We start from the raw sequence: 102,798 nt of genomic DNA, 5'->3' as shown, positions 1-102,798 counted from the left end.
CGTCCTTCTTTGGGAAAGAAATCAGCCCAAAATATGTCTGTGCATCCAGAAGGCTGCTTGGCAGAAGTTTGGGTCTGCAAGAGCAAGGAGACTAGACAGAGTTACCCAGTTGGTGGCTCTTACTAAGAAAATCCCACCCTGCGGGCACCTGGGTGGCTCAGTCAGTTAAGCGTTCAACTTGGGCGCAGGTCATGATCTTGCGGTTCGTGGGTTCAAGCCCTGTGTTGGGTTCTGTTCTGACTACTAACAGCTCAGAGCCTGGAGCCTGCCTTGGATTCTGTGTCTCCCTCTCTCTCTGCCCCTCTCCCACTCGCACTCTGTCTCTTTCTCTCTCTCAAAAATAAATAAACGTTAGAAAATCCCACCCTATTTGCAAGAGAAGTTGGCAGGCCAACTATTCCAACAGGTTTTCTAAACTCCTTGGTACTTAGCAGTTTGTTAATGTTCTAGGACAGGCAGCCATAGCTTTCTTCCCTTTTCTCTTTCTCAGTTTATTTAGAGTCGGATTTTTGCCTCTGGCTTGTCACCTCTTTGGCCATGGTTGGTACCCTATCGTGCAGATGTCAGGGGCACTAATCAGCTCCTGTGCTATTTGGAATAAAGGCTGGTGCAGGCAGGAATTCAGCTTCACGTTTAGCAAAGGCCATAGTGATGGAACCCTCAAAGTGGTACTCTTGGAGGGTCACAGTTTGCCTCTGGCATGACTGGCTGGGAACAAGTTTGGTGGTGTCCCCTACTTTCCCCATATCCTTATGATAAGGAGAAGAGGAATCCCAGCAACCAAGCAAAAGAGTGTTGAAATAGAGACTTCTTTTTTTTTCTTCCCACTCTTTTCCCTCCAGAGAGCAGGGTGAGAACAAAATGATTCCCATCTCCAATACTTGTAAACCAAGACAGCCGGCAGGAGGGGTTTTTTTGTCCCATAGGCAGCCACAGGGTTTGGTCAAAACGGGCTGTGTTCTTCACAGGCCTGTGCCATTCTTTCACAGTGGCACCTTCCCCTCATTCCACCAGAAAATTCCAGAGTGTGTGTCTTCACTCTGCAAGACAAAGAGCCATTCTTGACACATACCAGCTACCAGCTAGGCAAGTGTGATGTCTATTCATTCAACAGATACTAAGCACTTGCCATGTCATGTGTTAGGCAGTACTCTAGGCACTGGTAATTTACAGGTGGATCCTGCCCTCAGGGAGCTTACCTTCAAGAGAGGAAGGAGACTGTAGATGCACGTACACTGCACAGTGGGTAAGAGGGCAGGGAGTGGGGGTTACTGTTTGTGTGGGGGTGGTAGATGGAAGCAGTTGACACTAAACTGTGAATAAAGTCCACTAACTGAATGTGAGTGGGAGGATCGGGGTCTTGGTGTTTGGGTATTATTTGCATTGTTTATCAGGGTGTGGCTGCAGACATAGGCTGTGAACACGTTTGCTTTCATTCCCGTAAGTGTCACCAAGCTCCTAAAGTCCTTGCAGGGAAGTGAGCCCTGAACACAAGGCATTTACAAATTCACTGAGAAAAAGGATTCCTGAACTTACCCACTGATTTTAAGTAGTTACACTTTCTCAAGGGCATTTTCTTGTTCTACTCTTTGCCCAGGGTCCACACACCAGAGACAACACCAAGCAGATGACTGCTTCTTCCCCTTTCTGCCCCATAGTACTGCTCTCTCAGCTTGCTTCCCCTTAAATCACCTGTGCCAGGAGGACCATCCTAGTAGTCAGATGCCATAATCAGAGTGTGTGGCCTTCACAGTGTCAACAGCTGGACTCAAAGGCATAAAATGAAGGTAAAAATAAAGCTGATTCTAGGCAGCAGTGGCTCAGTGCCTCAGTGGGTCCCCAGTGAATTATTTTGCCCCAGAGTGCTGAGCTTCAAGACAGTGGTTCTCAACTTTGGCTGCACATTAGAACCATCTGGGAAGCTTTAAAATATGGTGATGCCTGCATTGGTTGAGCATCCCACTCAACCAATTGATTTTGGCTCAGGTCATGATCCCAGGGTCGTGGGATCGAGGCCTGCATTGGGCTCCACACTGAACATGGAGCCTGCTTAGGATTCTCTCTCTCTCTCTCTCTCTCTCTCTCTCTCTCTCTCTCTCTCCCTCTCTCCCCCCCCTCTCTCCCCCTCTCTCCCCCTCTCTCCCCCTCTCTCCCTCTGCCCCTCTCCCACACTTGCACTCGCTCTCTAAAATAAAAAGTTAAAAAAACTCCAATACTTGTGCCCCACCCCAGAAGTTATGATTCAATTGGTCTAGGGTGTGGCTTGGGCATGGGGAGTTTTGAAAGCTCTCTAGGTACTTTTAAAAGTCAAGTTGAGCATCACTGCTTAGAGAGGAAATAAGAAATAGAGAAATATGTATAGTATTCCATTTTAGGGAGGTAGAGGGGACAGGGGTCTGAGTCCAGTGTCCCTATGATTAAGAGACAAAAAGAATCACCCCTTTTACCAATCTGCATTCAGATCCTGAAGAACTGCCTGCCTGCAGGAACATCTGAGAGGCAGCTCTGGGCTGAAAGAGGCTGCAGGGATTTGGCAAAACCCTGACAAAACACCCCTCCTCTTGTCTGGGACCCTGAGGGGCTGTGATTTATTGGTGGGAACACAGACTGTGGTCAGGAATGGGAGGACAGAGGCTCTGACATGCTGGCAGTGTTTCCTATCGTGACCTCAGTGGAAGTTACCTGGGTTTTGTTTCATGTCAGTTTGTTAAGCTGTACATGTTTTATACACCCTTCTATATATGTTATGTTTCATCCAAAAAAATTATTTAAAAAATAAAGCTATTGCCTAGGGGTGCCTGGGTGGCTCACTTGGTTAAGCATCTGACTCTTGATTTCGGCTCAGGTCACGATCTCATGGTTCATGAGATTGAGCCCCCGCACTGGGCTGACTATGCAGAGCCTGCTGGGGATTCTCTCCCTGCCCCATCCCCCAACTGTCTCCCTCTCTCTCAACAAGTAAACAAACAAACATGTTTTTTTAAAAAAGTTATTGCCTAGTTTGAAAGCTCTCTTTCTGCAGGTCACTTTCTTAAATGGAAACAGAAATACATTAAGTGTTGGGATTATTCAGTGGTCTCTGAAAGCTGGTCACTAGGGCATAGTTGACTATGCAGAATTATTAAAAGTCCAGATTCCCCAACCCCTGCCTCCTGAGATTCAGGCTTAACAATTCTGAGACAGGAATCTGTGTTGTCATCAAGCAGGCATCCAGGTGAGCCTGGCACCAGTCCCTGGAAACTTTCCCCGGGGACCACCGCATGCTCTACAGCCAGCAGCCCATCATGAACACAGACCCAAGTGGGGACCTGACTTTGAAAGCCCTCTGGACCCAAGAATCCACAACTTGGAGTAGCAATCAGCATGCAGCTGGCTTAGATCCACTTTTGAGAGAAAAGTGAATTTATTTTTATCAGTGTCTTAATTACTTGAACTCAAAAAAGCAAAAATGTCCATCCAACCCAACAGTTTAGAAAAATGTTAACACAAGAAGTTGCTTCCAAAACATATAATGGAAGAGAATTTCATCAAATGTCTTTCTTGTGCCTGGAGTATGAAAGTTATACAAAATATTTTCACATGACCAAATCATAAAAGCTACTTCTGAATCTAAGTCCCATACAGAGACAAATCTTAAAGGTTATATTAAGTAGTAACTGCAACCCTCTAGGGAAATGTTTTAGGAAAAAGGGAATGACTAGAAAAGTCATGGTCTGAAAATTATTGTATGGCATTTTATCACTGGCTACTACCTATCTCTACAGCTGTTGACTGATTGATAACACACCATATGAGTAATTTCCAGCTTTTTAAGCTTTGGGGTGAAGATAACCTTTTGCCAGGTTTTATTTATTTATATTACATTGGTCCTCCTATTTGTGTACATTTCTCACCTACACTACATAAGATTCACCACATAAGATTCTCTGCACACTCTGTATTCGTGGACCATATTCACAAAAAAACCCAAACTTGTAGGTTGGCAGTTATCTGACTCTGTTCAGGCTGCTATAACAAAACACCATAGACTGGAGGGTTATAAACAACAGAAATTTATTTCTCACAGCTCTGGAGGCTGAAGTGAAAGATCGAGGTGCAAACAGATTTGGTGTCTGGCAACTTTCCTCCTGGTTCAGAGGTCACCATCTTGTCATCGCTGTGTCCCCACATGATGGAAGGAGCAAAGGAGCTCTCTGTGTCCTCTTTTAGAAGTGCACTGATTCCATTCATGAAGGCTCTGCTCTTATAACCTCTTATAACCACCTACCAAAGGCCCCACCACCTCCTGTGATACCATCACCTTGGAGATGAGGATTTCAACATATGAATTTGAAGGGACACAAACATTCACACCATTGCGATAGCCAAGCACATCTTTTGATTGATTACATGGTGTAAAGATATACATGGATTCCATTTAAGTCTTGTTTCTAATGTAGACAACTTGTAATCACCTTACATATCCATTCATAATGGTTAAATAAATGCTCAAATTCAGTGGTTTGCTACATGCACCCATTACAAAGAAGAAGATGGGTCACCGTCTACTGATGGGGAGATAGTCATGTGACACTGGAAGGGAGAAAAGAAGTACAGAGTAATATGGAAAGGCCTCACTAACTTATGTGAAACGTTTGGATGAAATGTATGTTGGAAACCAGAATCTGTCACATTTTAGGGACATTATGCAAGACTTCCTCCTCATGTGAAAACAGATTGAGTAATTGAGACTCACACTCTCCATGGGGATAATGATGAGCAAAACATTTACAACACTTGCATACCAACACCAGAGAGCCTGAGCGTGGTAAGGAATTACTGGGCCAGGGAAAACAGAGGCTCAGGGAGGTGAGGCCACTGCTGGGAGCCACTTTTTCCCAACAGCATCTGCAAGTTCTGGAGAAAGTTGGGAGGCCATGCCACGTTTCAGACAGCTGGTTCTCAGTTGGTTCAAAGACACACCAGTAAGAGTCCTACTGAGTCATGTGAGACGGAGCAGTGGTTCACAGCGCTGGCTGGCCCGACGTGAGTCTGCTTGCGTTGGTTTCCCTCCTTCCCTGTTTCACAACCTCATTCCTCACACGTGTCCCTGGAATCACATTCCTAAGCAAATCACCTGCATGCAGGCCCTCATCTCAGTTTCTGCTTCAGGACCATGGAGATGAAGGCAGTAAGAGAACTAGAAAATAGAATGTGAGAGGTCCCAACATATGGGAAGTTAACGATCTTCAAAAACGGAGACCAAATAGGCAAAAACTACATATGAACAGATAATGATTGAAATATTTCTGGAACTGATTAAGATGGACAACAAGCCATTAAGATGGACCAAGAAGCCCTACAGAGCCCAAGCAGGACAAATAAAACAAGTCAACCAAAAAGTAATACTGCAAAAACTAAAGACTTGGTATTCACAGGTGGAGAAATTGTGTATTTACTTGGTTTAATCCTGTTATGCAGCAAAATTCCCAAACAGTGATGAAGGGAAACCTTACATAACTCCAGTTAAAGATCACTAAAACTCAAATTGGCATTACCACCCCTCCAAAAGCACTGTCTCCTGGAAAGCTTCCTCTCGGTCTGGATTTAGGCTTCTCCCCGCTATCAAAGATAGAGCTACTCAGAGGTCAACAGTAAGGTGCCTTAAAAAAGTAATAAAATAATAAAACTAAAATGCCGTTGATATTCTTCAAAGCTCTCGCAAGAAGGGACCACACCACCTTTGGTTTGAACTTGGGGGTCAAGGGTGGAGTTAGACCAGCTCCATCCACACCCCAGCTCTGCCCCGAAGTGAAATGAGAGGAGGAGATGGGGTGACCTGCTTAGGGCCTCCTTGCACACAGTGCCCAACAGTATAAGCATTGCTGCTGTGCTCCTGACATTGGGTATCCTGAGGGCGGCTGGCGCAGTGGGTGCAAGTCAGCTCTGCAAGGATTGATGGCTCAGGTTCATTCCATGGCCAGATCTCTCTCAAGTCAGGCCAGGGAGACTGGGTGAGAATTCACATTCCCCTTGCTTTTCTATGAACTCACTGCTGTGGGTGAACCTGGAATGAGCATGAGCCTGAATCAGCTCAGGACTGATCTTTAGATAACTGCTGTCATGAACATTAGCTGTGATTTTTCTGTTTCTAGACTTAATAGGGACATTTTCCCTTTGGGAATTAATTATGTTGGAAAGCTGAATTTTCCCTTGAAGCACAACTTTTCATTTTGTTTTAGCTACTCTAAATGAGAATTATTCTTCAAAGGTACCGCATACTGCTTTTTTTCTGAATCTGAATAGAATTTCCCTTTGGGTTTATTGTTATTACCAATTTCATGCTGGCCTGGAGACACACGTAATGCCAAGATTAGCTGTCTCTGGATCCCAGTCCAACCCTGTCTCTGTTTCCACACCTACAGATGTCTCCTCTCTGCTTTCACTGTAGCTGCCTTCTCTACTCTCTGCTTCCACTGTAGCTGCCTTCTCTACTCTCTGCTTCTTAGTGGTCCTGACTCGGTTTTTGCTAGGACATCTCAGTTCTGATAGAAAATCCAAAGCAAAAAGTGACATCTGGGGTCAGGGCAGATGTGGTACAGCTTGACCAGCCTCTGCACATCTATCTCCTGGGCTCCATTTTTCCTGTGCCCTTCTGTTCTCAGACAGGCCCTGCCTCAGGGCAGCCAAAATCCTACTGTAGCTCATCTCTGCATCCTGTCTGTGGCCATAGATTATTCCTGCAAAAGAGGGATCCTGCCGTGACTTCCCACTGCAACCTGGGGTGCAAAAATGTGTCTTTCCCCCGTGCATTCAGTGCCTGGCTGAGGCCCCTGGGAATACTCCCAGCCTCCCTGCCCCCCAACCTCCAGAGCACAAGAACAAGCACTGTTCCTAGGAACAGCCATTCCCAGTTCCTGCTTTGGTCCAGCTTTCTTAGGAGACAGTTGGGTCAGGGCCTTTCACCTCCCACCCCCCATGTCCCCAGTTCATAGAAACCTCATCCACCCACATCTAAAGAAAGGACAAACCTGAGTAATGGGACGTCTCTCTCAGGCAAGCCTGTGCTTTTCACAGAGGCAGTCTTTGACAATGAGATTCTTTTTGCTTCCCTGTCCTCATCTGTGCTCCAAATCAGTGCCCACCACCAGAACCTTGTGTGAAGATGGAAATGTTCTTGTCCATGCTGTCCAATCCAGTAGCTATTTGCCACGTGGCTACTGAGCATGTGAACTGTGGCTACTGCCACTGAGGAACTGAATATTTTATTTTATTCTGCTCTATTCTGTATATATTTTTTACTTATGCCTAAATAGCTATGTATAACTAGTGTATTGGATAGCACAGCAATCTAGACACAGATAGGTTTACCAAATAAGAGTGGAAGATAGGTAAGCTCTTAGTGTGTATTTCCTCCCTGTAAAGGATTTCCTCCCCAATGGATTTTTTTTTAAGTGTTCTCTTTTGAATGACTAGGCCCTTTCAGTTTTGTCCTTGGGATTATATTCAGCAATAACAATAGCATTATTTGATCAAAAACATCACAACAGAAGGAAGAGAATGAACAAAATAAACTTTATGAACTATCCTGGTCACTGTCCGAGTTTATACCCAAGCCATTTCATAAATAGCACCATAACTACAGTCTGCCAAGTCTACCACACATGTGACAGGTCCAAGTGCATGGTTCTCTGTTGCTAAGCACCACTTGTTACTTAGCAACAGAGAACAGACCATCACTCTATTTCTGTGGGCCACAGCCAATGGCCACCCTGTTGGTGTCACAGGCATACTTGCCTAATCAGAGAGAAGCCAGCACAACTATGACCCACAGTAGGTGTTCAGTACCCCAGACACCCCTTGAACACCTACACAGCTGCAAGGCACATATAATGTGGGGTAAAGATAAGGACAACCTTTCCCTGTTCCCAAGGACCCAGCTCAGCAGGCTGCCTTCACCTGTGTTCCACGCCACTGGCCCTCTTGTGCTTGGCTAATAAACACTTTGCAAACCTAAAGGTTTATGTCATCTTGCTAATGTTCAGATGGCTTAAGGCATTCTTAAGAAAAAGAGAGAGACCTGATTCAGAGTTCTAAGTCTCATCCTTGGACCTCTGTGGTTCTTCCCACACCAACCACAGAATGAAGGATAGGCAGTTTTCAAGGATTCAGTCCTGGCCAAACAAGTCACCTGAGTTTTCATGGGCTTCCCCGAACATCCGTACATATTTGGAGCATGCTGACCTTCTACCAAGAGGCATTTGAGGTGGAAAGGGGAATCTTTCCACATCACAGCTTGGAGAAACAGAATATATGAGTGGGTCTAGAACTAAAATTGGAGCACGTTCATACCATCACTTTTAGAAGTTAGGTTTCATTATACATAAGCCAGGGTAAATAGAAATATACAACAAAACAAGGATGCTACAAGCTTGAAAGTTCTCAAGATAGCTATATTTAGACAGAGGTACAAACATTTCAAATTCAGATTCCCAGCATGCCAACATTAAAAAGGCATCCTCTGACCCTCTCCACATTTCCCCATGAGCAAAGGCACAAAAGGATATTTTCATAACTCTAAATGTTACGAAGAATGTGTATAAGTAAATCTGTACACTACATGTGTATATCTGCTCATTCTTCCAAAATATAAAAGTATAAAAATAAAATTTCTGCCTTTTGTATCTAGTACATCTGGGGGAAAAAATATGATTGCTTCTGGTTCTCTGAGCAGGCACACCTCACCTTCCTGTGCTGTCTGGAGGTGACAGAGAAATGGAGATGACAATGACTTTTCATCCCAGGAAACCAAATTCAGGACAAGGGAAACAAATGCTAAGCATATCTAATAGTATCTCTTCATGGGTCCTCAGCAGAAAGAAGGCAGGCTTAGCACAGACTTCACATTTGGGCAGTGTGGATTACACTCTAGGAGAGGAATGCTTCTGGGACAGTAGGAAATGAGCCAATCTGAGAGCTACATTCTGGAAGGACAGTTAGGGGCATGGGCACTGGGTCTCAGCCAAAGCCCATCACTGAGCAGCAGTTTGTTTGTCTTTGTACTTCTGGTAGACCTTCAGGATTTCCATGATGACATGGGGGTCCTCCAAGGTGGTGGTATCTCCCAGATCCTGAGCTCTTCCTGTAATTATCTTCCTCAGGAGCCTCCGCATGACTTTTCCAGACCGAGTTTTTGGAAGACGCTTCACAACCTGGCAAGGAAAGGGTGTGGAATTCAAGTTCAGGTGGTGCGCATACTCCCAGCAGTGTCCAGCTGCACTGGGGTAACAGCAAGGGATGACACCCTTGCTGGGGGCTCAGGAATGAATGACTGAGATGCCAGGCCTGCCCCAAAGATATGGAGACCTGTGGTCTCTGGTTATATCTTCACACCATCTGGACCTAAAGCTGAAATCAACCTGAAGGGCAGAATCAACCACACATCAGGGGTTTGCTGAAGGCTTCCTCCAGGTCAAGTCTGTCCATACCTGGGTCTGCCTCACTGCTGATACCTCTGTCTCCTGTTCACTACATTAATGAGGGCTCCCAGATAGCAACAGAACCAAGTATATGCCATGGCACCTCGTCTCCACCCACTGGCCTGGCCCAAAGTGGCTTTTTGCTGACATAAGTGGTAAGAGCTACTTCAGACAAAAATGTTGTCTTGCTTAGTATTTGAAAATTCAGCATTTTCAAACAGCCATGGCCCCTTTAATGTCAACAGCAACATGCTAAGAGCTATGTTTGGGGCTTATTTAACAGTGACCTATCTTTTGAAAGGGGAGTTCAGGTCTCCCTAAAACTCTGGTCACCAAACAACTTGACTTCATATGACACCAGGGGAAGCTAGGGCCATTCCCATCTCAGAGGACCTCCTCTGAACCAAGGAAGACTGTGGGGGGAAATGTTAACAAAGGAAGGAGTGGAAACCTAATAAGGCTGGAGAATGGGCCCCCTTCTTCCCCAGACCTGACTCTAACACAGACCCTCTCAGACAGGGTCTGGCAGTGTCTCCTGCACTGACACCAGGAGATATGTTCAGAATCTAACTGGGGCTGGGGAACACTGGTACTTTCCCCATGTTTCTCTATTTAAAATCTCTTATGAATAAGGCAGAGACTTAGACAAAATGCAACAATGGAGGAATTTATCCCAAATGCAAGAATAAGGTAAGTCCATGGCCAGAGATCTAAGTGGAACATATATAAGTAACATGCCTTATAAGATATAAGTAACATGCCTGATGGAGAATGTAAAGCAACAATCCTAAGGATACTCACTGGGCTTGAGAAAGAATAGAAAACATCAGTGAGACCCTGACCACAGAGATAACAGACTTAAAAAGGAATCAACCAGAGATGAAGAACTCAATACTCAAGATTGGAAACAGGCTTAATGCAATGAACAGCAGACTGGAAGAGGCAGAGGAATGAATTGGTGACTTAGAAGACAAAATAATGGAAAATAATGAAGCTGAACAAAGGTGAGAAAGAATTATGAAACATAGCAATAGACTTAGGGAACTAAGTGTGACTCCATCAAATATAATAACATTAACGTTTGTATTATAGGAGTCCCAGAAGAAGAGGAGAGAGAAAAGGGGGCAGACATTTTTTTTTGAAGAAATGAAAGCTGAAAACTTTCCTAATCTAGGGAAGGAAACAGACATCGAGATCAAGGAGGCACAGAGAACTCCCATCAAAATCAACAAAAGCAGGCCAACACCAAGACCTATTATAATTAAATTTGCAAAATATAGTGAGAAAGAAAAATCCTAAAAGCAGCAAGAAAGAAAGTCCTCAACTTTTTTTTTTTTAATTTTTTTTAACGTTTATTTATTTTTTGAGACAGAGAGAGAGCATGAATGGGGGAGGGGCAGAGAGAGAGGGAGACACAGAATCAGAAGCAGGCTCCAGGCTCTGAGCCATCAGCCCAGAGCCCGATGCGGGGCTCGAACTCACGGACCGCGAGATCGTGACCTGAGCTAAAGTCGGACGCTTAACCGACTGAGCCACCCAGGCACCCCAGAAAGTCCTCAACTTGTAAGGGAAGACCCATAAAGCTAGCTACAGATCTGTCCTCAGAAACTTGGCAGACCATGATATATTCAACATGCTTAATGGGAAAAATCTGTAGCCAACAACACTCCATCCAGCAAGGCTACCATTCAGAGCATAAAGAGAGATAAAGAGTTTCTCAGACAGACAAAAACTAAAGAAGTCTGTGACCACTAAACCAGCCCTGCAAGAAATATTAAAAGGGGACTCTGAGTGGAAAAGAAGGACCAAAAGTGACAAAGACAAGAAAGGATCAGAGAAAATCTCCAGATACAATGACAAAACAAGTAATAAAATGGCAATAAGTACATATCTATCAAAAATTACTTTGAGGGGCGCCTGGGTGGCTCAGTCGGTTGAGCGTCCAACTTCAGCTCAGTTTCATGATCTCACAGTCTGTGAGTTCAAGCCCTGCGTTGGGCTCTGTGCTGATAGTGACAGCTCAGAGCCTGGAGCCTGCTTAGGATTCTGTGTCTCCCTCTCTCTCTGACCCTCCCCCATTCATGCTCTGTCTCTCTCTGTCTCAAAAATAAATAAACATTTTTAAAAAATTAAAAAAATAAAAAAATTACTTTGAATTTAAATAGACTAAACACTCCAATCAAAAGACATAGAGTGACAGAATGGATAAAAAAAAAAAAAAGACCCATCTATATGCTGCTTACAAGAGACCCATTTTAGATATAAAGCCACCCTGCATATTAAAAGTGAGGGGATGGAGAAATATTTACCATGCAAATGGATGTCAAAAGAAAGCCAGAGTAGCAATTCATATTTTGGACAAAACAGATTTTAAAACAAAGACTATAACAAGAGACAAGGATACTATATAATCATAAAGGGGATAATCCAACAAGAAGATATAATAATTGTAAGTATTTATTCTCCCAATATTGGGAGCACCCCAATATATAAGACAATAACAAAAATAAAGGAACTAATTAATAATAATACAATAATAATAGGGGACTTTAACACCCCACTTACATCAATGGACAGATCACCTAAACAGAAAATCAACAAGGAAACAATAGCTTTGAATGACACACTGGACCAGATGGACTTAACAGATATATTTAGAACATTTCATCCTAAAGCAGCAGAATACACATTTCTTTTTGAGTGCACATTGGACATTCTCCAGAATAGATCACATAATAAGTCATAAAACAGGTCTCAGCAAGTACAAATACACTAAGATCATACCATGCATGTTTTCTGATCACAACACTATGAAACTAGAGGTCAACCACAAGAAAAAAAATTGGAAAGACAACAAATACATGGAGATTAAACAACATGCTACTTAAAGAATGAATTGGTCAACCAGGAAATCAAAGAAGAAATAAAAAAATATATGGAAGCAAATGAAGATGAAAACACGTTGGTCTAAAACTTTTGGGATGCAGCAAAAGTGGTTCTAAGAGGGAAGTATGTAGCAATACAGGTCTACCTCAAGAAGCGAGAAAAATCTCAAATAAACAACCTAACCTTACACTCAAAGGACCTAGAAAAAGAACAATAAATGAAGCCTAAAGCCAGCATAAGAAGGGAAATAAGATTAGAGAAAAGATAAATGGTATAGAAACTAAAACAAAATAAATAATAAAACAGGTTCATGAAACCAGGAGCTGACTCTTTGAAAGAATTAACAAAATTGATAAACCCCTGGCCAGACTTATCAAAAAGAAAAGAGAAAGGACCCAAATAAATAAAATCACAAATGAGAGAGGAAAGATAACAACCAACACCACAGAAATACAAACAGTACTATAAGAGAACATGAAAAATTATATGTCAAAAATCTGGATAATCTGGAAAAAAATGCACAAATTCTTAGAAACATAAAAACTACCAAAACTGAAACAGGAAGAAATAGAAAACTTGAACAGACCAATAACCATCAAAGAAAATAAATCAGTAATCAAAAACTCCCAACAAACAAAAAGTCCAGTGCCAGATGACTTCACAGATGAATTCTACTAAACATTTAAGGAAGACTTAATACCTATTCTTCTCAAACCATTCCAAAAAATAAAAAAGGAAAGAAAATTTCCAAATTCATTCTATGAGGCCAGCATTATCCTCTTACCAAAACCAGATAAAGATTCCACTAAAAAAGAGAACTACAGGCCAATATCCCTAATGAATATGGATGCAAAAATTCTCAATAAAATCCTAGTAAATTGAATCCAACAATACATTAAAAGAAATACTCACCATGATCAAGTGGGATATATTCCTGGGCTGCAAGGGTGGTTCAATACTTACAAATCAATCAATGTGATACACCATATTAATAAAAGAAAAGATAAAAACCATATGATCATTTCAATAGATCCAGAAAAAACATCTGACAAAATACAGCATCTATTCGTGATAAAAAACCATCAACAAAGTAGGTTGAGAGGGAACATACATCAACATAATAAAGGTCATATATGAAAAGCTAACATCATCCTCAAAGAGGAAAAACTCTCAGTTTTTCCTCTATGGTCAAGAACATGTCCACTCTCACTGCAGTTAATTAACATAGTACTGGAAATCCTAGCCACAGCAAGTAGACACCAAAAAGAAATAAAAGGCATCTAAATCAGCAAGGAAAAAAGTAAAATGTTCACTATTTACAGACAACATGATACTCTATATAGAAAACCTGAAATACTCCACCAAAACATTGCTAGAACTGATACACAAATTCAGTAAAGTCATGGGACACAAAATCAACATACAGAAATCTGTTGCATTTCTTTTTTTTTAAGTCTTTATGTATTTATTTTGAGAGAGAGAGAGAGAAAGAGCACCAGGGAGGGGCAGAAAGGAGGGAGAGAGAATTCCAAGCAGTCTCTGCACTGTCAGCGTGAAGCCCAACATGGGGCTCAAACCCATGAACTGTGAGATCATGATCTGAACTGAAATCAAGAGTTGGATGCTTAAACAACTGAGCCACCCAGGTGCCCCTGTTAAATTTCTTTAAACCAATAATGAAGCAGCAGAAAGGGAAACTAAGGAATCAATCCCATTTACAATTGCACCCAAAACCATAAGATACAGAGGAATAATCCTGACCAAAAAGGTGAAAAACCTGTACTCTGAAAACTAAAACAGTGATGAAAGAAACTGAAGATGACATCAAGAAATAGAAAGACATTCCATGCTCATGAGTTGGAAGAACAAATACTGTTGAAATGTCTATACTACCCAAAGCAATCTGCACATTTAATGCATTCCCTATCAAAATACCAACAGCATTTTTTCACAAGAACTAGAACAAACAATCCTAAAATTTGTATGGAACCACAAAAGGCCCTGAAGAGCCAAAGCAACCTTGAAAAAGCAAAGCTAGAGGCATCACAGTTCCAGACTTAAGGAACATTACAAGGCTGTAGTAATCAAAACAGTATATGGTACTAACACAAAAATAGACACACAGATCAATGGGACAGAACAGAAAACCCAGAATGAACCCACAACTACATAGTCAATTAACCATCAACAAAGCAGGAAAAAATATCCAATGGGAAAAAGACAGTCTCTTCAACAAATGGTGTTAGGAAAACTGGACAGTTACTTGCAAAGGAATGAAACTAGACCATTTTCTTACACCAAACACAAAAATAAATTCAAAATGTATTAAAGGCCTAAATGTGAGACCTGAAATCATCAAAATCCTAGAGAACACAAACAGTAACCTCTTTGGCATCAGCCATAGCAACTTCCTTCTAGATCTGTCTCCTGAGGCAAGGGAAACAAAAACAAGAATAAACTATTGGGACTTCATCAAAATAAAAAGTTTCTGCACAGCAAGGAAACAATCAACAAAACTAAAAGGCAACCTATGGAATGGGAGAAGATATTTGCAGATGACATATCTGATAAAGAGTTAATATCAAATATGTATAAAGAAGTTTTACAACTCAACACCCAAAAAAAAAATCTAATTAAAAATGGGGAGAAGACATCAATAGACATTTTTGCAAAAAAGACATCCAGATGGCCAACAAACCCATGAAAACATCCTCAACATCACTCATCATCAGGCAAGTACAAATCAAAACTTCAATGAGACATCACCTCACACCTGTCAGAATGGCTAAAATCACAACACACGAAACAGTATGTCATGGTGATGATGTGGAGAAAGGAGAGCCCTCTTGCACTGTTGGTGGGAATATAAATTGGTGCAGCCACTGCGAAAAACAGTATGGAGGTTCTTCAAAAAGTTAATAATAGAGCTACCCTATGATCCAGCAATTGTACTACTAGGTATTTACCCAAGGAATCCAAAAATACTAATTCAAGGGGATGCATGCACCCTGATATTTATAGCATTATCTACAATAGCCAAATTATGGAAACAGCCCAAGTATCCATCAACTGATGAATAAAGAAGACGTTGTGTGTGTGTGTGTGTGTGGGTGTGTGTGTGTGTATGTACATATATATATATATATATATAGTATATATAGTAGAGTGTGTGTATATATATATATATGTATATATATATAGTAGAGAATATTATCTAAGCAAAATTAAGTCAGTCAGAGAAAGACAAATACCATTATGATTTCACTCATGTGTAATTTAAGAAAAAAAAAACAGAGATAAGGGGAAAAAAGAGAGATGGGCAAACCAAGAAACAGACTCTTAACTACAGAGGGGAGGTGGGCAGGGGGATGGGTGAAATATGTGGTGGGGATTAAGGAGTGCACTCATTGTGATGAACACAGAGTAATATATGGAATGGTTGAATCACTATATTGTACATCTAAAACTAATTATCACTCTGTATGTTAATTAACTGGAATTTAAATTAAAACTTTAAAAAAAAATAACTAAAATCTCTAATTTTCTTCACCACTCAGACCTGCTCCTATAAATAGCTTCCAAAGGCCAAAGTAAGAGAATGTCTAATCCTGCCCAGCACTGTACCCTGAACAGGTGAATTGTGTAAAGGTTTGCTGCGAGGTATTCTGACCTTCCCCTCTCTATGAGGATACAGCAACTCACCATCCCCACCTACCTCCCTGGAAACCAAACAGCTAATGTCCACTTTGCTGCTGATGAAAGGGATCACTTGTTGTTGTTAATTGTGGGAAGCAGAGAAGGAGGCTTACAACCAGTAGCGCCATCACACCTGAAGGGCAGGTGCCACTCACCAGAATCTGATCAGGCACCGCATACTTGGCAATCTTGTTGGCCACTGCTGATCTGACCTCCTTCACCACCAAATCTGGGTCACCTGCATTGTCCTTCAACACAATAAAGGCAAATGCAGCTGGAAGGAAGCAAAGATTTGGGGTGTATTAGACCACAAACCATCTCCTGAGGCAGAGCATTGTATATAGTCACTATAAATCCTAAAGATCTTAAAATCATACACTGGTGACCTTGTAGCAGCTGCTTTGTTTCATTGTAGCCCTGAAAATGTGTTCCCATTTCATCCAAAGCAGAAGCAATTCTCACAGCTCCTTTGAACATCCCAGTGAAGCCAACATGTAGTTGAGAGCTCTCTGGGGCTCTGGTGTTGATTGGCTGGGGGTGTGACCTTGGAGGCATAACTTAACCCCCTCCCACTGTCCTTGCACCTGTGAAGTAGACCATAATGTGGGCTGACAGGAGAATACCATCCACTCCTGTGAGATGGTACATGGGAACACAGCACATGGCACTAATCTTGTGGGTACATGTATAGCACGGTGGGAACTAGCCACAGTAGCTATTAAAATGTAAATGAAGTTAAGGTTAAGATGTAGTTCCTTGGTCTCATGATCCACTTATAGCTATGGCTACTCTCCTGGACAGCACAGATGAAAAGCAAGCTCCATCTTGGCAGGAAGTTCTGTTGGCCAGTGCTGACTAACCAATATTTTAACATAAACACTAAGTTTTGTCTGTCAGTATCCTGCCAGGTTCCAGAAAGGATTAACAGTGGTTCCCACAGGTCTCTACATTTCTTGTGAATCCACCTGGGATAATCTTGCATATGTGGTACCGAGGGATCCAATTCTATTGTTTCTCTATGTGAGCAATCCCACAACCAGTGGGGACAGTCTCTTTCCCCATGGATCTGCAATGCCCTTCATACATGGAGTTCCTATATATGTGTAGCCTGTGTATACCTGCACCATTCCACCCATCTTAATTAATTCTCCCCATGGCACATGCCATGGCACAACCTACTTGTAGCTTCTTCATTGATTGTGTTTATTGCATATTGTCCATCTCTCCCCTCTACTCCCTGACCCTCCAGCATGAAAGCTCAATGAAGCAGGGACTTATGTCCCTTGCCAGGTCTGGGTCCTAATCAGACAAGACCCAGGGCCTCCCCTCAATTAGACCAAGTGCACAGGGAGTAGGGACAAACAGGTACCCAACAGCTTTTGCTGTTGTGTATTACAAATAGATGGCTGCTCAAATTTGTTAGAAATCAGAAAAATGTATATCACCATACCCATGATACACACGTCTTCCCCAGTACTAAAGTCCTGGTGATCCCAAAGTTATTTGTGTGCATCTGCTGATGGGATAATGAGGTGGCCCAAGGCCTCTGAGTGTCACAGGCAAGGACGTGTTCCTATCTCCATCCCCCTCCTATCCCTGCCCCCTCTCCAGTGCTTCCCAGTCTCCTGCTAAGGAAGGGCGGGGGGGGGGGGGGGGGGGGGAAGGCAACCTCATGAACACATGCTTCTCACGGCAACTGAAAATGCTTTTTTTAAAGGAACTTCAATAAATGTTAAATTTTACAATGAGTTGATTTAGATAAGGTGTTTGCGTAAATAATGGAATAGTGGCACATAAACATGGCAGGAAGGCAGGTAACAATGGGACATGCTGCGACAGAGGCTGTCCCTGACAGCAATAGGGAGAGTGTCCAATCCCAGGCTGCTTGGCCAGGCAGTGGAGGATGGTTTGCCCAGCAGGGCAGTGTAGGGTCGAAAGTGTCCAGCTAATGCCAACCCAAGTGAGTGTGGCCACTGTGCACCAAGCACTATGATACTCAAGTGATCCTGCCACTTCCCACACCCAACTGCTTAGAATCTGGCAGACTTTGGAACAATGTGTGTCTTCAGTAAGACCACCCTGACCATCATTTAGCACTCCCCTGGCATGTCACTTGCATGGGAACCACTGATCAAATTCCTCCAGAACAAGTCCCAGAGCAGCAGAAGAGTCCACTCCAGGGCACACTCCTGTCTGCCAGCTCCTATGTGGCTGCAGAGCTGGCACCAGGCGCTGTAACCCAGCATGTGCAAGGAGATGCTCTGAGCATGATAGGACATTTCATGTGAACCGTCGGCAACTGGGCCACCACAGGCACACAGACAGAGGATGAAACTCCCAAGCTCAGTAGAGGCCAAATAGACTCCCAAGCTCAGTAGAGGCCAAATAGGTCCTGGCTGCTTGTGGATGTGTGTCCTCAAAGGACGGCAGAGTTAGGACATTTCAGAAATCTGACCCTCACCTAACATGCATGCCATCAAGTCTATTCACCCAAAATCCACGTAAGACTGAAGGAAGCAACAGCTTGACCCATAAAAATCCCCTGCCACCCATCTTCCAGATTCTGCTCCTTTTACAAAGTGCCCACAATGGGCGTAAGACCAGGAATGAGGAGCTCCTTTTGTGGGCACTCACCTTCTCCTTTGATGTCATGGGGGTAGCCAATGACAGCAGTCTCTGCCACAGTGGGGTGGCTAGCCTGTGCAGAACACAACAAGACAAAACATGCAAGAGGTGAACTGCCTGAGTCAGCACGCAAGTAAATCTGAGGCCTCAAAGAGGCATCCTACCCAAGGAGGCTGGGCCATTCTCACCATCGAGTCCTCGATCTCAGCAGTCCCCAGCCTGTGGCCGCTGATGTTGATGACGTCATCCATCCGCCCTGTGATCTGGTAGTAGCCGCCCTCGGTCCGGTAAGCCCCATCTCCAGTGAAGTAGTAGCCTGCACCACAATGGGAGAATTCAGCACCAATACCTCTGAACCAGGACCCAGCAGGGCTCCCGTCCCTCCAGGAAGGATACAGTAGTACCCACACCCCAACTCTCTCTATGGAAGAAAGCCCTGAAGCCCCAGCTCTGCTGACCTCCTGCCTGTTTGTACTCCTGGCAACCCCTTGTGGAGACACTTCTCTAGATAGTGCCATCTGGCTATGTGCTAGAGAGAGGGCAGTGGCTCTGAGTCAGCAGAATTCTGACCATGTCATAACCGCAAACGTTGGGGAGCAGAAGATGTACAAGGAGCCCACCCAAGCATCCCCAAAAGTGAGTCTCTTTCACAAGCTTGAGACTGAAGATGATGGATTCCCACAGGCACACTGTGTATATAATCTTCCAACCCAACAACACAAAGCAAAGCAGGAAAAAAACAAAAAGTAAACTGGAAGAAAACTCACAGCCATCATGACAGTTTTCCAAAGTTGTTTCTTCATCCTTCTCTCTTAGTAGCCTAAGGCATGCACACCACAGGCCAGGCACTTTGGGCTCTGCATGCAGCCCCACTTAACCCCCAAGAATTCTTACCAGTCCAGAGACCAGGGGGCTTAGGGAGGTGAAGTGGATGGGAGGAGGATTCCAACTCCAAAGTATCACTGCTCTACACTCAGTCATCATTTCCTTAAAAATGTTTTCTGAGCTTATGATTTCCAGTGTGTGCAAAAATGCATGACATGATCCACTTTAGCCAGCTCACCTGGGTAAGGCTTGAAGTAGGCCTCCATGAATCTCTGGTGGTCTCCATAGATGGTCCTGGCCATGCCCGGCCAGGCCTGGGACAGGCATAGAGCCCCAGAGACATCACCGCCCTCCACAACGTTTCCCTACAGACCCAGAGACACACATGTGAGAGAACTGGCAGATTCTGCTTCAGAAGCAAAAAACTAACATTCTTCTGAAAAATGATAGAGGGAAGTGCCAGAAAAATGCATGAAAACAGAAACATGAAAAATGACAAGGAGGCCCCAAGAGGAACTGCCTTTCTCCTCCGTAAGGAAGCAGCATGGAGAGGGCTTCCCAGAAAACCTAGGGCTCACCCCATGTGGCAGTTTCAACTGTGTCCTTGAATGCTTGCCCTCTACCACCTAAAAGAGCCTGGCACACGTGATGTGGGACAGCGAGCAGAGGAGGCCATGAAGGCAGACAGGAGTGTCAGGAGCTTGGCAGGACACCCGTGAAGGAAGGAGATGCCTCTGCAAGGCCCTTACCTTCTCATCCATGAGAATTGGGACAATGCCATAAAAGGGTCTCATAGCCATGCCAGGGAGGATTTCTGCTCCTTCTTCCGAGGGGCGTGGGGCGATGCAGATGCCACCCGTTTCTGCAGGGAGAATGGGGAAGAAATGCAGGATGGGCCTAGCAGCTAGTGGAATGTTTATCGAGACACTGCCATGAAAGTGTCCATTGCAGACACACAAGTGCTCTCCCAGGGTGGGAGATGGGTGCTTGCCCCTGTCTGCTCAAGGAAATGACACAGTGATCCCAGTGACACAAAGACCTCTTTCTGAGGCAAGCCCAGACTTGGGTTCTGGTCCTCTCATCTGCAGAAACGAGATGGGAACCCAAGGAGGAGAGGTCAGTCCAGCTATGGCTCTCCACAGGGATAGGGGCTTCCTCCCTTCATCCATGGCTCTGTGGGAAGGGGTAGAACCCACCTACTTGCACAGGAAGATGGAGGAAAAGAACTGCTTCTGGGCCAGTGCCCCATCCCCCACACCAAACAATGAAAAGTGATGCTCACAATTCTGTTCTCACATCTCTGGCACTTCCCTCTATCAGCCTGCATGGAAATGCCTCACAAGACTCAGCTGTAGGGAGTCTCTGTCCTGAGCCTTCCCAAATGGAGGAGAACAGAGCTATTTGCAATACCTCACATTCTGGCTTCTTGGAGAATGAGACCACAGTTCGCTACATTTATTACATCAGTGGTGATCTCTTACTCCGAACAATACTCCAGAGCAGAGAGGACAAAGCAAAACAAAATGACACAGAAAAAAATGTGTTTCCCACTAAAATCTAAATTTAAACTCTGGTCCCTTACAGCAGGGTCCATCTGCATCAGATGTATTTGTGTTGGACACATGGACCCTACAGGGAAAATGAACATTTAGCTAAGCACCTACTACCTGTCAGCAGTAGGCAACGTGCAGCACTTCTATCATCTCTTTCCATCCTCACCGGGGCCTGTAGTGGAGTGCCCCCATTTCACCAATGAGGAACCTAAGGCCCAGAGAAGTCATTACACATCTTACAGCTGCAAAAGGGTAGCCACACACTGTCTCTCACTCCAGACATCAGATTTTTCAACCACCTCATATGCTGAGGGGCTGAAGCATTAGTGGTGTTGGATGGCATTCACAGAGCCTCACTCACACTTGACCCTCCAAGACTCAGGCTCAGCCACATGTTCTCATGTGCTGTCACATGCAGTGAGTGAGCCCTGCATCAGGTCCCCTTCTCCTCAGGGGCATTCTCACCTGTTTGCCACCAGGTGTCCACCAGCGTGCATCTGCAGTCCCCCACCACCTTGTGGAGCCACTCCCAGGCCTCACAGTTGATTGGTTCTCCCACTGAAACCACACACAAAAGGAAAAAAATGATATAATACACCTCAACAAAACTGAAAACAAAAAGGATAGGTTTTTATAGGGGAAACTGTTCTATAATTTTTCTGAAGGACATAAAAGAAAATTTGAAAAAGCAGTGAGATTCAGCATATTTACGGCCATCAAAAAAATACAAATTACAACAAGATATTTTAGCCATCATGTAAAAAATTTTTAAGTTGGATAAAATGTGGGGGAACCAATAGCACATACACTATAGGAGTGTAATTTGGTATGGAACTGGGGAACAACTTGGGTGGTTCTCTTAATATTTAAAAGTGGAGGGGCACCTGGGTGGCTCAGTCAGTTAACTGACTGAGTTTGGCTTAGGTCATGGTCTTGTCATTCGTGAGTTCGAGCCCCACATCAGGCTTTCTGCTGTCAGCGCGGAGACTGCTTTGGATCCTCTGTCCCTCTCTGTCTCTGCCCCTCCCCCACTAGCATGAGTGAGTGCACTCTCGCACTCTCTCACTCTCTCAAAAATAAATAATAAACATATTTTAAAAAATTGAAAAAAAAAACATGCATACACCTGATACAACTACTTAGGAAACTGGTAGAATCCACTAAAGCTAAACACGTATATACACACACATGCTACACACACACACACACACACACACACACACACAAATGTGCTTGCATCCTATGACTCTATAGCCTGACTTCTACAGCAATGTCTAGCTGCTAATGACCTCAATGTTTGTGTACCCCCAATATTTCATATGTTGAAATCTTAACCCCTAAAGATGATAGTATTAGGAGGTAAGGCCTTTGGGAGGTAATGAAGCCCTCAGGAATTGGATTAGTGCCCTTGTAAAACAGACCACCCAGCTCCCCCCTCCCTTGGACCATGTGAGGACACAGGGAGAAGGCACCATCTATGAACCAGTAAGAGGGCCCTCACCAGAAGACAATCGTGCTGGCACCTTGATTGTGAACTTCCCAGACTCCACAACTGTGAGAAATAAATCCCTGTTGTTTATAGTCATTGGTGTTTTGTTATAGCAGCCCAAATGACTAAGCTACCACCCTAATGAGATGCCCATACAAGGCTGGCACTCAGAACTTGCCAGATTAAACATACCACTGCTAAAATAGTGAAATCCTCTCATGCTGGCTGTCTCTTGCTCAGGACCACTCACGTGCAGCAAGTAACCAAGGCCTGACCTGGCCAGGGCCTCCCATGCTGGTCACACAGGTGCTGGATGTTGTGTGTTTTGCCCCTGCACTCACAGGGAGGCCAGAGGATACCATGCAGCACTGGCCCATACACTGAGGAACAGCAAGAGACAGAACATGCAAACACTGGGGCGTGACTACTGGACCACACCCACAGTAGCCCCCACAGGAGGGTAAAATCAAGTTCTCAAAACATAGAACAGAGCCATATGGAAAACTGCATGTTGCTGAGTTATAATAAACATAGGATAATAGCAGTTTGATCTTGTTCAGGGAAAGAAGACATTTCAGAACCGAGCTATGTCTTTCACAGTAATATAACTGTGAAGAAGGCATCAGAAGGTGCACAGGCAATTGGGTTGCCTGGAGCAGCGCCATGGAGGACATCAGCTTTCATTACCATGTTCCAATTTTTTTTTTCCCAGCAAGAGTATAACTATGTGTCACTTGTGAAGCTGAAAGTTAAAAAAAAAATTAATGCAAATCTTGGGGTTAAAGTCCTAAGTAAACTAGATTCTGCTGACCAGTCAGATTAAATGAAGTCAATGCACCCAAAGCCTGAGCTGTGGGGGCTAATCCAGCCACACGGAAGCAGCCTGAACTGTGGAACCACAGTGGAGATCAGCACTGCACTGGCTCTGGTCAAGGCATGAAGCTTCCTGGTCCATGGTGCTACTCTCTTTTGCCGGTGTGAGAAGATGCCAAGTGCTGTTTACCTGCCTGCCAGCACTGCTTATTGATAACCAGGTCCCAGGGAAACCCCTGCAGGGCTCCACTGGTGGTGCTCATTACATGGCAGGAATGTGCCCACAAGACCAGCAAAATACACAGAGCCTGGCCAATCCTCTGTGTGTGCTCCCTGGTACAGAGTTGTTCTGGGCCTGATCCAAGAGAGGAAGTGGAGAGAGGACTACAGAAGCCTGTCTGGCCTAGAGGATCCCTGGCTGAGGCAGCTTTTGGATGGGACATGCACCCCCACTCTAATGCGGCTACTGAGCATCTCCTTCTGAAATGCTCAGAGCAAATGCCTTATCACTGGGGGTCCTAGTGAGTCTTCCTTAGCAGTTGAATCCCATGAGTGCATCTAGAAAATCAAACCTCCCTTCATCACTAACCTAACTCCTGGTCCCACTCAGGTGGCCTACAAATGGCACCTGGAGGATCTGAGTTTCTGTGGCCCTCTGCTTGCCCTCGGTCCCCAAGCACTGCCCAGCCCAAAGTGCAGGGGCATGTCATAGCCCTTGTGGTATGGAGGGCAGGTCTTCTGCATCCACACAGCCCCCAGTCAAGACACACAGGACTCACACTCCATAGCCTAAACATGCCAAGAGAGGCATCTCAGACTCACCACCATCTAGAAAGGAGCCCAAAACACTTCTGCTGACCCCACCTGGAAAATTCAAAGTACTTGGTCATCCAGACACCAACTGACCCTAATCACAAGGGAGGCTCTGAATAGAAGGGAGGTAGGCACATGAAAACAGGTCTCCCAGGCAAGGATCCAGGCCATCCTGGGTGGGAAGCAGCATTGCTGGGTAGCAACTGCCCTGGAGATGCCAGCATCTGGGTGTTGAGCCCTCAGCACAAATCTGAGCCTTCTGTTTCTGGCCCTGCAACTCAGCTTCACAAAGAGCAGTCAACCCTCACTGACCTGCTGTGTTTCTCTGTGTGTGGGCATTGGGATGCTGAGGATACTGATGGGTGTGACTTTTGGGAGCTCACTGCCCAGGGAAACAGTCAGCATGAGAATAGATATCCAAGTACAAAATATGGATTTGTCTGAGAAAAGAGAGCCCGAGGTCCAGAGCAGCCAGGTAACTCCACAGGGAGAAGGTGCACAGAGACGGACCTTGAGAGAAGGTTGGAACCCACACAGATGGAGAGGAGCACTATGGCATTTCAGGCAAGGGGAGTAGTATGAACCAGGGCCCTGAGACCTATAACAGCGCTACACACCTGTGCCACTGATGAGTGACATGCACATGCTGTCCTGAGCTCCCTTCCCCGTGGACACATTTGGCAGCAAGACACCTCCCTTGTGGTACCTGCCCTACATGCCTCCTCTGTGAAAAACCAAGAAGATCCAAGTATTCACCCAAGGAGCACAGAGGACCTCCCTGCCCTTGTTTTGCCTATGGACAACATGTGTAGGGGCAGAAATGAAATGAATCAGGAACAAGGAGAGAGAACGGGCATGGGTACCTTCCACCCCACTGGTATCATCTGAACTAACCCCACATCACCTTTCCCAGATGTTTCCATGTGACTTGGCAACATATATAAAAATTATAAATGGAGATAACCTTTGATCTCATAACTCCTTGCCTTGGAAATATCTACAGCAAGAACAGCACACAAGCACAGAATGATGTTTATTATAGTCCTTGGGACTATCCGGTACTAAGCAACAGAGGAACACCTTAGTGACCCAGTCAGCTCCTGCACTGCAGTCCCATGTGGCCACTGAAGGAGGGCTTGGGCCACCTTACCAGGTTGGGAATTTTTCATAATAAAGATGAAGCACAGAACTCAGGCACAGAAACATCTAGAATATTGTATTCCAGACTGTTTGTTATCATCTGGGGGCTCCAGGAAGCTGCTTATGGGCAGGGACATCTGCTTTCTATTCAGTATGGCACTGTTTGAATTCGCCACAGCCATAGCCACGCAGCTTTCATAATTAAAACCATCCTGAAGCCTGCACTGGCTCTGCCACATGGCACACACACCTCTCCAGTAGCACAGAAGACCACTCACCTGACCCCAGAGTCCGCAAGGAGGAGCGGTCGTACTTCTTCACCCAGGAGTCGCCATATTTCAACAATAGCCGGACAGCCGTCGGGGCCCCATAGAACTGATTGATCTTTAACCTCTGCACTGTCTCCCAATATCGACCTACAAAAAGGCCCAAGTTCACCGTCAGTCTGAGCCCACTAGATAGCATCTATTCTAACTTAGTTAGAAATCAGACAACAGTTACTGTGTGCTGGATACATGCAAACCCCTGTGTTCACAGAAAGGAATCCAACACCCATCATTGGGATAGAAAGGGAGCCCTGTGGCAATCATCACCCAGCACACCCCACATCCAGGGCTGGTGCATTTGGAAACAGCCTTCCCCTGGCTCTGGATGGCTGCATCCATGTGGTATACCCCAAAAGATACAGCAAAGATTGGTTCAAAGGGATATCACTGTGAATTTTAAAAATAACCCATGTAGCACTAACAAAGAACTTATGTTCACACTTAGATGTCTCTGAGGTTGTGACAGGTGCTTCCCCTGGAATAGCAGTGGCCACAACTGAGTGAGCCCTGGGGAGCAGGGCAATTGTCCAGCACACACACACACACACACCTGGTCTCCCACAATCCCCCTCAACTCACCACCATGGCTCTACACATGGAGTGGGCTGAGCTTCGAGGGGTGGAAGTGATGGGCCTGAGATCACACCTAAGGTGTGGCCCTTAATCCCTCACTATGCCCCCTACATAATCTTCCTAGGGTGCATCTAGTCCATCAGGAGGCTGAAGAGGAGCAGGGGAGGTGACAAAGTTCTACACACATCATTATTAGCACTGTGGAATGCTTGGCAGAGCCACCACAATTCAACTGAATTATAACAAATACTTGGGGTTTTGTGCTGCCTGAAAGAGAGATGCCAAGGTGAGCAAGATGTGGGTCCTCAAAGCAATCTCAATTCATGTAGGTGGCTCCAGGACACACACAATGCTCTCTGGCAGATGTCCCTGAAGGCACAGGCAGCAGAGCTGGAGAAAATCCCCCGTCTGTGGTAACAGGAGGCTGGCAGCTGGCCTGGGTGTTAAGGGCTGGATCTGGTCAGGTGGCCAGAGAGGGGAGAGGGACAGTGCTAAGGGGATGGCCCAAGGCACCCAGTTTGCTAGCGGGACAAGAACTCTGGAGTGGGTTGTCCTGAGACAGCTTCCAGTGACAAATCACACTCCCATCTACTGCTTATCTGATCTTACTGCAGACATGGCCCCTGGCCCCAGCCCACCTGGCAGAGCAAAAGGCCTGGCAGCTATGCCACGTGACCACAAGGACCACAGCCGGGACAGAGTGAGGGAATCTACTCCACCCTCCTGTGAACTTCTCCTCCTTCCTCAAGCTTCCTCCTGGGGACCCTATTCGGTCCCCAGTCCTCACCAGCATCAGGGTAAACTGGGGTGCTCTCAAAAAGGACAGTGGTCGCTCCATTGCACAGGGGTCCATACACCACATAGCTGTGTCCTGTGATCCAGCCAATGTCGGCCACACAGCCAAAAACGTCGCCTGGCCGGTAGTCAAACACAAGCTGCAGAAACAGGAAAAGAGGCTGTCAGGAGCCTGTCACCCCATGCTCCCATAAGTCACTAACAGTGTTCTATAAATGCAAGACACAGCTGCTCCCAGGCCACCAAGAGCAGGAAGAATAAGTGCACCGCCAGAGCTCCATGAAGCTACAGCAGTAACAAGACAGAGTTACTGCCACACACAACATGCGGATTCTCACAGATGACAGTGAAAGAAGCCAGACCCCAGGTGTACACTGTATGAGCCCCAACCCAGCAAAGCTGATCTGTATACTGGAGGTCATGCTAGTACTAGCCCTGCTGGGGGGCTGCTTGCCAGTGGCATGTCAGCGCCTCTGGGAGCTGGAGACGCCCCAAGTCCTGAGGCAGGTGGTGGCCAAGTGTGTATCCACAGGTCGAAGCTCATCTAGCCATATGTCCAAAATAAGGGCACCTTTCTGCATTAAGTTATACTCTAATTTTTTAAATCTCAAAAACTGCAAAAAAAACAAAACAAAACAAAAAAAAAAGCCAAAAAGACCAAGAAATGCCTCAAGCATCATCAGTTTCTGAGAGCCTGAGCAGGGAGACATGCGCCTCCTGCATTCTTGCCACAGGGTCCAACCTGAGCCTGACCTACCTCTGGATACAAATGCCCCTTTGCAGGAAACACGGAGATCAGAGGGACAAACCTCTGGGTGTTACAACAAAGTTGAAGGAAACGGAAGAGATGGAAGAGAACCAACAGGTTAAAAAGGCTTAAAAGACATATTAAAAAAAAAAAAAAACAGTAAGCCACAGTATCAGGGGATGCATGTTGGGTGACTAAGCTAGAAGAGGGGAAACACGGGCAGTGACACTATCAAAGTCAGAATATGGGGGAGGGGCTGTGGTTGGACAGGCCAGGAAGGGCTTCTGTGAGGCTGACAGGACATTTCTCCACTCCTTTTTTTTAAATTAATTTATTTAAATTCAAGTTAGTTAACATACAGTGTAGTATTCGTTTCAGGAGGAGAAGCCAGTGATTCTTCACTTATATACAACACCCAGTACCCCAGTGACATTGCACTTCTTTACTGAAGTGGGTTGCCTTATAATAATTCAGTAAGCCACACATAGGATTTGAGTGGTTTTCTGGATTCTATTCTGTATTCTGATCTATTTTGCAATAAAAAGATTTCTTTTAAATCTTCGGGCGAGTGGGTCAGAGTGGCTAAAATGAACAAATCAGGAGACTATAGATGCTGGAGAGGATGTGGAGAAACGGGAACCGTCTTGCACTGTTGATGGGAATGCAAACTGGTGCAGCCGCTCTGGAAAACAGTGTGGAGGTTCCTCAAAAAATTAAAAATAGATCTACCCTATGATGCAGCAATAGCACTGCTAGGAATTTACCCAAGGATACAGGAGTGCTGATGCATAAGGGCAGTTGTACCCCAATGTTTATAGCAGCACTTTCAACAATAGCCAAATTATGGAAAGGGCCTAAATGTCCATCAAGTGATGAATGGATAAAGAAATTGTGGTTTATATACACAATGGAATACTACGTGGCAATGAGAAAGAATGAAATCTGGCCTTTTGTAGCAACATGGATAGAACTGGAGAGTGTTATGCTAAGTGAAATAAGTCAGACAGAGAAAGACAGATACCATATGTTTTCACTCTTATGTGGATCTTGAGGAACTTAACAGAAGACCATGGGAGAGGGGAAGGAAAAAAAAAAAAAAGAAGAGGTTAGAGAGGGAGGGAGCCAAAACATAAGAGACTCTTAAAAACTGAGAACAAACTGAGGGTTGATGGGGGGTGGGAGGGAGGGAAGGGTGGGTGATGGTATTGAGGAGAGCACCTGTTGGGATGAGCGCTGGGTGTTGTATGGAAACCAATTTGACAATAAATTTCATATTAAAAAATAAAAATCAATCAATCAATCAATCTTTGGGCGAGTGGACCAGTTTCTTGCTGCCACAGATCAATGTGGAGAATCCCCAGGAGTCTCCAGACAGTATAGTGGTCTGGAGATGGGCAGGGCCCTGTGCAGCTGTGTCCCAAGGCAGGGGGCTGGGGGGATTATTTCAAGGAAGACTGTGGTTTCACAGCACTAGAGCATCAGGACGCCCACACCCAAAGCCCCACAGCATTTGGGACTGAAAGAATGTTTAATACAACTTGGACCAAATTGCCAAGTCTTTCATGGGGCTGAAGATTTCTCTCCCTGCAGTTCTGGGAAGGGTAGCAAGTGCCTGGGGCCAGCCATGCTCCAAAGGGCCTGACCCTACTGTATACCTCCAAAATCTCTTCACACCCTTCAGAGCCAACTGTCCTTATCCCCTAGAGAACCACATGTGTGCATACTTTCATCTATAGAAGGCTCAAAGTTTCTATTCCCAATTCTTAAAAAAAAATTCTTATTGAAGAGAAATTCAAAAGATGGTCCCATGCCTATACTCCGACTGCTTTTGCTCATGTAGACTGGGTCCTCCAACAATTTTGGTAATTATTATTACTAAAAACTAATCTCTCTCCACGTTTACAGCTTCCCTAATGTTAACTTCACTGTAAACTGGTGGAAAGAATTTGATCTACTCTGTGACTTTCTTGGTATTTGGTTTCATTAGCTATATTTTCCAAAGTATTTTTACTTACATGATGTGTCAATCCTTCAACCTTCCTCCCACCACTGAGAGCTGAAGAGGGGTGGGGTTTTCCAGTTGAGAACACTGAGGTCAAGAAAGGTTCTGTGGCATGCTCAAGGTCACCCAGCAGGCAGAAGACAACTGTTCTAATATGGATTTGAGTTCAGGTACTTGTCTGCTCAACATCTGTCTTTCTGTTTTTCAACATTGTTAGTCCTGGGTGTGAGTAGCCGCCAGTGGGACTGGTGCAGCACCACTCAGAGACTGTGTGATGCGCAGTGTGCATGCTTGCTACCTGCCTCCTAGCACCTGCTCCTCCCCATTCATTTCAGGAGATTCACCTCCCACATGACCAAGCCTGACCAATAAGCACATTCCACCCCCACCCCTAGCCACAGTGACTGAGGCAAATGGGGCCCTGACTGCAACCAGGCCAGTGATTTTGCTGGCACTATGAGGCTCTCTCCAGTCCCTGGGAAGGAATGTGGTCAGCACAGAGGAAGGGGGCCAAGGAAGGAGAGATGCCACCACGCGGGACCAAAATCGGAGCCCTTCTTGGATGGGCCTGGGCTTGCTGGTCACCTGGCTACTCAGTTCCCTTTGCAGCTGGCACCAGCAGTGCAGTTTTGCCTTTTGCAACAGAGAGGTCCATAAACACTATCTTGAAACCAAATCCTACCTGGGAAAAGTCAACTACTCCCCAAGTAACCAGGGATGCCACATTAAAACACAACCCCCACAACCCACCAATATTCAAATCAGTACCGATTTTTTTTCTTAAATGTTTATTTATTTATTTTGAGAGGTAGTGAGTGCAAGCAGGGGAGGGGCAGAGAGAGAGGGAGAGAGAAAATCCCAAGCCGGCTCCATACTCAGCATAGAGCCAGATACAGGGCTCAACCCCACAAACCATGAGATTATGATCTGAGCTGAAATCAAGAGTCAACACTTAACCAACTGAGCCACCCAGGTGCCCCCAAATCAGAACTGATTTTTTAAATGCACTTATTGGAATAAAAAAAATGACATACCATCTGCTTTATAGGCCCTAAAGGATGGCCCACTGTAATATAATTGCCATATACTAAATTTAAGTTTCCTTACAAAAGTAAATCTTTTTCTAATTTTACTTTTAAAATGTGGCCCCAGGGGCGCCTGGATGGCTCAGTCGGTTAAGTGTGCAACTCTTGATTTTGGCTCAGGTCATGATCTTACGGTTTGTGAGATGGAACCCCATTAGGCTCTGCGCTGTCAGCATGGATTCTCTCTCTCCCTCTCTCTCTGCCCCTCCTCCCCCCAGTCTCAAAATAAATAATTTTTTTTAATAAAAAAAAAATGTTTTCCTTTCTTTTAACATCACAAGGAAAAAAAGACCTTTTAAGTAGAAGAGAACATTTTAACATGTAATAGTAACATATTCATCTCTATAACAACTCAGTTGTAAAACATGAGTTTTGACATTTTTTTTAGGGAGGGAGGGGCCCAGGATGGCCTCAGCACCTGGGCCCCTGAGCATCAGAACACAGCTGTGCCAGTGAACATGTCAGACCTGGGGAGGGCTCAACTCTTACAGAGCAGGCAGACAGCACAGACACAGGTGCAAAGGGGCTAAAGACCTGCAGTGAGTCTCAAATTTTCGATCCAGACTCTCCCAACAAGGACAGAACTCAGCCCCCATGCCTACCACTCGCTATGCCAGTGCTACAACTCACAACGGCCCTACTCCTGAGCACACAAGAAGAAACATCAGCACCTCATGCATTCAGGCACTATGTTACAGCAGGAGTTCTAGCTCTAAATTCAGCCTCTCCTGGCCCCCTGCTCAGAGCCCTGCCCAGGAGGTGGGACACCCCGCACTCTCAACCTTCCCCACCAAGGCCCGTACCCTGTGCGTCACAGCGGCATACAGCAGGTAGCCCGCCTGCGTGTGGACGAGTCCCTTGGGTGTTCCGGTGCTCCCCGAGGTGTAGAGCAGGAAGAGCATGTCCTCACTGCTCATGCTCTCTGGAGCACAAACAGTGTCCTCCTTGGCCATTTCCTAGAAGGGGGAAGACACAAACAGCCCCATCCAAGGCAGTTACCCTCTGCCCCACATTCACCCATCCTAAGAACACCTCTTGCCCAGCTGCTGCAGGCCTCAGCAGACCAGATTCAGTTCACCTGCTCTACTCTGCCCTAGTTCAACTCCAGATGCAGAGAACACAAAATAAAAGGATGAATCTGATCATTTCTATTCCATTAAGTGTTTCAGTATGTTTGTGGTATTTGAGCTCCATCTTCCCAACCAGGATGTAAGTCCATCAGATACCATCAGGGAACCCTGAATATTGCTGGGGGACCCAGGTTGAGAACCATGATCCGACAAGACTCAGACCCAGTTAACCCAATAGGAGTTAACCTCTCCTTAAACTGTACAATGTGAGACAAACCCACCTGCTCGAGTGGGATGTCCAGACGCCCCATGTGGACCTTGTTGTCCGTCCTGTGAGCCACCAGGACATGTTGGATGGTCGGGCAGTGCTTCACAGCTTCATCTACTATCTTCTTCAGCTCCACCACGCGTCCTCCCCGGAGTCCTTGGTTGAAGGTAATGACCACCTTGCACTTAGCTAATGGAGACAAACAGATATTTCTGGTCAGTTTCCTTCCCACTATGACTCTCACAGCCCAGACTGACAGCCACACAGTCCAGGCCTAAGAGTGTGATACACAAAGTCCATTCTTGAGTAAAAGAGTCAGCAAAATGTGGGGGGAGGGGGTCTGCCTGCTTTGTGATCTTTGTGCTCAATGCAGAAATGCCAGGCCTTTTCCCAGCTCTGAAGGGGAGACTTCCACCATTCCCTCCCACCTGCCCTGGGAGCTTTCCCAGGTGAGAGGCCATCACACTGCCCTCAGCCACAGCCACTATAGTGGCAAAGCAACATTAAGATGCAGAGACCAAGAAAGCTGGGCAGCCAGAGACCAAGCCCCAACATGTCCTGTGTGGCCCCAGCCCTGTCCAGGGTCAAGAGGCTTCACTGCCCAGAAAATAGAGGCCACACACCAGTGGGTGCCAGGAGCTGCCAGTCCCTACCCTTGCCTTTAACTGAAGGAGCTCCAAGATTCACACCTGCTCTTCAACAACCTGGTTAGGCTTGGCCAGGCCCAGGGCAATGCAGGGAAGACCCAAGCTTCCACAGCTGACCTAGGGTGGGCCCTGAGCAAGGTATCAGGTACAGACAAAAACTGGGCATCAGAACCACAGGCAAAGGAATGATCCCCCAACCACCAACATCGTGCCTCAACCTGGGATGACCCAGAGGGATCAAGGCTGCAGTGGGCTATTATATAGCTGGTCCCTAAGGAAGATCCCAGAACAAATACTCAGCTGTAGTACTAACTGCCAGGGTCCCACACACATCCCCAGACCTTTTATCACTGCACCAAGGGCTTCTTCCAAAGCCAAAGGAAGAAGCACTAGGGGATTACACAAACCCAGGAGCCCTCCACCAATGACTCAAGAGCTGGAATATACATACCCCAGGTCCCTCACATGTGGTGTCACATCCTGACACATGTGGTTCCATTGCCTCCCAGGGCTCCCTGAGGGACTGAGCTCCGGGCACCCACTATGGATGCTTGTCTGGTGGATTCCTCTTCCAGCTCCACTCCCCACTGCCCTACAGTGCTTCCCAGGACCACCTCCCAAATGAACTGGCTACCCTGAGCTCTTATCTCAGCATCTGCTTCTGCAGGAGCCCTGACTGAGGCACCAATCTCCTTCAGCTTTTCAGTGTGAAAAGTGCCTTCTAGCAACATACTCATTCTTTCCTCCTCCCAAGGGCGCTAGAGATGACATGACCTTGAGGACCACCTAAGAATTCTCTCAGTCCTTCTCTGGGTCACCCAGGGTCAGATAGATACAGAGTGCTTGCAGTGCCCAGGGCAGTGTCATCCAGCTCTGCACACCAGAGGCCCCCAGCTACACACTCTTTGCTCCTCAGGCCTTGGCCATCGGTCACCCTGGGACAACTAAATCAGTTGGGCAGAGTCTGTCAGAGACCACCCTGGCCTACATCCTGGAAGCTGGAATTGGTCCAGGTAAACACCTAGTGGGGCAGGAAGAGAGAAGATCCAGCAGGTAGAAAGAGACTATCCTCAAGGGGATGATAGACAAAGAAAGCTCAGGATCCCCCAGGAGAAAGTAGTGGCCCCAGCCCATCTCAGGTGTTAGAATCACATTATGTGGGTTATGGCCCCTCTGCAGCCTCCCATGGCACCTGCCTTGTTCCTGGCACTCACTTGTCCAAGGCTTCCTGCCCAAGCAGTTCTCCAGGGCAGGAACTTGCGTGCACATGCCCAGTCCCTAGGAGGTGCTTGGAGAGCACAGCTCACTCTGTGGTTTCCCCCCACCGAGGCTGTGTGATGGGCACAGGGTGTGTGTATAGCATTAGGGCACAGACCAGATCAGCGTGACACTTTATCTAGGAAGCTTCAATTTTACCTCCTTGGTTTTTGAGCAGGTATTGGCATCTATCTTCATTTCTTATTGCTCCCATAGCCAATTACCACAAACTTAGTGGTTTGGAAAACTCATAATTTAGTTCACAGTTCTCTAGTCTAGGTGAGCTTGATAGGGTTCTTTTCTTGGAATCTCATGCCCAAAATCAAGGTGTCAGCAGGCAGAGTTCTTATCTGGAGGCTCTGGAGGAAAGTCTACTTCCAGGTTATTCCAGGTGTTGGCAGAACTCAGCTCCATGTAATTGGAGGACTGAGGTCCCCATTTCCCCATTTTCCTTGCTGTCATCCAGGGATTGTTTTCAGATTTTAGAGCAACCTACATCCCCGGGCTTGTGACTCTCTTTATTTTCAAAGCCAGCAAAGGCAGGTCAAGTCCTTCTTATGCTCTGAACTCCCCTTCTGCTACATGTCCTCTGCCTCCAACAAGAGAAAGTTCTCTGCTTTCCAGGACTTATGTAATTAGATTGGGCCCACCTGGATAATCTCCACATTTTAGGGCCCATCCCATCTCCTAAGCCCTTTTGCTATGTAAGGTAACATATTTCAAAGTTTGGGGGGATTAGAGTGTGGACATCTGTGGTGGCCATTATTTGCCCCTACCTACAACCTCTCAGAATCATCCTCCTGTTGTCCTCTACCCTCCCCACCATACTGTCCTCTCTCTCTATTCCTCACACAGCCTAAAGCAACAGAGAACATAAAGGGAAGAGGAGTGGTCAGAGCCTGGATGCCAGGCCAGGAGAAAGAAACTTTAGACTAGAACACACTGACTGAGGTTGCCATGCCTAACTCATAATGAGACCCTGGTGGCCATGTCACACTCCCACCCTGCCCCTCACACTGATGGATTAAAGGTAGTGGCAAATTCCTTCACCTGGTCTCATAATACTTCTCAAGTAGAAGTAGAGTCCTGGTCTCCTTCCCTTGAATTTGGAATGTCCAGACCGGTTGAACCAATGGAATATAGCAAAAATGATGCCAAGTGTATTCTGGACCTTGCCTTTAGGGCAACTGGCAGTTTCCACTTCCTTCCTCTTGGAACCATGAGCCATCATATAACATGTCTGACTGCCTGAGGTTGTCTAGGTTAGTCATACAAACAGGCCACATGAAAGAGATGCATGGCAGGCTCCAATCATGTAAACCAACCAGTTTATATACCAGATTACATGGAGCAAAAAAAAAAAAAAAAAAAAAAAAAAAAAGACATTCTCACTAAACCCATTGCATTCCTGCCCCCACAGAATCATGAAATATAATAATAAAATTTACTGTTTTAAGCACTAAGATTTGGAGTAGTTTGTTACACAACAATAAATGACCAAAAAAAAACCAAAAACAAAAAAAAGCCCTCATTGACACAAACAACTGTCCCAGTAGAGTCTTGTCCCTGGAAATGGACACCTGAACAGACGTACATGGAGGCTGTAGGTGTTGGGTAAGAGCCTCTTAATGGTAAAGTTCCAGAAAGAAGTTACAGGAGTTTCCCCTGCTGAGGGCTTCAGATATGACCTGGCCCCTACCCTTCCATGGCCTGTTGTTTAGGATTTCTGAGGTTCTTGGATCTGCTCCAGCACCCAGCTACTGAATCTCCAGGGCCCACTGCTTTTGCTTGTTTTAAAGAATCTTAGGGCACTTGGGTGGCTCAGTCAGTTAAGCATCTGACTTCAGCTCAGGTCCTGATCTCACAGTTCATGAGTTGAAGTCCCACATTGGGTGAGCTTGAACCCTGCTTCAGGTGAGCACAAGCCCTGCTTCAGGTGAGCCCTGCTTCTCTCTTTCTCCTTCTCTGTCTGTCTCTCTCTCTGCCCCTCACTCACTTGTGCCCTCTCTCTGTCTTTCAAAAAAATAAAAAAACAGGAGTGCCTGGGTTGCTCAGTTGGTTAAGCATCCAACTTTTGGTTTCACCACAGGTCATGATCTCATGGTTCATGAGTTTGAGCCCCACATTAGACTCCACACTGATGGTGTGGAGCTTGCTTGGGATTCCATCTCCCTCTTTCTCTGTCCCTCCCCTGCTCATGCTCTCTCTCAAAATAAATAAAAACTTAAATAAATAAATAAATAAATAAATAAATAAATAAATAAATAAAACATCTAAAAAAAAAAAGAATCTTAACAGAAACACTTGACAACCATGACCATGTCAACAAGAGAGAAAAAGAGCAGCCTAGTATAATGCTAAAAGCATGAACTCTGGTGGCCCAATGCCTGGGTTCAAATCCTAGTTCTGTCATTAACTAGCAATGTAACCTTGAGCAAGTCAATTAACCTCTCTGTGCCTCAGTCTCCTCACCTTCAAAAACAGTAGCCTCCCAACAAAGAAAAGCCCAGGACCAGATGGTATTATTGGTGAATTCTACCAAACATTTAAAGACAAATTAACATCAGTCTTCCTCAAACTCTTCCCAAAAACTGCAGAGGAGGAAACACTTTCTAACTAATTCTATGTGGCCAGCATTACCCTGATACCAAAGTCAGATAAACACATCACAAGAAAAAAAAAAAAAAAAACAACTACAAGCCAATACCCCTTATGAACACTGATGCAGCAATCCTCAACAAAATGACAACAAATTATATCCAGCAGCATATTAGCAGGATTACACATCATGACCAAGGGGGAATTTATTCCTGGAATGCAAGGGTGGTTTGACACATGAAAATCAAGGATGATATACAGATCATTGGAATAGAATAGAGAACTCAGAAATAAGCCCTCACATATAGGACAAATTAGTTTTGACAAAGTGCCAAGGCCATCCAATGAGGGGGAAAAAAACAGTCTCTTCAGTAAATGGTGCTGGTACCACTGGATACCCAGAGGCAAAAGAATGAAATTGGATCTCACACCATACCCCCAAAAAATGAGCTCAAATTGGATCAAAGACCTAAATATAAAAGCTAAGACCATAAAACTTTTAGAAGAAAACATAGGAACAAATCTTCATGACATTGGAGCTGGTAATGGATTCTTGAATAATACACCAAAACAACACACAACAGAAGAAAAAATAGGTGATCCAGACTTCATCATGATTAAAAACTTTTGTGCATCAAAAGACACTATGGAGAGAATGAAAACATAACCCACAGAATGGGAGAAAATCATTGCAAATTATAAATCTGATAAAGGTCTGGCATCCAGAATACATACAGAGAACTCTTACAACTCAACAACAAAAAGCAAATAGCCAATTAAAAAATGGACAAAGGGCTTAAGTAGACATTTCTCCAAAGAAGACATACTAACAGACAAGATGCTCAGTGATATTAGTCATTAGGAATGTAAACCAAACAAGATGCATGAAAAGATGCTCAGTGATATTAGTCATTAGGAATGTAAACCAAACCCACAATGAAAAACCACTTCATACCCACTAGGATGACTATAATTTTTTTTAAGTAGGCTTCACACCCAGGACAGAGCCCAATGTGGGGCTTGAACTCATGACCCTGAAATCAAGACCTGAGCTAAGATCAAGAGTCAGATGCTTGACAAACTGAGCCACCCAGGTGCCTCTATAATTTTTTTTTAAAGTAAAATAACAAGTGTTGATGAAGATTCAGAGAAATTAGAACTTTCATACATTGTTAGTGGGAAGGTACAACAGAGCAGCAACTTTGGAAAACAGTTTTGCAGTTCCTCAATAAGTTAAATATAGATTTACCATATGGGCCAGCAATTCTACTCCTAGGAATATACACAAAAAATTGAAAACAGATGTTCCCATGAATGTTCACAGCAACTCTATTCACAATAACCAAGAAGTGTTAACAAGTCAAATGTCCATCAACAGATGAATAAATCAACAAAACATGGTACATCCATACAGTCAAATTTTATTTATGGAAAAAAGAAATGAAGCAATAATACATGCTACAACATGGATGAACCTTGAAAACATTGTGAGTAGTGAAAGAAGTCATAAACAAAAGGCCACATGTTATATGAGTTCATTTATATGAAATACCCAGAATAGGCAAATCATTGACACAGAAAGCAGATTAGTGGTTGCCAGAAGCTGGGTGGAGGGGGAAATGGGGAATTCCTGATTAATGGGTATGAGGTGTCCATTGAGGGTGATGAAAAAGTTCTGGAATAGACCGTGATGGTGTTTGCACAACATTATGAATGTGCTCAATGCCACTGAATTGTATACTCTAGGATGGCAATAACAGTAATAAAAAATGAAGAAAAGGAGAAATAGAGTATTATCTCATACCATATTTACAAATACAAAGTTAGTCAAATTTAAGGAGATGACCTTTGCAAAGTATTTAGAACAGTGCCTGGCACATAGTCGGTGCTACAGAGTTTAAAGAGAGAAAGAGAAATGAATGACAGCACCAACCCTTGAAAGTGGAGGGAGAGACACAGAATGAAAGTAGAAAGGCTTCCCAGCCCTTCCTAAAGGTAGTCAGCAGGGTTCTGAGAATTCTGCCCTTTAGCTCTGTTCACTACCCAAAGGCAAGTCTTCAGTGAGACACAAAGAACTCTCAGTGACCCCCATAATTTGGCAATCTTCTTAGGGAACCAGCTCAGGGGACTCTCTAGGATCTTACTAGAACAGCGGTCAGACTTTGCAGACATGGGGTCACCATCCATACATTCAGCTCTCCCACCAGAAAAAGAAGGGAGACATTATTGTTCTGCACACTGTTCAAAAGACTCTGACCTACCTGTAGACAGAAAGCCTTAAAGATGCAACATAAGCCCCTACCTGACTCCAGGCCTCCAGAAGTGGTCCACCCACCCTCTCTCATGATGAAAGTCTTCTAGTTGTTGACCTGTGAGACCTTCCCCATACATCTCCAGCCTTATCTCACCCTACATGTTTTTTCCCTCCTCCACCACAGCCACGCCAACCTCCTTCAAGCCCTCACAAGCTGTGCTCCTCCAACCAGTCAGCTGGTACCTAGCTGTTCCCTCCACCTGGAATCTTCTTTCCCTTCTTCACCTCATTGCCCTCAGATCTCAGCTCGCAGAACTGAGAACTAAATGCACATTCAGCCATGTCCCTGTCCCTGGTGGTATCTGTCATTTGTGTGACTTTTATTAATATCTGTCTAAGTCCCTGATGGCCAGGCCCCAAGGAACAAAGACCAGGGTCCTTCCCATATGCTCACCATCATTGATCCTCCCAGCCAGGGACTCTGCACTGAAGCCAGCAAAGACAACCGTGTGGACAGCTCCAACCCTGGCACAGGCCAGCATTGCAGCCACAGCCAGTGGTGAAACAGGCATGTAGATTGCCACACGGTCCCCTCGACGGATTCCATGTCTCTTCAGCGTGTTGGCCAAGCGGCACGTGGTCTCCAGCAGTTCCCTGCAGCACAAGGGAGAGAAGGGCATCAGAGATAGGAAAGGGCCAAAACACAGAGTAATTTGGGGTGGAATAATTCTGTAAACAGCAAGTACTGTACACCCAGCAGGCATTCAAGTGCTTATTGCATGGCAAGATCTTTTCCAGAAAATAATGTTTTCAATTTTGTAGGCTGTTACAGAGATTCACACCCATATTACTGTGGTAAAATGGCTGTCCTTGTGTCCATTTACAGTAGGGCTTCTCAACACAGGGTCCAAAGCCTAAAATCATCATATCCCTGAGACTTCTGGAAATGTTCATCCTCAAAAGAGATCTTCTAAGGCCTTTAGTGGGGAAAGTAAGGCCCCAGTTTTCTGAATCAATGCAGGCCATCAAGTAAGGCTCTAGCCAGGAGGGCCCAGGCTCATGCAAAAGACTCCTGTTCTGCGTAGCCACAGCAAATAGGGAGGGAAAGCAGGTCGCAGGACAACCAACCACCCTGTAGTCCCAAGGAATGGTTGTGGGGTAGTGACAGCACCGCCTTTTCCTCTGGGCCAGGCACTAAATGGGCTTGGCGTGATGGAAATAGGCAGAGCATATGCAGAGGCAGCCTGACACCCACCACCTGGCACCTCTCCTATCCATGAGACCCTTCCCTCCACTCCCAGGCTAATCTTGAGGTTCTGCCTGCCAGTCAGAGCACAGCATCTCCCCGGAGAAACGGATTGGTTTAGGGATTGACATGTGACCCAATCCAGCCCAATCAGAGTCAATGAGAGTCAACTCTGGAAACAGGGAGCACACGCAGGCACCGCCCACTTGACTGTGGGGCAGGAAGTAGAGAAAAGGCAACCCTGAGAACTAGGCACTCCCTTCCATCTTGTTCCACCAGCTGGCCCAGCTGACCCTGGACTTAGCAAATAGCCAGTCATTTTGCCATTTTTGTGTACACAATTTGATTTTGTTATTTAATCACGGAACTAACACGGAAAGACAGAATGAGGGCAACCACCTGAACCACACACCAGCCTCTGCATCACTTCAGCAGGCCCTAGTGGGGCAGCACCGACTTCCGCAGGCTCTGGAAGCCAGAGGCCAGACCCTCCAAGCTTCACAAAGCTCCTTAAAAGTTTGTGTGTCTAGTTCCCCTCTGTTCATCAAGGAGAGGGCTCCAGAGAAAGGCCAAGTTCAACAAGAGGCCGCCTAGAAACACCAAAGGAATGAAAATGAACACTCCCCATTTCAGGCAGAGACTTCATGGGGGCCTTTGTTTCTTCCCAAAGCCATCCTACAAGGAGACCTAATGAGAACAAGATCACAAGCCCAGCCTGCACTTTGCCCCCCAACCAGTGGTTCCTGCCCAGGCTGGCACCAGCCTGCCTCTTCTGCAGGATTTCATCTTTTCTCCTTAAAGCTTTCAGGACAAAGGCTCCATTCACTCGTGCCTCACCCACCCCTTGCCTAAGTTTATGATGAAGGAAAGAGCAGTTCCTGACAGTCCCCAACACCAAACTCCCCAGAATCCAGAGCTCAGAAGCACTCCTACTACTCCAGGGAAGGAGGATGACAGCCTGTGACAGTACTGAGGAGGTAGCTATGGTCAGTGATGCAGAATAATTCAAGTCCAGTGCAGGCACCATTTTCATAGCTAAGGATTTAAGCTTCTGAGCAGCGCTCAGGGAGATGGAGGCTTGAATGTGTGTTAGGCATATGGTGATGAAATTCGGTCCTTATCCTGCAGACCAAAGGGAGCAGTCAGAAGTCAAGGAACAAGTATGAACTGTCTAGACAGAGTGGCCTGGCTTAGCTTTCTATAGTAGCTGTATTAACATGGCAGTTTACCTTTCTCAGCTGCCATGTGATCATCTGAGAAACAACAGGTGACATGCACCTTGTGTAACTGTCACAAGTGTTAATGACAAGCGTCATCCACCCAGGACCCTGCCAAACATTCAGTAAGCATTACCTTTCCCATCAGATGTCTGTGTTTAAAATATTTTCTAAAACCACTAAAATCAACTTACTACTTTGGTTAAATCCTAAGATGTTAAAAATTCCATTCCAAACACCACAGGGTTAGAGAGAAAGTATCCTCCAGGACCACAGCTCTGACTAGAGAAATGCAGACACATGCATGACAGTGTGAAGGGCATTTATCACCTCAACTTCATGCTACAGTCGCTGAGAGCAGCAGGGAGAACTTTCTGGAAAAGTTGTCTGTGGTGAGGAGGAGCAAGGCAGCAAAGAGGAAAGGAATGGTGGATTTTCCCTACAGGGGCAAGAGTCACCTGGCTGTTGTAGGGCAGTTGAGCTATGGCCCTGGAAGATGGTCTGAAGACCAAGCTGAGGCAACCTACATGTTCCCTGGAGGATCAAGGGGTATCAACATGTGCTGGACCCAGAGCTGCATCCAGTGGGTCCCATACTCTTGCTTCTGCATCAGAAGGAGCAGTTTCTAATAAAGAATTTGATCTGGGTAAATCTCCAAGCACACTCCCCTTCCTATGCACTCTGCCAAAGCCATAAACCTCAAAATCAAAGGGCTCCTTGAAGGTCAGATGGTGCAGCCTCCCTGGGGTCCAGAAATCTCGTTGCCATACTTTTGCCCACAGTGGCCCAGCCTCTGTTTCAGCATCACACTGCTGGAGGTCACCATCTCACCAGGCTGCTTCTTGCTTTGTCATTTTAGTAGAGAAAGAGTCTTCCTAAAATTGGACTAAGTTTTGTAGCCATTCAAATTCCAACCATCAGTCTTGGCTCAGCCCTTTAAAGCTACCCAGAATAAATCTAATTTGTCATTCAATAACACCCCTTCAAATTCTTCAATACCCCCACCCCAAGAAGCCTTTCTTCTCCCAGTTCTTTTATTCAGCCATCCATGACCCCACTTACTCTCTGTAGATATACCTCCAGGTTACCAAATGGACCCCTACATTCCCATGGTGTCTGTTCAGTGAAGAATATGGGTACCCAGACCCTTAACCTCAACAACTCTACATTTAATAATATAAATTAAGAGCACATTAATTTCCTCCACACTTGTACCATTGGAAAATATGATCAGCAAACCTGGGTCTTCAAATCATTGAAAAATCAATGTCATTTGAGTGATCATTCTACGTACTCAAAACCTGTTCAAAAGCATGTTCTTGGACATTTGTGACTTCTCAAAGACTCCCACAAACTAAAATGCTACTATTTCTGTACCAAAAAGATAAAGCAGCCACTCAGAGGCTGGTGCTTTGGGATGTCACTGCAGGAAATACTGGCTTCCTTGTGCCTACAGGGTCTTTCCAAGGGAGGGCAACATACAGCTTTCTGAGAAATGATCTCACTGAAGTGAGTTAGTTATATTTTCAAGTGCAAAGGGAAAAAGTAACATTTGTTTGTCAGGTACTGAGCAAGATATCTAAGTTTATCTGCAATGTAGACTCCTCAAGGCCAAACCTTCAATGTGGACATATGGAAATAATGTGCACAAATACATACATTTGGCATGGTTTTCATGGTGCTTACTACCAGCAAAACGCTGACTGACCTTGGGAAATGGGAGGAGACATTCTATAGCCCACTGTTAAACATCAGCAGAGAGTAATGTTTATATAATGCTAAAGACATAATCTGGCCTCAAGTATTTGTAAACATGACACTTGTCAGCAGGGATAAAGGCTCCCTGGCCCAACTCAGTCCAAAACAGGACACAGCTGGAAACAGAGTTCAGAAGAAACCAAGGAAGAAATACACTGATATTTATTTATTTATCTATATTCTAATTAAAGCTGTTTTTTCATGGCTACTATTTGAAAGTATCTTTCCCTCCTAGCCATTTCCCAATCCAGGGAAGTAAGAAAAGCTGTGTGTGTGTGTGTGTGTGTCTTGTATTTAAGAAATAAACAAATTAGGAATGCATGATTTGCTCACTTCCTATAATTACTCTGGCTCTTAGTGTTCATGAACTAGATACTTACCCCCTTCATTGTCCATCTGCCCCACTAAGTACAAGCTCTACTTGGGTAAGGATTTAGGGGATATTGCCTTCTTCCCCGTGCCTAGAGCTGAGCCTAGTTCATAGAAGGCGCTCAATAAATATTTGTTGAATCAGTAAGAACAGCAGATAAGTGAGAAATGATGAGAACTCTGGCATATGTAGGACAACTTGGGCCTGTGGTCTTATCATGAGCACCTGTCCACTCTGCAGACGCCTTCTGTCTCTCTGTGCTAGAAAAGGTGAGGCTGGCCATCACATCAGTGTCACACTGGCAGGATGTCCTATCCCTTTGACAGCAAATGGGAAGGACTACTCCCACTGATAAACTACCCACAGCTACTTTTCTCTTCATTTTCTTATGCCAATAAGGGAAATAAACCCAGGCAATTAATGTCAATATTGTGAATGTAAGGCTTGTGACAGACACAAAGTACTTCATAGTCCCTGCTCCCCAGCAAGCCTGGTGCTGACAGAGGAGGGGCCAACTCCAGGGTCTAGATGCAGAACTTGAAAGGACATTCATCTTGCTTCTCTGCAGTTCGATATTCTCTTCAGCAAGCCATTTCAGGAAGATGGGATAGTAAGAGAAGAAAGGGAATGAGAAGAAAGCATGAGGATCCCTTCCTCATACAGGGTTTGCCTGGAGGGCCAGATGGGGCATGGAGATGGCTCATGAATCTCAGAACCAGCTCTAGGAACAAACTCCTTCCTCTGCGCAGACCCCTACTGTAGCCACTAAATCTGATTTACTGGTGATAAAATTTGCTCACTCTGCCACTCACTACCACTGGGAGAATAGACACCCAGGAAATGGGCTAATAAATACGTTCATAAACCAAGATTGATATTTCTTATACATAATCATTTGTTTTCATGACCATGACCTTTAGCAAAGAAAAACTGCAGTGGAATATAAAACAGTAGCCACACTTAAAGATGAAAAATTTGCCAAGGAAGGCCCCAGACACAGGGTTTTCAAGAAATAATAGCTGAATTGCCACTGGTAACACTAGGTCAACCAGTGAACCTGGGGTCACTACAGCTGCATGTTTTCTACCTTTCTACAGAAACAAGTGTTTGGCAAACAAGTGTATTTTTCTCGAGGCTATGCTGTAGTTTATGGAAAGTACTGGATTTGGGGAGCTAATATCTCAGGACAGTGTCTCATCAGAAGTCAAACTACATCTGATCAGAAACGGGTTCCCATCCCAGCTCCCTATACACTTGGGGCCTTGACTGTCTCATCTAGACAACAGCCTAATAACAGGACTCATTACCAAGGTATCTGTGAGGACTGCTGTGGTCTGATGTGTGTGTCCCCAGATTCATACATGGAAATCCTAACCCCAAAGATGACAGTTTACGAGCTGGGGCATGGGGTCATGAGGTGATTGGATCATGAGGATGCCCTCAGGAGTGGGGTCAATGCTCTCACAGAAGAGATTCCACAGAGCTCCCTTGCCCTTTCCCACAGGAACAATGTGAGAGGACAATGGCTATTACCCAGGAAGAGGGCCCTCTGCAGAATGCAACCATGCTGGTGCCTTGATCTTGGACTTCCAGGCTCCACACTGTGAGAAATAAGTTTCTGTTGTTTATAAGACACCCAAGATGTGGTGTTTTGTTACAGCAGCCCCAAAAGATGAAGAGAAGGACCAAATATGAAGTCCCATGCACATTTAAAGGGATTCTATAAACAGTAGCTATAATTATGGCAGAAAAAGAAACTCAGTGTAAATCAGTGATTCCTTAATAGAAGTGGGTACGCCCCCATGCTTCTTCTCAGGAGAAAGAATAAAAATCCCAGTTTGGTTTTGTGTCAGTCATGGTGTCATTAGCTCAGGATGAAAGAGACTCAAGGATATTTGAATGCCTTGTGTTGAAGCCCTCATCTGCATAGCCCACCTGTTCTGTACCCTCACAGCAGGTGGCAACAGGAAGGCTTCACCTTGAGGGGGTCAGTGGATTTGAGAAGCATGTGTCATGCACAGTTGGAACTGCCTATGTCCTGCAGGTCACAGGCACTCAGCCCTTGGCCTTGGTTCTGAGAGGTTGGAGGTGCCATGCTCTGAGCACCCCACCTGTCTGTCACCTACTGTGTCTCCACCATCTCCACTAGCTGCCCCACCTTCTCCAGCAACACCTGTTGCCTATTGTGAATACAAGGAACCTCCTCTCCAGGCCAACCATGACTACCTTCTAGTTCCCTCCCCAACCCCCACATGTTGGCATCCAGAATACCTCCCTCCTGCCTATCGATCCCCCCATTCACATTTTCTTCCCATGGAACAACGGTAACAGCTATTCAGTGAATGTCCAGTGCCTAGGACTGCTCTGACTGCACACACCCATTTACCCCTCACAACAGCTCATGGGTATGAGCTGCCATCACCACCACCCCCCTTCCATCTCTTGGATAAAGAAGCTGAAGCAAACAGAACTTAACTGACTTCCTGAAGGGGTCAGGGCTGGATTTGAACCTGGAGTGGTTCCGAGGGTCCTGCTCTTAAGCAGTTTCCCCCCACCCCACCATAGGCTTCAGCATCAGGACAGCTTGTTTTCCATGGCAAAGCTTCCCAAATTTCATAATTTCTGCTATCTGCCAACTCTATTGTTATTTATGTAACATTTGGGGGAGGGTAGTTTATTTTTTAACATAAATTATTTTTAAGAATAAGCTAAAAACTCTAAACTTGAGGCTGACCTTGTTCAAAAGGAAAATTAATAAGAGCAGTGTTCAAAGCCAGCTTACTGTAGTTACATGGAGGCTTTCTTGTAATTAGGATGGAGGAGAACAAGAGAGAGGATGGGGATGGGGGTGGGGTGTACTTTTCCTTCATGAGTCTGTGTTTGGCTCTGCATTCAGGACCACCTGGCCAAGGGTATTCCTTGCTAGGCATATCTAGGTTGAAGCGTTCACCCTAAGTCTTTCTCTCCTGCTCTGACACAACCCGACATGCAGTCGGCCTCTAGACAAACCCCTGTGGAATGGAGGTAACAGTCACACTTGAAAAAAATCTCTGTCCTAATTAACGCCTGATTTCCCCTCAGACCTCAATGCTTGGCCTCCAGACAAGTCTTGTCTCCGGAAAAGGAGTTCTTTCCTTTCCAGACCCAAAGCCTAGTTCACAAAACTGAGAGAGCCAGATGCCAGGCTAGGCTAGCGGCCCCGGTCAAGAGTGCGCTGGTGGACTCCAGTCCTGGCCACCAGCCCAGAAAACAGCTGGTGCCCTGGCAGGACATTCACCCACTGGCCGGCCAGGCGTGTTTACTCCCAGGGAAAGTCACAGAAGTATGTCCTTTCCCTGGTGGAATCTGGAACAGAATGAAGTTTTAACTTTCTAAAAACATTCCCTTTTCCCTGGTTTAAAAAGAACAAAAGCCACAGGATGTTTTTCAGGTCCCACTCCAGGTTCACATGTCCCACATGTGGTGTGGCAGCTCTTTCCACATTGCTGCCTGGACAGCAATGGCAACAGGACACAGGGCAGCAGAGCTCACGCCAACACTTCCAGACCAGACAGGACCCAGGGGTTCCTCTATTTCCAGGCATTCCTGTGAGTCCGCAGAACATTCCAAGTTAGCATGCAGAGTAAAGTACGCAAGAAGACACAGCCGCACCAGTGGCAATCTGGAGGCTACAAGAATTTGGTACGACTGCCTCAGGTCCAGGGTGCCTTCCTGGCCTCTTGGTAGCAGCTTGGAGAAACTGCTAAAAAGAACAGGGGGTCTGGGACACCAACTTCAGCTCAGGTCATGATCTCATGCTCTGTCTCTCTGTCTTTGTCTCTCTCAAAAAATAAATGAACATTAAAAAAAAAAAGAATAAGGGGTCCATGAAACACACTATTGTGCTGCCAAATGTTTAATAACAAATTATCTCGGTGGGGTGGGGGGAAGCCCTGATTTATAATAGCATTTGCCAATTATTGTGGTGTGAATATTCCCCCCATGAAAGATTTCCAGCTACCAACACGATTTACTGACCAACTGAGCAAGGGGCCAGGAGGGGGAGCCCCTGTGACACCATAACTCACCTCATGAGCCCCCAACACCCCAAAAGCTGCCTGTGACCCCCATGGAGGCTGTCCGTAAAGGTTACTTCAACTGTTTCTTTCATAAAAACAGTAGTTGTTGTTTGCTTATTTAACTCATTAATAATCATGCATTTAATAATAAACAAATAATTGCTAATAGAAATTTAAATATTCATTTGGAAGGAAAGGGAGGAGCAAAATGCACACTCTTTCTTCCACTCAAGCCAGCTCCTTTTTCAGGCCATAGTCTCTCTGACCCTGAGTTTAAGGCACTGCATTCTGTGTAAGTTCAGAAATTGGGCTTTCTGAGGCTTTCCCCCTACTGTGCACATATACTCCACAGCAACCCTGTCACCAGGGCCCCTGCAGATGGCTGCTCAGCTCAGCCCTGTTCAAAGGTACCTGCCCCAGGATGCTGGCTGCACACCCCTTCTGAGGGGCACCCTTTTGGAGAACCACAAAAGTGCCCCCATTTGCACCAGCTGGTAATATGCCAAAGACCTCCTCAAGTAGAACACTAGACTGGAAAACTGTCCCACAGTTTAGTCATAAAGCCCAGAAAACTAACAGGTTTATAATGTGAGGATAGAAGACTGCCCTTTTGGAAAATGGCCTATCCTGCAATGAATCCATATCTAGCCGGGCCTACCTTGGTGAAAGGATTAAGTGAGTGACAGGGTTAAGATCAGAACCTATTAGAGCAGACCTTGAACTGCTGTGGCACACACAGGAGTGACTCAGAGGGTTTGTTCACCTGCACCAGGAGGAAGGACCACCAGGCCCCACCTGAGTGGCCTGGGATCTGGGCGGTTATAGGCCCGGTCCTCATACTGTTACATTCAACTGCACAGGAATCGAACAGAATCAGGGTCCAAAAACCCATGCTGGACTAGACCTGCCTGCAGTCACCATGCCTTTCTCTCACTCGGCATCTGTTCCAGCCTCCTCAGGACGCACCTGCCACCTCAGACACCTCTCATCTGGAATTCTGTGTAGGACTCAGGCTGCACCTGGTAGCTGCACATGGGGAGCAATTGCAGTGTGGGCTGCTGTTTTGCTGCAGTTTGGGAGATGCTGGGGTTTTCCTGGAGAGATTCCACTAGCTACAAAGATGTCAAGAGAAAACTGAGCAGCTGAGCCATCAAAATGGTGGTTTCCTGGCCCCGGACCAGAGCCACAGTGGTGTGTTTTGAGGACTCAGCAGTGCCTGCGGGGTCTCCTGAGTCCATTCTGATTGTGCCAGAGGGTGAGGCCTAGAGTCAGCCCAAAGGCTTTGTAAGCACTCTGTGTAAGCTCCCTCTCTGCTTAAAAGAGTGGCACTGACTTCCCTTTTCTACAGCTGAATCCTAACAGATATGTTCCCTATGATGGGTGCCAGCAGCTGTATAACCAGAGATGTATTTTCAAATAAAGCTCCCAGGCACCCCCAGGAGATCCTGACTCGGCAGGGCCCAAGCAAGTCTGGGTCTTTATTGTTGGAAACCTCCTCAGGGGAGTCAGGCACACCCTGAGCTGGAAATCACTGCTTTAGATGATACCAGAATGACACATCACTGAGGTGTGGAGACCACACGGAATTTCTGAAGTTGTCTGCATCTGATAGGACCCTACATGCCCTCTTCCAAATTCCATGTCCTTGTTGCCACATTAACTCAGTCAAAACTTGTCTTGTCCCCAAGACTTCATCCAAACAAAACCAGCAGGGAGAATGGGGATATGCTAGCCCAAATGAGTCACCTTATCTGCCAAAGGCTCAGAAACCTCACTCCAGCCCTCTCAGAGGAAGTTTACATGGATTTGTTGATGGAAAATTGTCAAGCCTCTCATTCAAACCTGACCCACTGCTGTTACCACATTCAGATGAGGTGCATGACAGTCTTGGGCAGGGCCAGGAGGAAGAATAGGTCCAAGACAGCCACGGGAGGCCCAGGACAAAGAGTGAAGGGTAAGAGAGTGCCAGGCCAGGCAGCCCCTGTTCTGACAGCACCCATCTGTCACTCTGTCATCCCTCCCCCGGCACCCATGGCATCCCCCACCCTTGCCTCTAAGGTGTTCCAAGGCCCAGAGCACCCCTCACACACTTTGCTTCCTGCCCCTCACTGTCCCACAGTCACGGCAGGACTCCACAGCCCTTAGCCCCGCCTTCTTCTGTAGCTGACCCTTGTCCCTCTTCAAGGCCACCCAGAGCATGCTGGCACTGACAAGCCTCCTCCTCTCCAGCTGATGTTAGCACTTAATGAACGTGTGCTTAAGCAGGGGGTGGGGGCAGATGCTGGGAACACAGGGTCCTGGTCAGTAAAAGGCTATTGTCAGCAGAGCTCACCCTCTCTGCACATACCACCAGGAACCACCAGAAACCACCAGGAGTCCAGCCTGTCACCAAGTTAGTATAGCAGAGCAGCCAGAGGCCCCTTTACACTGTCACCTCCTCTCTCAGGATGGAGAAAGAAGACTCAGATTCCTCAGTACGTCAGCTAGAGCCAGACAAAGCTGAACTCAAACCCCATTTCTGACCTTTCCAGGTGGGTAAGCTTGAGGATCCTGAAAGCTCACTGGGACCTCAGGTCCTGGACTTTAAAACCAAGGATGACCATGAATGTGAGCTAAGATCATCAGCGTGAGCTCCTGTCCAATCAGCCAGGGGCTACCCCGAGACATCAGGGTCAGACGTGACTTTTGGAGGATGGAGGCCTGGACACCCCATTCCCAGTCACCAGGAATATTCCCAGGAGTTGTTCTTGGTGCCCTTTGTTCCAGGCAGGCCATGGACAGAAGGATCCAGCCTGGCAGGCACTGGAGACTGGACACTGGGCTGAGCATGGGAAGGGACCCCCCGCCCAGGGCACACCCACGTGCCACCTACCCACTTTGCCCTCTTCTCAGCCCAGCCCCAGACTGGGTGCCCAGAAGCCAGCACTGCAGGGGCCACACTGCTGGGGACTGGGCCAAGTGCAGTGCCATATGTGCCCCCCAGCAGTGAGGGCCATGCTTCGTCACCCTTCCCAGGGGCCCAGCCAGCCAGGGGCCCACTCCCTTCTAGCTGTGCGTCGATTTTCAACTCTACATTGGACAGTATGTCTAACCTCATTGTGACCCCTTCCTTCTGTATCCACCTAGCATGAGAGGAAATGGGCACTGGGAGGGAGAGGGGGCAGAAATGAAAATGCAGCCCCCTCGATGTGCACTTCTGGACAGGTGAGGAGGTTCAACCACTGCCTTCTGTGCCCACAGTGCTGCCCTGATGGAAACCAACATGGGGAAGGGCCATGTGACACCACACGGCCACCCACAGTGAAGCTGTAAGTCAGGCTCATCCCACTGTCTTGAGACTCCAGAAGCAGAAAGGAAAAAAGTCACAAACGACAACACCCAGTCTTAGAAGACGCCTCCCCAAACTGTCCCCACTCCTCAGGAACATGCATCAAGACCCTTCCCCACCCCAGAGCTTGACTCCCACCCACCCTTCAGGTGTGTGCTCCCCCGTCCACTCCCACCCCAGGGCCTGCACCATGCCCTCACCAGGTTGTGCCCCTCCACCTCCCACAACCCAACCATCCCCCAATAGTCCCTGCATGGCAGAAGAGGAATCCAGCTCCAAGGGAGGCATTTGCTTAAGTGTGCTCCCAGAAGTAAACCTCTGCCACTGTTTGCCCCAGAGAATTCTCAGAAGGGTCCCCATCAAGGAGGTTTCCCTAGCCATGAAGATAGACACTCTCAGGGTACAATATTCCTGCTGTAGTCCCAAGATTTGGCATTCTAAAATATGAAATTCCAAGAGACTTAGCTGGTTCAAAAGAAGAAGAAGAACAATAAGTGATCATGTATAGAAAGATTCAAAACCCTTCTCAGTTTCAACATCTGGAGCCAAAGTCTTAAGGAAAGATAAGTACACAATCCAAGTGACCCAGGGTTTCTACCAGATCCTGGAAGTCAGCATGCGGATTCCCGACCAAGTTTTGCAATCAGAGTTACTCAGAGGTCAGCGGGGGAAAGAGTGTGCCCAGGGCACCTCCCTCCTCTTAGTCAGGGAAGCCAGGACACAGCACATGAGCCCAGGGCCTCTGGCCTCTCCTCCCCATATCCAGGGGAGCCCACTGAGCAAACTGACTTTGCTCTGTGTGACAGATGGCCCGTGCCATGGGAAACTTCACTAATCACAGGGCTGTTTTACCCCAAAGCACCTAACCCATCAACCTCATTATGTCCATTAAGGATCCTCCTCTTCAACTGCCCTAATATTTTAACAAAGGAGTCTGCTCATTTAAGTAATTAATTTGGGGGCAAGGAGAAGAGCAAGGAGCAAGGGTTGGGACCACAAGAAGGAGAAGGGGCTGCCTTTTAGCTGACTAGAGATTGTTCTCCCGAGGTGAAGTCCTCACTCTTAAAACGCCACCCCACAGGGCCACTCCATGCCTTTCCATCATCAAATCTGAAATCCTCATCATCCCAGACACTGTTCTGGGCTTTTGTTCCCCATGCCCACACTCAGACACCCAGCAGAGGAGAAGGATGTTTCCATTTTGCAGATGAGGAGACAGAGGGTCAGAATGGTAGAATGACTTGCTCAAGGTCATACACAGCCAGAGGACAGAGCAGGCACGGAGCACAGGGTCCATCCACCTCCACCCTCCCTGGCCACTTCACCCTACAGTGCCCTCACCTGCCATTGTTTCTCTGTCTTCATCATCACACTTCCCCCTCTTGTGCCTCTCAAAACCCAGCCCTCCTCAGAACTTCCCCAAAGCCTTCTCCAACCTGGTGTCCATGCTGGAGTCCTACTTCCTACTGCTGTAATCCAGAGGGACCCTCCTTTCTGTCACAAACAGGGCCAAGGAAACAAAGAAGCCTGTGTAGGAGGTGCCTCCAAACTGCAGACCTGCCCCACAGCTCTATGTGTGTTGGTCTAGCTGCCCCAGAAAGAGTATTCCCTATGGGCCCCATCTTGTATTCTCTGTGGGCCCTCCACATTAGGCACAAGGCTGTGTAGTCTCAGTAACACCCAGTGTCTGCCCACCATGTCTGGGAAGAAAGCCGTCTCCTCAGTGTCCATCCAGGGGTTCTGAGGCAGGGAGGGTAGAAGGAGGCCTGACATCCCCTTCACTCCTCTGGACAGGGGTTCCTCACTGTGTACACCTGCTACCAGTAAGAAGATGGAACAGCCACAGAAATCACCCCTTCCAGGGCCCTGACCCACAGTGAAAACTATACTCAGTTCATGTTGTGGGCACACCCAAGACAACACCTACCCTTTTTGGTGAAGCCTGTGGACGTCCAGCTCTATTGAACTATGTTGGTCGTGACCACCACTCTGAACCACACCTGCCGGTGTTGGAATAGTGCAGGTCTTATCTGGTCCCTCATTTTATAGCTGGGCCCACTGAGGCCCAGAGTGACAGGCTTCAAGGGCACAGAACTGGCCAGGGCTAAAATTCTTAAGCTCTGGGCTCGAGTTCAAGTTCAGACCTCTTTTTGGAGAACTCAGACAAAAGATGAGCTAAGCCTTGGTAAATACTCTACGTAAGACACCCACATCCTGCTGTCACTTCTGTTTCAGGGCACCCACGTATACCCCACAGGCTGGGACCAGCCACCAGACCTCAGTTTGCTCTACTCTATGCCCTCGTCCATCCCCAGCTTCAGAAATCCCTAGCCCAGACCTCCAGGCTCCAGGCAGACAGTAATCTTGAAGCCTCATAATCTACCTCACCACCAACTTCCTGAGGAGTTTGTGTTTCTCCACATCCTCATCCCCAGGGACCTCTAGAATCTGTCACTTGAACTACAGGTGAAAGACAATCTTCTAAAAAGGCACTATGCTAGAAAAGGACACATGGACAGTTGAAAGGGGCAGTGCCTAGAGTGCTATTTGGCTACACAGCCTTAAGGAGCCACCCAGCTTATCTGTGTCCCAGCTGGCCTCTGAAGTCCCTGCCCTCGGAGGCCTCAAGCCCACAGGCCCAGCCTCAGGGGATGCAGAAGGGGCCCAGGATCTGAAGTCTGCTGGTTCACTAGGATAGAACAGCTTCTTCCAACTGGCTCTGAACACACCTCTCTGGGCAGAGAGGCAGGCTAGAAGGTGGGCTGGGGCAGCCCTCCGGCTCTGGTTCCAGCCTAAAGTCACAGTCTGCCTTCTTCTCTGGAAGATGTGCACAGACCATCCCAGGCTGATCCCTGCCAAGCAAAGCATTCCTGCTCCCTCGCTTCCCTGAGGGAAAAAAGTGTCACACCTCTAAAGAAGGGAGCTCAACAGAACCATGCTGATTATCTCGCCTCCTCCCAGAGCCCCATTGCCATCCCAGGGCCCACCTGCACTGCTGAGCACATTCCTGCAGCTTTTCCTGGTCAATCTGGCAGGGTACACCTTGGAACCGGTGCCAGCTGGTGTCGCAGAGGGAAGGAACTGATGGGGCAGGCGAGGACACAGGGCCTCCCCAAGATTCCCAAAGCCAATCCTGCCAGGCCTTCCCTACCCGATGGAGGTGAGATTACAAATATGTGCCAGTATTCAGAATAGCAGAGTCCACACACAGACAACTCTGGGCACAGCTCCCAGAACAGGTGGCAGGACCCTACCTGCCACCCAAGAGAACGTTCCAGGACAGATCCCAAGCACAAAGAGAAAGCAGGTTGTAGAAACGCACCTGGAGAATAAGCACACTCAAAATGTATGTGTGTAAGTGTACCACATGTGTGTCTGCCCAGACATGTGATGAATAGTGGAGATTCTGGTAAGCAGGGTGGAGGTGTCACTTGCACCCATTACAAGCTCTACAATGATTCTCCAGGAACATGCTTCCTCAAAAAACTTTAGCAGTCACAGAAGGGAGAGATTCTGGGCTCCCAAGGAATGAGACAAGTTAGTGACCATTCCCTGTGAGCTAAACCCCAGGCAGAGGCCCCGCATCAGCCCATTTGAGAGACTCCATCATCGGGCCCCAGTGAGACTGCTGATCATGGCTGAGGTAGGTGATGGATGGGACATGGCTTCACCACTCTGACCTTGCTGCCCCAGGACAGATCAACTCCTCTCTCTGAGTCTCCTCCTTATCTGTAAGATAAAGCTTTGACAACCTATTTGGGAAAAAAAATCAGAACAGCGGTTGCTTCAGGAGGGTAGGGATGGTGACTGAGAAAGGCCATGGGACTCCTCTGGGACAGTGCTCATTGTTATGTATCTCATAGGGGTTTGGGTTATACAGGTATATACATTGATCAAAACTCAGCAAATGCACACTTGTGCATTTTGTTGTATATAAACCTCACAGCAAAAAATAGAAAATAAACACACAATTAACTGTAGTTAATATCATGCCATCAAATTGCTCAGGGGATGTATGTTAATGTCTTCAACTTACTATGAAATGTATCCAAAAAATAAGATGGACTGACCCATGGAGGGATGGATATATAAATCACATGTGATAAAAACAAGGATTGTAAAATGTTAAGGGTAGAATCTAGGTGGTAGGGAGACAGTAGATGCACTACTTGAAAATTTTCAAATTATGGAATTTTCCATAATAAAATGTTGGAAGTAACAATAAGAACAATAATAATTCCTATGTAATCAGGTGGTGGTACTTAAACAAAATAACTTAGCTACAATGCTTAAAACAGTTCTGGAACGCAGGAAGTACTTGATAAATAGTAGCGGCTACCATAATCATCACCATGTTCATTTAATAAGTACTACTTTAACCTCCAACACATTTTGTCACTTCCCCATGCCTACAATCACTTTGGTTATCACAATTAACCCATCCTACAGATGGGAGATTACAGAGCTTCACAATATCACCCAGCCAGTAGGAGGCAGCTTCAGAATGGCAGATTGCAAATTCCTCCATGTCCAGAGCAAAGGCCACAGTGCTTGTCCCAGGGGTGAGTCCTGGACTCATCAACCTGCTACCTTCTGTGTCTGAGGTCACAGTGGGGGAAGAGTTTGGAGTGGCCACCCACAACTTCCAAACAGACAAGGTGGGTGTGGTCCCCAGCACACAGCCTCTGAGAACCCCAGCCCCACAGAGTTTCTTGAAAGAGCTAGAGCTCCAAGTCTGGAACTTGGTCTTCATGCCGACAAAGTCACCTTGGCTGACACTGCATGAGACACTGGGCAGGAGAGCACTTTATTTTAGTGGCAGTTTATATGTTGGCAGGACATCCAGCACCAATGTCTAGGTGGCTTTCCTCTGAACAGGGAGAAAGAAAACCTCATGTCAAAAACCTAAAATGACCAGGAGAATAATTAACCCATATCTCTCAAAAACTAGCTGGAATTATAAACAACCTGTACACACACTTACTCAAACACTTACTCAAACACACACTTACTCAAACAGCAACTAGAAACAGTCATCTGGTACTAAGTCCAGATAAGGTTTATAAAACCATTTCAAGCTAAGTCTGCTTATTTTCAGAAAGAGAATAATAAATACTTTGCCTGTACTCATAAGCATGTCCCTTGCCTGGGACTGCTTTGGTGCAACTGAACTGAGATTTAACACACTGGCTGCAGTCCTGAAAATTCCCCCATGGCTTACATTTAACCACACATCTCAGCAGGCCAGACCAAGCCCAGCTCTCGGATCACTTAACACTGCTGACCATTAACTCAGTGTGGATGGGGGGTGTCCAGTTAAGGGGGTATCCTTGGAGTCCAGGCACACCTGAGGTAGTGACAAAGGGAAAATGGTTCATCACTGGGTCAGCTTATCTCCAACAACCAGTTGGTAAGCCCTTCTACCCCCACCCACAGTCTTAATCTTTTACTAAAGAATCACACATTAATCAAGCTGGGCCAATAATAGTAATGAACAGTGAAGCCAGTTTGTTTGTTAGAGCAGTGTTCCTCAAACTCAAGTGTGCATAGGGGCCTGGGGCTCTGCCTCAGTTGTCAGCATGGGGCCCAAGGCTCCCAGGGGGCAATGCTGCTGGCTGGTGGGCTGCATGGAGGCAAGAGGTTTATCTGTACAGGCTCATGGAGAGACAGGTCAGCAAACAATGCAGGCACTGGTAAAGGCTGGGACAGCCGAGGGTTGTTGAGGTTGGGGAATGGTAAGGTGGTGCCCACCAGGAGCTGCAGCAGATTAACAAACATCACTTTGCTGCAACCAAAAGTCAATGAGTACACTCTTACCAGGTTTGATGAATTTGGTCTGTGATAAAACCTGAGTCTGAGAAACAAACAGAAAACTAGGGGTGCCCAGTAGTCCCCAAGTCACCGAAGTGGCAGGGGAGTTGTTGCCACTCTCAGGCCCCCTCCTTCCCTGAACACTCCTTCTACCATGCCCCCCTCTCGCTCCTACTGCCCCAGCCACAGGTGTTTCCTGGACACCTGTGCTTATTAAGAGTCCCAGGTGGGCCTGAGAATTCTCCCCCCAATCTTGGCTACTCCTTCTTGGCAACAAGACCTCAGCTCCAATGTCACCTTCTCAGACTATTCAGTCTAAAGTGGCCATCCAGCCACATGCTACCATGTATTTGGGGATTGTTTGTTACTACAATATACCCCAGCCTGTCCTGACAGATACAATGGCACTCAATGAAACTTGTTGAATTGGACGAGAAAAGCCACAAGCTGCCCACAAGGAGAGTGATCACTAGTTGATGGTGAAGGGTGCGTAGTGATAAAGGACATATGACTTAGATTCACAGTGGGTCTGAGATAGCATTGTAAAGGTAACTTTAGGCTTAAGCAGAGGGGGGCTTACCCCTTGGAAGGGGAAACCAATGTCCTGCAGTGACTGACCACAGAGATCCCTGAGCAAGGCAGTTCCAGAAGGAGGCAGTGCTTTAGGAAGCCAGGTTACTATTCCTGGACACGGGGTTCCTTCAAACCCTCAACATGCATACAACATCCCGAAAGGTGCTTGACACATGGAACGTGTGGAACACTTATCTAAAGATGTCGGGAGGACCCCTCTTGAAATGGCTTGATCTTATTTATGGTGCCACTCTCAGAGCACTGGGAGAAAGATGCTAATTAGACTCATTTGTTAATTCCAGCATGTATTTTATTCAGTTTGCATTCATGTTTACTTTCCTGGGACCAGAGAACATTTCCAAAGCTGAAACATGCCCCTTGATACTCAGATGACCTCCTGCTCAGAACCAGACAGAAGCACACAGCACTGTGGCAAAAGCCTCTCCATGCCTTGAACATTTGTCATATTTGTGTCCAAAGACCCAGTTCTTTTTGTGGGAACCTAACAGCACCAAGTATTGCTGAGGTGAACAAGGGCAGCCCTCCCCCAGGCTGGGCAATCTTGCTCCTATAAACAGCCCATCAAAAGTGTTTGGGGCTGGTGTGTACCACAGACACAGATGTAAAGGCCCAGGAGACCCTGCTGGGCACTGAGATGCTGTCAGGGGATACACAATACCTGTAGGTGATCCTCACTTCAGTTCCAGGCTCGTCCCGCTCCCAGATCAAAGCGACGCTCTCTGGGGACTTCCGAACATGCTGATCCAAGCAGTTGACTGCACAAAAACAGGTTTTACGGATGTTACACTTGGTGCTTTTAAAGTTGGATAAGGGGAGGGTTTGGTTTGCTGTGGCTTGGGCTACTCTCCACTGAGGTGGACCGTACCATCCTCAAAAGCAAGTATTCTACCTCCTTGCAGGAAAGGTGATTTGTCAGAGCCTGCAAAATGAAACTACCAGTACACAAATAGGATTTCACATGTGCAGGGCGATCTCTTGTGAATACTCTGAAGCAGGCACTTCATCTCTGCGGGCCCAACCCTGGCCACACATGGGCGTTACCCAGGTCACCCCCAGGGACCCTGACCCAATTAGCTCCATGGTTTTCAAGGCTCCCTGGGTAGTTCTAACATGCAGTTGGGGCTGAGCACTGTAACCTGAGATGCTGGAAAGAATGCTTAATGCAAACAGGCCGCCCAATTCAGTATACAGTTCATGCAGAAAGCTCTGGAGTCTGCTGGAGGTGCGACCCAAGACAAGGATCCATATCCCTTCTCATGTCCAGCCAGTACCCTACAAACAAGCCTCTACTCCATGTGATGAAATGATGGAGAAATGTCATGCTCATTTTCCGGAAGGTTCTGCTTCCCACCCCCTCTGTTACCCAAGCTCAGATCACATGACTGCCCGCAAAAACAGAAAATCAGTTCTGATGATTTACTGTAAACCTGAAGATTAGTAAGATCAGGTTCATTTGCTAACATCCTGTTCAGTACTCTTGATTTCAAGGTGAGCTTCGATCTGCCTGGTTCATGCAGGCACCCTTTCCTATCAGCCCTCACAGCCAGATTTTCCTTACTCACTTCTCCTTCAGCAGGAAAAACAAAAACCACAAACAGCTTTTGGGGCCAGCAGGCCTCTGCCAACCTGGTCTTCAGGGTCACCCCAGTGTTCAGGTATATATATATATATATATATATATATATATATATATATATATATATATTTTTTTTTTCTTTTGAGTGCAGTTACTTATCTTCTTCAATTCAAAATCATCCCATATAAATGGGATATGCATTATCTACCATGTTTAACTCAACAAGACTATAATTGGGATCAAATACAAAGACTGAATGTTGAAGTGCTATTATATGAATGCAAGGTACTGTTATCAACTGATAATACCATGCAGTGAGCTACAGGGACTTTAATAAATATTTCTTGCTGAAATAACTGTTCTGACAAAAGTTATGGGAGCTGATGCTCATAAAAGATCATGTGATTCCCATAATTCTTGACAGGGTGAACCCACATGAAAATATTTACATACTTTAGCTGCATGTGCATCTGAATTACATTTTATCCTTCTTGGGTTATTTTATCTATCATTTACTCTTATAATAAAAAAAATTTCAGGGCTACCTGGGTGGCTCAGTCAGTTAACTCTTGATTTCAGCTTAGGTCATGATCTCAACAGTTCATGGGTTTGAGCCCCACATGGGGTTCTGCACTGACAGTACAGAGCTTGCTTGGGATTCTCTGTCTCCCTCTCTTTCTGCCCCTCCCTTGCACCCGCATGTGTGCATGCTCTATCTCTCTCCCTCTCTCTTTCAAAAATGAATAAACATTAAACAAATTTTCATTTGAACTTTCTGACTCCTAACAGGTATACAAGTTATACCTCAAAAAATTTAATAAACAAAGATAGAGGTCATCTGGAAAAATTATTAATACTATTAGTACTTACAGATGCAGGAAAGTTCTTTAAATTACTAGAAAAACAAAAGAGAAGAAGTGTCATAAAAATAGCAGATAGAGGGGTGCCTGGGTGGCTCAGTCGGTTAAGTGTCCAACTTCGGCTCAGGTCATGATCTCACAGTTCATCAGTTCGAGTGCCGCGTCAGGCTTTGTGCTGACAGCTCAGAGCCTGGAACCTGCTTCAGATTCTGTGTCTCCCTCTCTCTCTGCCCCTCTCCCTCTCTTCCTCTCTCTCTCTCTCTCTCTCTCCCCCCCTCTCTCAAAAATAAATAAACATTAAAAAAAAAGGGAGAAGAAAAAAACAGCAGATAGAAAATGCAAAAAGAAGTCAAACTGAGGAGATTTGTGGCAAAATCTGGGTTTGCACAAGAAACCTGACGTCAGTGTGTGTATGTGGGTGGGTGGGGGGGGGGAGGGGTCAATTAGTCCAAAATTTAGAAATCAAGAGTTTTCACACAAAACCACAGATTTCTGGCTTCTCTTGAACAATCAGCAGATGAGGCCACATCCTCACCTAGGAACTAAAGCAGTGACTGCCCCCTCCCCAGGAGGGACTTACCCTTTCTCACTCATACCCACCACTTCCCCACCCCGCAACACCAGCCCACCACCCCACCCTCCACCCATGCTTCCGGGCCCTGAAGGATTTAAGTGATGAATCAGGAAGAAATGACCCTGGGAAGGTCACAACAAACCTGAAAGTGCCCAGCTGAGAATCCACAAACTGGGTTACAGCTGTGCACTGTGTGGGGATGGGTGGTCCAGCGGGAGGAGGGGGCTGCTCCCATGTGCACATGAGTGCTCACTGGCCCCTGGCTGTTCCAGGCATCACAGGGGAGCTAGTTATAAGAGCAAACTCTAAGCCTCACACCAAACCTGCCCCACAGAAGACCCCCTGAGATGTGTGCACACCGAACCAAGAAGCCTGCTCTAAAATACCTTCTCCCACTCTGAGTTTGACCCTTTGTGTCACCCTGAAAAGTGGGCAGCTCAGGTGTAGCCTAGAAAACAGTTACCAGGTGCTCTGGGTGGTCTAGTGACCTGCCCAAGGCCACAGTGGAAAAGGCCACAAACCACACATGATGCCTCACCCAGGATTCATCTCCCAGCATTGCTTGTTCCCACAGCAGCCAGGGAACCAGGATATACGTCTCATCCCATGAGTGATGGCCCAGCTTCAAGCCAAGACCCTCACAGCCTCAGACCCCAGCAGGGCATCCTGCACCTGGTTTATACCAAGCAAAAAGGAAGAGCTGCAAAAAGTAGAGGAGAAATATGTGCCACAGGATGGACACTGGGAATCCAGGGTGTGGATGAGTGGCCAGTGAGAGCAGCCATGTATCCCCATCTTCCTGGGGCTTATGGATGGCAGGAATCCAGGCAGGTAAGCACTGAACCCCAGGTGCAGTATCCCCTACGTGCCTTCCCTGCACACAGGGAGTGTTCAACAAGCATCCGCCAAGGCTGCGCATGATCTACCTCTCACTGCTGGCCATGTTGAGTCTGGTGAGCTCCTTCCTGCTTCTGGGCCTTTGTGCTGTTTCTCCTTACCTGGGGGACACTGTCCCATTGTCCCCACGGCTTCCTTTCACCTGGTGCCCACACTCGCGCAGGTCTTGGCCTACATGTTCCCACTCTCACTAAGCACTTCACATCCTGTGGACCTCATGCCTCCCTCTAACTTTTCCTGAGATGTTTACACTTGCTGCCCCTCTGTAGGCTGGGACCCAATGTCCTGTCAATATTTGTACCTGTGCAGCCTAACCCATAGCACAGAGCAAAGAAGTACCATAGCTCGGAATGATGGACAGACCATTCAAGTCCTCAGGCTGGAGGGTAACACTGGAGTCTAAAGGACACCAGGTTAGCTCCATGCCTAGGGAAAGAACAGACCTCTTGTCTTTGTGGCCTTATCCCTCAGAGTCTCTTTCTAATCTAAACTAGCACTTCTGAATCCTCCAGAACCCCCAGAGGGCTTGTTAGCACAGAGATGGTAAGGCCTCACCCTGAGTCTCTGAATGAGCAGGTCTGGGTGGGCATGAACATCTTCACCTCTAGGAAGATCCCACTTGCTGCTGCTGCTGCTGCTGCTGCTGCTGCTGCTGCTGCTGGTTCAGGACCCTGCCCCAGCAGATAGATGTGAATGCATACATCTACACACAATCTATTCTAGATTTGGGATGGGTGGGCGGGGGGGCCTTTCTTTTCCCTTTGGGGACAGGAGTAATTAAAGATTCAGGGCACCTGGGTGGCTCATTCGGTTAAGTGTCCAACTTCAGCTCAGGTCATGATGTTACAGTTCATGAGATCAAGCCCCACATCGGGCTCTGTGCTAACAGCACGGAGCCTAGAGCCTGCTTCATATTCTATGTCTCCTGCTCTCTGCCCCTCCCCCACTCACATTCTGTGTCTCTCTCTCTAAAAAATAAATAAACATTAATTTTTTAAAAAAAAATAAGACTCTCTGTAAGACATCTGGCCAGACCTTTGCTGGATGGCAGCCTGGAGTCATGTGAAAAACCCATGCTCTGGTATCTGGACCCTGTCCAACCACTCACTAACCACAGACGGTGCTTTGCTTATCTAATTTAAATCTTGCTTTCCTAATCCATCATGGGGGTAATGGCTCCTGATTCAGAGAGAAGGTAGGAATTAAAGGCCATTTGAGGGTTTCCTGCATGGGGTCAGATGGTTCTGCTGTGTCCCCAAGAGAAGCACCCTCCACTGCTGCCCTGGATGATGCTCAGATGACACAAACACATACACAAAGCACAGCTCAGGGTCTGAGATGATAGTGGTCCTAAAATGCCATGTATGTGTTGGCTTTTAACACACGTGTATGGTTCCTGCTATTGCCTTCATTGCAGGAAGGAAAAGAAAGAAGGGGGATGGGAGTGAAAGAAAGGAAATTCTTCACATTTAATTTTTTTATCTGAGGCAGGGGAAGGGGCAGAGAAAGAGAGGGAGGGAAGGAGGGAAGGGAGGGGAGGGAGGGAGGGAGGGAGGGAGAGAGAGAGAGAGAGAGAGAGAGAGAGAGAGAGAGAATCTTAAGCCGACTCCACGCTGAGTGTGAAGTCCAATATGGGGCTTGATCCCACACCCCTACGATCATGACCTGAGCAAAAATCAAGAGTCAAATGCCAACTGAGCCACCCAAGCACTCCCCCCTTCTCCACATTTAAAAACAAAGCTTCTACCAAAAGAACTGGGCAGTGGGACAAGAAAATTCCATCTCCAAGAACAAGTGGGCAAGGACTTAGGTCGATTTAAGGCTCAGCTCAAACACCACCTCCTACTAAAAGCCTTTTCCAATATCCTAGCACACAGTGACCTCTCCCTCCCTGTCACTCCATGGCTGACACCATTTAATGCTTACTTACCTGCCCGGTGGTCTCCACTCTGGGACATAATGCTAACTCTGCAAAATCCTCCCCCATCTGGGTCACAAGTCCCTGAGGACAGGGACCATGTGCCTAAGATTCATTTATCATGGGGTTGGGGTGGAGGGGCGCTATCATAATTCTCTCCTTAGCAGCTAGAAAAATCTTGAGCAAGTTACCCCAGTGTGGATTTTCTCACTTATTGATTTGTGGTTCGTCTCCTGGGCAGAATGTATGCCCTGTGGTATTGGCGTGTTTTCTGTACTGTTCATCACTATGCTTAAGTTGCAGCCTTCATTTCCACATCTGTACAATGGGAAGACCAACCACCTCACACTGGTGTCATGAGGATGAGATGAGAAGAGGTTCCACCATGTTCCTAAGTACAGATCTACAACCCAGGCCTGACACTACTCTGCAAACAGATAAGCAAATGCCTGCTGGTGGTTCATGGGTTTTGAGTTGTGTTTTATTTTTTATTTTTTTTTAATGTTTATTTATTTTTGAGAGAGAGAGAGAGAGAGAGATGGAGCACGAGCAGGGGAGGGGCAGAGAGAGAGAGACACAGAATTGGAAGCAGGCTCCAGGCTCTGAGCTGTCAGCACAGAGCCCAACTCAGGGCTCGAACCCATGAGCCTTCAAGCTATAAGATCATGACCTGAGCCTAAGCCAGCTGCTTAACTGACTGAGCCACCCAGGCGTCCCTTGAGCTGTGTTTTTTAAAAAAGATTACAATAGGATTATCATTTCCATTATAAAGATGGCACACACTTATGTAGGGATTTTCAAGAACTCTTGTCAGATGTTTAAGTACCTCCCTCCCCCTCCCCAACTTTAAGTGAACCCACATGCGGAAATTCAATTTTTTAATCAAAAGAAATGAGGGAGTTAATATTCACAAAGGGATTCACAATGGGTTTTCTTTAAATAGAAAATCTCCCTGGCATATTTTAAGAGATTACATCAGTCATAAATTATATTTGCCAATTTTCCAGAAGCATCTGCTATTTAAAGTAAGTTGTGCGTCTGACAACTGGGAAGTATTCAGTGTCTTCAGGAGGACATTCCTCCTAAGACCTGGGGTTAGACTTTCATTTAGACTTCCTTGAAAGACGTTAGAAAAGTTACTTTAACCATTGACAGAAAAGTGGACCACAGAAGTGCAGCATCTTCTATTCTCAGTGTGTCTGTCTTCTGAATTAGGGGAGGTGCAATTGTAAGAGGAGAAAAGTATAGCAAAATGGTTTCCACAGCTGCAACTCATGTTCCAAAAAGCATCCAGAAATCTCTGGATTAAAAATAGTTTTTCTACACCCTTGCTTAAAAGTAAGGAAACTCATATTTAAAAAAATAAAATCTGATTCATTGGGGCACCTGGGTGGCTCAGTCAGTTAAGCGTCCAACTTCGTCTCAGGTCATAATCCCACGGTTCGTGGGTTCGAGTCCCTCATCAGACTCTGTGCTGACAGCTCAGAGCCTGGAGCCTGCTTCCGACTCTGTGTCTCCCTCTCTCTCTCTCTGTCTTTCCCCTGCTCGCACTCGTCTCTCTCTCTTAAAAGTAAATAAACATTTCAAAAAATGTTCAATAAAAAAATTTTTAAAAATCTGATGCAGAATTTGGTGTTCAGAAAACAGAATTTAGTTGTGTGTTTTGCAACCAACACACATCATTACCCTCCAGTTCTGCATTTGCAATTTCCTGACATCCTGACTTTATACGCCACAGAGCAAAAACCTTAATCTGTTGAGCCCTGCAAAAGACAGAGACTGGTAAGAATCCTTTTTAGATACTAACCCTTTATCGGCTATGTCATTTGCAAATATCAGAGGGTAAGTGGGTATGGGGATGGGTGAAATAGGTGATAGGGATTAAAGAGTACACTTATCATGATGAGCACTGAGTAATACATAGAATTGTTGAATCACCATATTGTACACCTGAAACTAATATAACACTGTATGTTAACTATATAGGAATTAAAATAAAAAACTTAATTAAAAAAAGAATCTTTTTTAGAATCAGTTTTAGGTCTTGGCTTTCCACAGAAACTTGAAAAGCAGTTTTATGTAAATGTAATAGAAGCAAATCAGTGAAGGCTGGAGACTCTATCTGCTCTGCTCAGGGGTCCTCTGACACCATGACCCCACCTGACACTCTAGCTATCCCAGAGCCCCAGGATGGACTTTGAGAGCCATGTCGGCCACCAGCATGTCTTCCAAAGCCTGCTTCCCGCTTATCCAAGACTGATCCAATGCAAACTCCTATGGTCTTGTTAACAGAAAACGTCATTCCCAATAACACTGCTGAAGGCCAAGTTCAAGGTCACAGGCTTCCCCATGATTCATTAATAAATAACAAAAGCCAGTGATTGGGTACAAGGTCTCTCACTTGTCACTTGCTGCTAACCACGGCCCCATGTGTCCCCAGGTTGTTCCCTCCTGGTCAGAAGAAGCCTAGCAGCTTCTGCTTTGGTCTCTGAGACCACTGGTCATCAGCATTCCCCGGGCCCAGCAACATGCTGTGACAAGCCCTGTGTAGGTGCTTTGGGTCACAGTTCCAGCTGAGCCCAGCCTGCAGTCATCCCAGCCTAAGCCCCAGACCTGGGACTGAGAAGCAAGGCAGATGCAACAGCCCAGACAGCCTTCAGGAGCAGAAACAAGTCATCCCCAACAGGCCTTGTCCAAAGCCCTGAGCCACAGAATCTGCAAGAGTAATAAAATGGTTGCTACCTTATGCCAGTAAACGTGGGGTGGTGGATATGCAACAATAGTAATTAGAACAGAGTTTGGTTATACGCTATCTGTACTTTACAGAGGAGGAGATGCATACAAAGAACAGTAAGGGGAAAGTAAGGACTCAAACCTAGGTGTGATTCTAGACACACCCAGGACCACTAAACTGTACTGCATCACTCATATACCATTTTTGTTTGTTCACCAGAGTCATCTCCAGGACACTAATCCCAATCCTGCCCATTTCAAAAGTGCCTTCATCTGCCCTGGTTTGGGGTTGATAGGTCAGTGGTTCTCCACCTTGAATGTGCATGGAGGGCTTGTTATGGCAGGGCCCCACTCACTGGGGTTCTGATTCTGACAGTCTAGCATGGAGTCTGAGAACTTGTGTTTCTAAACAGTTCCCAGGTGATGCTGATACTGCTGGTCTGGGGACCACACTTTGAGAACTGCTAGTACAGTTGCTAGTACCCTGAAGGGGTAATGGCAGTTTTGAGAGCAATGCACCTTTGGAACAAGCCATCATTGTGCTATCACACAGACAGATCAGGCCAAAACACCCCCACCCCTTCCACAACTCTCTAGGTGGTACTCAGGGCAGCTATGGCCTGGCCTGATCCTCTTCCATAGTGTCACCTCTGTGATTTACAGACACTGGCAAAGGACAGAGATATCCCAGGCAGATGAATGGGTGGGCATACACACTGGAGGAAGGAAGCTGCAAAAAGCTGTCTCTCTCCATAACAGTTTCCTGAAGCTCAGCTGCTGGCTAGGCAGCCATAAAGGAGAAATAAGTGAAGGAAAAAGAGGCAGAAGAATTCTTGCTGACCACACCCTGCCGTGACTGACTGAGGTTCACCAGGCCCTAGGTACCTGCCCCACAAGGTCCATCCTCACTCTCTTATCAAAGAGTAAGAGGCTGCAAGTGCGCACAAGCTAACCATGAATGTTCACAGCCACTTCAGGCCTTCCACGTCCAAAAGCAGCCTCAAGGAGCTGCACTTTATGCACCTTCCTTCTGTAAGTCATGTCCTCCCCTTCAAAGGCACATTCCACCAACTCTGCAAACCTAAGGGTTGGTTCCCCCTGCTTAGTTCAAGGACACTTGTTGCTGACTCAATTTTAGAGAAAACACTTAGCTAGTAAGTGACTCATTTTGATTAAACCAGCAAAGTAATGTACAGTATGAAAAAATATATATATGGTCCAAAGTTCCCTTAAGTTTCTTTGCTGGAAAAATAATTGCCAGGCACTACCTATAATTTTAAGACCACTTCAGAATGTAATAAGTTAAAATCATTACTACCTATTGATCACCAATAAATGCTGGACTGGTCCATACTTTCTGGCACTCTGTCCTGACAACCAGAGTAGCAGGTGGGCATTATCACCCCCAGTTTGCACAGGAGGAGACTGAGGCTCTGAGTAGAAAAACTTGGTGGAGCTGTGCCAGACAGCAGATCCAACCTCCAAGTTCAGACCCTGGCATGGCCCTGCGGTGAAGACCTGAAGGCCCTTTTCTTAAACAACTCCCAGAGCCCATCTAACTCCATATTCCCAGACAGGAGGCAGCCCCTCTGACCACCGCACCTGCCTGCAAGTCCCATCCTGCCCCAGCAGACCAACACCAGGCCTACCCTGCCTGGCCACTACTGCCTCCAGTTCCTGGACCTTCTCCCCTTGTGGTATGGGAACACTGTGTTCCCAATCCCAAATCTTAATGAAACTATAACGGATTCAATCTCAGCAGATATGAAACTGGTTAATGGGGTCTCAATCACCACCAGGTCTGAAGCAAGTCGTGGGTCTTCCGGGTGCAGCTGAAACTGTCAGTTAGGAGACACCCATTCCATCCTTCCCACCCACAGTCCCAGGAGCAAGGAAATAACCGATTCCTACTGTTGGCTCAGGATTTGTTCCTACCCGAATGCCTTCCACTCCTATGTTTGTTTACATGGGTAGTTTCTCCCCAGGCAAGTCGCTGGGCCCCGCAACTGGCGATGACAAGTCAGACACTTATCGTTTTTTGCCTCCCCCAGGGATAGGAGCGGGCAAGTCCTGACGGACACCTCTGCGCCCCATACCCTACACCCCAGCCTGGCACGTAGTTCGCCCGCAACTCCGCAGGCGCGCGCTCCGCAGTGCGGTGGAACCAAGTAGTTAACTCTGGAGGCAGTGGAGAGAGGAGCCGCGCTGGGACAAGGCCAGCTTTTGGGCGACTCAAGCTCATGCCCGGAGGTCTCCACAGGCGCGTGCGGAAGCCGGGAAGGTGGAGTCGGGGCGCGGGGTTGCAGTGGCAGTTGGAGCCTGCCGGGCTGGGTTGGATGGGGGCGGGGATGGCGAGGCGCCACAGTTGAGAGCTCGACTAGCAGAAGACTGGAAAAAGGGCCTCCCGTGGGGCCTGACCCGCCGGGCCGGGGACGGCTGGGCCCGCCAGTTTCTGTTACGTCCCCTCGAGACGCGTGAGCTGAAGGCGTCCTGGGTCCCCGGCAACCCACTCACCAGACACGTTTAATTGGCCTCCCAGGAACCAGCCGATCTTGCCGCTGCTGAAGTCACAATCCCAGACGGTATGATAGGGGGTGTCCCACACGAGCATGTCCCGCGCCAGCTGCCCCCAGAAAGCGGCGGGCTCTCGGGCCGCCTGTGCGATCTGCGCCTGGTATGAGCCGGGCTGCGCTGCGGCTGCGGCGGGGGCGCTCACCCCGCGAAGCGGCCTCGCGGGCTGACCGGAGCGCCAGCTCAGGCTGCCCAGGAGTCTCCCCAAGCTGCGACCCAACCCGCGCGCAGCCATCTTGCCCGACGCCCTGAGGCACTCTTGAACCAGGATCTGAGGCGGAGAGCCGGAGGCGCCCTTTGGTGTCTCCGCGAGCCCCGCCCCGTCTCCGCCCTCCGGCCACCACCCACATCTCGGGGCCCGGGTCCTGTAGCGACCTGCCTCTCTCCCGGACCTGCCCGGGTCCCACCCTTTCTTCTCCCGCCTTTGAGAAGGGGTCCGCGGAGGAAGAAGCGCTGGGGCATGCATACCAGAGGGAGGGCCGCGGCTCTCGCGGGACTGCGATGCCACAGCCCGCCTCCCGTCTCTTCGCTCCCGTCCAGACTCTGGGCGTCAGGCCAGGATGTTTTGGTTTCAGTTTGTGGGTCTTAAGGATCTGAGAGCTGCGCCACGAAAAAACAAAACAGAACAAAACAGCGACCTGTTTGCGTTGGGGGACGCAGGCTCCCAGGCAGTGGCTCCCGGAACCGTCTGCAATAGGAAGGAGCCAGCGCAGAATGTGACTGGTGGAGAGAAGCGCGCAGGTGGGTCCGAGGACCACCAAAGTTAGGTCGTTTCAGCATCTCATAGGTTGAAGTCAAAGTATTAATCCTTTTGTGTACCCTTGAGAGTGAGCCAGTCACCCTGCCAGGCTGGCCCATGCCCCACCCCCCAACACACACACAAGCGGCTCCCGTGGGCCAAATGGGCTGGTTAGTGGTCCTTGGGCCAGGACGTTGGTCGGGAGTCTGATGTTCTTATCAGCCAGCTGCTGGCCTCAGCCCTCGCGGAGGTCACCTGCTAAGGGGAGGTGAGCGAGAGTGTAACAGGGAAGCAAATGGCCTACTAACCTTGGCTGATTTGGAAACATGAAGGTTTCTCCCATTGCTCCAGCGTCTGTGGCCTGGGTTCAAACGTTGACTTTTCGAGCTCTGTGACCCTGAGCAAGTTTCTTAACCTCTCTGCGCCTCATTTTTCTTTTCTTCAAAACAAGAGTAACATCTCTTTCCCCAGGGCCTCAGTCAAGACTAAATGCAGTAGTATCTGAAAAGTCTAGCCTGGAATGGGCACACAGGAAGCCCAGTGGTGGAGGCTGTGTTCTTGTTGTCAAGCTAAGAAGGAAACTCATAGAATCTTGTCTCAACCAGATACTTAAATATTTCAACACCCAAGGAGTAAACCCATACTAAAGAAGACAAACAGAGGGGAAAGGGAATTTGGAAAACTGGTTGGTTGAGTTCTTTGGGTTTGGGAAAGATTACTTCCTGTTAGCTGTAAGGTCTGGAAAGGGAAATACGCTGCAGAAGAGGGTCTTTTGGAGGAGCTTCCACTGGAAGTCAACCCCAGGCCGTGTGTGTGTGTGTGTGTGTGTGTGTGTGTGTGTGTGTGTGTGTGTGTGTAATGCCTGTCTTCTGCCAGAGAATAAAGGATTTTAAGGCTGGTAAGCCAGTGACAACAGCTAGCACTAGACATGTGCCTTGCTCTATGCCAGATGCATCTTTTACTTAGCTTAAAAATTAGGGCTATCAATTTCTGTTAATTATCAACCCCCTGGTGGAACAAATGAGGAAACTGAGCCCAAAGAAATAAACAGTGGAGGAGCAGCAGTAACATCCAGCACCCCCGCTCCTTCCTTATTATCTGCTTCACCATTTGGCCTGGATCTTCATTTTAATAGAACATATAGAATTGTGAATGAAGATTATAACTGTGGCAGGGGATCCCAAAGATGGCTAACAACATTTCATCCCCTGTAAGTGATGGTGTACACTCCAGCAAGATGAGGAGCCTGTTCCCCACCTCTTGAATGCAGGCTGGTGGACTGCTTTGATGCTGGAACACAGGGAGCACCCCTCTCTGATGGACCTAGGTCTAGGCCCTGTGAGACCCCAGCCACAGCCCTGTCTTTCTTGGAACCCAGCTGTGATGCTGTAAGGGAGCCCATATAGCCTTCCAGAGGAAGAGACCCCACAATGAGAACAATGAGGAAAGTACATAGAATTGACTCAACTTTAAAATAGGAGCACCTGGGTGGCTCAGTCGGTTAAGCAGCCGACTTCGGCTCAGGTCATGATCTCGCAGTCTGTGAGTTCGAGCCCCGCGTTGGGCTCTGTGCTGACAGCTCAGAGCCTAGAGCCTGTTTCAGATTCTGTGTCTCCCTCTCTCTGACCCTCCCCCATTCATGCTCTGTTTCTCTCTGTCTCAAAAATAAATAAACGTTAAAAAAGATTTTAATAAGAGAAAGAAGTACATAGTTCTTGTTTCCTTCAGGTTGCATAAAGAAAAGTGATTATGTGTACATAAAATATTTCAGAATTCAGGTGGTACAGAATTGCACTTCCTGAAGCCCATTACCCAAGAGGTGACTTGGAGGACCTTCCTCCTGAGTGTCACAGCCCTTGGGGCCCCTGAGGCCAAGGCCATCCCTGCTGCCTCCAGGAAGCCTATCTCCCAGAACAAGGTGGAACCACTCTATCCATCTGCCCCTGCCATATCCACAAGACTGCTTCTGTGGAGCCTCAGTGGTGCTGAGAGAGAGCAGCAGGACATCCAGGAAGTACTAGTCACATTTTCTTCCCAAGAGGCCCCTGGGCCAAGCCCTTACAGCTGAAAGATGTACGTTGGCAGGTGCAGAAGTAGGGAGGCCTGAGAGATTTTCCATAGGAACCTGGGGCTTACTTTGTATCTACCCTGTGGGGTTAACCCAACATGCACAGCAACCACAGAGCAAGAGGTTTCATCACCAAAGAACAAAACAGAGAGGAAGTGAAAACCAGGACCACCTCCAGATGGTACTGGGTTGACAGCGAGTGTCCTCCTGGATCTGGGGGCTTCTGAAGGCAGTGCTGCATATACAGCAGCCAGACATTGTGGCGGGTGTGTTCTCTGTCAATTCTAGTAATATGCTAACTCAATTTCATCAACACCAAGCCCTGGAAGTTATCTAGCCCTACATGAGCATGAAAGGCTAGGGTGTCATTTATCCACAAACCCACAGAAACGATTTACACTCTTGGGTTCACCTCCATGAGACCCCCTCCCCCTCACACACAAAAGCCCACATAGTCAAAAGCATCGTCAGTAAAGACAATGGCATCTCTGTGTCTAGTAGTCATTGATAGCTGGAAGAACCAATCTTCTAACTGCTAGGGTCCACAGGGCCAAGGGGAGAGAGCAAGGCTCCCTGCACCCATGTATACTCTACTCAGTCTCAGAGCTGCCTCTCCTGCAGACACCCTTGCTGTGGCAATAGCACTGCCTGCTCTCACCCAATGGCAGGCTGACATTTTTAGTGGTGATCATACAGACACAATGAGGGTCCCTCCAAGCACCAAGTGGTAAGAACTTTGAGCCATTGGCAACCATCACCCATGGGTCAAACCCTTGCTCCCTCATTCAGCAGCCCTTGGGGAAGCTGAGTAGACAGACAGCGTTGGACAGGGTGCCAAGAGACTGGATTAGGCCTTCAATCCTTCCCCCAGCCCACCATGTGGCAAGCCCCTTGATGTCTCTAGGCCTCAGGTTTCTTATCTACAAAATGAGCAAATGTAGCAAGTTCTAAATCCTTTAGCTCTAAAATTCCAAGCAGTGTATTCTTCCTCATGAGAAGATGCCAGATTTAATATCCAAAGGGTTTTTTTGTTCTGTTTCAATAAAATCATAGCTTCTGTTAGTATGGGAAACTTAATGATAGATTTAAAGACTGTTGCACTTCAGGTTTATGGATCTCATGCCCTATCCCCTCCCCATTCCTTATCTTTCTTTGGCTTCCAACTCAGTAGACTGCCCCCAGCCCAGCTCGATGGGCACTGTCCCCATCAGATCAGGACAGCCACTGTGCCTCACACTCCTTTAGGGCTGAGTGATGCAGTCAGGAGCACTGTTTGTAGTTTCCTTTAAAGTTGGCACAAATAGAATTGGCTTTATTCTAGACAGAAGTGCAATCAGAGTTTACGTCTAATGGGTTTCTGATCCAGCAGCTTCTAAGAATGGCAGCCAGTTCTGCCTGGGAAGGTTTTTATTTCAACTTGCATAAAACAAAAAATTGAGGGGGTGGACAGCTAGAGAAAGTGCTCTCAGCTCACTCTTAGAGTTTTCTTTGAATTCAAATGGTGACTAGTGGAGAGGTAACAGGAGGAGGAGGAGGTTTATTTATACTCCAGAGGGCAAAGCAGATGAGACAGCCAAGAGCAACACTGCTCAGAAAAGCCAACTCTTAAACCAGGACAGTCATCCTGAACAGTGTGTGGATTTCCCCGTGTGCCAGGAAGGCCCAGTGGCCATTTGTCCTCATGGTTCATCCTATGGGTTCGTCATCTGGCAGAAGTCTGTAGAGTCCACTCACTCCTAATGCCCACCCTGTCCCATTCATGGTTTCAGTCCAACAGATATCTTTGCTCAGAAGCTTGTCTGGCAGTGATCACCCTTGATGCTTGGCTTCTCTGATGCAAGAGTCTATAAGAGAGGAAGGCAAACCAGAAAGAACTCTTTGGGCAGGTCTGAGGAGTTGGGCCCCTTTTCCTGCCCCAAGAGGGCAATGGCAGCTGAAACCGCTCTTGCCATCTCTGTTGTGGCCTTGGGAATATCTCCAGGGGCTCTCCAGCCTCTTAGCTCAATCAACCCAAGTGTGAGGGTTTACATACACGCACAGCTTTGAGACAAAGACTGTGGCAGGAAAGGGGTCAGCCAGCAAACATGTGCTGACTGCCTGGAATGGACACTGCTTTCTCTGGGGCCAATCCCTGTGGGTCCCAAAGAGAGATTAAACAGTGTCCCAACCCTGAAAGCACCCACTGAGTGTCCAGGAGGATGTGTATTGATTGCTATATTGATTGATTGGATGGAAAAATCAGTGATAGAAAATACAAAACTAGTATCAATCAAATTTCGGACAGCAAGGACTTTGAGAAAGTTCAAGCTGGCCAACACTGCCACCTGGTGATAGATTCTATGTTTAACTTTTTTTCATCATAAGTGTACTCTTTAATCCCTATCACCTATTTCACACAACCTTCAACCTCCCTCCCCCCTGGTAACCATCAGTTTGTTCTCTATAGTTAAGAGTCTGTTTCTTGGTTTGCTTCTCTCTCTCTTTTCCCTTTGCTCATTTGTTTTGTTTCTTAAATTCCGCATATGAGTGAAACCATATGGTATTTGTCTTTCTGACTGACTGATGTTATTCACTTAGTATAATACTCTCTAGATCCATCTATGTTGTTGCAAATGGCAAGATTTCATTCTTTTTTATGGGGAGTCTACATGTAACTTTAAAGTTACTTCCTATCCTGACTGGGAAACCTAATGATTATAATTTACAGGACAGATCAACCAGAAGAACACAACACATTCCTTGAAATCATGTCATCATCAGAGAAAGTCCAGAAATATTTCCTGAATAATGACACCCCTTGAAATAGTCTTTGTCTCTTTAGTGAGTTCATGAACAAAGACTGACTATGTACAAAGCAGTGTGGCAGTCCTGAGCTCAAGGGACAGACACTCTGGTTAAGGAGATGAGACATCTGTTATATATGACCGGGGGAAGGGGGGGGCGGTGGCGGTGGGGGATATCAAGGTGGTAGACAGGGTATATGAAATAACTGAAATAATTTATTTAAAATTCTGATAAAATAGGAAAAGATAGACTTCATGTCTTAGTCCATTTTAGCTGCTATAACAAGTACCACCAACTGGTTGACTTCAACACAAAAGTAAATTTCTCATTGTTCTGGAGACTGGGAAATCCAAGACAAGGTGCCGGCAGATTCAGTGTCTGGTGGGGAAAACCCTCTTCCTGGTTCATGGACAGCCATCATTTCACTGTGTCCTCACATGGTGGAAGGGGTGAGTGAGCTCTCTGGGGTCTCTTTCACAAGAGCACTAAACCTGATCAGGGGGGCTTCACCTTCATGACCTCAGCATCTCCTAAAGGCCCTGCTTCCTAATGCCATCACCCTGGGGGTAGGATCTCAACACATGAGTTTTGGGGGTACACAAACATTTGGTCCATAACAACTGGTTGAAAAGAAATCCTGAGGGAGGAGCCCTTGGAAGATAGGAGACAAATGGTGGAATTTTGGGAAGAAACTACAGCCCAAAACACACATAGAGTATGTTCTTAGAAATTAGAAACAATTCTAGAAAACTAAAAATAGGCAATGTAGTTACAAACCATTGGTGAAGGAAATGGAACAGAATTTGGTCAATCAAAAAATAAAAAGCAGAAATGGGTAAGATGGGAAAGGAACAAGCAAGAATGATAAATTAGAAAATATAAAACAAGATCAAGGGGTATATGTCCAAACATCATATCAGTAATAGCTATGAATTAATTAATCAAATTTCCCCCCACTAAATAGACATTGTATCACAGAGTCAAAAGGATAAAGAGTTTGGAAAAGAGGATGCAAGACATGGAGTGTGGAAGACACACACACAAACATACCCACCCACACACACACCCTTGGAGTTTTAGAGGAGAGAGTGAGAAGAGGCAATACTCAGTGACTTAAAAGCTTCAAATTTTACAGAATTAATGAAAGACAATACTCAACTTCTAAAGTGCACAAATTCTGAGCCAGTTAAACAAAATGAAATCAACACCTACACACATCATTGTAAAACTGTCAGAAATCAAAGACAAGACAAATAGCAGGTCATAAAAACAGAAAGAAAAGGGTAGTGCCTGGGTGGCTCAGTTGGTTAAACGTCCGACTTGAGCTCAGGTCATGATCTCACAGTTTGTTAGTTCAAGCCCCGTGTTGGGCTCTGTGCTAACAGCTCAGAGCCTGGAACCTGCTTCAGATTCTGTGTCTCCCTCTCTCTGTGCCCCTACCCCGCTTTCACTCGCTGTTTCTCAAAAATAAATAAAACGTTTAAAAAACTTTTTTTAAACATAAAAGAAAGGTGGATCACCTGCACAGGAATGATAATTAGGTTGACAGCTGGCAAAGGAGGAATATCTTTAAAGTATTACAGGATCCATGCTGACAATGTGAAACCAACTTGGGATTATTCTCTGTCTCCCTCTCTCTCTGCCCTTCCCCCACTCATGCTGTTTCTGTCTCTCTCAAAATAAATATTTTTTTAAAAAAAATAAAGTATTACAGGAAAATAATTGTCAACTATAGTGTAGTTAGTGAAATCATTTTTCAACAAAACAAAACAAAACAAAAACTAATAGAGCTCTCCACTCTATTCCTTTACTAATGAATTACTTCAGAAGGAAGAGAATTTAGCCCCAAATAAAGATCTGAAATTCAAAAGGATAAGCAAGGAAATCATTGCACTTGTGGGTAAATCAAAACAAACACTATCTATATGAAATTGTAACAACGTCTACATGGTGGAGTTAATGAATGAGATGGAAACAAAATCCTGAACAACAGGAGTGTTGAAGTTGATGGGAGTAGCATTCTATAATTCTTCCCACGGTTAGGAGAGTTTTAAACTTAAATAAATATGCCTGTTACAATTTCTAGATTAACCATAGATAGAAACAGAATCTATAACTTCTAATCTAGTAGCAGGGAAAATGGAGTAAGAAAGTCTGAGCAATCTGAGAAATGGAAAGAAAGAAACAAATTTAAAAGAAAAAAAAAAGAAAAGGTGGAAAATGTTTTTAAATACACATAAAAATAAATTAGTGAAAATAAATTCAAAAAGGTCAATAATTATATTCTATGCATATGGAATAAATTCTCTTATTAAAAACAAAGATTGTTGGAATGGATAAAAAAATCCCAACTAGATACTTTTTCAAGAAATTTACCTCAATCTAAAATGTAAATATGTGGGAAAAAATAAAATGTAAATATATGGAAATATTGATAATGAAGCATGGAAAATATTTACCAAATGAATATGAATTAAATATCAGGCAAAATGGACAGTAATTCAAAATAAGAGGGAAATTACATATGATAAATGGTCATCAGTAATTCTTAACTTGTGTACACTTAAAAATACAACTCCTCGGGGCGCCTGGGTGGCGCAGTCGGTTAAGCGTCCGACTTCAGCCAGGTCACGATCTCGCGGTCCGTGAGTTCGAGCCCCGTGTCAGGCTCTGTGCTGACGGCTCGGAGCCTGGAGCCTGTTTCCGATTCTGTGTCTCCCTCTCTCTCTGCCCCTCCCCCGTTCATGCTCTGTCTCTCTCTGTCCCAAAAATAAATAAAAAAACGTTGAAAAAAAAAAAAATTTAAAAAAAAAAAAAAAATACAACTCCAAGGGGCGCCTGGGTGGCTCAGTCGGTTGGGCGGCCAACTTTGGCTCAGGTCACGATCTCGCGGTCCGTGGGTTCGAGCCCCGCGTCGGGCTCTGTGCTGACAGCTCACAGCCTGGAGCCTGTTTCAGATTCTGTGTCTCCCTCTCTCTGACCCTCCCCCGTTCATGCTCTGTCTCTCTCTGTATAAGTAAACATTAAAAAAAAATTTAAAAAAAATACAACTCCAAAAGCATTAAGTAAAAATTGACAGAAATACAAGGAGAAACCAACAAATTAACTCTCATAATTTTCAGGTCATGTATACACAATCCCAAAACCATCTTATAAAAATCGGGACAGTGACTGGATTTAGATTTACAAAAATGGCTGTTTGATTGGATTCAAGCTTTGTTTACAAAATTGAATTCAGTAAAGCCAGTTTGTGTGTGCAGGTGGAATTTCAGATCATAAGAGTTCTTTCAGTTTCCACTACACTCTGTCGTGGTTAGGATGTTGTTCTACCACACCCGCCTGAGACCCTTGAGGGCTTGTGACAGGTGGTTTGGCTTGAGAAGACATCCAGGGAGAAAGAGGAGGGGTGATAGAGGAGTGCAAGACAGAACAAGAAAGAGGGAATGCCACAGCAAGAGTCCATTCTCCTGTCTGTCACTCCTGTGGACCATGAGAGATGGATCCACCAAGGCTTTCAAGGTGCTTTGTAGAACGCAGGGTAGAGTTGTCCATCACAGAGGTGGAAAGGAGAGCATTCATCCACAAGGATTCCACCACCTGCTTGTCATGAGTTATGACTTTTTGCACTTCCAGGTCTCACAGGTGGAAGTACCAGGTGGACTCCCAGAAGGATCCATGCTTCAGTGTTCCAGAATCTCAGGCAGAAAGCAGGAGACATTCAATGCAAAGTCAGTGGATACAGCCAAAGTTAAGAGATGTTCGAGAAGATGTAATGTGGGGCACAACAGTATCTCAATCAGAAATTTCTTGAAGGACTCTTCACTGTATTGCTTGGTAAAAGAAATGTATTTCTGTCCCCCCCCCCCCCCCCCCACACACACACACACATGAACACATACTTCTTTGCAATATTGGACTTACACTGGTTATTTTTATGGAATTCCAGCCCGGCCATGGGCTCCCTACACATGAAATTTAAAGAGATCCCAGAATATCCCCTACCTCCCATCCTCGGCTGCATCCCCATTCCCTTCGCTCAGGATTTAATGCAATTTCAGTCATTGTACAAAACTGACAGTGTGTTGAAGAGAGAAAGAGAAAAGAGATAGTGCAGGTGGCCTTGGGTGGAAGGGAGTGAAAGAGAAATCCTAAGGCTGTGAAGCTGAACCACCAAGGTGGCTAATGAGTTAGAAAGATGAAGGTAGAAAAACATAGAAAGCGCTTCACATAAAAATGTTCAAGCTGTGAATTTAGATGGATATTAAGCTACAAGCAAGGCAAAAGCATATCAGTGTGCTTGCCAACAGGTGGCACCAGTGGGTAAACTTGTGATGCTTATGTGAGTTTTGGGTTTGGGGGTTTTTGCCTGCCTTCCTTCTTTCTCTTCTTCCTTCTTTCCTTCCTTCCTTCCTTCCTTCCTTCCTTCCTTCCTTCCTCCCTTCCTTCCTTCCCTATCTCCTTTCCTTCCTTTCCTTTTTCACTCCCTCCTTTCTTTCCTTCCTTTTTTCATTCCCTCCTTTGCTCCTTCTTTCCCGCCCTCTTTCTTTCTCTTTCTTTCTTTCTTTCTTTCTCTCTTTTTCTCTTTCTTTTTCTCTTTCTCTCTCTCTCTCTCTTTCTCTCTTTCTCTCTTTTTCTCTTTATTTCTTTTATAGAAGAAAGAGAGAAAATAACCAGCCTTGGGTGAACTTTTAACGAAAGGAGGTATCCAAAAAAGTGAGAATAGTGCCATGGGTATCTATAGCTCCTTCCTGACAGATAAGTGCTGTAGAAGTACTTGAGAGGATGAGCAAAGCCCTTTAATATGGAGAGGTGTTTCCAAAAGAACAGATTCCTGCATCTGTATGTTGGACCTAGATGTCACAAATAAGATTTTACTCTCATCAGCCAGGTACCAGATGTGGGAAAGAATACAACCACCTGGGAAATTTTTGCATTTCTAGGAGGCCTGCAAGTGGGGAGTCTGGAAAGGGGATCATAAGTGATGACAAAGGGAAATCGGCATGTTTATCTAGGCAGAACAAAACTTCATAAGAAGTTTCCCAGAGGAGCAAAATTCAACAGCAGTAGAGGGTGTAGCTAAAGGTGATCATGAACCAAAACAAAGTTTGAAGCAGCTTGCTTGCTATCTGATAAAATCCTATAAATAGGGGCCTAGATGAACTGAAGTTAAAATTGTGAGAGTATTTCACAACAGTTCTTGGAGAGGCAGATCTTAGAACTGCTAGGGAAATCACTACACCCATTACAAACCCATGGTCCCATTCCCAGAATTCTTAAAAACTTTTCAGCCCTTACTCAGCATCCAAAGTGAGGCCAAAGAATCTCAAAAGCAATATCTGAACCAATGGCCCAGAGTTCATGAGCTGCCATTATATGCCCAGCATGAGTTCAGCAATATGGAAAGGGAGAGCAGAAAGTCTAGGTCTCTCAACCTTCAAAGCACTTATGATTTGAATTTCTAGGACACCACCTCCAAGAGTTGCGAAATGTCTAAGTAGATGGAAAGTGATTTACTCTCCTCAACAGAAAAGATTCTTCCTTAGATCATGTATTTCCTTGTCCACCTCTTTAACCTCCTCAAAGGATTTGAAAAACAACTACCATGCCCATCTATCTCCAAAATATGTGCCCTCCAATATAAGTTTCCCTTAGTTTGAAAAAATTGTTGGGGTGCTTGGCTGGCTCAGTCAGTAGGGTATGCGACTCTTGATCTCAGGGCTGTGAGTTCAAGCACCATGTTGAGTGTAGAGATTACTTAAAAATACAGTCTTAAAAAAAGTTATCAAATAGTTATATGTTAAGAGCTCAAATAATGCAAGTGGATGTATAGCAGGTAACAGGAGCCCCTGCTCTCCTATCTCCCACCTGCAGCCTTTCTACTCAGCCACCTTTCTAATCCTGTCAGCTGTTCACATCAGGGATAGTCCCACCAAACCTGAAATCTACTCATGAAGATACATTAAACATACCCAAACTGAAGGGGCATCTTATAATTGATCCATGTGCTTAAAAAATATCAATGTCATGAAAGACAACGAAAGGCTGAGGAATGTTCCAGATTGAAGGGACATGACAACTAAATGTAATACATGATTCTCAACTGGATTCTGTATGGAAAAAGGAAATTGTGGTAACATTATGGACATTATGGAACCAATGGACATTATGGAACCAATTGGCAAAATTGAAATGTGACTGTGGGGTTAGATAAGAGGCTTGCATCCACATTTAGAAATCCGTATTTTTTTTCAGATTTAGAATATTGTAATCATACAGAGTTGTATTAAATAAAATGTCATGTTCAGATTAGAATACTGTATTTAATTCAGTATTAGGTATGTATCTAATTGATACTGTATTGTATCAGATAAAAATGTAAGATTCAGATTGAGAAATACTGTATTCTGTTCAATTCTAGAGTATTGTGTTCATATTCAAAATATTGATTCAGATTTTCTGAAGTTTATAACTACTCAGGTTATATAAAAGAATGTCCTGGGGCACCTGGGTGGCTCAGCTGGTTAAGCATCTGACTTCGGCTCAGGTCATAATCTTGCGGTTTGTGAGTTTGAGCCCAACGTTGGGCTCTGTGCTGACAGCTAGGAGTCTGGAGCCTGCTTCAGATTCTGTGTCTTCTTCTCTCTCTGCCCCTCCCCCACTTGTGCTATGTCTGTCTCTATCAAAAATAAGTAAAAAACATTAAAAAAAAAGTCCTTATTCTTAGGAAATACACACAGTGTTAAGAGATAAAGAGGCACAGCCACAATGGAAAAGAGAATGGAAGTTGTTTTAAAAATTAAAAATAAAACTACCATATGATCCAGCAATCCCACTTCTGGGGATAGATCCAAAGGAGATGAAATCAGTAACTTGAAGAGGTAACTTCACCCTCATGTTCATAGCAGTATTATTTATAATAGCTGACACATGGAAACAACCTAAGTGTCCACTGACAGATGAACAGATAAAGAAAGTGATATATGGGGTACCTGGTGGCTCAGTCTGTTAAGCACCGACTTCAGCTCAGGTCATGATATAGCGGTTTATGAGTTCAAGCCCTGCGTCGGGCTCTATGCTGACAGTACAGCCTGCTTCAGATTCTGTGTCTCTCTCTCTGCCCCTCCCCTGCTCATGCTCTGTTTCTCTCTCTCAAAAATAAAATAAAAACATTTAAAAAAATTTTAAAGAAAGTGATATATATATAATATATAATATTATAATATATAATAACAATAATGGATTATTATTCAGCCACGAAAAAGAAGGAAATCCTTCCTTTTGCAACAACATGGATGGACCTGGCGGGGGTGGTTATGCTAAGTGAAATAAGTCAGACAGATTTTTGAGGGATGTGACTTGATTGTTGGTTCACCTATGAACTGGACCCTGGCAATCTGGTTCCTCACCCCCTCCCCTGTTCTTAGAATATGTATTCTACTTGCTTTTCCCCACTCCAGAGGTTTCCCCAAGGACACAAACTTGAGAAAGTGAATGTGGTCCTGAGACCATCTGGGCAGTATATATGACTAAACCCAGTAAAGGCCTCTGTAAAAACTTTTAAGATCTGGCAGGTGGGTGCAGAAATCTATTTGTCTTGCTGCCACCCAAGACAAGTCTCATACGTGAGTTTTCTTTGTTTATTAGAATGCCCACCTACCAACCTTGAGTGGCCGCCTCTTTATTTCTCTCTGCCTTCTGTGTACAGTTGCAGGTTTCAGATTTTACCTAGGATGCTCCCAAGGGGCTTACAAACCAACACAGAGAAAGACAAATACTATATCATCTCATTTATATGCAGAATCTGAAAAAACCAAACCCATAGAAACAGAGAGTAGAATGGTGACTTCCAGGGCAGAGGAGTGAAGGAAATAGATAGATATGGTCAAAAGGTACAAACTTTCAGTTATAGGATAAATAAATTTGGGAGATCTAAGGTACGGCATGGTGACTATATTTATCAGTACTGTATTGCATACTTGAAAGTAGCTATGGGAGTAGTATTTTAATGTTCTCACCATAACAACAACAAATGATAATTCTGTGAGGTGAAGCATGTGTTAACTAACCTATTTCAGCAAACATTTTGCAATATATACATGTATCAAATCATTATATTGTACATCTTACATTTACAAAATGGCCTATGTCAATAATACCTCAATAAAGCCATAAAAAAATAAAGGGGCAGATTTTGTATGCAACTTCCTCTCAAATGGTTCAGATATGTATGTATGTATATACATAGTGTGTGGATAGTTTATTGTATTTATACTGCTAAACCAAAGGAAACAATATTGATTTCTGTCTCTTGTTCTTCTGTCATTTCTGAAAATATCTCCTGAAATCATGAATGTTTCTCATGCACTGATATGCTGCCTCCTGATACTCTCAGCCAGCTGGGAGTATGACTCTGGGAGTGTGACATATTAGGAATCTTTCCAAATTGGCCTTGCTAAAATTGTAATTTTTAAAAATCTGCTTTGGGGCTTTTACAGCCACATTTCAGCCAGAAAACAATTTTGAAAGCTGGAAATTATTCAGTCCTGCTGTCAGTCTGTGGTCAGGCTTCAATTTGACCTGCTGCATGATTTTAGTAAGGATTTTAAAACACTTGTATAAAATGCCTGCTTGTTTCCTCATTATCAAATTGGCACTTTTGAGAACCAGACAGGAGACATGGCCAAAGTGCAGATTTCTCATCAAAAAAAGTTTTCACACTGTGTTTTTAAAAAGTTTTGTTTTTGTTTTTTAATTTGAGAGACAAAGAGCATGAGAAAGGGGGTAAGGGGCAGAGGGAGAGAGAATCTCAAGGTGGCTCCACACCCAAGCCATGTGGGTGGGGGTGGAGTGGGGGGTGGAAGAGGGCCCATCACAGGTCTCATTCCCAAGACCCTGGGATCATCACCTGAGCCTAAATCAAGAGTCAGATGATTAACTGACTAAGCCACCCAGGCACCCCTAAAAGAGTTCTTGTCCAGTGTGAACTTAGCCTTAAATTGAAAAAGAGGTATTACTATTTTAATAATATTAATATTAACAACAAATTTATTTTATTTTTACATACCAACTTTACAGAACTTAGAAAACATGAAAAAAGACCAAAAGTCTGTCCTACTTTGTTCCTGGAGCTCTTCCTAAATGTTATTTACACAAAGCATTCCAACAGGTTACTACTACTCCATCCTGTACTTAGTTGTTACCATGTTGTTAAATAATGGTGGCAAGTATTCTCATTTGAGTCTTGATATTAATAGGAATGCCATTAATAGTCATAATGATAGCTAATATTTATTTTGCTTTCTCTGCATGCCAGGAACCAAGCTAAGTACATTACTCATGTTCTCTCATCTAATCTTCCAGGAAAATGAGTGTTCTATTATTATCCCCATTTTATGACTGAAAAAAGTGAGAGATCAAAAAGGTTATGTAATGCATCCACAGTTACAAAGTGAGAAGGTAACAAAGCTACCTCAAAGACTGTGTTTTTATATATATGTATATGGGCATTATAAAATATTGAGATGCTGTTTTTGAAATAAGCATCCTTCTATTCCTATCTTTAAGGTTTTTTTTTTTTTAAAGAAATAGGTATTTGTTGAATGAATCTGTTAAGATAGCTTTTTGTTTATCTGGGTTGTTAATAAAATGTTTAAATAATTTTCTTTCACAATATTAAATTCTCTTTGGATTCCTGGGCTAGACCTTCTGTCGTCCAAGATTGTTTCCAGCATACTATTAAATTCCAGACACTGACACTTTATTTAGGAATTTCACATTCCCATTAGTGGTGCTGACTAGAGAGTTTTGAGGAGAGCTACACTATCTTCGTTGGGTTTTGGAATCCAGGTTATGTTAGGGTTAGAAACCCTTTCACCTCTTTCTATGCTCAGCAGCAACTTATATACCATGAAAATGATCTCTTCCTTCAAAAATGTCAAGAATTCACACGTAACCCCATCTAGATCTAGAGCCACTTTATAGTACAATTGACTTTCTTGGTTAGTGATTTTTCAAATCCCATGCTTATTCTAGAGTTAATGTTAGTAATACGTATTTTTCCAGAAAATGTGCCCATTTGTGGGGGAGTTTTAAAACATATCAGTATACTTGCCAGTCGTGAATAGTATTTTCTTATGTATTTAAAATTGTCTACATTACTCATTCTGGTTCCTTTCTCTTTTGCCTCTTCCTGTTTGTTCTTTCTTTATAATATTTTATAGAAATTTGTCCACTATTTGTATATTTTTATGTAAAACTAATTGTTTCTTTATTTCATTCTGCTTTACATATTTGTTTACTTCTACTTATATCTTTCTTTCCATTTATTTAGAGTTAGTTTTTAATCACCAATATTTAATTAATGTGAAATATGAAACAATATGCCCGATTGTTACCATTTTTAGAGGTTGCGCAATATTTTATTCTATGAGTGTGATGTGTATTAGTTAAACAGGTTACTAGCTCAAATTCAACCCTGGATAAACTAAGGATGAGAGATGGAAGCAAGAATCTTATGACCAGCTGGAAGGCAGAAGATGGTCCAGAGCAAGTATGGCCACTTGGCTTAGAGCCTGGCATGCTGCCTCTAGACAGGAAAGATAGAACATAACTTCTAGAGTTCTTCACCAACACCTGCTCTTTCGCTGTGCAGTGTCAGGATTCAGCAATAATTTCTATGAGCCAGAATGAATAAAAGAAGGTAGTGCTCATGGTTTTCTGCTTCTGCAGTAAGGATAGGTGATATTTAATTCTCACAGAGTATGGAATTAACAAGGATGAGAAAAATAGGCCTATTTTAGGAAGGGATCCTTTGTGTTCTCATGGAGAGATGAGAGAAGCAGGCCCAGCCTGACTGCACTGATTTCCAGAGGAAACCTCTCAAGCTCCCCACTTTCCTTCCCCATTCTGCCTTCTTCATGAAGCTTCACATTTCCCCCTCAAACCTAAGTCTCTCTGAACTTGAACTCTAAAAGGTGAATTAGACCCAGCCACCACCCTATGGGAGTTTACAAAGCTACACATGACACGTGCTGCAGCCTGAAAAATGAAATCCTTCAATCCTTCAATCCTGAGATTGAAAAGGGCCGATAGGAATGGGGGGTGGGGGGAGAGCTTCATTAGGGGATCAGTGATCTTGGAGATGTACATATGTGTAACAGAAATAGTGCCTTGAGAAGCAAACACACCACACAATGTTTATTCTTAAATAATAAATAAATTGCAAAGGAAATACAGGAAACAAAACATTCATGAAATCCAAGTTGCTAAAGTGCTTTCAAACATAAATTTTAAAAGACCAAGAAGCTTTGTCTGACCTTAAAACACTGTTTATAGATATTAAACACAGTCCCATGCTATTTCAGAAGGGAAGGGAAAGTATGGGTTGTTTTCTTGTTTATGAGTTCTGATATGCACAGCCTATCAAATGACACTCAGGATAATACAAAGTATTGCTTAATGAGAAAATTGAAATGTCCAAAGCCAAGTTCAAGGTAAAGATACTATAATTCATTCATATGTCTGTATGGGGTCTTTGCTATTTATAAAGACATCTGATTCTCTGGAGATTAAATAAATTTATATTTTCAAATTCAGACGGAGGACATCAGACCACCTATTAATTTACACAGTATATTGAACCAAATCTCAAATGAGGCCCAGCAGTGAATACACTTTTTGAACTTTAAATCCTCCCTTCTCAAGTTCTACAAAAAAGAAGTAAAATTTTACATAAAATTAACTGCCTTTAAGGAATGGTTTCCATTCTAGGGTGAAATGGGCTTTCCCTAAGGTATCCATTTGTCTTCTTAAAGCAAGTGGCATTACATTTTATCCTGACACTGGAAGAAGAAAATCCAGCTGAGAGTCCTTGTCTTAGACAACTGTTATCTTGTGGAAAATGCCATAAGGGATGAACTTGCCAGCCTTTGAGGGTAGGGCCTGTGGGCCTCATCAGGCTCCCACCTTCCCTGGCTGGAGCCCCTCCAGCCCTGAGGAGTCTGAGCATCCTCTAGCATTGGTGTCCTGGTGTACTTTCTTGGTCTCCTGCCGGGCAGAGCTGGAGAGATCAATGGCCATATCTTCCAAGCCATTCTCAGGGCTGGCTTCATCTGAGCTTCTCTGGGATCCTGTCTGCCTTGGGCTAGAACCTTCCTGGAGTTGGTCTGAGTCCCAGAGTCCTGTCAGCTTTTCTTCACTTCCTGGTTTCCTTATCATCCCTGTGGATTTTTTATGCATCCCTTGCAAAAAAGAAGAGAAAAAATAAAAATAGGTATCTCCAAATTCAGCAATTTTGTAAATTCTTCCTTGTCTAGCTTCTCTAAATCCCATTAGAAATGTCCTCATCATAAGGGCACCTGGGTGGCTCAGTTGGTTAAGCATCCAACTTCTGCTCAGGTCATGATCTCACAGTTTGTGGGTTGGAGCCCTATGTGGGGGTCTGTGCTGACAGCTCAGAGCCTGGAGCTTGCTTCGGATTCTGTGTGTCCCCCTCTCTCTGCCCCTCCCATGCTGATGCTCTGTCTCTCTCTGTCTCCCAATAATAATTAAACGTTTAAAAAAATGCCTTCATCAGCATCTGTCTCCAGGGCCTCTAGGGGAACCAGCTAGGTATCTACCCCCATTAAGGGTTAAATCTAATATCTGTCTGTGGGGTGCACCCAACAAAGGTGCCTTATTTGGATATCACAGTAATTGTTCAAATTTAATTGTTGCCAATATTTTAAAATCAGGAGATTTTACATCAAAAGCCAGATTTCCAGCTTCTCTGGAAGTAAGAGTGTCTGGCAGCACTGAGCCCACTTTCTTACAAGGCCACAGATATGCAGATGCCAGTGAGCATCACTGCCCCACATCTGACCTGCTTGTGGAAGTTCAGAAGGGTGAACTTGGTTCCCTGCCCCAAATTCTGTCTCTTCAGTCTTTGAGGGCAAAGTCAGGACCATATTTACTATTGGTATCTCTAGTCTCAGCATAGTGTCTGGGGGTAGGGGCTAAAAAAAAAAAAATGTTTGCTAAACAAAAAACCTCCTCCCCCTACCAGCCTAGAATTCCTCATACATATACCTAACTCTAATCTCCCACCCTGCCCTAGGTGCTATCTTGTGACTCATTCCTCTAAGGTGTGATCTCTGCCCATTGGTCTCTGGTAACAACAGAAAACACCAGAATGCCTAGCCTCAAAACTTGGACCTTACCAGTGTAGGCTGTTCTAGCACCAAAAGTCTAAGAGACAGAAAAGCAGGTTGTTAGTGGCAGACTGCCAGGACCCAGACCCAGACCTTCTGGCTCTGATTTGTAGGGCGTTAATCACCTACAGGTTTCACTGCTTAGCACTGCCCTCATTACTATTACCACGAGCTCTAAGTTGTATGATTTCCAAAAATTCTAACATTTTGGAATGTATTTCACATATTACATCATTCCACTCTTAAAACCAAGGCTTAATGTGACCTTTCCACACACTGTGTACACAGTTCCCATGCAAAATAAATCAATTGACCACAGTTCAAGCCTTTGAATTAATTAAAAATTGGATGTGATATTCTGGGCCCAAATCTGAGTAAATTTACATTGATTGGCTTTGCAAATGGCTGCCTTTTGTGGGAACCCCACTCTCTCCCCCAGTATCTCTGGGCCTCTTGCTAGCTGCAGGGCCCTTCTTCCTTACCCAGAAGCCATGGTGCACAGGAACCAACCAGGCCACCCTCGGTGGAGTTGAGGACAGAGTCTGGCAGCGGGATGCAATGTCTCACCATGGCCCCATAGAGACCATACTCCGCCATCACGCTGCTACCACCCCAGCGCTTCTCCCGCTTCCGCCACTTGGCCCTCCGGTTTTGAAACCAGACCTAATATGAGGCAGGACAGGAAGCAGAAGAGCATACAGGAGGAGACACAGTAAAGAGGATGCTTCTAGGTGCCCCTGAGCAGGGAGTTCTAAAAGGGCCAACTATCCACTCAAGTCCCAGACCTTTGAGGAGCTGTACCTACTGCTCACTCAGAACTCAAAAGGACTCATCATTGTGGGGCTAATGTGCAGTTTCCACTGAGGCTTTCCAGAAAATGAGAAACGACAAAAATAAAATCAAAGTGTTCTTTCACAGATTGTGTAAAGAAGTAGACTATTATGTTTCCTGATTTTTTTCATTGATTAGAAAGAGTTCACGCTGGCAATGGTCCTTTCTAACCCCCAGGTTTTGGGTTGTTGGTGATAATTCTCCTGGAAAATATTATCTTAATAAAGGAATAATATGGAATATTGTTTAGCTGTTAAAAAAAAAAGAGTGAGTTAGTGGCAAATCTTCTTTCCTAGAGAAATGTTCAAGGTGCATTGTCAAACAAAAGACTAAGAAGTATAACTCAATACCTTACACACAAAATCCTGTGTGTGTAAGTATAGCTATAGATGATAGAGATAGAGATAGAGATAGAGATAGATAGAGAGATAGAGATATATAAACATATTCACAGCCAGATATAAACACAGAGATGGTGTGAAGGAAGATTACAGCAGGATATTTACATTGTTTTCTCTCAAGGAGTGATAGTCAAAGATTAGACAGACAGACAGATAGATAGATAGATAATAGATAGAGTTATAGATATATATAGCTATATATGTAGTTTTTAGTTGCAGCACACATTATTGTGTAATTTTAAAGAATTAATACATAAAAGGAAAAAAAGACATGCAGATTACAGGAAATATCTTCTTGGAATAAAAATACAGAAAGTCTCTAGCATTGTGGTACCTGCAGCCAGTGAGCCTTAGTTTGTGTGTCAATGGGAATGTGTTAGGCTGTCTAGAGGTGGCTGTGGGTTGACCCACTGTGTGTGAGAAAAACATGTTCTCTGTGATGTCTCTGGGAAAGAGAAAAGGGACCCTAGACACCTGTATTCTGTCTTCAGGGAGCTCAGTTTTCACAGCCAGCATTTCCCGGGCATACACATCAGGGTAGTGGGCCTCGCTGAATGCCTTCTCCAGCTCTTCCAGTTGGTGGGCGGTGAAAACAGTCCTGTAGGGAAGCCCAAAGCACATATGTGGGCACATGTCTGCAGGAGGCTACCAGGCTTCCCAGACTTAGAAGACCCCATGCCTGCCTTTCCACACCCTAAAAGCCCTCCTCATGATAACTGGACATATCACCTCTGAATGATTAGCCTCTGGAAAGTCCAGAAGTTTCGTTCAAAAACAACAACAAAGTTCTTTGACATTTTTTTCTCCTCAATGAATTCTATCAACTCATTCTAAGAATATCTATTTTAAAGGTCCACAAATTTGTCTTTAAAATGCCACAAAGATTGTCCTGTAGCCTCCTATGAATAGCAGAATTATGTTCCCAAATGCCTACTATGTGCCAACCAGGAGGTCACTGGGCCTGCCATAATGCAGCATCATATATTCTCAGATACTGTGTCCTGAGGAAGTAGCCAGGGAGGACAGCCTGGCTGTATACCTGTGTCGCCGTTTCTTTCTCTTGCCAAGGGTGGGGGACACCTTCAGGTCACTCCTATCTTCAGATGGGCTGTCCTCATCTGTTAGCACCGGAGAAAAGAGAGGACTTTAAAGGTGAGCATATTATCTTTTATAAGAAAGAAAGAAAGAAAGAAAGAAAGAAAGAAAGAAAGAAGAAAAGAAAAAAGAAAAAGAAAGAAAGAAAGAAAGAAAGAAAGAAAGAAAGAGGGAGGGAGGGAGGGAAGGAGGAGGGAGGAAGGAAGGAAGGAAGGAAGGAAGGAAGGAAGGAAGGAAAGAAAACTTTTTAAAGGTGAGCACATTTTTCACTTTCTTCTCTGGATTTTAATATGAGGATTGAAGTTATTATTCTGCTGGGGAATGTGAGTATTTAACAATATTTGCTAGCATTTTTAGCACTCACTATATTCCAGTCACTGTGCTTAGCATTGTCCATGCATTATCTTCATAAAAGTTATTCTTCATAAAAGAACTCCAAGATAGCTACTAGTATTATTCTATTTTTACAGATGAGGAAACTGAAGTGCAGAGAGATTAAGTAACTTGCCCAAGATCACACAGGTAGTACATGATGAAGTTGGGAGTCAAACCCCAGACTGCGTGAAGCTACTTGGCCATTAATGACACTCTCTATTCCCACTTAGCTCCCAAATTCATCCACTTCTTTCTGTCTCCAACTCCTCATCTTAACCAATAAACCAACATTTAAGTGGGGCGGCTAAGGTTTGACATCAAAACCCTTGTCAGACGTGCACTCCCTGCCCTCCTGTACCAATTCCAAATCTCTGGAAGCAGATCCAGGAAACTCACTCTTGACAAGATCTAGTGGTATTTTGCCTTTCATTTTCTCACAGAAAGAATTCATCCTATGAAGGTGGTTTTTACATTTTTAATGAAACCACTAATAGAAGGCGTCATTTTATCTTACACAGAGACTCGTGAAGTGTTGTTTTTTTTTTTTTTTTCAAACTGAGTGAAAACTTGCTTGTCTGCTAAATTGGCATGCTTACTTTTATTATATTATTACTTTTAGTTTCAGTGGAGAGACTCAGCGTACTTTTTTGCCTTATCTGCCTACTAGACGCTTAGCTCTAGGTTTTACTACATAGTTTCTCTCAGTCTGCGTTTTCTTGTATAATTCTCCATTTTATTTCCCCCACACCCCAAACCTCTCAATTTCTTGGCCTTTGCTCTTTATAGACATTCATTGCCTTCTCTTTCCCCGTAATGCACCTCAACTTCTTTGAGGAAATAGCTGGGCTTGGAACAAAATGTTGAGCATAGCTGCAATGAAATTGGCAAGGTTGCTTCCTTTCTCACGTGTGCGGGAGGACGGAAGGCAACGCAAGGAAAAAAGCGCGGTACCTAGGCTCTTATTTCAGCACCCCGGGAGGCGGACAGTTTCAGGCCTCCAGGCCCTGCGCTCTTCACTCTTTGAATCCAGCAAACCTTTGAGCCCCCGCGGGGTAGTGGGTTCTGTGCTGGTGATGAACAAGCACGCCCTGGCCTCCCCGACCTATGCCGTTCGCAGAGACCGAGGCTCAGGCGGGGGGCTAGGGAAAAACCCTCAGAGACCGCTGCTTAGTCGCCAAGACCCCCGGGGTAGGTCCGGAACAGAGTGGTGGCAGTATCTGCTGTGCTGCGGGACCAGGTCCCGGACAAGAGGCAGGGACTTAGGGAAAGACAAGGGGCAGGGAGCGAGGCTGCTAGAATACGCCTCCCCCGACGGGGCCGCGCTCAGGGGTCCCGAGTTCCCTTAGATCCGGGATGCTGGGAGTAGGGGCTCAATGAGACGATGGTGAGTTACCCCTGTACGGCCCCAAGCCTGAGGAAACAGGGGCAAGACCCCGATGCGTTGGCCTGATTACCGGACGTCGAGACGCTCTCGCTGCTCTTCTGGCTGCCGAGAGGGGGCGGCGGGCGACCAGGGGCTTGCGGGGCAGCGGGTTCAGGCGCCCCGGGTGGCAGGAACGGCACGTCGGCCATGAGCAGGCAAGGCGCCCGAGGGGCCGCGGGGGGCTGTGCGCCGAAGCCGCATAGAAGGCCGAGCCCCAATGGGAGGGCCCCGCGCGCCATGCAGGAGCCCGCGAGACCCGAACCCGTACAGGGTGCGGCCACGGAGGACTCGCAGCCAGATCCTGGCCCGGGGCCGGCAGGCGCGGGCACCTCAGCTTCCAGGCCCAGAAGATCCGTGATGGCGAACCCGCGGGGGCGCAAGCCGCTGGGGGAGCTGCCTGGCACCAGCACCCTGCTCCTGGAGCGCCCGTCGCAAAGTGCGTCCCGGCATGTCATGGCTTCTCAGTCGATGAGGCTTGACTTTCTCTAGGTCACGTTTGCGGAGAGGGCACAGCTCGGAGGATGCTTTATACTCCCTGACAGCCTGTCGGGCGCGGAAGGCCAGGAGGGCTCCAATCAGTGGGGCGCGGACGCGTCATCGCCCAGGACCCTGCGAGATGGGGACGCCACCAGTTTCCCTCCCCTCGGTCGCCGCCCTCCCAGCTGCAGTCCCCTCAATTACCTCCTTCTCTCTCCTCTCCAGCTGTCCCCCTGCCCAGTCCCCACCCGACAGCCCCCTCCCCCGTTCTCCGTGAAAGGAAAGTAGGGAGGGCACGACCCTGCTATCTGCTGGTTCCTCTAAAAAGCTGCAGTTTCCAGGCCCCGGAGTGGTCTTCCTTTCCTTCCAGATTCTCTAAGTGGAGGTCCCCCTCACAGCTACCTCGAAGGCTCCCTCCCAAGACACAGTTGCTCATTAAGACCTAGGGCCTCATTCCTAGCCACACTACCACCAGTATGACACTCACCAGCCCTCCAACTCCACCGCCAGAGCCAAGACCTTCCACGAAAATCTCTGAAGGGAGAGGAGTGGAAAACGTTTATTTAATCCACGCCCACTGCACCTCCAGCCAAATTCACCCCCAGAGCCCTAATGGCTGAGCTGCAGCGGGCCGCAAAACTCACAAGAGCTGAGAGAAGGGGGAGTAGGGAGAAACAGATATAGGGTGGACTAAGGAACGGTGCCGGTTTAGCAAACAAAAATACTGCAGATCCAGTGAAATTTGAATTTCAGATATACAATGAACTTTTTTTTTTTTAGTATGAGTATGTATCAGTATTTTATCTGACAGTTCTAAATTGGGTGTGTGTGGGGGGGGCGTAAGTTGGAACATAGGACCTGTCTACTGGGACACACCCCTCTTCACGGAGGCAAACAAATTACTGTCAGATTTTACAATTATTCAAAGAAAGATTTTTCTGTGAAACTCCCTGGTTTGTTGAAGTTGGCGCCAAAGCACGTGAGTAAATCACTCCTGGCTCACAAGTGAAATTTGTGAAAATTTGAGTCTACTCAACCCGAATCGCTCGAAACCCTGAGCCCACCCTTCCCAAACATAGAACCATGGACACAGAATCTCCTCAGTCCCACCTCCTAAGGGCCCAGCGGTCTGAGGTCGCCCAGCGAGCAGGCGGCAACTCTCTGAGACCACCCGTACGCGACGTTGTCTCCCTGCGCGCGCCAGAGAGGACCCCGAGTCAGGGAAAGTGGGTTTCCCGCTCCCTGCGCCTTCGAGTGGGGCCACTGTTAAACATGCAGATTAAACGAGGGGTTTCAGATAAAGATAATTACAAGAGGCTGCGCATTAGCTTTCCATTATTAAAGGAAGACCCAAATCTCCCCCTCGCAAGCTGTTCCTGGGATTAGCAAAACAATAACTTTCCTCTGAGATAATTGTCATTTGAATCGTTCAGGGGCGGGGGCGGCTTTAGACGCCAGCGTCGTTTTCGGCTCCGCCAGGAATTTTCCCCAAATTTATCTCTGGGTTTAAAGTAGGGTGTTGGTGGTAAAGGACCAAACCAAAGTGCTCTAGCTCTTTGCCCTGCAGAATAGTCGTTTTGTAATTCAGAATTTGGCGCCGCAGTTTAGGAAGACACCTAACGATCCACACATTTTGCAGACCAACTCCTGGGCCAACAGGCTGAACCACTGGCCCAACCCGGGTCACTCGTAAGGGGAGGGTCTAAGAGGCGGCTCCCCTGCTAGCCCGGATGCTCTCGCAGCTCTAGCAGCTTGGAGTGCCGACAGCTTCCCCTCGCCTCCACTAGGGTCTTGAAGTCTCCCTCCCCTCCCCTCTGCAGAAGAGGCAGGTGATCACTGAGAGGACAGACCTCAAGTGGATGGCTAGGAATCCAAAAGTACCAAAAGGTAGGGCGGGAGGAGCCCAACTTCGGCCACCCCACACGGTGGGGTGAGCCAAGAGCACACCGGTTAAACCCATTCTGAAGGATCTTACAAAACCTCTTTCGCAGATGAAAACTACTGGGGCTTATTAACCCGGTCACACCGGTCACAGATAGAGAAATCGGGAAAGCGAAGCTGAAAGAGAGAAAGCCGAGAGAAGGAGCCGGAATCAGAGCTCTAAGGGAACCTTGCAATTCCTGTACAGGAGCATCCCTACGGCCTCCTCCTGCTCCACCTGCAGGAAGGGGTCCGCCAGACCAGGTTGGAGAGACCGCTGAACCCCGGGTGTCTTCCTTTTTGAATCGTGGCGGCGACTGGAACGCAGCGCCTGAGGTCACCCTCATGGTCTCCTCCCCAGTGAGAAGTGCCTCCCCTTCTCTCTCGCAGCGCTAATCCAGGTCCACACTCCCATCCCCAGCAGCCTGCGGCGGAAGGTCGCCTACCGCGCAGGACTCTGCGGGATCTGCTCAGAGGCCCGGCGCCCAAGGATGGGAACGCAGCCACCGGAGCAGGACCCAGCGCCTGGCTCCACGACCACCACGGTGCGGGAAGCGCTTCCAGTCGTTTAGGAGACTGGGAAAGGAGAGTGCGAGTTGGTCCCCGAGCCTACCCACACTCCGCGAGTCCCCTTGCGCCCCTTGCAGTTAGAGAGTCTATGGGCGGGAGCAAGAATTTGGGGAACTTCGACCCTGAAGGGGTGAAGGGTAGGCTCCTCCCAGCCCCCTCTCTTCACAAACAAATCTGCAGCCAGAGGCAGAGCCCTCTCGAGCCTCTCTGCCCTGGGTCACTCTCGGAGTCGTTTTGGAACCCCAAATCTGTTAAGGGGTCCGGATCTGTCTTCCTCAACTGGGATTATCCGGGATTTAACTAATCAGTAAAGGTTCCTCTGCTCATTATTTTCCAAAGAATGTTTCCATCTCCTCTCTGGGGCTAACCCAGGAATGTGCGCTCTGTTTCCCCTGGTCTCCCACGGATCCCGGCTCTTCTCAGCAGATCAGGTGTGAGTGGCTCAACAGAGATGCCTCCTCAGCTTTTCCGAAACAGCCCTGGCCAGGCTGGCAGCATTAGAGATACAATCGGAGTAAGATAGACACGGGTGAATAAAATGTATTGCCATGTGAGTGCACAAACAAGCCCATTCATTCATTCCTCTTCTGATTTACTTCCTGCCTCTCTGGCTGCTCCTTCTTTCATATCGCCCCTCAAAGGCTGTGTAGACACTGCTCTGCCCTGTCCACCATCTCATGCCCTGACCATTCTGCCTACAGGCAGCCCAGCCTCCAGTGCCAACCCAACCACGTCTTTGCCTGGGGTCTTTGGTCTCCAGAGGCCACTTTGCCTCCTAGCCAGAAGTGCCAAGGTTTAACAGGCCCTGAGAAGCCCTGGACCACCAGCCCCAGGCCTAGGGTAGAATAACTCACACTTGCATTCTATTCTGCTTCCCAGAGGTCCCCAAAAGGGTGTGCCCCAGTTACTTGCTAATTATTACATTTCAATTTGCTTTTTTCCTAGGTGCTGTAGGTGCCCCACCCAGACTCCCATTCTTGGGCTCTGACACCTCCCTTCAGCTGCCTTGACTGTAGGCCGCTAACAGCTCACCACTGCCCCTAATGAGAATTGCCCTCTGCTGACAAAAGCCCTTAACCTAGACCCTTCTATCCCCACATCCACAATGTCTGACTGACATATTAGACTGATACAAGGCTACCGCTTGCCTGCAGAGGGACAACTCTGCAGAGCCCTTTTTGCTCCAAACTTCTTTCTGCTCATAGATCAGGCCAAGGCTCAGCTGGACCTATGAGCACACCCTTGCCTAATTCCTCCCTCTTTTCTGACCTCCCTCACCCCTGAGACCTCTTCAGACCCCTCCCCAATAAAGCTCATACATCCTACTCTCTGTTCAGCTCTACTTCTAGGGACCTGTTCCCACCTTGCTTCCCCACTCCCCTACTGGTGTTGTCCCAAAGCATCTCCCAGATAAATGACTTATGCTGGAGTGCTTGACTCAGAGCCTGCCTCTAGGAAAACCCAGACTCACACATTGTATTTCTCAATCTCCCTTGGGCATTCTTCTCTCTCCCCCATGTGAGATCCCATGATTCAGTCATCATCTGCTTGCCAAGAACTGCCAAATCTGTCTCCAGCCTGAGTACATGCTCCTTCATGCACATCTATGGCCTTCTGGACCTCTGTCCCAGTCTCACAGAAGCACCAAAGCACAGCCCACCAGTGCTGAATGCAACATCTGCACCCTCCAGTGTACATCTCCCCAAGACTTCTTCACCTTCACCCCACAGGCCCAAACAGCACGCTGCCCACAAGTCTACCTCCAGTTGCCAAAAATAACATAAGTAACAACAAGGGCTAATACCTCTTAGGTTCTTACTATGGGCAGCTACTATTGCATATGCTTATCAAAAGGATCATGTTTCATCCTGACCACAGCTCTAAGGGTGGATGCTATTATTGTCCTATATCTTTCAGGTAAAGAAGCAAAGATTTAGGGGGACAAATAATCACATAAATTACCCACATTCACCCCGCTGCCAAGTGGCAGAGCCAGGATTTGAACCAAACAACTGTGAGACTAATGCCTGGTTCTGTTCCACTAGCTAGCCTGCATCTGTCTTCAAGTTCTCCTCCCTGCCCATCACCACACTGTGGGTCAGGAGAAGTTTGCACTTTCTGAAGGGAAATGTATTTGTCAGTCTAGGGCTACTCAGTATCCAAACAAGTCTTGAGGTGCCCACAAAGACAGCACCTCAAGGTGGGGTAAATGCTTTCTCTTCCCACTCTCTGGCAGTTCAGTTACCTGGGACCTCCCCCCAAAGACTGAGGAAGAGGTGGTGATTTTTGTACAATGGCAGCATTGAGTGTCCAACAGCCACTCTGCATATCATTGTCACTGTCCTTTGGCACAATTTGGCCTTGTTCACAGATGTCTGGCTGCCAATCCCTGCCCTTTTTCTCCAGGCTTCCATCAATTGGAGTGGGAGAGGAAGAAGGTGCCATTTAGTAAACTTTTTTGCTGCATAAATTAGCTGGATGTGGTTTCTGAGGTCTGAATCCAAGAACCCTGTCTTAGGCATTGGGCCTCTCCTCTGGTATCTCCCCTACCTTCCTTATACCCCTTCCCATATACCTCCCCTACTGATCTTTATTCCTCAGCCACAGTGATCCCTCTAAAGCGCAACCTTGTTGCTCAGGACCTCAAATTCCCCAACAGCGAAGATCCCACTGCCAATTCCCCTAATTCCACTGACTGAAGAAGAGATTCCATCCCATGCAGGGCTCCTCAATGAATTAGTGGACTATAGGGAGTCAGCAACCTAGTTTCTTATAAAACTGACCCAAAACTGTGGGAAGTGCTGGGATCAGGAACTACCTATCCTTCATCACCCCCATGAGGCCCCCAACTTCTGAGGTCCCTTCCTTGGCTGAATATTCTGCAGACTATTTCAGCATAACAAATTGTCCTAAAATTTAGCTGCTTAAAATGAAACATTTTATTGTGGTCATGGTTTTGTGGATCAGATATTTTGGGAGAGTTTGACTGCACAGATCTGGCTTGGAGCCTGTCATGTTATTGCTATGTGGGGCTGCAGTCTTCTGGGGAGGCTAGTGTCCAAGGTGGCTCACTCACTCAGCCCAAGGCTGATGGGGCCATGGCCTCTCCAGCATGGTTGAGTTAGGGGAGTTGGGAGCCTCCCAAGAGAACCAGATAGAGTTGCATGTCTTTGCTGACATTGCCTCAAAAGTCACAGAATAGCACCTCCAGCACTCTCAACTAGCAGAGCCACATTATGACACTTTAGGGACCTTGGAACTTTTGCCATAATGGCCCCCTCCTCCATAAAAAATATTCAAATTTTATTTTATGACTGTGTTGCTATAAAAGTAAGTGTAATCAAGTCTGGATTCATTATTATTTGTTCATTATAATTATATTATTTCTGATTTTAAAATAAATTAAAATATATTCGTGGGACCTAAAGTATAAGCCATTGGGCACCATACCTGCTGTGTCTAATCAATAAATTGTTTCTGTTGTGATTTGAGCAGGCACAGGTCCAGCCAGAGTCAAGGATAGAACATAGACCCTACCTCTCCATAGCAGAAGTACATGTTTTAATTTTTTTTAACATTTATTTATTTTTGAGAGACAGAGTGTGAGCAGGTGAGGGGCAGAGAGAGAGGGAGACACAGAATCTGAAGCAGACTCCAGGATCTCAGCTGCCAGCACAGAGCCGACCCGGGGCTGGAACTCACGAACTGCGAGATCATGACCTGAGCTGAAGGCAGACACTCATCCGACTGAGCCACCCAGGCGCCCCAGAAGCACATGTTTTAAGACCTCCACACTGCAGTTGAAAGGCAGGTGCTGAACAGTAGTCACCCAGCCATAGAAGGCCAGTGCAAAGGGCTCCTCACCATAAGTCCTTCCCAGATTCCCCAATGGAAAAAATCTCTTCCACATTCTTGCAGTACTTGATGTTCCTTATGCATCTTGTCCTGCCCTTCAGTCTTTTCTGTCTTTATCCTTCCATTGTCTTCAGGTGCCCAAGACCAAGTCTTACTCACAATCATATTCCCAGAAAAATGTTCTTTATCATCCAAAACAATGCATTTTTTCATGTGGCTTCTGGATTTATCTTCTCACTCTAGACCAGTGGTTCTCAAAGTGTGGTCCCTGGGCCAGCAGAATCAGTTATCACCTGGGAACTGGCTAGAAAGACAAACTCTGGACCCCACCCACCTACTAAATTGAAACTCAGGGTGGGACCCAGTAATCTCTCCAGGGGACTCCACTGCCTGTTCAAGTTTGAGAAACAGGGTCTTCTAGCAGTGCTTCATGAACCTTGTATTCTTTGTTTAACAAATATGGTCTGAGCACACAAACTCCCAGTTATTCCCCAATGATCTGAGGAGCTCACAGCAGACAGATGTGAGCTAAAAGAACCTGTAAATCAAGGGCATAAAAAAAATGAAGAGAGAAACTTTTATTTTAAAATGTTGTATGTCAAAAAATATATTAATAATAAAACTAATATCCCCCAGCAGTGGAGCACTGGCTGTGTGCCATGTGCTGTGCAAGTGCTTTATATGTATCAATTTATTTAATACTTGCAACAACTGTAATGAGAGAAGTCTTATTATTATCCCCATTTTGTGGATGAGAAAACCACGGCACAGAACTGTAACTTGCCTGGATGGAAGTGAAGTCAGGATCCAAACCCTGACTGTCAGTCTTGAAGCAGCAAAGTCATGATGGGGGAAATGACAATGTTCCTCACACTTGTCTGTGGTTTGGCATTGGATTTGGCCTGATTTCTATATGCTTGGGTCCTGTAAAGGACTTAATCTGGCACATCTCTAACTGCTGTCAGTCGATGGTACAGTGGGCTTGAGGCAGATTTCTGTGAGAGACTCACATACCCATCATCGGTCTTTTCTCCTTAGGTTCTGAGATAATAGGGAAATCCCAGGTAGGAATGTAGGTAACACTTTGGCCCCAAGGAATGTACTTTCCTTCCTCCTTCTGAGACCCTATATCTGTCTCTCTCCTCCTTCTTCTTCCTTCTCCCCTCCTGCTCAGCGCCTCCCTCAATATAGGTCATCAAAAGGACTCATGGCCATGAATCATGATTGCCATCTGTGAGTCAACTGAACCCCAGGGCAGACAGAAGGTGTGCATTGCCTCACCAAATGGGAGGAAGGGACACCAACAGGTATGTTGCTTGGGCATGGAATGGAGTGAAGGGGTAATGGCACAGGTCATGTCAACCAAAAGGTCATGGGAAGGGGACACTAAGGGCAGACAGGAGCTATTGATGAGTTTCATTTCCAGTGTTAAACATGTATTAGGTCATCTACTGGTGGAGACAACTATCTGGCAGCAAATGATAATGAGTTTGTAACCAATTTGTAGAAGAGGTGAATATGTGATCACCATCCAGGTCCATACCTAGGCACTGAGGCTCTGGGTGATGGTAAGAACAGTTCCACCAGGGAGGGGTGACTACAGTTTCCTCCAGCTCAAGGAGCACCCCCCAAGGACACAGACACCTCCCATTTGAAGAAGGTCCTTGTTCCTGCCAAGCACTTTTCTCTGTCAGCTCTCTCAGAAATACCTGCCACATTTGTAATTATTCATTTGCTTAGAGGATTATTGTGCTTTGCCTATCCCCCTTACAAGATGGTATAGCTGGCACTGTCTGAGGACTGTCCACCAGCCCCTAGGTCACCTGCAGCATCTGTGGACAGTTCCCAAACACACCAACGGCTTCCTCCACAGCACCTTCAACACTGCCTAAAGACATTCTCAAGCCCCAGGAATGCAGTGGCCAGGTCTGGTGTCTGGAGAGGCAACGGCCTCAGCAGCAACCTTCTGAGCATGACTGGGAGTTGGTGGGTAATACCAAAGCATCCTTGCCAATTGGGGCAAAGAGACTGCGGGCATTCTACACAGTCATTCCAAAGATCCCATCAGGATTGAGCCCCAGCAAACACCACTCATTACCACACACTTCCTCCACTTCTCCCTTACCAGAGCTGCCTTGTTTCACTTTCCAGGTGAACTATTTTACCCCAGTCCCTGTCTCAGGGTCTTTGGGGCGGGGGAAAGGGACTGAAACCTTAACAGTGGATAAGCTCCACAAAAGCAGGGCTAAGCCAGCATGGCAGCACTGTGTGTTCAGTGTCCAGCACATGGTTGGCACAGAATGAGTGCTTTTGGAAGGTTTGCTGAGTGAAAGAATCCAAGGGTGTGACACATATGGACCACACGCCTGTTACCAAAACTTCAGTTCCTCCCCATTTACTCAGCACTCTTTCTCAAGAGTTCCCACCCCAGAAGCTCAAGGCCTGGTCCACAAAGATGAGCTGAGAGCACATCTCCTCCATAGCAACCCTGGCACTCGGGGCAGAAAGGAGACCAACATTGGAACTCACAACCCAACCCTGGGACTAGTCATCCTGCCTAGTACTTCTTTTCACAGAGCTGTTGTGTTCACTGCTGCCAACCAAGGTTTTGAAATGCATGGCACCAAGCAGCCACTCTGAAACTGTATTTTCATTTGTGCTGGGTTTTTGCCTGTGAGGCTAAAGGAGGTGGCATTAGAGGCTGGAGTGGGTATGGGACTTGTGGTGACCCAGGCCTTCGGCAGGATGGGGCTAGAACAAGCCATCTGTGCTCCATCAGCCTGGGCAAGGACTGCAGCGTGTCTATCTGGTGGTTGAATCTTACTTGTTCTACCTCACTACCCTCAAACATGCTAACTAACCAGACATCTTCAAGTTGACTAAAGAAATCCTCATTAAAGAGGAGAGGAGGAAGCAGAAAAGAAGAAGGTATGACAGTGAAGCCTCCCGCCACCCGCCCCGCCACCACAGGCTGCCATATGCTTTAAATCAGCCCTTCCTGAACACAACAAAGATGCCTCTATTCAAAGGGCAGCTCCCCAGAGAGAGAGGAAGTGGCAAACACTGAGATATTTCATTCTTTACGGGGCTATTACAGGCGAGGCTTTCACCCACCAAAAGGGGAATGTATTTAGAAGTGATTTGTGTTCTTGGTCCTCTCACACTTGGAGGGACTTTCATTGCATACTCCTCACATGCTGGGAGGTCACTGGTGATTCCCCAGCCTGGGGTCGCCTTTGTTTCATTTGTTCTGGAAATTATCAGATTTTATCCTTTTTAATATGGTCCTTCCTCCATTCCTTCTAGGCTGTCCCTTTTGAGTTCCAGTTATTCTTTGGTCAGACTTTCTTATTCTCTCCTCCATGACTCTTAAGCCTCTGTTTCATATTTTTGTTTTGCTACAGCTTTAACTTGATATTCCCTAATCTCTCTTAAATTGTGCCCAATCTGCTAAAGTAGTCTATTGTGCTTTAAATTCAGTGGCTATATTTTTCATTACTGTCTGATTTAAACTCACTCATTTTAGAATCTACCTCAAACAGTACTTGGCATCTGAAGAACTTAAAGGTTAAATTCTGTTATTTGTTGTTTCTGCTGACTCCTGCTCAGAGTAGTTTTGTTTTGATTTTTGTTTTTTATTAAGACTTTTTTTAGAGCAGTTTTAAATTCACAGAAAAATTGAGCATAGGTACACAGATTTCCCATATACCTCCTACCCACACACATACACACCCTCCCCAATTGTTAACATCCCCCACCAGATTGTACATTTGTTACATATGATGAACCTACATCAACACATCATTATCACCCAAAGTCCATAGGTTACATTTGGCTCAGTCTTTGTGTCGTACATTTTATAAGTTTGGACAAATGTATAATGACATGTATCTATCATTACAGTATCATACAGAGTGGTTCACTATCCTAAGAATCCCTTGCACTCCACCTGTTCATTCCTCCCTCCCTCTAAATCTTGGCAACCACTCATTTTACCATTTCCATAGTTTTGCCTTTTCAAGAATATCATGTAGTTGGAATTGTATGCTATGTAGCCTTTTCAGATTGATTTCTTTCACTTAGTAATATGCACTTAAGGTGTTTCTATGCCTTTTCATTGCTTGATAGTTCATTTCTTTTTTGTGCTATATAATATTCCATTGTCTGCAGGTACCATAGTTTACTTACCCATTCACCTCCTGAATGATAGCTTAGTTGCATCCAAGTTTTGGCAATTATGTATAAAGCTGCTATAAACATCTGTGTGAAGGTTTTTGTATGGACATAAGTGTTCAATCCCTTTGAATAAATATCAACAAGTGCAACTGCTGGATCTTATGGTAAAAGTATTTTCAGTTTTGTGAGAAACCACTAAACTGTCTTCCAAAATGGCTGAACCATTTTGCATTCCCAGTAGCAATGAATGACAGTCCCTGTGGCCCCACATCCTCACCAGCATTTGGTGTTGTCAGTGTTCTGGATTTTAGCCATTCTAATAGCAGTGGTATCTCACTGTTGATTTAATTTACATTTCCTTGATGACATATAATGTGGAACATCTTTTCACATGCTTATTTTCCACCTATATATCTACTTCGGTAAAGTGTCTGCTATGGTCTTTGGCTTATTTCTTAATCAGAT

General features: G+C 45.9%; 2 protein-coding genes across 3 annotated transcripts; both read right to left on the bottom strand.

The window, feature by feature from the left end:
• Positions 1–7,532: 7,532 nt before the first annotated feature.
• On the bottom strand, positions 7,533–69,281 carry ACSS1 (acyl-CoA synthetase short chain family member 1). 2 transcript variants are annotated; one of them, XM_060610585.3, is made up of 14 exons: positions 69,071–69,281; positions 57,962–58,058; positions 39,376–39,575; positions 32,179–32,354; positions 31,631–31,783; positions 26,985–27,132; positions 25,577–25,714; positions 21,509–21,601; positions 20,240–20,352; positions 19,729–19,855; positions 18,854–18,981; positions 18,675–18,738; positions 16,196–16,314; positions 7,533–9,191 (listed from the first exon to the last, which is right to left on the bottom strand). In XM_060610585.3, exons 1-14 carry the CDS (start codon positions 69,210–69,212, stop codon positions 9,012–9,014), a joined length of 1,878 nt encoding a protein of 625 aa, XP_060466568.1. In that variant the 5' UTR covers positions 69,213–69,281; the 3' UTR covers positions 7,533–9,011. The 2 variants fall into 2 exon arrangements, with proteins under 2 accessions (XP_060466568.1, XP_060466551.1); XM_060610568.3 differs by lacking the exon at positions 69,071–69,281 and adding an exon at positions 68,376–69,002.
• A 16,694-nt stretch (positions 69,282–85,975) lies between these two features.
• On the bottom strand, positions 85,976–91,995 carry VSX1 (visual system homeobox 1). The gene is made up of 5 exons (XM_060610606.3): positions 91,367–91,995; positions 89,482–89,560; positions 88,917–89,040; positions 87,693–87,873; positions 85,976–86,262 (listed from the first exon to the last, which is right to left on the bottom strand). Exons 1-5 carry the CDS (start codon positions 91,788–91,790, stop codon positions 85,976–85,978), a joined length of 1,095 nt encoding a protein of 364 aa, XP_060466589.3. The 5' UTR covers positions 91,791–91,995.
• Between the last annotated feature and the right edge of the window lie 10,803 nt (positions 91,996–102,798).

Source organism: Panthera onca, chromosome A3 (assembly GCF_046562875.1).
Source record: "Panthera onca isolate mPanOnc1 chromosome A3, mPanOnc1 haplotype 2, whole genome shotgun sequence".
Classification (NCBI taxonomy): Eukaryota; Metazoa; Chordata; class Mammalia; order Carnivora; family Felidae; genus Panthera; species Panthera onca.
The sequence above is the reverse complement of the archived record's forward strand: the minus strand, read 5'-3'. Positions and strand labels throughout refer to the sequence as shown.

Coding starts and splice junctions, on each gene's coding strand:
- ACSS1 (XM_060610568.3), bottom strand. CDS start 68,898: ATGCATGCCCCAGCGCTTCTTCCTCCGCGGACCCCTTCTCAAAGGCGG. Junction 21,602..25,576: donor CTTGCGGACTCTGGGGTCAG/GTGAGTGGTCTT, acceptor GTGTGGTTTCAG/TGGGAGAACCAATCAACTGT. Junction 18,982..19,728: donor CTACTTCAAGCCTTACCCAG/GTGAGCTGGCTA, acceptor ATTGTGGTGCAG/GCTACTACTTCACTGGAGAT.
- VSX1 (XM_060610606.3), bottom strand. CDS start 91,790: ATGACATGCCGGGACGCACTTTGCGACGGGCGCTCCAGGAGCAGGGTG. Junction 89,041..89,481: donor AGAAAGAAACGGCGACACAG/GTATACAGCCAG, acceptor GCTTCCCTACAG/GACTGTTTTCACCGCCCACC. Junction 87,874..88,916: donor TCCCTGAAGACAGAATACAG/GTGTCTAGGGTC, acceptor GCCTCATATTAG/GTCTGGTTTCAAAACCGGAG.